This window comes from Euphorbia lathyris, chromosome 10 (assembly GCF_963576675.1).
Source record: "Euphorbia lathyris chromosome 10, ddEupLath1.1, whole genome shotgun sequence".
In the NCBI taxonomy this organism is placed as follows: domain Eukaryota; kingdom Viridiplantae; phylum Streptophyta; class Magnoliopsida; order Malpighiales; family Euphorbiaceae; genus Euphorbia; species Euphorbia lathyris.
Window position 1 is genome coordinate 48,161,690 of NC_088919.1, and position 144,179 is coordinate 48,305,868.

Sequence of the window (144,179 nt, forward strand, 5' to 3'; positions counted from 1 at the left end):
TTTTTTACTCTAATATTAATAAAAAAAATATTTATAAACTAATTTATCTATACTCTAATATAACTTATACTTCTTTTTCTCTGCTAAGGTTTTCTCTAACGTTGATTTTGTATTCCAATATTAAACTGATATTAATTAAATTATTAGAATGATTAATTTATTATTAATTGCTCTAAATATAATGTATAAACTTATCCTATGAGCAGCTTAATTATATTTACCAGTTTAATGAACATAAAAAGTACTAATTGATAAATACATGGTTATATTTTTAATTCTATTAAACACATAAATAAAAACATAGTCTTAAAATAATAAACTAGATTAATAAAATGAAAATTGTTCTGTTTTCTAATTTGAATTATTTTCATAATTAATATTATTCAGGAACTATTGTATTTATTGAAACATAATCAATATGGATAAAATCGAGTTTTCAAATTTCAATTATAAATTTCAATTTTCAAATTTCACTTATAAAATTCAATTTTCAAATTTCACTAATTAGATAATTAACAGAAAGGAATAATTATTCCTCAAAAAAAAAAAAAAAAAACAGAAAGAATATAAAGGAAATACGATAGAAATGAAAGAGGAAAAAAAGGATAAGTATGGATAGTAAGCAACGAAATCACAGTAGAAGAAGAAGTATAATTGAAATTAATCTCTAATCTCTACTTCTCTAGCTCTACCCAATTATAAAAATGGCCAGATTTTCATTTGTAATGTTAATTGTTAATTTAGGTTTCAATGATTTGCTTGATGGAAACTCTGCAATATGTCATTATTGTATATTAACTTCTGATCAACATGTTATTTTGTAGATTATTGATCAACGCAAAGGTTTCTGTGCCTTTCATGGCTGGCCAACCTTTTGGGCTGCAGATCAACAACGCTCTCGAAGTCAAATTGTTTCCACTGTAAATTCTTCTTACTCTTTCAGTAAATATTCAATGATGTTTCTATTAGTCAGTTTCATAATCATATGCAGATATTAGAGGGGATGAAGAGATCACCTTGAAATGATGAGATGCTTGGTTAGTACACCAATTAATTGGTCATTGTTTGATTTGTTGTTTTAATAAGGATTGTCATTTTTCTTCTTCACTTCTTTGTCAATCTGAGATTAACTTGATTAAAATTTTATTTTTAACCATTACTTTTGTTCGCAGTTCTTCATCTCTAATGTATTTGTTTTTCTAAAATTACAAGTAGTAAATTTTGAAATCCGGAAGAGGGTTCCGTTCGATTGGGCTCTGAGATTTCCTTTTAAAGGTATATTTTTACTTTTTCATTTCAACCCTGTGGATCTTATTTGGTGTCTATTTTTTTCACAATTCTGGTTATCTTGCATATTTCCTAACCTATTTAATTGCTCTATTTTTTCTTTGATTTTTCTCATCCTTTTGCAAGTTGGAATTTGTAGTGAATTTTTTCTTTTAACTATTGCTGTGATTTATACTTGCATTGAAAGAAATTCAATCTATAACCAAAAAATTTGGCCTCAAGTATGTCATTCCTCAACAACTTAAAGGTATCGTTTGTTTTATTTTATTATTTTTTTTTTGCATTTAGTAATGATCTGAACATGTAAATAATACCAAAAATGTGAACTACCATTGACTTGCTTATTAGAATCTATTTTGAATAGGGTGTCTTTTAGTTCCTTTGATTGTATTTATCTAAAGTTTTATTTTGAAAGAATATTTATCTAAAGTTAGTTTCATTTTTATCTAAAAGTTTAATGAATTGCAATTAACCTAAAGTATATACGATTTCAATTTCTTAATTAGTTTCAATAGAGATAAGTTCACGATTATGATTATGTACTTTCTTCAACCAACATTCACTCTGAATGGTTGGCATGAAAATTTGAGATTAATCATCTTAACATGTTACATGACTATAACTCTTGCTATAATAAGATTATTAAATGGTGTAACTCTTTGACAAATACTAAAAATAAGTGCTGAATTTAAAACTATTATTTTGATAATGTTCAATTTAAAATTGTAAGTTAAATATTTTAACTTATTAGAATAAATGATTGTTTAACACTATAAAAAAAAATTAAATGATGTTATCAAACAAGCTAAAATCAATAAGCACTTAATGTATTAATTTTATGTATTGAAAATTGTTATCAAACAAATCCTAAATAATTAATAATTCAATACAAAAAAGCTTACATAATACATTTATTACAAATGATAGTTCTTTATAAAGCCAAAATTATTTATTAAGTACTTTGCTGATAATTAATTGTGTTATAATATATTTTAATAATTTTTTATTAAATTAAAGATATTAATTTGATATTTTACTAAATAGTTATATATTTATATTAAATAAGATATTTTGCTAAATTGATATATGTTACTGAATGGTAATGTATTATATTAACTTTTTTGTTAAAGGAATTGCGATTATGTTATATTATACATATTAATATCTTACGTATTATATTATGTACTATATTAAGTTGTTTATTAGCCAAAATTATATATTAAGCTCTTTGTTTTTTTGGGGGCAATATTAAGCTCTTTGTTAAAGAAAATAAAAGTTAGATTTTAGCCTGTGTTATATTAAATTAGAAATTTTACTAAATTAATATATTACTTCATCTAAATCATATTTAAAAAAAAAAAAGAAATTTTTTTTCAATATACTATGTAATAATATTTTTATTTTTTTCCCAAAAAAACAAATATTTTTATTTTAAAATTAAAACTTTTTATTCTCCAATTATATTAAAATATTAAATAAAATAATTAGATAAAATTATAGTTATGTAAAATAATAAAGATATCCCGTGCATTGCACGGGTTAAAGACTAGTAATTTTATAGGCAAGATACATTTAGATTCTCTTATGTTTTATCCTAGCCCTTCATTAAATATTAATGGCTAAGATTTAAATTGAGCTATTTTGTACTTTGCATTCATGTACTTAAAAAAAAGTTCATTTTACTCCCTAAATTATGTTTAAAATGACCAATTGATTCTTTGTAATGTACTATTAGCCTCCTTAACTTTCTTAAAGTGAAATAGTAGTCTTTTAAACTTGTTTAAAGCCTACATATTTCAATTTTTCTAAAATATCTTCTTACTTTACCACGTGAATTTTAAGAAATGGATAGACCACTTTAAACAAGTTCAAGAGGTAAACATTTTAAAAGTATAGGGAGCATTTGATTTTTTTAGACAAATACAGACTAATAATGTATTAAGCCTTTAAATCTACTATTGTTCTGTGGCATCTCAAGCAAGATTGGTTACATTGTCTTTTGGTGGCTTCTAAGATGGATTTAATTGTTATTCATATTTATCGAGAAGGTAATGGAGTGGCGGATACTATTGCTTGTCATGGGGCTTCAGCAGTTGGCCCGCAATGGTGGCATTCTTCTTCCAATTTCTGTTGTAATCGTCTAATCTTAAATGATATTAACAGAATCACGTATTTTTATTTTTGCTAATTGCTTCTCTTGGTTGTTTTTCCTTGTTTCCAGACTTGCATGTTCTCTTTTTTTCTTAATAATTTCGGATCCAGTTGTTACTATTTTATCTTGAAGGTACCAACATAGTTAAGATATCCGAACTTTCCAATTTCTTTTGGCTTCCAGGGTTTAATAATAATAATAAAAAAAAATACACTTTTTATATGATTGAATGCATTAAAACTCTATGAACTCGATTCAAAAAAAATTAATTGGTCTCCTTTAAGGATATCAGACTAACTTTTTAGACTTGTTTAATGTAATATTATTAATCTCTTTATTTTTGTGATAGTATAAGAAAAGATTTCAGCAATTTAAAAATGTGTATTATTTTTTTAAAAAATTCATGAGCTAATATCATAAGAAAATTTAGAAGCACTAGATATTTTGAATAAGTTAATAAAATATCTTTAAAAATTAGGATGTAAATTAGTTTTTAAAAATAAGTTTGGAGGGAACGGTTGAATTTATTTTGCATTGTCAATTCACTTGCCATTATATATGTTTAGGCAATATTTTATATACAAAATATCTATATGTTTTTTTCCTTGACGAAAGAAAAATATCTATATGCTTAGGTAACAGAGAGAAAGCATGGGGTCATGGATCTTTGTCACAAGTGATATCAGCCTACTATTAAAGTGAAAATTACAAACAACCCACGGTATTTATTTGTAAAAATATCTAAACCACATGTATTTATTTGTAAAAATATGTAAACCACAACAATTTATTTGAAATTAACTCTTATTGACTAAATTACCATCGGTCACGTCATCATATAGACGGCATCATCATCTATTTCCGCGTTTTTGAAAAACGGAACATACCACAAGTATTTATTTGCTCGAAATCAAACCACAAGTATTTATTTGCCAAAACTTGGAACCACAGGGGTTATATTTGAAATTAATCCAAGAAAATTTGCTCTCACCCCTTCCAAAAATTCATTTTCACTGCCTCTAATTTCTTATCTCTTCATTTTCAGGTATGTATTTTAATTTTGTTTAATATATTATATTTTGTAAATTTTTTTTTGAATTTAAACGTCACCATCTATGCTAATGTGTCAACTTGTGATAATACTTTATATTTCAACTATTATATATCTTAATATATAGTTACAAATAACCAACAAAAAAGTATGCAAAACTGTTTGAGTTTATCTACAAAGTTGATTGGCACATCTGATGTAACAGTTAAATAACAGTCGAGCCACTCTTTTCTAATTTTCTGTAACGTAGAGCTAAAATTGATCTTGTTTTGAAATGTTGGAGTTAAATTTGCACCATTTCATACGTTAAGGCTAAATCAGACTTCTTAAAAAACGTTAGGATCAAATTTGATCATTATCCCAATATAAAATATAAGGATGAGGGAGAATTTTGCCATTATCGATTTCGGAGAAGTGTAAATTTTTTCCTAATGTATGAAATGGTATCATTTTTTTTATCTCTACGCAACTAAAAATTAAAAAGGTTGGTTTCATCATTATTTAAATGTACAATTAGACATTTCAAACATCAATTATATCTAAGATAATTATTATATTACTAATACAGTTAGAAAAAAATGATAAAATTCCAACAACTAAATCTACCACATATAAATTTTTTTTTGAGAAACTATAACTTCATTCAAAAAAAGGATTAGAATCCTTATAGATTACATCAGTAAGCCAATTAGGAATAGAAAATGCATAAATTACTAGCACTAGAAAGAGCTCATCTCGCAACTAAGTGAGCCGTTTAATATGGTTTGGAAACTTGACTTATCTTGTCTCCCTTTCCATTCTATGTTTTGAGCTCGTCATGTTCCGATCCCAACTAGTTGTATTTTATGTGAGTTGGATGATGAGCACAATTGACATCTATTTGTATGTAGAGGGTTGTTGGAATGAAGCAAACATGCCTTACCTCTAGTGGCGAGTTTGATAATTTTGCATGTTGGTTGTTAGCTTTCTGCTTATCACCTTCAGTGGATGTGGTTATTAAAACAATGTTGGTTATTTATATCATATGGCAACATCGTAACAACTTGTTGTGGAATAACAACTCCATTTTGCCAGCTGAAGGTTTCCTGCTTTTAGTTTATTTAACTCGGATTGGAAGAGTTGTCGAGCTGGGGAACCTAATATTCAATACATTCTCTTTAACGTATCTGATTTTTACAGCGTCTGAAGGACAACTTCATCAAGTGTAATACTGATGGTGCCATTTTCTGCCATTCGAATGCTTGCAGTTTAGTGGTTGTGTTCATAAATGAGGACTTAAGTTTTCGGATTTGTGGAAGTTGGGTGGTTGAGTGCATTCATGATCTGAAGATTGTGGAAGCTCGAACCATTCATAAGAGTTTATGTTGGGCTACTTCTCCTAATTTTTCTCGAGTAGACTTTGAGACGGATGTTAAAGTTATTGTTGATAGCATTCTTTCTTTTCGTCCTAATCTTTCCGATTTTGGTAGCATCATTCAAGATTGCAAGAGTCTTTTTAATGTTAATCAAGTCTTTTTCAGTCTCTTCTGTTCCTAGATTAGCGAATGAAGCAACCCATCTAATAAAATAAGTGCAATATTTATTTATTTTTGGGACAAAAAGTTTAGGTAAGGATATGCTTACCCACTCCTAAGGACAAGGCAAATCACAGAGCTCGATGAGAATTTAAAATGTAGTTTACAGATTACTTACTAATAAAAAATTTTAATGAAGTGAGGAATTGAACCTCAAACCTGACAAACAAAGATTCAACTCCTTACCACTCGGTCCAATCTTCATATTCTAAATAAAACGATTGGCGGAGGACGTAAGGATTGAAAATATCCCTCTTGGATTCCTAGTGACGTTATAGAAGCTATACTAGAACGATGATAGCTACCAAAAATAAAATAAAAAATTGACACAAAGATTTTGAGGAAAAGTCACATTTATTAATAGGAATAGTTTAATTACAAGAAATTAATGAAATGGAAGCAATTACAATTCAATTCAATTTATGTCTATCACAAAAATAGCTAAATCAATTATAGATGTTAATTATAAAATAAAATAAAGCAAGAAGGATGACTCAAGATTGAATTAATTTGGTGTCACAAAAAGTAAATAGGAAAGATTTTTGAAAGCTGAAACAGAAAACCAAGACACAAAAACGTGTATAAAATGAGTTTTCGGACACGGAATTGAGCGAAATGAAAGCATAGAATCAAATTTAGGATGTTGGGAACAGTGATAAAGTAAAAATTTGGACCAAAATAGACTCTAATATCGAATTGAGGTCACGAAGAAATTTGAGCAGAATGTGTAAAAAGAAGAACAAAAATGAAAATTATGAACTTCGAACGATGAAAACTCTAAAACCGAACTTGGAATAGACGAACTAAAGAAATAAAGCTAAGAATTGCTCACTTTGAGCTAGGGAAAGTCGAAAAAACAAGGCAAAAAAGGCCAAAGGAAAAGACTCAAGAGATTGAGAAGAGAGGATTGTGTTGATGTTCGTTGTGTTGAAATAAGGAGGATGAAGGCTCTGTGTATAGTTGAAGATGGTGGGTTTAGTTGTAAATAACTCCTAACTTCCCTTCACTAACTACTTACTTCCCTTACTTTTAGTTTATTTAGTTGCTAGGTGGATAGTTAAATTGATTAGAGTACGAGTAGGAATAGCAACCAATTTAACTGACAATTTCACATATTCTAGGCATGAGCCTTACTTCCAAACTTTATTTCTCCTTACATATGGACCCGAACTAGGCCCACGAGCACATCCCTGATTTCTTAGGACGTCTAGTTTCTGGAACATTCAACTTTGTGAGAAAATTCGTCCATGAATGGTCAATTGAAGTAACGTTGGTACGACAGACACATACTCTAACTTCCAATATCTATTTCTCTCTCCATGTGGATCCCAACTAGGCGCATGAACACATCCCGAATTTCTCAGGATGTTTAGTTTCTGAAACATTCAACCTCATTGAAAAAAATCATTTGTGTGATGCCTCAAATGGTGAGTTGAAGTGATGTTGGTACTGTCGGAAAGAGTGTCATTTTGATCTTTTCTAATATATGAACTGGAGGTCAGCTCACCGAGCTAAGAATGTCAGTTCGTCGAGCTGGAGACCAACCAGTGCTAAAGGGATGGTTTTTCATTTTTTTTTCCTTTATTTACAATATACTTTTAAAAAATAAAATTTATTTTATGGGTCTATATATATTGCTTTCTATGTTGAAAAATATTAGGTTTTTTCCACTTTGTAGATAAGCAAGCACGTTTCAAATATTTTTAATAAAAAAAATTGAATGAGATAAAGGACCAGCAAGGCAAGCATTATGCAAATCTAACATTGGCCTGTTTTTGTAGTTTCAAAGATTCCTAAAAAATGAATATTCTTTTTTTAATTATTTAAGTGATTCTTATCCATTCAAAATGTCCATTATATTAAATTATTGCATTATTATTACTACCCACCAATATCCATTACATTTTTTTAGTCAACATATTTTTCACTTTCTCTAATAATTAATTAAATTCACCAAGTGATCTGGAAAGGACTTAGTGCTGTGTTTGATGAGTTCTGCTTGGGAGTTGGCCTGGAGGTGGGGAATGGTAAGTCCATTAGTTTCTGATTTGATAACTGGATTGGGGATAAACCGTTAATTGAGGTGTGTTCTTCCCCCCCGCCTAGTGATATACGCAATTGGAGGATTGCCGATATGGTTGACTCGGAAGGGGACTGGATCTGGTCAAAGTTTGATACTTTCTTTAGCCTTGAGACTCTCCTTAGAATGCGGGGAGTGAAGGTGAGTAATCAAGAGGAAGACTTGGATAGGCACTGTTGGGCGCTGACTAACAATGGAGTTTATTCTTGCAAATCGGCCTTTGAAGCTTTCTCTCTCTTTAGATCTGATCCTCCCTCGGATGTGTGGAAGTCGATTTGGACCCTTAAAGTTCCTTTCCGTATTAGGAGTTTCCTGTGGCTGGGCGTTAAGGACAGGCTTCTTACTAATTCGGATAGGCACAGAAGGCACTTGGCTGATTCTGGAGCTTGCAGTAGATGCAGAGGCCATGTTGAGACTTTGTGCCATGCTCTTAGAGATTGCTCTAATAGTAAAGAGGTTTGGAGGAAAATTCTCCCACACCATATTTTCTCTTCCTTCATGGCACATTCTGAGGTCGACTGGTTCTCTGATGGTGTTAGAGGAAAGTTGCTTCCATACATGGAGCATGGTGACATTTTCTTTGCTATTATCTGTCACCAAGTTTGGAAATGGAGAAACGAGGAGATTTTTGGAGATAAAACTGTTTTTATGACAAACTTAGCTGATTTCTTCTCGAAAAAACTTTTCTCTATTATCGATAGTTTCAAAGGAGAGTCCCTTGCCAGAGCCTCTCAGTGTTGTGATGTCCATCTCGTGGGATGGAGCAGGCCAAGAGAGGGGGTTGTGAAGCTGAATACTGATGGTTCCTGCCTCAGTAACGGTAAGATTGCGGCTGGAGGTGTGCTTAGAGATGTAGGGGGCGTCTGGCTTTCTGGGTTCTCCCAGAATTTAGGGTTGGGTTCTTCCTTTTCTGCGGAGCTCTGGGCTATTCTTACTGGAATCAATCTTGCTAAAAGGCTGGGTGTTAAGAGGCTCTCTGTGGAGTCTGATAATTTGGAAGCAATCAAAATGATTTCTGAGAATCATTCTATGGGTCTTAACAGTCGCAACCTCATCAAAGCTATTATAAGGCTTTGCTCCTCCTTTGAGTTCGTAGAGTTCAGACACATTTTTAGAGAGCAGAATCGTGTTGCTGATCGCTTGGCGGCGGCGGGCCATGAAGGGACGTTAGGCGTTACTACCCTTCCTGTTTCCCCTAGTTTCATCTCTCATCTTCTCTTAGAAGATAGGATTGGGGTTAGCTTCCCTAGGCTAATTCCTGGGTAGTTTGTTGTTATTCGTTTTTCTTTTCCTTTTCTACCAAAAAAAAAAATTAAATTCACCAAGTTGTTATTTAAAAAACTAAATAAAAAACAAGTTGCTTAATTTATTTTTGACCTTCTTTTAAAATATAAAAATTCACATAATATTTAAATAATTTATTTGAATGCAGAGAAGAATTGATTATTTAACATAGTTTTTGTTGTTTATTAATTAATGAAGGCTTAAATCACTATTTGGCCCTTGATCTATTCAAAATTTTGTCATTTGGCACTTGACCTATTATTTGGTCACATTTGGCCCATGTCCTATCCCAAATTGGTGAATTTTCACCCAATTTGTATTCAAATTTAACCGAATCATTATCTCATTGATAAGTAACGATATTTTAACACTTGAACTTAATAGATTTTAGTTTAAGATTTGTTTTTTGTGTTTTTCTTTTTTTAATCTAATTAATTATTTCCACATCCGGTGGAAAAAAACGCTAAGAAATATCACGTTTCAAGTTTAAGTGTCAAAATATCGTTACTGATCAATGAGATTTATTCCATTGAATTTAGAGGCGAAAGATTTAGTATCTCTATGGGATTAAATCCCGAGTTTTTGCGAAGTAAAGAAAAATGAAACGATGATATTATGGAAGTAAATAGGTTTTAGCAACTTTTTTTTTATCTAAAACTCAAGATTTTAGAACTAGAATTGGATGTTCTGAATCTAGATTGCTCGATTCTGTTAACTATTCATACAGATTGGATGAAATTTCACCAAATAGGATAGATCAATGGTCAAATGTGACCAAATAATAGATCATGGGCCAAATGACACGATTTTGGATAGGTCAGTGGCAAAATAATGCTTTAAGCCATTAATGAACATTATTGATCTTCAAATTTACATATCTCTTTTTTTACAACACAAATTTTTATTATTATTATTTTTTTTAAGTTTTTTTTTTTTGTCTGTGTAATTAGATAGTTTTTTTTTTAATTCGCGCAATGCGCTTACATTAAAAAAGAAAGAAAAATCTCCACCAGACCCGAATGTGATTCGAACCCATGACCTTCCAAGGCATAGGTAAGCTCTCAACCACTAGGCTAAGAGCTTCTACCACCTGTGTAATTAGATAGTTATGTTTCTTAATATTTATATGTATGCCAAAATTTAATTAATTAGATATATAACTAATGAAAAAGACTTAAAGCAACATATATATACAATTTTTATATAAAATTAGTAAAATCCACTAATCATTTTTATTTGATTAGTATCATGCTATTGTCATCAATCAGTACTAATTATACTAATATAATTAAAAATTAGTATATTAAATTTTGAGAAAATTATAAAAATAAATTTGGTGGTTTTATACAATCCACGTGATTTAAAAGTTTGCAAACAGGGAGTCTGTGTTTTTTGCAGTTTACAAACTCGTCAATTCTTCAAAAATTGTTGTCGTAACTACTTATTCCAAAAAGAGAAATTTTAAGTACTTAAAGATATTGACTTTATAAATTATCTAAAATTCAAGGTTTAAATTTACAAATTAACTAAATTACAAGTATCATTTAATAAAAAAAAAACGATTCACGTATCTTTTAACCACAAAATTTATAAAATATAAATAAATTTTAAATTAGAAATGTTTTTCCTAATCACCAAACCACAAATCTTTTTTAGTTGGGGACCTTGAAACTTCTTTTAAAATCTCTTTCCAGCCATCAACAAATGTATCACGTAAGAGTAGATGAAAAAGTGGGAGTTAAAGACAAGTGAATTACATGATATGCATCTTATCGCAATTGAAAAGTCTAATGTGATAATTAAATAATCGTTAAATTAATTTATTTAAATTTTTCGTTAGATGAGTCTAAAATTAATTACATTTAAAACTATAAGGACATTTTTTTAATCATTTTTGTACGTTAAAGATAAATATATGTTTTATAACCATCAGAGACAAATTGTTGAAAATAACTCTAATGCAGCTATTGATGTTATTATTGTTATATGTTCCTCTTGGATGATTGCTTTTTTTTAATGAATATTTTTTTTGGTTAAGAAAAAGTGAAATAAACTTTTGTATTTTATCGATTTATAAGTGGATCGATGTAGTATTTTTTTTTTTGTAAAAAAAAACACGTTGATGTCTGAAATTTCCAAATTTGGTTTGTGGATTGTATCAACTTCCTTAAATAAAACAAAAGAAATGGGCCAAAGTTCGGTGCCTCTGCATCGATGATTAAGTTAGTAATGATATTAAGATGAAAGAGTTTTAGAGTAATTAAGAGATGAATTAGTTGTGCGTTATAATAGCCTCGAAGGACATCCTATATTTTAGTAGGTCTCCACGTGGCAGAACCTTAATGGTATACCTATTTTTGGGTACTCTTTGAGGTTTTCCCGCTCCTTCCGTAATTCCAGCATGGAACATGGAAATGAGAGGGTGCACTTTGACTTTTTTTATTGGGACACATGTACAAACAGTTATGCCTTTTGAGAGAGCAACTCTTATTGGTCAACGTGTGCCTTTTCCACAATTCCTTTGTGTGATATTATGATATCAGATTTCCCCCTTATGACCTTTATACAACGTGCTTTAGGGCTTCGTTTGTAGCTTTCGGCTCATTGTTGGGCTGATGGGAATTCTTTGGTGTTGTTTGATTTACTCATCAGTCGTAGTGTGCCATCGTTTTCTCTTTTCTCTATGCAAAATGATGAACGACATGATGTTTAGAGCTAGAGATACCATTGTTTGACCCTAATGATATATCACATGAGTAATTTTTCTGACTTCTTTTTGCGTTTCCTCTACTTTCATGTTTGTTGCATTCTTGAGGAGTAACTATTTCTGTTTCTTTTTTAAATTTTCAAATCTGCCCTAAGAATAAGGTGTCATAATTGCTCCATAATGAGTGTCATTCTTTAGGTTTCTCTACTGAATCAATATAAATGTTGAGGAGGATAGATTTGAGTGTTTCTTTTTGCGCCTTGTTGTTCTTTACTCCTATGTGAACTTGTAAGTTTTTCTTCATTTTTCCTCTTTTATTTTCCTGTTGTATGGGAGGTTTGATCTGCAAGAATTCGAAGAAATCATGTGATCATATTTCTGAAATCTCTAGAGAATCTTCTTCTTCATCTCATTCTTCACACATTAACATGCCTCCTAAAAAAATCAAATCCCAATAAAGCGTCCTCCTCAAAAGGACCTCAAAATCCCGAGGAAAAATCTCCTGATAAGGTTAATCAAGTAAATTTAAATGTTTATGAGTAGCCTTCCACTCTGACTACCAAAGACTTTATTGAGATAGTACCCTCCCATGCGAATTAGATCAGATGGATGTGCAACTTCCCGTAGAAGATTATAGGGCCTTTAACCCTCTTCTAGGGACATTGGGGATGTTTCTACAATTTTTGAAGTATACATATGCTTCCTTCTGTCTAGGGGTGTGAAAAATTCCATAAACGAATATCGCCTCTTAAGTTATCACATCTCTCCCAACGTTTGGCTTGACCTTCTCTCTTTCTCTAAAGTATGTTAGGATTTAGACATTACCTTAATTGATGCCTTATTATGATCTTATTGGCATCATATGAATAAAGGTTCAGATGACATGATCTACTGGCCAATGAACCATAACAGAAGGAGTTCCTTTACTAAAAAGGTCTAAAGTATAAAAGATTTCAAGCTGAAATGGTTCTAGTTGAAAACTAATTCTTTGGTTCATGCAGCTCCTTATGCCAAAGGTTTTCCGTTTGAGACAAAGTGGAACGAGGCTTTTGTAGTGTTGAGACTTAGAAACCTGCTCGAAAGCTTATCGACGAGGAGGAAGCGAGGCATGCATTGTTATTTGACTATTCAATGTAGTGGTCTTATCAAGATATGTTGGATATGATTCGATCTAATCTCACTACAAGCTTTTTGAACTGGAAAGGGAAGATTCTCTAGGGGATAAGGTCTTCAGAAAGTTTGAAAGAGGTGATTTCATTTATTAACCTTATTATCATATTTTCTACTTTGGGCTCAGGTACTCCTGCTAATATGAACATGTAATGTATATTTTCTAATGTTATGATTATTAAATTTTAATTAACATCTCAAAATAATTATTAACAATTTTAAATTAAAAGTATTCAAAAATTAAAGTTGTTTAAAGTCCCATTTACTAGTAAACCAAATTTTTTTATTTTTCAAAATCATAATTTATAAAAAATATATTCTTCTAATCATTCATTTATCAAAATATTTTCCAAATTTTTATTTTCCAAAGTTGTTTACTAGTTGAAGACTAATCCTTTGGTTCCTGGAGCTTCTTATGCCAAAGGTTTTCGTTTGAGATAAAGTGGAACGAGGCTTTTGTAGTGTTGAGACTTAGAAACCTACTCAAAAGTTTATCGACGAGGAGGAAGCGAGGCTTGCATTGTTATTTGACTATTCAATGTAGTGGTCTTATCAAGATATGTTGGATATGATTCGATCTAATTTCTCTACGACCTTTTTGAACTAGAAAGGGAAGATCCTCTAGGGGATAAAGGATAAGGTCTTCAGAAAGTTTGAAAGAGGTGATTTCATTTATTAACCTTTCTATCATATTTTTTACTTTGGGCTCCTCCTGCTAATATGAACATGTAATATATATTTTCTAATGTTATGATTATTAAATCTTAATTAACATATTAAAATAATTATTAACAATTTTAAATTAAAAGTATTAAAAAATTAAAGTTGTTTAAAGTCCCATTTACTATTAAACCAAAACTTTTCATTTTTCAAAATCACAATTCATAAAAATTTATTATTCTCATCATTTATTTTCCTTTTACTAATCAAATAACACATAAATGATATCAAAATGAAAAGTTAAAAAATTAAAAAATTTTAAAATATCATCAATTTTAAAATTTTATATTTTAAATTACTAATTATAATTTATAATATTGGACAGAATAAAATTAGGAGACTTTTATATTATATTTTAAAATTTAGTTGTTATAAACTTGAAAATGAGCAAAGTTGAGTGCTAATGTGTAATTAACGCAGAAAAAGAAGTGGGAAAGGGTTGACAAGAAGGACAAAGTGACAGCCGGATATTTTTATTGAATCCTGCGTTGAAATAGTCACGTGAGAGGGAGCATCTGTTTTCCACGATTTAAAGACACGTGCTGGCGGCTTTTCCAAGAGCCGAGCGACAAGTTTACCTATATATCGCGATATATTGGTTTCCAACTTCTCCGTAAACGTGAAAGGAAAAGGTTGGATTAGATATTAGTAATATACCGGTATTTTTTGGTTTAACTATAAGTCCAATACTTTTGGACCACGTCACTCTGTTTATGTTTATGTTTTGTTGGGTTAAAATCATCATGTATAATTTTCATTATTATTTCCTATCAAAAAAGAAATTTATGATTATTTATATTAATACATAATATAAATAATAATATAAAAAATAAATATATATATTTTTGTTATATCAATGTTTAAAAATAAAAATATACTAACAAACTAATATTAATTAATAATAACATATACTAACAAAATAATATTAATATCTTAAAAATAATAATTGATAATTTTAAAGTATTTTTTTAGTTTTAAGATACTTAATATTTTATTTAAAATTTAAAAATTTGATATAGAATTTAAGTGTTGAATTTTTTAAAAGAGTCGTATGGTCGTTTGGATCCGCATGCAGTCGTCTGGGTAACCTAGAGCCACTCAAACGACTAAAAATCGATAAATCGATTTACACCACCTGATTTGAGGACATTGGGATGGTGTTGTGAAAATTTGTGTCTGAGCCAATTTCTATAACATTGTGCTTAATGAATATTAAGGTTTAATGCATCATGAGCTCCTGAATGTAGCCTAAAAAGTTGATTAGTCCCTTGAATTTATATGGTGCCTTGTTAGTCAATTGAACTTATTTAACGTGACATATTGACATCTTAATTTGTTAAAGTAACATATTGACCCCCTAAAATTAGATTTATTGATCTATTGACTCCTGAACTTGCTTAAAGTGATATAAATTTCAATTTATCCAAATGCAATCATGTTTTCATGTGGACTTAAGGAGTTAATAATGTTAACTTAAGCAAGTTTATGCGACTAACAAGACACTTTGTGAGTTCATGATCAATCAACTTTGTAGGTCAAGTTCAGAGGCTCCTAATATCTTAAGCATATACAGTACTAATCTAATTAAGGTTGACTTGAATGCATGGTCATAGACAAAGCATGCACGACTCCAAATTTATAAATGTCTCAAAATTTAAGATAAGTCTTATTATTATTTTTTTGATTGGAAGATAAGTCGTATTGATTATAGAAAATTGCTCAAATTGAAAAAGAATAATATAATGTAATACGACTCATTTTCTAGTATTCCATTCCATTGAGTTCACATGTAATTTAGCACTTTTGGAGAGAATTCGCCTAAAAATGTTTAACGAACCTCAAACTGGTTAAACATACTAATTATAAATTTGGAGAGAATTCGCTAATTTGCAGATGAATGCCTGTGGTTTTTTTTTATAAAAAAAGAGAACTGATGTTTTTTTTTCCATTTACGGATTAATGACTTTTAGGTTGACATTATCAATTTCACCGTTAATGAACCTCAAAACAGAAAATTTTAAAAATTAATGATATTATAAGCAACTTTGATCTTCAACCTTTTAGTTTTGAGGCCATTTAGTTGTTGTTTGGTTAAAAGAGATAAAGTTAACATTTATAGAGAATTCTAAAAATTGATGATATTCTAAGCAACTTTAATTCTTCAACCTTTTAGTTTTGAGGCCATTTAGCTATTATTTGGTTATGAGAGATAACGTTAATGTTTGAAGAGAGAAACTAAAAAAATAATAATTTTGAAAATAAAAAAACGTGGTTCTATAGTAAGGTAAAAGCTATAGTAAATATGATATTAAACAAATTTAATTTTTAAAATTTTATATTTTTAGGTCATCAACGATCAAATTAATAATGTCGGCCTAAAAGTCATTGAGTTGTAAAGGAAAAAAACCCTCAATTCTCTGTTTTTAACAACAAAAAAAAAAAATCACCCACTCATATGCAAATTAGTAAAACCACATAGTTTTTTTTTTTAAATCGACCATACTTTTAATTCACATATAATCATATACAAAGTGAAAACAACTTCTACTAATAAACTTCAAATAATCATAATAACACCTAATTACAACTTGTATTATAATAAAAAATAGAAACATAAGCAATCTTTGCACACTTCAGAGACAGGTTATGGCAACGGCTACAACGCTGGAGAGGGAAAGAAATATCAAAAGCTGGTAAAGCTACACTTATTCGAGCAGCTGGTCAAGCCATCCCAATTTATTTCATGAGTGTATTCCTGCTTCCTATATCGACGGCTGAGGAATTACAACGAATGCTGAATTCGTTTTGGTGGGGTAATAAAAAGTCAGGAGAGAGAGGACTGAATTGGATGGCATGTGACAGATTATGTGCGTCAAAATTGATGGGAGGATTGAGTTTCCGAAATTTCACAGCCTTTAATCTTGCTATGTTGGGAAAACAGGGATGGCGGTTATTTACCAATCCATCTTCGCTTGTTAGTAAAGTTTTCAAAGCTAAATATTATCCAAGAGGGGATTTTATGGGGGCCTCATTGGGGCATTCACCAAGTTTTATATGGCGAAGTATTTGGAGTTCTCAACTAATTATTAAAGAAGGAGTCCGGTGGAAAATTGGAAACGGTCAATCTATAAATGTGTGGAGTGAGAGATGGTTGCGTGATGAGGAGGATGGATATATACGAACCCCTATGGTGGAAGGGTTGGAGTATTTGAAAGTTAATGATTTGTTTATCCATAATTCCAGGGATTGGGATGAAGAGCTGTTGGAGGAAATTTTCGAGCATAGAGATATTACGAAAATTCATAAACTGTCTGTTGGTACTTTGAGTATTGAGGATCGTTTAATATGGCAATTCCATTCTTCAGGACGATACACGGTGAAAAGCGTTTATCGACTGGCTACAAAGATGGAAGCAGGAGAGAGATTTTATGTTCAGGGAGCATGAAAAAAATTATGGTATGCTGAAATTCTACACAAGGTCCGGTACTTTGGCTGGCAACTAGCACGCAATTGTCTCCCCATGCGTGTAAATCTTCAATTTCGCGGATTACAGGTATGTAGTAATTGTGTGATATGTAATGAACCGTGGGAGGATGGATGACATCTTTTTATTGAATGTGCAGGAGCTATAAGAGTGTGGCAGAAGGCGGGACTTCTAGATCGAATTAATGCTGAGGCAGCGGTGGCTGAGAACTTGACAGCATGGTTTCATAATATAATTAGAGTAGCCCCGGAACAAATTGTTAAATCATTCTTGATGCACCTCTGGAGCTTGTGGCAAGCTAGAAATACCCGTCTTTGGAAGTATGAGATTCGCACAACAGATCAGATTGTGGCTCAAGCTTGTACTGTACTTAATGATTGGTCAGAAGCTAATGCCTTGAGGAATCGGACTGGTACGGGAGAACAACAGATCGGAAATACAGCAGTAGGAAATATTTCATCTGCTGATTGCACGGCTTGGCATCCGCCATCGGAAGGAGTTCTCTCGTGTTGTGTTGATGCCGCATGTTTTAATGCTGATGGTCGTGCAGGGATGGGAGCAGCAGTACGGGATGCAAATGGGCAGTTTGTAACAGGGAGATGTGCGGGTCTGTTATGTTGTCCGACAACAAGAGAATGTGAGGCCGAAGCTTTATTACAGGCTATGCAATGGCTAGAAGAAGGTGGAATAAGGAATGTGGTCTTCGAATCTGATGCTAAACAAGTGATTGATGCTATAAATTCTACATCTGTTGATGATTCTGAATTTGGGGATAGAATTATTCAAATACGATCGGTTCTCACTTCAAATGACTCTTACTCAGTCAAATGGATACGGCAGCAAGCGAATGGGATGGCACATGTGTTAGCACAGTCTTCTCGTTTATCCACTTGCCCTTCTTTTTTTAATTTATTACCGAGTTTTGTTTCTGTTTCATTGTTACAATTTTGCCAAGATTTGGCTCATTAATTCATCGTTATCTTTGATTCAAAAAAAATAGAACTTATAATAGTATTATTCTGAATTTATAGTAGCGCTAACGAAATTACAAAAAAACCTTAAAACTTTTAGATAAACATATGAAAAAAATCTGAGGCCTTATAAAATAAGTGTCGCCGGTAAGACAAATTTTATCGTTATTGGCAAACATCTTCCAAACTATAACATGTACATAATTCGAACTCTAATCACGTGTAGATAATTATCATTGGAAGCAAGAATACAGAACGAATAGAATAACAATAAGTGAAAATATAGGGACGAAAAAGAAAAATCCCCACCAAACCCAGATGTGATTCGAACCCATGACCTCCCTAGTCATAAGTAAACTCTAGGCTAAGAGTTATTTTTATCTATTTCAAAATAAAAGAGCATACTAATATACAAACACATAAGAAGAAAAGTAGAAATGTTTTTTACCAACTAATTCAAAAACTAATTTTTCTTAACGAAATATTAAGTCCGCGAATAAATTTAAGTCAATAACGGAGTGTTTGTTAGAAGGGATATAGGAGGTGGTATATGGATAAAAAAACACGAGATAAGTTATCCCGTGTTTGTTTGGGAGATAGAAGAGTGAGACAGATGAGGGATAAACCTCTTATCCCTCAAATCCTATACCCAAGAGGGGGATGATATAAGGACGTGAGATAATCTCCTACAATTTCAATAGGATGGAAAAATCCATCTTATCTCTCAAATTAATGTTATATAGTTTAAATAATATTAAAATAATAAAATGTATTATTTTATTCCTATCCCTATCTCAAATACCAAACATTGAATAATAATTCTCACTATCATATTTTTATTCTTATCTTAACTATTTATCCTTATCCATATCTCAACCTTTATTCTTATCCCCTATCCCAATCACAATTGTAACCACCCAATACAATCCGAAATTCATCCTATTAATTATTAGAGAAATAAACTTTAACTATTCTTAAAAAAATTCAAATAATAATAATTTTAATTAGTATTTTTTTAATAATTTATATAAATATGATAACAAGGGAGAAACTTGTGATCGGAGCTCGTCCCTGTGGGGGGCGTCGTTGGGTTCGACGGGGGAAACTCCGATGCCAAAGTCAGTAGAGAATATGAAGAATAAACTGTATTGACAAAGCTTAGAGAATATAGAAAAGTCTGAGTACCTTGATAGCCTAGAATGGTAGGCTATATATAGTTGAGAAGTTCGTAACCTCTAGGTAACTAGAAAGTCCCCATTAATGCTCATTTAATGGCGGTTACAAGTTACCATTAACCTGACGGGTAAGACAGTTAATGATCCTTTATGGCCGAGCCGGCGGCCAGCCGTTACCAAGGTGAATGGAGAGATTCGCCTTAGAGATCCGCCAGCGGATCTCCTAGAGCTAGTCCAGGGAGATCCGCCAGCTGACTTCCTTTGCTACGTGGCATACTTAAAGGCAGATATCTCTTTTGGTCCTCATGATAATATCTCGATGTTATCAGAAGCCCCCCCTAAAATGCCTTTAAAGTCCTTTAGGGCTTTTAGACTTCCGCGCACCGTCATATGCTCCATCATTAATGTGCGCTCTGTTCAACGCCATTTGATGGTTGACACGTGTGGTGGCACACTGTCCTAGGCAAGTTCAAAAGAACCCTTTTTCTCCTTCTAATTTCTCTTTCTTCTTCGTTTCTTCATCTCTCTCCGTCTTCGAATCTTTTCCTAGAAGTTTTCCAGAGTTCTTCTTCAAACTTCTACGTTTCCATGTAAGTGCCCTTTCCTTTTATCTTGAATGTTTAGAAGTTTATCCTCGTCTTCTGGGTCGACTTCTGAACTTTTTAACTCGTCATCTCCTCCTAAGATTGAAGTAGATTTTAGTTGGACCACTTCATCGTCGGAGGACTCCCAATCTTCTGTAGGTGCGATTAATTCCGGTTTAGCTGAGTTCAATAACTCGGCGCGTAACTATTACCAGACTCATTCAACCAGAAATCCCTCTTTCTTTTTTTCTGTTTCCGGTGCCGTTCCGGCCGGTGCTCGTAACCGGTTTCTGGGTTCCATGGCCACTTCTTCCCTCCCTGCCAAGAAAAAGAATCCTCGAGCGGAGTCCACTCCATCCCGTATGAATGCCGCGGATTTGGCGAATCTGGCGGATCGCTTTCCGTGGATCAAAAATTACGAAACCCAACTTGCTGCTTCTCATCAACGCCCCTCCAATCCGCCTAATGGCTTTTTTACTGTATTCGGTAGTCATGTAGAGAGAGGGTTTCGCCTTCCTCTTCCCAAGATGATGGCGGATATCCTCTCATATTTTGACATTGCCGTCAGTCAGCTACATCCTAATGGCTGGCTCGACATGGCCCTAGACTGCTATCTCGCTTCAAATTTAGGCGTTGTTTATACGGGCCGTATTTTTAGGGCCTTTCATAAACCTTCCAAGAGGAAGTCAGAATCCTATCTTACATTTACCAAATTTGGTGTCTATTCGCCCTTTTACGATAAAATGTCCAACGTTCATAGCTGGGATGAGAGTTTCTTCTATGTGAAGATAAAGGAGGATGAACCGTTAGGTTTCCCTTCAGTTTGGAATTCTCGTCCGCTACATATGGCGGGTGACATGCGGATCTTAACAAGCAGTGATGAAGTGGTGGCGGATCTCATGAAGCAGATCAAGGCGGATGCATGGACTTATGCAGATGCCTTAGCCTTCATGATGAGTGACATTCCATTGATTCACCGAGAAGGGGATCAATTTATTTATTTGAAAATTACTCAGTTTGATCAAGGTACCTTTCCGTTACTTCAAAAGTCTTGATTATCTTGATGTCTTCTTTGGCAGGGGTGTATCTAAGGCCAATCACGCTCTTGCAGAGACGCACAGGAAGCTTTTGGAAGATGAAGCGCGCAAGAAAAGTCAAGCGGCTAATCCTCAAGCCGATACGGGCAAACGTCCTGCAGAGACAGCTGTTGATCCGCCACTGAAGAAGAGGCGGCCCAACACTATGGGTAGTACCAAGATTATGGCGGACGCGATACGATCCGCCAAACCTGCTGAGAAGATTGTTCAGGTAATCCATCTTTTGATTTCCTCTGTTGCTCATCCGATTCTAAAGTGATGTATGGCTCTTCTCTGTTTGTGCAGATGGCGAAGCCTGATATTGGAGGATACTGGTCCGCCAAATTGGGGGCCCAAGGTTCTTTTGAGAATGAATCCCTTCTGAATGATCTAGATGAGGCCTTGGGTCAGGTGGGAGAGGTACAAAGGAACTATAACCAAATCCCTGGGCCAACTCATGTCCAGAAGGGGAAATCGGAGCTTCTTTCGGTGAGTTCAAAAATAATGTAGATAATGATAATTCCTTCACCTCTTTTTTGCCCTTGGACTAAATCATTTTGTCTTTTATAGCTGTATGCCCGTCTGCGTACTTTGGAAAATGGACTCTTTCAGAACGTGGCGGACAGGGCAACCATTGAAAGGTTAGAAAAAGAGATAGCGAATGCCAATTCCACCATTGCCTCTGCAAACGCGGATCTTGCTTCCGCCACAGCGGCTTTAGTTCTTCGGGATGAAGAGATTAAAAATTTAAAGGCAACGATGGCTTCTGATGCCAAAAGCCATGAGGATGCTCTCGGAGAAGCTGAATACACGGCGGGTGTACAGGCGTTTTACTATGGCGAGATGCTTATGGCGTACTTCTCCCTGGCCCATCCCGAAGTTGACTTCACAGATCCTCTGCTCGCTGTTCCCGAACCAGAAGACGTGGCGAGGTTCAACAAAATGCCAGATGTCAGGGAATACCTTCGCAATTATGTACGGAAATGGATGAAAGGACCCCCGCAGGAGACCAAACCTTCTACCACAGTTGTGGCGGACAATTCTGAAGAGATGCCGCCCAAGGTAGGTACAGAGCCTATTCTTGATTCTGTCCTTCCACCGGGTTCTACCTCTTCGAAGGATAAGGAGGTATCTCCTGGTGGCGGATCTGTGACTGTGGAGAAGAAGGATCCTCAAGCAAGCATCATAGGCGAAGGAAGCAAAAAAGAGGATGCCCCTATTATTATTTAGTTTTTGTTTAAAGATCTTTTTGTAAAAAATCTTCTAAGTACAATCTGGTTAATCCTTTACGCTGTTATCTATTTATTTTACTCTTACATTTACGTAAAGAAGTACTTTGAACATAAGCATGTTTAGGATTTATGTTTGGAGTAGGTGGCCAGCCATACTCCATGGTATGAACCTTTGTGAAGGTTTGAAGCTGTTTTATTCCTTCTTGTAGGAAGTAAAGCTGCCCAGGGGTTCAATTTGCTACCTATCTTTGAGGTGAAATGATCCGCCCGCAGGACTTGTGAATCCCTCTCTGGGAGGGATAAGAGAGTGTAAAGACCTTGCGTTCAAGGATCGTTTTAACTCAATCGGTGATCAGGATCCGCCAAGTGGCGGATCTACATTGAATGTGGAGAGCGTTGGATGCCCCCCTTCTTTTTAAGACTGGAATATTGATATTGCAGCAGTAAACTATAAAAAGAACATAGATGATAAAACCAACAATGTTTATTAATGGGAGAAACACCTTATTACAGCAAATAGGTCTTTATAAATGAGCCTCGTTAAAACCTTTAACAAGAAAAACCACATGGGAAAAAGCTTGTTAAAGGAAAAAGAGTGCTCAAGACCATGAACATACTTCATTTTTTAACAAAGTATTTGCGGAGGTTTTGGAGATTCCACGTGCGTGGCAGTGTATTGCCCTCCATATCTTGTATTTTGAATGTGGCCGGTCCAACCTTGTCTACTATCTGGTACGGGCCTGTCTAGTTGAGCCCCAACTTGCCCTTGCCTTCTCGAGATTGGACTTTGTCAGTTTTGCGAAGCACAAGATCTCCTATCTTTAGATCTACAAGCTTGGCATTTTTATCATGGTAAGCCGCGATCCGCTGTTTGTATGCTGCCATGCGTACATAGGATTGGTTCCTGCGATCCTCAACCTGATCCAAACGCTCCCTTAGTCGTTTGTTGTTGTCCTCTTCACAATAAAAGGCTACCCGATCACTGGGGACTTGTATCTCAACTGGGATCACGGCCTCCACTCCATGGGAAAGGGCGAATGGTGTTTCCCCGGTAGCTGTTCTTGGGGTGGTACGATAAGCCCATAAAACACTTGTAAGCTGATCTGCCCACTTCTTGTCATGCTCTCCCAACCTCTTTTTTATCCCCTTAACAATTGTCCGATTGGTAACTTCGGTCATTCCATTGGACTGAGGATAATAAACGGAGGCGAATCTATTCAGGATGCCCAACCCCTCACAAAAAGCCTTGAATTTGCCACAGTTAAACTGTGTTCCGTTGTCAGTGATGATGGTATGTGGAATGCCATATCTTCCCACGATGTTGTCCTTGACAAACTCCACCATCTGTTCTGCTGTAATAGAGGAAACAGCCTCGGCTTCTACCCATTTGGTGAAATGGTCTACTGCCACTATTACGTACCTCTTTTGCCGGCGAGTTGGGGGAAATGGGCCAACGATGTCTATTCCCCAGAGGGCGAATGGACGTCCCTCGATGATTGGCTTTTGGATATGTTTGATAGTATGTGACTCATTTGCGTGAATCTGACAATTGTGACAAGATTCTACCAAACTCCGGGCATCTAATTCAACTGTGGGCCAGTAGAAACCTGCTAACCTGGATTTCTTCAAGATCGTGGCGGAAGCTTCATATGACCCACATGATCCCTCATGTAGCTCCTTGAGGATCTGCTGCCCTTCTTCTGGTAGAATGCATTTCAGCCAAGGATGACTAAAGGATTTTCTGTAAAGACCATCATTGATCAAGGAGAAATAGGCTGATCTCCTAACTATCCTCCGTGCCTCTTCCTTGTCTTCAGGTAATGATCCATTCAGCAGATATTGGCGGATGACCGATCTCCAATCACCCTCCACCGTTGTGAGTAGGGACACTTCTTCAGAGGCAAATGCTGGAGCCATTTTTACTTCAAAGGGACAATCCGGGTCCGCCCATTTTTCCTCACAGGAAGCCATTTTGGCCAATTGATCAGCCTCTGTATTGGATTCCCTTGGTATGTGAATCAATTCCCACTTAGTTTCTTTAACTTCAAGGTGATCCAGCAACTTTTTGACTTCTGCTACATATTTGGCCAGAACCTCGTCTTTCACCTCGTAATTCTTGATTACTTGGTTGACCATTAGTTTTGAATCGCTATATATCACGATCCGCTCTGGGGTGATCTCTTGAAGTAGACGTAATCCCAGTATCAGAGCTTCGTACTCAGCAGCATTATTAGTGGCATGGAAATTTAATTTTGCTGCGTATCGCAATCTTATGTAGTGGGGACCTTTGATCACAACTCCCACACCTGCTCCATCCACCGAGGAAGCTCCATCAGTGTACATCGACCATTCTTCTAACGGAGGCTTGGGATGAGATATCCCTTCGTCAGTGAATTCATTCACGAAGTCCGCCAGGACCTGACTTTTCAAAGATGATCTGCTTTCATATCTTACATCAAATTCGCCCAGGCGAATCGCCCATTCCATCAACCTTCCTGAAGTGTCCGGCTTCTGCAATACCTTTCTCATTGGTATATTGGTTCGAACTATTACAGTATGCGCCTGAAAATATGGCCTAAGGCGAACTGCCGTGGTTACAACAGCCAGTGCCATTTTATCCAGCTTTGAATATCTGGTTTCAGCGTCTTTCAAAACTTTACTCACGTAATAAATTGGGAATTGTTGGCCATCTTCTTCTCGTATCATGACTGTGCATACGGCTTTATCCGTGACCGATACGTACATGTAAAGATCCTCCCCTTTTAAAGGTCGGCTCATCATGGGTGGCTCTGTGAGGAACCGCTTGATTCCTTCAAAGGCATTTTGACAATCCTCATTCCACTCGAATGCTTTTTGTTTCTTGATGACTTCGAAAAAAGGCTGACATCTACGAGCTGAGCAAGAGATAAACCTGCCCAAGGCTATGATACGTCTGTTGAGGCGCTGTACTTCTCTGATATTCTGGGGCGCTTGCATTTTTAGGACTGCTTTGACCTTGTCAGGATTTGGGCTGACTCCTTTTTCGCTGATCATGAATCCTAAAAACTTCCCATATGTTGCCCCGAAAGTGCATTTCTCTGGATTCAACTTGATGTTGTGGTGCCGAAGTACGCCCAATACCTCCTTTATATCTTCCGCATGCCTTTCTACAGTTGTGCTTTTAATGATCATATCGTCTACATAGACAGAATAATTACCGCTCTTATTGTCCGCAAATATCTTGTTCATCATCCTCTGATAGGTAGCACCTGCGTTCTTAAGCCCGAAGGGCATGACTTTAAAACAATAAGTAGCTTGATGCGTCACGAACGAGGTCTTAATTCTATCTGAGGGCTCCATGGGGATTTGATGATAGCTTGACTTCACGTCAGTAAAGGAGTACATTGCGTGACCGGCAGTTCCATCTACAAGCATGTCTATGCAGGGCAAAGGATAATTATCCTTGGGGCAAGCTTTATTGAGATCTGTAAAGTCAATGCACATGCGGTAAGATCCGCCAGCTTTCTTGACTAGCACGACGTTCGCCAACCACTGTGTGTAGAGTACCTCCTCAATGGCATCCGCCTTCTGGAGCTTGGCGATCTCTTCCTCTATCACCTTTTGCCTTTTCGGACCATGGTTTCTCCGCTTCTAAGCCACAGGAACTGCATCTTTATCGATGTTGAGCTTATGGGTGATCACATCTGGGCTAATTCCTGGGAGAACTTCGTCTTTCCATGCAAAGACATCTTCAGCTTCACAAAGTACTTTGGTGATTGCATCTCTGATCTTGCCCCGTAGCCCCTTAGCTATCCGTACCTGCTTCTCCTCTGCCATAAAGTACATTTCGGTTTCGCCTAAGGCCATTGTGACACGCCCCTCTTCATATTCTTCCTTAGATTGAGGGCGAATCATTAAGGATGCCGAATATGTTTCTTGGGCCACCTTTTGACAACCTTTGACCATCACACCTCCCTTGACCGTGGGAATGTAAAGTGTCAAATGGCGAATAGAGATAAGAGCTGCAACTTCGGAGATAAAAGGTCGTCCGAGGATAATGTTATAAGCTAATTGTCCATCCAAGATCGAGAACTCCAAATCTCCTCTCCAAACTTGATCATTATCAACAAGCTCACAATCCAAAGTAACTTGGCCTTTCGTCTGAATGGTATGACCTGTCACTCCCAAAATGTCAACCACCGTTGGCTCCACCTGGACGGGATCAATCCGGAGTCTGGCGAATGCTCCTCGGGTAATGACATTACATGAACTTCCCGTATCAATCATTACCCTCTTCATTTCCCAACCTTCGACCATCATGGTGACGACCAGTGCATCCGCATGGGGTGGAATCTCAGGACCTGCATCTGAGAAAGGGCGATTTAATAATGTCCTATCAAGGGCGGTCGTCTTCGCCTTTTTCGATGCTGGCTGGTAACCAGGTCCTCCTGCTATGACATTGATGGTACCCTTTCCTTTCTTCTTTGGGTCCTCCTTGGATCTATCCTCTTCTTTTCCTTCAGCTTGGATGAACCGATCCAATTTACCTCTTTCAATGAGTCGTTCAATTTCTCAAGCTAACTCCCAGCAAGCATCCGTATCATGGCCATTTTTCCTGTGATACTTACAATAATTTTTAGGATTTTTACCTTTATTGGTGTACTCCCCCCTTTTGGCTCGGGGTATGAAATGCTCCGCTTGTGCTGGCTGTTCTCAATCCACATAAGAACTTCACTTTTAGAGGCATTGAGAGGTGTGAAGGAGGTGACAAACGTTGATTTATTCTGAGAATCCCTTCGTTTGTTCCGAGAAGAAGAATCCTGACGTTTGTCCTTGTCCCGGTCCCGAGGACGAGATTCGCCTCTGTCCTTTTTTGGTGATGATGGCGAACCTCGGTGAATGTCATCCACTTCTATAAAGTCTTTACAACGCTCCATTAACTCTGCCATGCTGGTGGGCTTTTTACGAATGAGATCCTCTTGCAAACTTTTACAAGTAGTGTTTCTCACAAAACACTCCACAGCTACGGAGATATCTACATCAACGATTTATATACACAATTGGTTGAAAGTGTCCACATAGTCTCGGAGGGGTTCATTCGCCTTCTGCTTTAATTCAAAAAGTTTTCCAGATTTCACCATTGCAGGAATACAACCAGCAAATTTAGCACAAAATTCCCTGCTTAATTGATCAAAGCTGTTTATTGATCCTGGAGGTAGAGATTGAAACCACAAATAAGCTGGACCTCCCAGCGTGGTGACAAACATTTTGCAGAGCACGGGTTCGGTGGCTCGATTGAGCCTGGCCAAGATTCGATACTTTCGAACATGAGCTTCCGGATTATCTTTGCTTGTGTATATTGCAAGATTAGGAATCTTGAAAGCCCTGTCGGTTTCCTCTGCCTCGATCCAGGCTGCAAAAGGCGAATCCCTATTGGCGAATGGATTGTGCCTAACATTTTCTTCGTTCATTTGGAGTACTAGGGCCCTCACTCTATCATCAAAATTCTCCGGATCCGCCCTGGGGCGACCCCTTCGTGGCGATCTACTTGGAGAAGAAGAAGAAGAACTTGAATCAGACGATGGATCTGATGGCGAATGTCTTCCTGCATTACCACGTCCGCTCCCTCCTCTTCCTCCACCATCTCCTCCACCACTTCCTCTGCCCGGGGGAGTTGGACCATTTCCTCCTTGCTGGCCTCCAGACGAGGTGCGTCCAACAGTTCCTGAAGATGGATGTGGCGGTGGTCCACCTATATGAGATGTTTTTTCTGGCCTTTTACTTCTTCTACGACCAGTAGATGGAGGTGATCTGCCACGGCGTGGGGATCCTGCTTGCTTATTTTTATCCTTTTTATGCTTTTTACGAATGGGCTCCTTAAATCCGCCAAGAGACGAATTTGTCCGCGGGCGCCTAGATACATTTGGTCCATCAAGATTAAACCTTGGAATCTCCGATCCGCCAGGAGGGACCGTATCATTCCTTCGACTTCCCTCGCCAGGAAATAACTCCGTGATAACCGGTCGTCCGCCACCCGATGACGTAGTAGTTATCATGGAATCAATGTTGTGAGCTTGAAGGAATGAAGAGCTATGGGCACCTGGTCCCAGACCAAAGTTTAATGGAGGCAAAGATGAGACAGCTGACGTAGATACCGTACTCCAACGAGGAGGAAGAGTCATGAACGCCCGGAGGCGGTTCCCAATTTCAAGCCCATATTGTGCCTCGATATCCCGAGCACACATATCGATGAAAGAAGCAGTGGGCATGTTTCCATCGATATTTGTTACATGAGCAGTTGTGTTAGTGCGATCAGCACTAGATGGTGTAATTATCGGTGATTCAATCCCAGAGGAGGGATTTTGTCCTCCATCGGTCATGATGTTTTAGTGTGAACGAAAAACCCTTTATTTGATCAAGGATTCCACGATCACCGCACCAATTGATAACAAAGGAGAAACTTGTGATCGGAGCTCGTCCCTGTGGGGGGCGTCGTTGGGTTCGACGGGGGAAACTCCGATGCCAAAGTCAGTAGAGAATATGAAGAATAAACTGTATTGACAAAGCTTAGAGAATATAGAAAAGTCTGAGTACCTTGATAGCCTAGAATGGTAGGCTATATATAGTTGAGAAGTTCGTAACCTCTAGGTAACTAGAAAGTCCCCATTAATGCTCATTTAATGGCGGTTACAAGTTACCCTTAACCTGGCGGGTAAGACAGTTAATGATCCTTTATGGCCGAGTCGGCGGCCAGCCGTTACCAAGGTGAATGGAGAGATTCGCCTTAGAGATCCGCCAGCGGATCTCCTAGAGCTAGTCCAGGGAGATCCGCCAGCTGACTTCCTTTGCTACGTGGCATACTTAAAGGCAGATATCTCTTTTGGTCCTCATGATAATATCTCGATGTTATCAAAATATTATAAAACAATTCAAATTTATTTTTGAAAGAAAACAATTCAAATTTGTTTGAAAAAATAAGGGAAAATTACAAAACTAGGTCAAATGGAAGACCCATTTACATATTTAACCCATTTACTCAACCTACTACATATCTAGACTGTTTTATGTGACTTTCCCATAATACCCCAATCTTTCATCTTCTCCTTCCCCTTTCTCTTCCAAATTCACGATTTTTGTGGCTTCACCCAAAATGGCTCCTCCTCCTCCTTCCACAGGGATCTAACCTGCAAGATCTTCAACACGTTTTCCTCACCTCTCTCTCCATTCTCGACTAAGACAGCGATCGTTTCTTTTATATCACTGCCATATATTCTTCATCTGCTTCAGTGGTTCATGGTTCGACTGTTCTTGAATTTTTTTTCTGGTATTACAGCTCTCTTTCTACTATTGTGATTTACTGCTGGTTTTCTGGTCTTCCTCTTCAAGTTGTGGTTGTTCTCTCAATTTTCTGGTTCTATTGGTTTTCTGTTTTTCATCTCCCATCGGTTTTCTCAGTTTCTCCGTTTGGCGATCGATATTCTTCATTTTCTTTGGCTTTCATCTCCGATATTCTCCACAATCTTGTTGTAAATTTTGATAATTTTATGATTTTAATGTTAGAATCCGTTGTTGTTTGCCATTTTTTTTGTTGAACTAAACCAGACATTCGCTTCGCAAGCTTCGCATAATGCTAACTAAAATCATCAACTAAACCAAACATTTGCTTCGCAGGCTTCGCATATGCTAACTAAAATCATCAACTAAACCAAACATTAGCTTCGCAGACTTCGCATATGCTAACTAAAATCATCAACTAAACCAAACATTCGCTTCGCAGGCTTCGCATATTAGCTTCGCACACTTCGCATATATGCTAACCTCTGCGAAGTCAGACGGGAGAAAGACAGACGCGCGTAAATATTGAGGGTATTATGGGAAAGTCACACAAAAAAGTCTAGATATGTAGTAGGTTGAGTAAATGAGTTAAATATGTAAATGGACCTCCCATTTGGCCTAGTTTTGTAATTTACCCAAAAAATAATTAAGTAAATTTGATCGGTTATCGTTAGATTTAAAAGATATAAATTTAGATTTATGATGATTTTAATTTTCAATAAAATTTTAATAAAATTAAATCTAACGATAATTGACAGTTACACTGATTAAATGAATTTAGTCGGTCACTAACTTGATAAAAATTACTGAAAATTACTAAGTACTCAATTGGAGAAAAGGAAAATATCTCTGGGTGGTCAAAATCAACATCTCGTTATCGAGATATAAATTACTAGTCCTTTGATAGATATTCCAATCCATATTCCCATTCGGATCTTCCCCCTACAGATTCTCCCACACTCACCAAACTCAAAATCTGCAACTCGACAAACAAACAACTGAAGCAGAACCAAAGAAAACAAACACTATTCTCTCTCTCTAGACTCACTGGATTGCAAAAGGGGGAAAAAAAGGATCGAGTCTTCAAATTGGAAGAGATTTCATGGGGTTTCTTCACGATGATGCAGTGATCATCCGGCAATCAGAAAAGGAAAGAGACTTGAATGTTATCACTGTGAATTGCCCTGATAAAACTGGTCTGGGTTGTGATTTGTGTCGCATCTTGCTCTTCTTTGGCGTTAATATTGTTAAAGGAGGTATGCTTCAATATGGGTTCTTTACTTTTGCCTTCTGTTGTTTGTTTTCTTCGCTTAATTTTTCAAGGGATTAGCTATAAAATTAGCTTTTATGGTTATTGCCATGTATTGGGCTCTTCAAGCTTGCTGGTCTAATATCCAATTTGGTTATCAATTTGAACTTTCAACTTGCATCTATCTAGTGTCACATCAGTCCAAAACTATGTTGCACGGAAACGAAACAGATACCGAGAAATTTTATTTATAAGAAAATTAATGAAAACGGAAAAGGAATGGAAACGAAAACTGACACTAGAGTTTCCGTGCAACATAGGTCCAAAATTAGAAGTGTGTATGATTGTTAGTGCTAAATATTTAGCAGGTGTTGCATTCTGTTCGGCATGTGTCATTTCGGACTAATTTGACTTTAAATGTCAAGGTAAAGAGCCAGATTGATATGTGATTTTAGACTAAATTGATCCTGCTTGACAATTTGAAGGGTGATATTGATCCTTAATTCATATAACTATCCAATGTTAGCACTAACTTTTTTGTAAATGAAGCAATTTTAGACTCCATAATTAAGGGTTACAATGGCCTCTAGAGTTGGTTAGCCGAAATCGAAATTTAAGTATCAATTTAACTTTAAGTTGGCAAATTTTGACAAATTAGTCCAAATACAACCGGTTTAAATATCTAAAAATTTGATTCATTTATCAAAACTTGCCAACTTGATGTTTTAAGTTGATACACAAAATTCAATTTCGACTAGATTGATCTTGAAAGTCGGGATCATTTTGACCCTTAATTTACAGACTCATTGATGGCAGATCTAATAAAAGTCAATTTCCGTTAATTTGGTTTCACGTCTCTACCCCTTTGGGGAGAACAGATATAGACTCCACATACGAAATCAACACTAATTTTGATTACATGTGGACTTTAATAGAGTTTAAGTGGCGCAAACGTGGAACTAAATTAACGGTAAATGAGTTTTTGTTACATTATTCCATCTACAAAACGGCTTTATAAAGAAGAGACTCTAATTTTGTTACATTATTCTGCCTAGATAACCATAGTACTAATTTTGTGCTTTATCCTAATTCTCAAATTTGAGTGCAAAAGCTGAACTCTAACTTTGATTTTTGGTATGATTGAAGATATATCAACAGATGGGAAATGGTGTTTCATAGTGTTTTGGGTTGCTGGTAAATCATCAACTAGATGGAGCCTATTAAAGAAGAGACTATTAGAAGCTTGTCCTTCTATAAGTTCTGCTTCTGGTATTTCTTATTACCTACCGGAACTACAACACCCTCCGAAACCTCCGGATGTCTTTCTTTTGAAGTTATGCTGTCATGACCACACTGGGATTTTACACAGTAATAACTCTCTCTCTCTCTCTCTCTCTTTCTAACTATCTTTCCCTTCTTAATTCAATTATTGCCTATTGAGCCCTAATTGTGTGATTCTAAGGTAGGTTGTGGTTTTTTTTTTGCAAATTGTAAATGTAGTTGAGAAGGTCTAGAAAGATCAGATTAAGTGTCTGTTTGGTTTTGTTTTTGGAGCTTTTTTTTTTTTTTTTTTTTGTTGTTGTTGTTGTTGTTTGTTTACATGTTTCAGTAGATATAGAAGTGTCTGGTTAGGAGTAAAAAACAAATCTTGATAGCTAGTTTGGAAGAAAAATCAACCGCTTAATCTCTAGTCTTTGTACTTGTCCAAAAAAATCAACTATCACCTTATACTTTGAAAACGAACTATTTACTCATGAACTTGAAGCAAGTTTACGCACTTCAACTTGTCTAAAATCTCCCCTTCCTCTACCACGTGAAGTCATGGATTTTAGGGGGTCATAGGTCATTTTAAGCAAGTTAAGTGGGTAAATGGGACGTTTTCAAAATATGGGGGTGGTTGATTTTTCTGGACAATTACAGGGCACTAAAAACGTATTAGGTCGAATATCAACTAATATCTACTACCTAACATCAAGAAACAAATACTAATTTGGATGGATGCAGGCTCTTAAAAAGCGCAAAAGGTTGACTGGTCTCCCCTTTTCCGGGTAAAGTGCACTGAGCGTCACTTAAGTTTGGACAATGTTCTAATAAGGTCACAAAAGCTTATCTTGTATCAATAATTTAATTCATTTCTACATTGTGTACGGATAAAAAGTCACTTTGAACTTTTTCAAGTCAAATTAACTAATCCACCGTCAAAACCGATCTTTACTCGCCTTAAAATTAACTAAGCATTCTAGTTAACAATTTCTGGTGAGTGACCTCAAAATGTTTAAAACTGACTTTTAGATATAAAATGCAAGATGAGATATTTTATTGATACATAACGAACCTTTGCGATTTTATTGAGATATTGTCCAAACTTGAGTAACCGTTGGTACGTTTTACGCCTTTTTCCCTTCTTAAAAAAGTGGATGCTTGAGTTGAGGGGGGAATTTAGCACTAGGAATGCTTCATAAACTTCATCTGTGATTGAGTTTAGAGGGTTCTTTTTGCAGATGTAACAGAAGTGCTATGTGAACTTGAACTCACAATAAAAAAAGTAAAGGTTTCCACCACACCGGACGGGAGAGTGATGGACCTGTTCTTCGTCACCGACACCAGGTTTTGCTTTTACCATATCTCTTCTCAGCCAAGCATTATAACTTGTTTCACTATCAAAATGGTTGTCGTGTCATAGTCATGTTATGCGATCTATATACTCCATGCGATTATATATGATATATGATATAAATGCAACAAAAACGATAATACAAAAACATAGTGTAATAACATTTCTTAAGAATCACGCCCAAAAAATTATCGAAAAAGAAAGATAGAAGTATGAACCACTAAAAATAGAAAACTCAAAGAAAATAATTATAATGAGAAAACATCCAATATAGAAGTAAATATCGAAGTAGAATATAAACCTAATAAGATTATAAAACGACGAATATTCATAGATAGTGGAGATGATATATCTTTAGCCAAGCAAGATGTATTAGTTCCCCATAAATGGAAAAGATCTAGAGGTACGAATCATTTTAGATAAGTTATCTTTGTGAACCGTGTTGTGTCAGAAATTGACAACCCAAATTATAACCAGATTTTGCATTTAGAAATACCGAGTTTATATTCTCGTCGTCTTCATGTAAAAGTTATGTGTTATTTAATGCCTCGTCTCTCAGGAAGCTTCTGCATACGAATAAGAGAAAGGCGGATACTATTGAACACTTAAATGCTGTTATGGGAGAGGCATTGATAAGCTGTGAAATAGAAATGGTTGGCCCTGAGATTACTGCATGTTCACAGGAATCTTCATTTCTTCCAACAACAATTACCGACGACATGCTTCGGTCGGAAATTCCCGACGAACTCCCGAGTTCCCTAACTTCTCCTAGTGTTTCTGTTACAATGGACAATTCGCTAAGTCCTTCTCACTCCCTCGTCCAAATTGCGTGCCAAGATCACAAAGGTCTCCTTTACGACATAATGAGAACTCTAAAAGATTACAACATTAAGGTACGGAGACTCGACTTTAGTAGTTGCTTTGTATCGTTATTCTCGTGCTTTCGGTAAGTGTTGAACTATATTGTGGTTGGTTTGGTTTGGTTCAACCAGATATCTTACGGGCGGTTCTCTATAAAGCATCGAAGAAACTGCGAGATAGACTTGTTTATCGTGCAATCTGATGGGAAAAAGGTAGTTGATCCGAGCAAGCAAACATCCTTGAGCTCTCGTCTTGAGATGGAGCTACTGCGTCCGCTTAGAGTAGCTGTTGCAAACCGCGGCCCTGATACAGAACTGTTGGTAGCAAACCCTGTGGAATTGTCCGGCAAGGGTAGGCCTCTTGTGTTCCATGATATCACACTTGCTCTCAAGATGCTCAACATCGGCATTTTCTCGGTACTTATCCGCTTTCTCTATTAGTAGTTGAAACATGTTATAATCCTGTTATAATCTTGTTACGTAATCTATATATTTCAGATGATTATATATGATATAAATACAAATATGTAAGTCGTGTTAGCAATTGACAGCTCTATCTATTACGATGTTGGCATTTGCATTACTTGCATTCTTGTTCTTTCAGGCTGAGGTTAGGAGGCGAATGATCGGAGGTCGGGAATACGAAGTTTACAGGATATTACTCGACGAAGGGGAAGAATTGACCGCACCACGTAGTAAAATCGAGGAAGGAGTTTGGAATATGCTAAAGGGTTGGAACTGATAAATGAATTCCGATATGATTCAGCTGTCCTCTGCGCCATCTCCGCTTCTGCGTCTGTCTCCGTCCCTGTCCGGGATATGTATATCATGTAAATTATTATAACATTTTTTCTTCAAGGTAGAGAGAGTTGTTCTACTCCCATAATTATGTGCACAGTTTCCGTGAAGTTGAAATGTAGCAGCAGATGAAGAACAAGGTGAAGATGGAAATAGAAATTGCTTTCTCTCTTGCTTTTCTATAACATTAAAGTCTAAATCAAGGAAGTCTAAATCAAGGAAAATCCGTTAAAAAAAATTAACGTTTAATTACATTATTGATTTTTTTTTAGTTTATATTACCATCAATTATGATCAAATATACATATAGGACACTACTCAGTTTAAGAAAAAAAAAAAAAAAACCTAAAGTTAATCACTTTGTCAATAAATCTATTGGGCTGAATTAGGATTGGGCCGGGGTTAATTGGACTTGACGCATAATTATTTTGTAAGTTAAATTAAACTTGCATCATATTTAGGGAAATTTGTATAAGTAGATAAGATATGAGATTTTGGGAAAATTATACAGAAATTCATGTTTTAAAAACTATTTACAACTATGTCAAGTCATAATTTTGGATTATGTCAAACTAGTATGATTTATGAATTGGGGTCTAGATTTCTTAAATTATAGTGTAAAAACATAATATATAGATAATAATGACATATTAAGAATTAAGTTTGGTGATATGACTTAATTGTAATTTTGTACTTAATTATGATATTCATGTATTTGACCCGATGATTTTTATGTAAAAAACCCATATTATATATACACACGGTATAAGGGCATGCAATTGGAAGTTGGATTGGGCGAGCGTTCAAAACAAATTCCAATCTCAACGCATTCTTTGTACGGCTTTGTGTAAACTTGGACTAGGTCAGGCCAAATCTAATATGAAATAAAAATATCTAAACCCATGGTCAAACCAACCGGCTCATAAACAAATCTATACCGGCTCATAAACAAATCTATTCTTTTTCTCATTGATATAGAAAATAGAGTTTAACTACTAATTAGATTAATTGTTAGCTAATTACTTTTTTATTAATTGGTTTGACTAGTTGTTAGTATAAATATATTGGTAAATTTTAACTGATTGCTTATAGTTGTTTCTGTAGAATAACAAATAAAAACATTCATCTTTTATGACTATTTTTTTTCTTTAATAATTCATATTCTTGATCACCTACTTAAAAAAATGTCATATGCACATGTTATAACTTTTTTTTTTTTAAAACAAACACGTTATAACTTAGGTCTTTATGAATATATAAAAATATATTTAAAACAATAAAAGTATTCTTAAGTCTTTACTAATACATAAAAATTAAAGAAAAAAAGGAAATATATATCTATTCATACAAGTAAAACAATGTCTATTCGTACTTTTTTTAAAAGAATTCTTAGTTATCAAATAAGTTTTAGTTTTCTCTTCGGTATAAAATAATAAATTATTTAAGTGAAAATGTAGAAGATACCATAAATACAAGGGTTAAGGTGTAAAAATACCCCTAACATTTTTGGTCAGGAGCAATTTTACCCCTAACGCTAAAATGGTGCAATTTTACCCCTAACGTTGGAAGCCAAGAGCAATTTTACCCCTAATGTTAATAAATTGGGTCAATTTGAGAAATAATTCATCAAACTGTCTTCTCGATCATTAATCTTGTTATCTACACTTCATACGTGTGTCATTTTATCAGTAACAAATCACAAACATTCGTTGGGATGTGAAAAAAATAAAAAAAAATAAAAAAATATACTGTTTTTTGTACAGATTAGATAAAAAAATTCAAAAAATTCACAGAATTTATAAATATTAATCTCAAATTCTATTATTAAATTATAAAAAACATGAAATCCTTTTTTTAGAACGAATTATTATGCAATTGGTGCAGAATAATGAACAAAAATATCTGTGTTTTATAATAGTGTCTGAAATTGCCCTAATTTATCAACGTTAGGGGTAAAATTGCTATTGGCTTCCAACGTTAGGGGTAAAATTGCACCATTTTAGACGTTAAGGGTAAATTGCTTCTAGCCCAAAACGTTAGGGGTATTTTTACACCTTAACCCTAAATACAAATAAGATAATAATAATTATTTGGATTAGTTTATAGTTAGTGGTTTTTATTGTATAACAGGAATCTAATTGCATCCACTCATAATAAAATTAAAAAATAGAATATCAGAAACAAAATAAATTAAGATAAAATAGGTTACAATAAAATTTGTTTAGAGGTCTAATGATCCCATTAATTTATTGAATATTAAATATGGTTGTAATTTTGGTACAAGAGATTATGTTTAATTTTGCTAGGTTAGAGTTGTAATTAAAAATAAAAAGAAGTGTTTTAAAATAAGTATTTTTATCCTCTAATATAAAGCTCCTAAAATAAAATTTTAAGTTATAAATTAAGTGCGGTTTGTTTTTATTTTTCATTTTTATCTCATGTTATAAATTTTAAGTTATAAATTAAGTGCCGTTTGGTGAAAATTTTGAGTTATAAATTAAGTTTCGTTTGTTTTTATTTTTCGAAACTGTCAAGTTTTTTAAATCTAAATATGAAATAAAAAGTGTTTGGTAAAAATTTGAAACATTTATTTAAAAATAGAAAAACTAACTAATACCTACTACCTATCAGTAATAACGAACAACAAATAATTAACAGCAATATCAAACAAGAACATTCGAACCAAACGAGCCTTAAGTAAATGGTTGGAGAAATATTACTGTAGTAACTATATAATTTAGGATAGAGTAGTGAAAAATAGAATTGAAATAGAAAAAAGAGGGTAGATGGTTGGAGATGGTCTCATATGCTTCAACTATGAACTCATGTCTCACAACATAATGGTTATGGGTCACCATGAAATTGGTACAGTTTGGTAATTCAACCGTCAAAACTAAAAATATAAATTGCACGAATCAGGGTTGGGGTAAATCGTGACTCTTCAACTTTACTTTTACTTTCAAGGTTAATTTCAAATAAAATTCATGTGGTTTCACGTTTTTACATATCGCTATCTACGGTTTTTTTTATTACAAAAAAACCCTATGGTTTGCACCGTTAGTAGAATCAAAACAAATGTCTTAACTCCGTTAAAAGCCAGTGGTATTTTGGAAAAAATTAATTTTTTTTTTTACCTTTTAACTTTGAAAAAACAAAATCAATATTAAAATATATTTTTCTCACTCTTCTTGGTGGAATTCCAGAATTGTCACATTATTACCCAATAAATTCAGAATTCTCTAGATTCCAGAACGTTGGATTTTTCAGAATCAGAGAGAAAGTTAGAGAAATTTTTTCCCCTAAAATACCCTTCTGCCACGTCAACATTTTAATAGAGTTAATACATTTGTCTTGATTCTGCTAATGATGCAAACCACGTAATTCTGCTAAAAGATATTAAAATCCATTTCATTATTGGGCTTTTTTTTGGGTCCCTGTGTTGGTTATATCTTGTGGATATGCCTATTTCAACCTTGATTCGTGTGGAATTGGTGCGAGTCGGCTAGGGAAGTTAATTCCTAATTGATTTTAATGGTTTTGGGTTGTAAAATGCGCATTAAACTTGACTTCTAGAAAACGAACGATTGGATGAAGGATTCAAAGAATGAAAAATGAAAACCTTCTTGGGTACCTAGTTCCACTATAAAAAGCTTTACTAGCTCACTAATGACAATACGAAAGAATTAAATCAACACAAGGATTTGAAATTTTTTCATTTTTTTTTATTGATTTTGCAAATATTGTTTTGATTACAAATGATAAGAATCGGAAATGAAAGCGATAATTACAACTGAAACAAACTACGTTAATTTCGTGAAGAAATTACGTTTGACAAAACAATTAATCGTAAGAATAAAATATTGACAAAACCTAGAATTGAAAATAACAAACTTGAAATTGAATTGGATTGATGATTCGTCGGCGTCTGGAGTTGAAAATTTGTTTCGTGTTGTGGGTGTCAATGAATGTGATTGATTAAACGGAGAATTAAATGATGGTATGAACCGAAAGCTGGAATTTGTGTTGAAGGATGTTTCTGAGTTTTTGAAAAAGATGGCAATGGTGACTTGATACGAACTTGGTTTCAAGCAATTTGAAGGCTTGGGGAATAAAATTAAATGCTTAAAGATGAAAATTAAAGCTTTAAAACGAAGCTTGATCACTTGGGAAAAACGAGTTTTGGAAGAATGGCTTCAGAGGAAGAACTGAGTTTTGCTGTAGTAAAGATTGATTGAATTTTGATTGAGGTTGGAATGATGATTTGAGGTTGTATTTATAGCCCAAAAATCTAAATTTCATATCTCATAACCTCCTATTTTACTCCCACCATTCCCACTAAATGATATTGCTGAGATTGGAGCAAAACAACGTGGATAGTGGATGAGTTAATGTCAAGAAAATGATATCCAGGACTGCGTCTCGCCAAGACAACCATTCGAAGAAATATTTTTTCCAAGAGGCAAAAAAAATATTTCTAAATTTTCTGATTTTTGGTAAATTTTTATATTTTTTTTTGTAAAATAAAATGATTTTTTTATTTACCCCAATATTGACGTTAACTTGGAAATTCTCATTACTTCGTGAACGGTTCCTCCAATCTTGGGCCAAGTTAACGACGATATTGAATGATTCGAATTGGACTCCTTTTTCTGTGATAGATGGATGTCATTGTCTTTTGATGAGAATCATTTTATACATCATTTCCTTGGAAATTCTCATATCCGAAGCAATCTGAGCCAATCCATTTGCTTCCCAATTATCGTCCCTTGGAATATGCTCTAGACTGCATTGGTCAAATTCTTCCAAGAGCTGAAGTGTGAATGAAAAATACGACATTAATGATAAGTTTGAACATTTGTACTCTCCTGTTAGTTGTCGAATAACAAGTTGTGAATCACCAAATTTTTTTTAATTTCTTTTGCTCTAAAATCAATTAGAATTTCAAACCCAATAATTAGAGCTTCGTATTCTACTTGGTTATTAGTGCACTCAAAATCCAAAATTCACGGATAAGATTGTCTTAGCTCCGAATGGAGAAGTGATCACCACACATGCTCTGTTGGAATTGTCGGTACTGGAACCGTCGAACCTTAAAGTGCAAGGCTCTTTTTGCGCAATGTAAATTAGAAGTTCCAATTCTTCGGGATATTGGAAGTTGGTAGGGTGGTCAGACACAAAATCTGCAACGACATTTCCTTTAACCGATGCTTGCGGTAGATAAATCAATGTAAATTTCGTCAATGCTAATGACCATTTTCCAATTTATTGATAAAACTTCGAGTCGTTTGAATTAAAGATTATGAATTCATATTTTAGAGGACCAACTAACAATTGACTATCTGAGCAACCTCGATCCAACTAATCGGGTCTAATAACCCAAAAAGTAAAATAAATCAATTTATAAAATCCAACTTAGGTAAAAAAGATCCACATTTTGAGAGAATAATTAAAGAATGGGTTAAATCCCAATTTCCCCCTAACCTATATTTTCAAATTCAATTAGATCCCAATCTCTTAAAATCATCAACCAACTCCCTAACCAATACTATAATGGACACAATATGACAAAGAATAATACATCAAGTGCAAGTGCATATTCTCTGTTGGATAAGAAAAAAGTAAAAACAGATTCACCGTATTCATCTTCATCGCTTTCATAATATATTTCATCTTGGTTATTCATTGTAATCTGTAATATCTATTACAAAATCAAAGACAATCGCCGATTTATTGGTACATTGGCAATTTCTGGACGGATTCAACCAAGAAATACAAATCGGTGATTATGAATCAATGCTAGAAAAAATCCGTATATTTACTACATATAAAAGACCGTTTGGTTTTCTATTTATTGTTGTTATTAACTGTTTGCTGTTGTTCATAAGTAATACATGTTAATTAATTTTCAGTAGCCGTTTCCAAATTTTACCAAATAATATTTGAATTTTTCTCTTTTTTTTTTAGAATTTTTTTTCTCTTATGACATCCTTTTCATTTTCGGTATCAAATAGACCCACTATGTATGGAAATATTAACAGATTGGGGATTTTAGTAGAGATAGGGAGCTAATTGCTGATTTGGGAAAGTTGGGTACCTAATTGAATTCTAAGGCATAGGTTAGGGGGCAATTTGGACCTTATGCCTTAAAGATTCTAAATTTTCACTGTTTCATTTCCGTTTCAACAAACTTTGTCTATGTTAGCTAATAGCATTGGCCCGAGCGGTTTACTTTATGCAGATGAGAACAGAAACTGAAGAAAGCCCACCATTTTTTGTATTTCAGCGTTGACAGATAACCAATCTGTGGCATCCAATCCAAAGGGCCAAAGATCACTCCTCTTACTTCAAATAAGGTCTAAGTTTCCTAGATTTTGGAGTCGAAAGGTGATTTATGGAAACCCAATTTATTTATTTGCCTGAAATTTGATTTGAAAGAAAAGCTAAATCTATTGTTTCTCTTTTTATGTATTTTCGGGTCTTTATCTGTGAGATTTCTTCGTGTTAGGGTCCATGGAGATCGATAAAGCAATTAGAGAAAGTGATGATAAAAGGCTCAAAACCAAGTACAATAACGCCATCTATGTTATTCAAAGAGCTCTTGCTTTATACTCGTAAGTTCTTCACTCTTTGCTTTTTTGGTACTGGTTGAAATCTCTGTAGTGTGATTTATCTTGTGACTTTATATGTTTGGTTGTGAATTTTATGGGGAAAAATTATTAAAAGCTCGTTATGATAGCTAGAGAATTTTGAATGAGAAAAGAGAGGTAGAAGAAACTTGGATGAATTTAGATGTGTTGAATTGAAGCCGCCTTCTACTAAAGTTTCTTGGTCCGAAATATATCCCCAGCCCAGGATAAACTGGGAAAAGATTGTTTCAGGGGGATTGGTTTCTGATAAAATGTTGTATCTATTGCATAATTCAGATTAAAATGTTCTTGATTTGTTTTTTTGAGTGCCCTGTTGCTGGTGTCGTTTGGAAAGTCATTTATGAATTGTTGTTGTATGAGTTCATCTGGCTATAGTTGGAGAAGGGTTATTAGCTGGTTGAATCGGAGAACAAAGATAAAATCATTTCCCATCATTTTTGTATTCAAATAGTGCGAAACAAATTGCATGTTCCTGACCAGCTGGCAGTTTTAAATGCTTTTAGACGTTTTGTTTGTCGAACTTATTGATTAATTTTATCAATAAATGTTCCATGGATGGAATCTAATTGGTTCCTTGTTCACATATAGCATGTTAGGAAATTGGAATATAATTATGTTTGGGGAATTTGATTATTTGTTCAATATGGGAAATTTGATTGTTCTCTTTTAGATTGAATGATCTTGAGTTGTTGATGCTTTAGTTGTTTTAATCGTCATGTTCCCTTTAAGAATTTGATATTATTAAAGGGAATAACTTGTCTTTTCCTTTGGGATTCTTAAGTTGAAAGGCTTTTGTCGTATAGCTGTCTGAATCGTCATGTTCTATTGTCGGTATTGTTGGGTTTCTTATAGGATTTTTGACGTATTCCTGTTTGGCTGCTTGTGTTTCATTTTGAGAATCTCAAGGATTGTTGCATTCATTTTAGGATTCTTGATGCAATCCTTGTCGGAACAGCTTGTCTTTTCCTTTGGGATTCTTAAGTTGAAAGGCTTTTGTCGTATAGCTGTCTGAATTGTCATGTTCTCTTGTCGGTATTGCTGTGGTAGTATGGCTGTCTGAATCGTCATGTTCTCTTGTCGGTATTGTTGTGTTTCTTATAGGATTTTTGTCGTATTCCTGTTTGGCTGCTTGTGTTTCGTTTTGAGAATCTCAAGGATTGTTGACAGGATTGTTGCATTCATTTTAGGATTCTTGATGCAATCCTTGTCGGAACAGCTTGTCTTTTCTTCCGGGATTCTTAAGTTGAAAGGCTTTTCCATGTTTCACTGCTGTCTTGGACATTAAATGAGAAAATGGCTGTATTGTGGGACCAGAATAGGCATGTAAATGATTAACGCCACTGGAATGCAATAAAGATGCTGCAGTGAAAAAACTTGTTGCATACTTATTCATCTTCTACCACAGTACTATATCTTAGTTGATAGAACGGTTATACTAATTGGGGTCTTAGTAGACAATATATCAAGTCACTAATTGACCCATAAAACACTTTATATTTTGACTAATTGTTGCTGGTACAAATAGATAGTGTTGTCGGTTTACATTATCAGAGTTTCAGGGTTATTTTCATCTGTTTTTATGATCATTATATCATAAATGTGGGTGGAGAAGGGATCTCTTCAAGCAAAATCTTGATATATGTGGAAAAGTTCTTGTCTTGCAAGATATCTTCCACTTCATCTCTTTCTGGTTAAAGGCTAAGATAGGGCTGTCAATTTCTAAAACCACGATACAATTTATAGACACAACCTGTTTGACAAGATTATCATTTTTGTTGCATTTTAACATATATAATCATGTGGAGTAGATAAATCATGTAACAAGATTATAACACGACAATCCGTTTGACACTCCTCTGAGCGGTGCAAATTGCACTTGATCATCATTGATACAATCCTTTTCATCAGTCTCTTGATAATTTGTAAGTTCTTATGGGCTTCCGCAAGAAAGACAAGATATACAACATCTCACTTCTTGTAGAGAGTACTTGTACTTGACATATATTTATGCCAAAGAAAATTAGAGTTCCTCGAACAGTAAATGTCATAACTGAGTAAAGAGAATAGTTATTCCAAGTGCATGTTTCATGAAGTGCCATGATTATATGCTCTAACTTTTTCTGTTGCGAACGTAGTAATTACTTTTAATACATGTTTTATCAAACTTTATTCTGCTGCAAACAAGTATGCTTGAAAGCACTGAATTTATTTTCTTTGCAGGACTGAAGAGGTTGCTTTTAGCTTTAATGGAGGGAAGGATTCGACAGTAGGTTTTCATTTATATTGTAATTTCATTGCTAGCTTTTCTTTGATCAACATTAATCTCAAGCTTGGTTCTTAGGTTTTGCTTCACTTGCTTAGAGCTGGCTATTTTTTACATAAAGGAGGAGACAGCTGCTTAAATGGTGGTCTGATTAATTTCCCAATTCGAACAATATATTTTGAAAGTTCTTCTGCCTTCCCTGAAATTAATTCATTTACCTATGACACAGCTTCGAGGTAAGAAGCTTCTGCTTGATCTTGTGCTATCTTTTAGCTTGGGAATACATCGGACATTGAGATTTAGTTTCTGTTTTGTCACTTTTTGTGTTGCTTTTATTGTTTTTGAGAGGATTTTTTTACATGAACAGTTATGGTTTGCAACTGGATATCATTAGTACAGATTTCAAATCTGGATTGGAAAATCTACTAAAGGCTAATCCTATCCGAGCTATTTTCCTTGGTGTTCGAATTGGTGATCCTACTGCGGTATGTTTGATGCTCTGTATTGTGGATGATCCTCAAAACATAGTTTTGATCCATGGCATCCTATTTTCTAAAGAATGCTTTATGTTTGGGGTAAAATGCACTGAAGGTTATTGAAGTTTGGGGTATGTTTCACAAATCTGACTAAACTTTGTTTTCTTTCTATAAAATCAATGACTTCACATTTGATTTCAATAATGTCATTTCAGCCAATTTGTGTACAAAAATTCACTATAACCTTGATGTGGCATAGAAGACAGTTGACTGTATGTCACCTAAGTGTTATGTTGGGCATGTTTGACCTTTATGACTGACGTGGCAGTCACGTGTGTCAACAGTTTTTTGTGCCATGTCAACATTCCGGTGAGTTTTTATACATAAATTACCCGAAATGACTTTATTGAAATCAAACTTGAAATTCAATGATTTTATTAAAAGAAAATGAAGTTCAATGACCTTTGTGAAAATAGACCCCAAATTTTACTGATCATCGATGCAATTTATCCTTTATGTTTGGGACTTCAAAACAAAGTGTTGCTTATGCAGGTAGGTCAAGAACAGTTCTCTCCCAGTTCACCGGGGTGGCCACCTTTCATGAGAGTGAATCCTATCTTGGATTGGTCTTACAGGTAGTTACATAAAATAAATTACTTTTATGATTTGCTCCCTCTTTCTCTTTTTCCTGGCTGCCCTTTTTTTATCCTTTAGGTAGAATCTAGGAAAAGTGGGGTAAAATGCGACGACAATCATTGAAGTTTGGGGGTTTGTTTTAAAACAACAACAACAACAACAAAGCCTTAGTCCCGAAATGATTCGGGGTCGGCTAACATGAATTCATGTCCATAAGATGTGGCTAAGTTTTACGCTGGCTGCCACAAACCTACTGCAACCCTCCTCCTTTATCCAGGCTTGGGAAGTCATTTAGGTCCAACTTGTGTAGAAAAACTCACTGGAATTTTGATGTGACACAGAAGACAATTGACTATATACTCGCTAAGCGTCATGCCCGACATGTCTGATTCTTTTGGCTGACATGGAAGGAACATGGCAGCCAAGTATGTCCCATGTGGAGCATCCTCACACAAATGTTTTTTCAAAACTCACACATCTTTGTCCGACATTGGTGTTTAGTTGGGGTATAGTCAACTATTTCCTGTGACACAAAGTTCCAGTGAGTTGTTATATAGAAATTGGCTGGACCGACATTATTGTAATCAAACTGAAGTTCAATAATTTTATTGAAAGAAAATAAAGTTTGGTAAATTTTATTAAACAGACCACAAACTGGGAATCAGAATTTCTGACTTTATATGTTTCTTTGACAGAGATGTATGGTCTTTTCTTTTGACCTGCAAGGTTCAATACTGCAGCCTTTATGATCAGGGGTAAGTTCTCATTTTTGTAGCCGGCATCTTTGGATTTTTTTTTAGCTTCTTTGCTTTTGTACTTGCAAGCTACGCTTCATCTTTGACTGTTCTTTGGCAGATATACTTCAATAGGAAGCATACATGACACAGTACCAAATGCGTTGTTGTCTATCTGTGATTCCAGCCGGAAAGAAAAATTTAAACCTGCATACTTGCTTTCTGATGGAAGGTCAGAAAGAGCTGGAAGAGCGAAAAAGTTCTCTTCTTCCATCACTGGCCAGTTTTCTGTTGCTAACAGTGCAGATGGTGAGGATTCACATGAAAACAGCATGCTTGTAGCCTCAGCCATCACTGTGGGAGATGAGATTCTGTAAGTCCCTCGTTAATTGGTTCTCCATCTCAATCTTGAATTTTCTGAGTTAGCTGCTTTTTTTTCAACCTTATTTGGTTTTACCATATTGTATTGTGTAAATTACACCTATGGCCCCTCAACTTTGGCTTACTTTCTTTAAGGCTCCCAAACTTCAAAAACAAACATAAAAGTCCATGAACTTTGCCCTTTATTAACATTAAATTCCCTTAACCTTTGACTACTCCAATAGCAGGTACCCCTCCGTTGTAGAGCTGATGGAAATCATATTTCTAATCAACTTTAATTCTTGAACCTTTTGGTTTGGGGGTCATTTAGGTGTTGTTTCGTTAGGGGAGACAGAGAGTGGTATTTAGAGAGAAAAAGCACCGAAAATGGGTGATTTGGAAAATCGAAAATGGTGGTTCCTTGGACTTTTCCATTTTGACATTGTCTACCGTCATTTTGGGGTTGTTTACTTTCACAAGGGACTCTTTTTTTTGAAAGATTTCATAAGGGACTTTTATGTTAGTAAACAGTAAAGTTCAGGGACTTTTATGTCCAGTTTTGAAGTTTAGGTGCCATAAAGAAAGTAAGGCCAAAGTTGAGGGGCCATGGGTCTAATTTATCCTATTGTATTTAAGCTATGTTGCATGGGAACTTTGATTTAAAGTGTTTCACATTTCCGGTTTGGAAAGCAGAACTCTCATAAACTTGTATGAAATGTCTCCGATCATGTTTTCGTAACTCAAAAAAATTCAAAATTCATCTCTTAAAATTTAGAATTGGCTTTCAATATAATGTGTTTTTGAAACGGATCAATCCTAATCCCATGTTCAATAAATCTCTAATATTTTCTAGATCATCTTGTACAAGCATTCAAGATGAAAAATTCCCTAGTACTTGCTGTTATTGCTGAAGTTTCCAATGCTTTTTATCTGTTCCATAGCTCAGGTTCGGCATGGTTGAGGATCAACTGGGACCTTCTTTGTGTAAAAAGCTCCATTCAATCGGTTGGACAGTATCACAAACAGCTGTTGTTCGGAATGATGTGAGTAACTAATCTGACAAACAGTTAACTTGCATATCTTTTCTTCTGCTGAATTAATAGTTGATGGAAGCTGGAGCGATTTTACAGAATAATATGATGAGCTTGGTGTTGTATAGTAGTTGATTTGTTTGGAGGCACTTCTAGAGCTCTAAGATTTCCATTATTATGTTCATTCTTAAGACTTCTTTTTCCAACTTCTTCTTTGAACCAGGTAGATTCAGTGGCTGAAGAGGTTGAAAAGCGAATAGCTACCAATGATATGGTAAATGCTAATAATTTCTATTAATTTTGTAGCAAGTGATTTCCTTACTGATGTAACAAAGTCTGTAATTTGCTTTCTCTCTTGAGTATTTAGTGAATTTATGAGATTCTACATAATGCTTGTAGGTTTTTATGTATGGAGGGGTAGGACCATTGCACTCAGATGTTACCTTAGCAGGTGTTGCAAAGGCTTTTGGGGTTCGCTTGGTGAGTCTTTTTTATTGATTCTAAGCTATGTTATGTGGAAACTGATTCGGGAACTGTATTTGAAACGGAACCGGAAAACTGCATTTGTAAAAATATATAGGAAACTGAAACGTGTATATAATAAAAATATATGGATATGTCTATAATTATCACATGATAGAGGCAAAAAATAGATTTTTTTTTTTTTTCTCCATTTCTTTTTCATTTTGAAAGCTTGTAGTAGAAGATGATCTAGAAAATATTAGGGATTTAGTGAACATGTGATTAGCATTGATCCACTTTTGAAACACATTCCAAATTTCAAGAAAGGAGTTTCCAATTTTTTTTTTTTAAAATTACGGAAACGTGACCATAAACGTTCCACACAAGTTTCCAAGAGTTTTGGTTTCCGTAAAGTATACGGAAACATGAAACGCTTTAAATTCAAAAGTTTGTGTGCAACATTTCTAGAATATATATATGGGTAAGGTAAAAAAAAACGTCTGCTTTCACATTTTGTTAAATTGGTATTTGCGAAGTTTGGCACGATAAAAATGACATCAAATGAAAAATTTTCAAGAATTAAAGTTGTTTAGTACCACATTTATTATGGAACCAAATTTTTTATTTTCCGAAATCATCATTTTCGGAGCTTTCTCTCTAAACATTCACTTTCTCTCTCCTCACCAAACAACACCTAAATGACCTCAAAATTAAAAAGTTGAAGAATTAAAGTTGCTTAGAATATCATTAGTCTTTGAAGTTTTGAATTTTGAGATCATCAACGGTCATTTTAATTTTGAGGCCCTTGTTTTTAGCAAAGTGAAAAATACCAGTCATCTCCTGGTTGCAAATTTGGACCAAAAAAGTTCCATAGGTGATTAACATTTATCTACTTCTGAAAACACATACATTCTAGGAAACAAGTTTCTAGATTTTAAGAAATGAGTTTCCGATTTTCTTAAATTATGGAAACTTGACTTGAAATGGTTCATATAAGTTCCCAAGAGTTTGGGTAAATGTGAAACGCTTTAAAATCAAAGTTTCCATGCAGCATGGATTTTATTACTCTTATTTATTATTGCTTTTACAGAGTGATATTTCAATTATTGGATTTCTTGTTCAATGTAGGCTCCTGATGAAGAATTTGAAGAGTACCTTAGGCATCTTATAGGCGAACATTGCACTGGTGATCGAAATGAGGTAAATTTTATCTATGTGGTTGTCTATTTTTCTAACAATGGAAGGAAAAAAAAAACGGACGATATTTTGTGTAATGAGGCCTCCATGCATTCCTGTTGAATTACTGGTTTCTAAGCCTTTCCCTTTTTATGATGATATGTTCTTGTAATAGATATGAAGGGCCTGTTTGGTTTAAATGTTCGATGTTAGCTGATTTTCTTTCCAAAATAGCTATAAACATTTGTTTCTCAGTCCTAACTAGACACTCCTGTGATCTATTATTTGGAGTAAAACAACAAAAAACTGAGGGATGAAATACATCCAAGGCCCTCTGAACTATAACACTATTAATATTATGCCCCTAAACTTCATTTCATGACATAAAAGTTCTCGAACTTTACTTTACTAAGATTAACGTCCAAATCAAAGAAAAACTGTTTAAAAATTAGTGAAATGATGACTTGTATAAGTTCGACTACATTATTGACTTATTGACTCTCTCTTTTTTATCCATGTCACTATGAATTATGGTCAAATACGTATTCTAGGTCATCATTTCTTTAAATGTTTAACAGATTGTTTTTGATTTTAACTTTAAAAAGTTCATGGACTTTTTTGTCACGAAATGAAGTTTGGGAGCCATAATTTTAGTAGTGTTTAGGGGTTTTGGATGTATGAGCTACAAAATGAAGAACCAAATTGGTGCTAAATGCTTTAAGAACATTGTAATGTTGTTAGGTGTATCTATTGAAGAAAAATTTGAAGTATTTCAATCATGCGCTAGCAGCTAGATTATTTTGTTTGTGTTTCCGCCTGAAATTTTTATCTTGTCCGATTTTCATCAATGGGGTTTCATTATCTCTGCTATCCTTTTTTCCTGCATATTTGGTTTCATGTTTTGCATTCTAAAACTATGCGACCAGCCCGTGTTTTCCATTCTGTTCTTAAATGATGCAGTTCATTCTACTCGAATTTAGTCTCAGCCACTGCCTTCTTTTCTTCAGATGGCTTTGTTGCCTGAAGGTATAACCGAATTATTGCATCACGAGAAGTTGCCAGTACCGATGGTACGTGTTTGAAAGCCTTACTTGTCCTCGTAGCAAAGGAAATAATGCATCTTATAAAGTACCAGTAGGAATTAATGTCGAGCAATTGCCTCTTTGTAGATTAAATGCCGGAATGTAATCATTCTTGCCGCAACAAATATTGCTGAGCTGGACAATGAATGGGAGTGTTTGATCGAGTTATCGAGATCTTGCGGCTTGCTGTCGATAATGGAACCATTTGTTTCCAAATGCTTGACAACAAATCTTTCAGATGTAAGTAAAGTGATTTACAATGTAGTACTTCTGCAGTTTTTCATGATTCAACTGTCTTGGCTTAATCCTGTTCGGCTGTTAGATCTAAGCTATTTGCTTCCACATTTGTGTCGATTGTACAATAACTCGTTTTTGAGTAAATGTAATTTTGCTTTTGTAGTTTGTTTTTGTCTCCTTGATAATTTATTCAACAAATGCAGGTCGAAATCGCCCAGCCTCTATCCAAACTTTGTCTCGAGTTCCCAGATCTTAACATTGGTAATTTCTCAAACATCTGTCAACAGTCTGATTTCGGAACATAACATCTATCATTAACCTCTCACAACGTTTTTTCTGATATGAAGGGGTCTATCGCAAATCCAGAAACGGGTGTCTCGTAATTGTGATTGAAGGGAAGGTAAGAGAAAACTTGTCCATGTGTTTCAGTTCACCATTCAACTTACATATATGAATAGTCTGAAAATGGTCAACAAAATCGGTTGCAGAAGCAAGCTCGGATTGGTTCAGCTACGGAAGCGTTATGCAAGAAGTTCTCTCCAGGGGCATTTTCCGAAACCAACCCAGTCAGGGATTCTGCTCATCTTTAAACCGCCTCCAACAACTGTCCACAACCTGATAGCTCATGCAGAACCAGAGATCATGTAGAAATCGATCTAAATTTCAAACGGGGTAGGTTAGAGGGGACTTCGGGTAAAAGAAATTTAGAAAGGTATAGAGAGAAAGATTAGGATTGCATAACTGCAGAATGGACTTCATAACTAAGAAGTGAAACATAGGCTTCTTGATGAGTTAACCAATTTGTATCAGCTTTTAGGCAAGAGCTGGATGAAGTTCGCAGCATCTCCATTGAAAATTTTTGAAGCTTTGATCGAACATTTTCGAAGCTTTGATCGGACAGTTCTATATGAAAGTTTTTTTGCTTTGTTTTACTTGATCTGTTATCTGCATAATTTATCAATATTCACATTTCTGCAGCCCTTAATTTTCATAATTCCTTGTAGGCATGATTGAACTTTAAACAATTTAATATGCATAAGGGTTTCATAGGTGAGGTTAATGCTTAAAATCCAAACAACAATACTGGGATGAGGTTTCAGTTCATGTGCATAAGGGTTTTGGTGGATGTTCAAACGATTCAAAAAGATTTGGTATCAAATTTAGTTATGAATGATTAGGAGTCTTTTGTTATCTCTGTGGGCTTCTCTGCCGTTCCGAAAATTTCGAGGTTCATTCGAGTGTTGCAGAAGGAGCGAGGGATGTTTAAAGGCCTCGGCCAGAGGTCGTGGAAATGAGAGTAAGGCATGGTTGGGTTTTTCCATATCAAATGTAGGAGCTATATGGGGAATTCAAGCTTATCAGTCACTTAATGATTTTCAAAATGGAATTTTTGATTAGCCATGTGTTACTCGAGATATATCCTTTAGTAACATGCTTGGAAATGAAGTTTTTACCTAGATGACTTCTAAGTCGGATGTGATTATGTTTACTAAAGATGAACTGGGCCTGAAGCTCCAAGATGATAAGAAGAGAAGATGGGCAGGTTCAGACTTGGGTTTGGGTTAGAATTCGGTTCGAGAGGACTCTAACATAACGTTTATTGTCGAAGAGGAACTACCAAACAATTTTTACAAAGTTTTATTTCTCGGAGGGAGAAAGAGATTTCTTCTGATATGGAAGCCGCGAGGCATGGTATGCCAAGAGCAATGAGTTGTATTAGTTGAAACTGTTGGAATGTGGGAAACTCTTGGGTGGAGAATTAATTTAAACCTATAATTTTGATATTCCTTTTCTAATTGAAACTCTGGTTATTCAGAATAAAATTTTTACTCTTCGTTAAAAAATTAAGTTAGGTAGTTGCTTTGTGGATAAGAGAGGAAGAAATGGTGGTTTGGAAATGATGTGGAAGGCTAGTTTGATGTTTTCTATTTTTATTTTTTCCGATCATCATATCGACACGATGGTTAAGGATGATAATATGGGTGCATGGAGATGTGTGGGTTTTTACGAGCATACTGATCATAACAAGCATCAGATTTCGTGGACTTTGATGAAATCTACCTTATACAATCATGTAAGTTTTTCATTGGTTTTTAGTTCCACTGAAAAGATTTAAAGCTTAGTCCATTCATCATTAAGATCTAGTAGTTTGTTTCTCTACAACCCAATGTATATTGTTTCTCTTCATTTTTTTTGTTTTTCCTGGTCGTGCGAACCCCAAAAACAGTGGCGTTGTTGTCTGAAAATGCATTTTGGTTGGAACATCAGTTTCATATTTCCCCCCGACAGTGTCGATATCTCTCGATTTCTGATCAATATCGACAGATATGATGATATTGCATCGTATCGATATTGGTCGATATATGTCGATATTATATTTGATATCGACATATATCGACCGAAGTTATATGTCGATATTGTATTTGATATCGACGTATATCGACCGAGGTTATAGTCTTCAATGTCGATATTTGTTGGTATCAAATACAATATCAACATATATCGACCGAAGTTATAGTCTTCAATGTCAATATATGCCGATATTTGTCGATAACATTTACAATATCGACATATATCGACTGAAGTTCCAAATAATATATATTGTGTTCCCATAAGATTCAAATTGATAATTGTATTTTTTATATTAATAAAAAAAACAACACATAAGAACAAAAAACATAAACACATAAGAACAAAAAACAACACAAAATAAAATACATAAACTAAAAAAAAGCTAGAAATAGTCAGGACCCATAAGAACATCATCATAGTCCTTTCTAGCTTTCTCCAACTGCCTTTTGAGATTCTTCACCTCCTTCTTCAGTCTTCTCTTTTCATCATCAACTGACTCAAGATAGTCAGTCATGGATTCACAGACAAAAGACATGGTTTTTGCCATGCCTTTCATGAATCTGATGATTTCTTCCGTGTCACCATCACAGAAGGAACCTTATTCATAAATGAGTTTTTCAAACTCGGGAAGATCAACATGTGGTGGAGGTGGTGAAGAAGGTGGCGTAGAAGATGATCCTCTTTTCATCTTAAACTCTAGAGGGTAAAATAAAAGTTACTAGAATGAAAGTTAGGTTGTTGATATCTATGTGATATCGACAATTAAGTTCTCGATATCTATGTGATATCGATATCACATAGATATCGAGAACCTAATTGTCGATATCACATAGATATCGACACATATCGATCAAACACTTACCAATTGCAGATAGGATATCGATTGATATCGACAAATATATGCACGAATATAGAAGATAAACAAACAAGGAAAGGAGGGTTTGTCGATATCACATTGATATCGGCAACTGCAAACCCAGATGAACCCTAACACTAGAAGAAGTAAGTATAACGAAAAATTCATTCTCAAACCCATGAAATGTACATACAATATAAGAACCCAACAAATGTACATACAATACAATAACCCATAAGTAAAATCAAGTTATTTACCCTCTTTTTTGTCATTCCTTCTAAATCCGATTCGTTGTTTGATCTTTGCGTTCTCGCTATGTCTGATCTTTGCGTTGTCTGAGCTTCGCGTTCGCCGGAGGAAATCGTCGAATGAATCGTTCCGAGGATGCGCAATGAAATATGTTAGAGAGCGGAGTGTTAGAGAGCGTATGTGTTAGAGCGGAGTGTAAATAACGAGGGCAAATGTGGAAGAATCTGTTGAAATATGCTAGTTTTGGTTATTTATTTAAAAGGAGCTAGAAATATAAACTAACCCTTTAAAAGGTGCTAGTTTAGTAATTCTCCCTTAAATATATTATGATATGGTTGTTATTGTTGATATATTGCTTTGTTGACATTAATTGGTTTGACCTTTATATTTGATATGTATATTTGACACATTGAAGAAGACAATGTTGGTATGAATAAATTTGAGTATGGTATTGATGGTATGATAATGATGATATGAAAATTGAGGAATAAACATGGTATTTGTAAATTTGAAATGTATATTTATACTTTTAACCTTGACACGTTTTAGTTGATATGTCGACGTTTTTATTACTAGCTGCTCCTGTTGAGAGCGTTTCTCTCGAATGAGAGTTCTTGTATAGCACGCTTCTGCTGCTAGGTATTATCGCCGATTTTCCCTTGCTGCTCCGCCGTTCGTCGATCGTGGCTGCCAATCTTCAATGGATAATACAACGGCAGAGGGTATAGAAATTGAGGACGGGTTCGAGTTTGGGGGAGTCCAAGGAGTCGAAGGTAATCGAGAGTATGACTTATGTCTTGTTGGCATGTTACTGACTGATAAAAACGTCAACTTCACAATTCTGAAACAGAGACTAGCCTCCTTATGGAGACCGGGTAGAGGTATTTCTATTACTGAACTTGGCTTGAAAATTATTCTCTTTCGTTTTTACCATGTTCACGATCTAAGATGGGTCATGAGGGGGGACCTTGGACCTTTGACAATAATCTACTGATCCTACACGAAATAAAGGAAGGTGAGGATCCCTTATCTACACCGTTGCACTTAGCATCATTCTGGGTCCAAATTCATGGGGTTCCAGCAGGACTTTTCTCTGAAACAGTCGGGACGGTTTTAGGAAATTACATTGGTGTATTCCTGCAATATGACACTAAGAACACATGGTCTATCAGTAGACCTTTTATGAGAATCAGAGTGCAAGTGGACGTGAGAATCCCGCTCAAAACAGGCAAAAAGATAAGAAAAAGCGGGGGGGGGGGGGGGGGGAGTGGAGCTACTGTCAGTTCAAATATGAGAAGCTTCCAACGTTTTGTTATATATGCGGGCTGATTGGACACATTGATAGAAACTGTGACAAATTCTATGAAGCTGTAGAGGAAGAAGTGCATAGAAACTGGGATTCCTCAATTAGGGCACCTCCGAGACGCTCTACTACCTTGGGAAGTGAACAATGGTTGAGAGAGGAGATTCCGTCAGGTGGTGAAAGCAGCATTGCGGGTGGGAATCAGGTCAAAGCTCCAGTACTGGAATCACTAGCTCGCAATTTAGGAGCTTGTATGTTGGACTCTGGGAAGTCAGTCAGCCTGCAGCAGGAACCGCAAGAATTAGCAACTCAGGGGCTTGAAATACAAAATGACAGGAAAAGGAGTAGGTGTGATAATCAACAGGGTACTGCAACTCTAGAAAAGAACGCAGAAGGGGTGTCTAGATCAAAAGAAATGGAGATAGACGAGGAAGGTGTCTTATAGGAAATTTTGAGTAGCAGGAAAGTATCAGCGACACAGACTCAAAGCATATTCGGATCAAAAAATGTACAATCGGCGGGCCTCGAAGGGGAGGTCTGCCCTGGATCATGAAAGTTATGAGTTGGAACTGCCGTGGGCTAGGTAATGCCAAGGCAGTTCCGGTGCTGAGTGAACTCATGAGAGTTCACAGTCCTAATGTTGTTTTATTGTTTGAGACTTTGGTTACGGATTCTCGTATTTCAGAAATCAGAAGCAGATTGAATTTTGATGGGGGCTATACGGTAGATTGTGTGGGGCATAGCGGTGGGCTTTGTGCTCTTTGGAGGAAGAACACTGACTGTTCACTGCTTTCATTTTCAAACAACCACATAGATTTACGAATGCATGATAGTGAGAAAGGAGATTGGAGGCTCACTGGGTTCTATGGTTTTCCGGAAAGTAGTCGATGGAGAGATTCTTGGGCTCTACTAAAATCTTTAGCTTCCGCTTCCGCTTTACCTTGGGCAATTATGGGAGATTTCAATGATCTCCTTGATCAATCTGATAAGAGAGGGCTTCTGAACCACCCAGAATGGTGCATCAAAGGTTTTAGAGAAGCGGTTGAGGCAAGTGGACTAAATGATATGCCGATGGATGGGTACCCTTATACATGGATTCGGCATCATGGCAAACCCAACAAGGTTCAGGAAAGGCTGGACAGAGCTTTAATTTCGGAAGCCTGGGCGTTGAAATTCCCTGAGGGGTCGCTGTATAATGGCTTGGCACCAATCTCTGACCACTCCCCTATCTTCCTAGTCACGCAGGCGCCTGCCCAAGACTCTCAGAATCGCAAGTTCGCCTTCGAAGATAAATGGTTGAGGGAACCGGAGATAGGTTCGGTTATTTCTAATCATTGGCACGAAGAGGCAGCGTGTAACCCCCTCATTTGGATCACATGATATCTCACACAATATCAGTCATAGACATGTTTTCAATTCTCAATCATATAAACTTCAATCTCATATAAATTTTACATATTATACATAAGAGAAAGCATTTATAATTTACAATACACGTTTAAGTCATTATCCTACACAGAGGATTTACAAAACAAAAGTACATTCACAAGACTCCAAAATGCCTAGATGAGAATGGACTGACACTGCTGGTGCGACCTTAAGCAACAAGAACTCCACCTAACCTGTAAAATCTGTTGGCAAGGGGTGAGCTGCCTACTCAATAAACATATTACACATATATGTATATACAAGTAATGTAAAGAGCACAAACCAAAATAGGTCATCAGTACCAAGTTAGAATTTATTCATTTAGAATAGTAATACTGATTTTAGAAAGGCCTTGCTATACTTAGACAATATATATAAAATGGTCCTTGGGCCCAATCTGTATTCCGGCTCACTAAATTCGGAATACAATCATCTGTGCTACGGAGGAGTTACACTCACTCACGTACTCATATATCTCAACACATGTGCTTCCGGCTCACAATATTCGGATAGCACTCTCAACTTGGACCATTTCACATATCCATCTAAGCAAGCTCATATTTATTTATAATCCAACCATTATTCAGTTCCAGTATGTGCACAATGCTTAACATGCCGTATTTACGCATAACACTGCAACATACTCAATCATAACACTTTCTTATCAATCATGACGTATCATAAACACTCAAACATTATCCACATCATTCACATCAGATTCAACCACATCTCACACTCAACAAGTCACAAGGCACAATACATTTATACACATATATAAGCAATATGCTTACCGTCGCACTTGGTTCGATCTATTCAACACGAGCGGGTGTGCGTTCAATTGCACCTTGCCCTCCTAATGTCACATAACATTGATACAATTAGATTTAACATAAACTTAATGAAAATAGAAACTAAGGAATGCTATATGATTTACAAGACACTAATGCCACAAAGTTCAGGCAATCTAATCCTTTTGTCTTAGATCATCACATGACCTACTTGCACACATTCTGCCATAACTTTCTCTATATTAATCCAAATGCCTTGATTCTTGAACCTACTGAAACTAGACATATATGGGTATAACATATCCAAAATTCACTTTAATATCACTTCTACACAATATATGGCATGCAAAATGATTCGGTCCTGTTTCCAGCCAAGAAACATACTATTCAGATTTGCATCTACCATAATTCACTCAACCTAGCTCACAATAAACACAATGGATTGCCAAATCCTTTTACAGACATATACTTCAAGTATTTAGGAACACTTTTTTATAAAGAAACTTTCTCCAATTCGGACTTTAAGATCCTCAAAATGCTACATCAACATGGCTGCCTCACATGACATTCAATTTCGAGGCAGTCATGATCCATCTAGGTTTTCTTCCTCTATATATGGAATTAAAGTCCCATATTTTACAGAGGGTTTCATAACACATATAGGAACATATGTTATTCTTTATGTATCTTCAAATTCGAACAATATCAATATGAAAAACAGGCTCCAAAATGACTGAAAGCAGTACCCTAGATTTCTGTTTAGGGCACTTGATACATATCTTTCATTTGGACAGCCTAAAACCAATGAAAACAACACCAAAACTCAACAAGCTCAATCACAACTCATCCAAAACAAATCCTATGATCATACCTAGATTTTTTCAGAATCTCCAACTCATAGAAAACAAGCTAAAACAGCATACTAACCTTCAACTTGTGTCTATCACCTAGTATGCTTCCTAACTTGACTTGTTTGGCTTGAAAATGGAAGAAATTGGAAGAGTTTTGTTTGGAGGATGTTAGGGTATATCAAAGGAAGGTTTGCTGAAGTTTTGGTCGAAATTGTGGCTGGAAAGGAGGAGAAATGAGTTGTATCAATCATTGTTAAAACAAAGAGGCATACTTTGTCTTACTTGAGTGACACCTCGTGCTTGCTCACAAACCTCCAATCCAGCCCTCCACAAATGTAAGTTAATCAATTTAGGACATATAAATTCATTAATTCATTCATTTAAGTCCTAACTCAATTAACCAATCGTTACATCTTAACGACACACTAATCGCCTACTAATCGCACGATAATCGCATTATGCATACAAAACTTCTACTGACAATGAGATGAATCTAAAATGTATGTATTCAATCATGAAAATATATATGAATGTGGGAAGACTCATATGTTAGGGTTTTGGGGATGTTACACAGCGGCTCCTTTTCATATAAAGCTCCGTCGTCTTGGTGAAAGACTCACTACTTGGGGCAGGCAGAAAATCAGAAATTACAGAGCTGATATTAAGATTTGTAACAACAGGCTTGACCAGTTAAGAGGTAATCCAGCAACACAGGCCATTGAAGAGTTTAACGCTGCAAAATCACAGTTGATTGGCCTGCTGCTTAGTGAGGAGGATCACTGGCGTCAGCGGTCCAAAAAATTGTAGATCCAGGAAGGCGACTCTAACACGAAATTTTATCATGCCTACGCAAATGGTCGTAAAAAGAGGAATTATATCTCAAAGCTACAAGACGACTCAGGGACATGGATTTCAAATCAAGCTGGTCTGGAGTTGTTGGCGACGGACTACTTTGCAAAGCTATTTTCGAGTAGTCAGACTCAATTCCAGCAGATCACGGACTTAGTACAGCCGCGCATCAGTGAAGAGGATAACTAGAGGCTAATCAGTCCTTTTACTAAGCAAGAGTTTCACAAAGCTTTATTTCAGATGCATCCATCAAAATCGCCTGGCCCAGATGGGTTTAATCCAGCGTTTTTTCAAAGATTCTGGCCGGTCATTGGTGACGATCTTTTTGCAGCTGCTAAGTTCTGGCTTTCTCGAGGTTCCTTTCCTACGGGCTTTAATGACACGGTGATAGCGTTAATTCCCAAATGCGACTCACCATCGGCGATGAAGGACCTGCGTCCTATAGCGCTCTGCAATGTGGCCTTTAAAATTATCTCCAAGGTTCTAGCAAATCGGCTCAAAGGGCTACTGCTAGAAGTAATTTCAGAATCTCAATCAGCCTTTGTGAAGGGTCGGTCAATTTCAGGCAATGTCTTGGTAGCGTTTGAAATGTTACATAGCATGAAGCGGAATCCAAACAGAAAGGAGGGATTGGTTGCTCTAAAAACAGACATAAGCAAGGCTTATGACCGTGTTGACTGGAATTATTTGCAGGCTATGATGTTAAAGTTGGGATTCTCAAATCAATGGGTCTCAATGATTGTGATGCGTGTAACGTTTGTAAGATATTCAGTTCGAATGAATACCAAGGTGGTGGGGTCGATCAGCCCGGGAAGAGGACTAAGACAGGGAGACCCCCTTTCCCCCTATCTTTTTCTGTTCTGTGTTGAAGGTCTGACTGCGCTGATTGATGACGCTGTCAGTAAACGCCAGCTTAGAGGTGTTAGTGTCACTAGAGGTGCGCCCAGCATTACTCATCTACTATTTGCAGATGACGCCTTCTTCTTCTTTAATGCTACTATTGCAGATAGTAGAGTAATGAAACAGATCCTGCAGACTTACGAAGAGGCGTATGGGCAGGCAGTGAACCTAACAAAATCAGGCCTGATGTGCAGCAACAACGTTGATCCAATGCTTCAAGATGGGATCTCCTTCATTCTGGGCATATCTAATCCTCTGTCGACAGGGCGGTATCTTGGGCTTCCGTCATTAGTCGGAAGGTCCAAAAGAGCGGTCTTCGCTCATCTGAAGGATAGACTCTGGAGTAAACTTCAAAGATGTAAAGGTAAACATCTGTCCAAAGCTGGGAGAGCCGCACTCATTAGATCCGCGGGACAAGCCCTCCCTGTGTATTATATGGTGGCTTTTCTTTTGCCTAGCTCTACAGCCGAGGAGCTTCAACGTATGCTAAACTCATTTTGGTGGGGTAATAAACCGGGTGGAGAAAGGTCGATCAATTGGTTGAAGTGGGATAAATTATGTGTCACTAAATGTCTTGGCGGATTAAGTTTCAGAGATTTCACGGCCTTTAATTTGGCATTACTGGGAAAGCAAGGGTGGCGTCTTATGACAGAGCCTAATGCCCTCGTTAGTCGTATTTTCAAAGCTAAATATTACCCAAAAGAGGATTTTCTCTCGGTCCGGTTAGGGCACTCTCCGAGTTATATTTGGAGGAGCATTTGGCATTCCCAGATAGTGTTGGAGGAAGGGTTCCGATGGAAGATCGGAGATGGCAAATCAGTGAAAGTTTGGCAGGATCCTTGGTTGAAAGATGTTAATAACTGTAAAATCGAAACAGCAGCTCCGGAACCGCACTTGAACCTCAGGGTATGTGATTTATTCATTCATAATTCTGTTGACTGGGATAGGGAGCTGCTTGAGGAATTCTTTCAGGAGAGGGATGTTTCTGAAATCATGAAAATTGAGGTCAGGAATCACATTGCAGAGGATTTACGAGTATGGAAGGGTTCGAAGTACGGTAAGTATTCAGTCAAATCTGCGTATCGTCTTCTTGTGGAAAAGATTGCTCCTATGCCAGAGTACGAAGAGGAGGGTGATTGGCTGAGAATTTGGAAAGCTGACATACCTTTTAAGGTGCGATATTGCATTTGGCGAATGTGCAGGAACTGTCTGCCGACGCGAACTAGGCTACAGCAACGAGGGATACCATTAGATGTCGAATGTGTCGTCTGTAATGGCGATATGGAAGACACCTGTCATCTTTTCTGGGAGTGTAGGGGAGCCCAGGTTATTTGGAGGGACGCTGGTATGCTGCAGCAGATGGCGAGGAGTGCTGCTGCCGTTAACAACTTCAGAGAATTAATATTCCATTTTCTCCGTTCGTCAACTGTGGATCAAGGCGATAGATTAATGATGCTGCTTTGGGCTATCTGGCGTAGTCGAAATGAGAAGTTATGGAACAATGTAATCATCTCACCAGATTCCTCAATCAGATCAGCTTTCGAGGTGTTAAATGATTGGAAGCAGACCCGGTGTAGGAGCATTAGAAGTAGACAGCAGACGCAGCACCATAATTCGTTTGTGGTCTGTAGACTTTGGCATGTTCCTCCTAGGGACTACCTAAAGTGTAACGTGGATGCAGCCCAGTTCGAAGATGAAAGGAAAGGAGGTATTAGCGCAGTGATCAGGAATGAAATGGGAGACTTTGTGGCTGCTCGCATTCGGGGGCTGGACGGAACTCCCCCAATCCGAGAAAGAGAAGCGAGGGCGGTGTTGGAGGCTTTACAGTGGGCGGAGGAGCGTAATTATATTAAGGTTATATTTGAATCCGATGCCAAGGTAGTGGTGGACGCAATTAACTCCTCGAACGATGGCAATAATTTTGATAGATTATTTTAGAAGTTCAGAACCATGGCAATCACAACTTAGGCATTTCAAAGTCGTAAATATGCAGTTAAGCCATAAAAATATGTTCTTATCGTGTTAAAAAAAAAGTACAAATATTTAGAGATAAAATTGGCGTTGGCTGCCTAACAATTGTGGTTAGATTCAAAATCAGGTTTGTAGACAACGGAGTAGAAGAAAATGGAGGACAATCCAAAGAAAGGTTTAGAGCTTCCTTCTAATCGCCATGGAAATCTGAAGAGTGCTTCCTCCGATCAAAACTTCCTTGAAATTCTTCACAACATTAAAGCTTCCAAATCCCCTGTAATTCATCTCTCCCTCTTTTTCCCTTTTAAACCTCTCTTTTTTTTTTTTTTTTTTTTTCTGATGTTTCTTCCCCTTTCGCTAAACTTTTTCTGTTGCAGACTGTTATCAACTATGGGGCCTCATGGTACGTTTCTTCTTCCTTTCATCTCTAACTTGTTTGCTTATTTATAAAATGGATGTCGTGTGTGCTCACAAGGTGTTCGGTATATTGCTTGTTTGAGAATTCAAAATGCTGCTCTCTGTTTGATACTCTAGTGGTTGCAAATGGGACTGGATGGGGGTGGAGACTTAGGACTGTAACGGCTCCAGCCCGAGCCTAGCTTGCTCAAGCTCGGCTCAGCTCATTAGAAAATAAACGAGCTGCAGCCGAGCTTGCAGCCCAAAATTATTTTTTTGAACTTGATTCATTAAAAAAATCATCTAACCATTAATTGTTTACGAGTAAAGCATTAATTATATTTATGCAGTTTGCTTGCAAATAACTCTATAATTGTGCATAAACAAGCTTACAACCAAAATTCATGAATAAACAAACAGTTCTTTCATTACTCATTTATTATGTTTATGAACGAACTCATCTAGTAGCAAATGAAATAATATTAAATTTAGATATTTGTGAAATAACATAAAACTATATAGTTTTCAACAAAACTAAAATTTGTTCATAAATGTTATAATCGAGTCTGTTCGTGAGCTTTCAAACCGAACTAGTAAATCATGCTCACGAGCAGCTCGTTTATAAATCAAGCCGAACCGAGCTTTTATCGAACCGACCACCGAACCGCTCATGAGCGGCTCGGCTCATTTACATCCCTATGGAGACTACTCCTTCATTTCCGTCCCGTCTAGATGAGAAATCCCTAACAAAATTGTCCTTTCCCTATCTGTCGAGATTCGGGTCCAGTGGGAATTCCAATTACTAATAATTACTAATCTATCAAATATAAAAATAAATAAAAATTATTCAAAAATAAAAATAAACATAAAAAAAATCATGTAAAAAATACATTAATCTGATAAACATAATATTAATTCAATTATTATATCTTCTTTTTTTTCTTCCAATACTCAAATCTACAAGATTCGGCTCATTCACTTGTAGACTGAAAAATAAGCACTTTAAATTTTTTGTCATTACTAGAAATATAATAATATATATAACTTTTTTTAAGAATCTCCACGGAAATCCCCGTGGGAACATGGTGAGGGTGCAAATGGGGATTCACGTAGAGTGGGAGAGAGGTCCATGTCCCTGCCTCTAGGGATTTTTCCACAATCCCCACCCCATGCAAAAATTAAATTGGGATTCACCATCCCTGTTCCAGTTGCAACTCTTATCCATCCCAAATAGATATATTATATTTCTATTTTGATCCATCTAGAATTGTACTAGTAATTACTATGTGTCAAAGTTTATCAGTAGACTATCTTAACAATAGATAGTAGCATCAAAATTGACTATTATGTCATAATTGTGTTAAATAATAGGCTATCTCCATAAATCCTATTGTTGTACTAGAAATTATTGACAGACACTCGAGATAAGGTGATTGTTTTAGTTGTTGAATATGGTTATGTAGATAGTATAGAGAGAGAGGAGTAAATTAAACTTATGGTCACTCAAGTTTGGGATGGTATGTATTTGACAAAGGTTACTGATTTTATTTCTAATAAAATCATTGAATTTCAGATTTGATTTGAATAAAATTATTCCGTTTAATTATACGTACTCACCGAAATATTGATATCACACAAAAGACAAGCACCATGTTGAACAAGAACATAATTTTTTTAAAATAAATTGTGTGACTTAGATAGAATGTCACACGGCATGCCATCTCTATCCATGTTAACCATAAAAGTCATACATGTCCGACATAACTCTTAGTTGACGTATGGTCAATTGTTTTTTGTATTACGGTAATATTCCACTGAGTTTTTATACATAAATTAGCCGGGATAGCTTTATTGAAATCAAATAACTTTATTGAAATCAAATGTGAAGTTAAGTTCAATCATCTTTATGGAACCGACTCTAAACTTCATCAACTTAAATGGTTATTGTGTTTCAGGTGTGAGGTTTGTAGCCAGATCCTCCCAGCATTTCGCAGGCTGAGCAACGACTTCCCAAAGCTATCTTTTGTGTATGCAGATATTGATGAATGCCCAGAAACTACTCGGCATATTCGTTACACCCCAACCTTCCAGTTCTATCGTGACGGCGAAAGGGTAGACGAAATGTTCGGTGCTGGAGAAGAACGGCTGCACGATCGATTATGGTTGCATTCCTGAAATCTTTTCTCAGAAAATCTGATATAATATGTTCCGCCATTGTCAAGTTATGTAAACTGCATCGAAATGTGCTTTGAGCTTAAGTTATGTAAACTGCACTGAAATGCTTTGAGTTTTCCAATTATGGAAGTCTTTTTCAAACATATTCCCGCTTTGAAAGCTGTAGCGTGAAGAATTTTGACAGTGGCAATACTGAGGATACAATTATCATCATTTTACTCGTATTGGATAAAATGCCTTCACGAGTATAGACATTACTAACAATGACCGCTAATCTTCATTTCTTAATTGTTCAAAAGACTTTTAATGTAAAACAAAAGAATTTTTACATCAAAAAGTAAAGTTTAAAAGTCATAATGTTAGTAGCACTATAAATAAATAACGACGAATATAATTTTATCCCGCTGTAAATCATGTTTGTCTACAACCCTAATTATGTGTCTTTTTAACTATATTACTGCTTTGAAAGCTGTATGTTTACTTGAAAGTAAATGGTTCTTATAAACAGAAACAGATTGATCCAACAAAGAAACTGAAATACACAATTCTCATCAACCAAACAGATCTGGTTAACTTTTGAAGATTCACAAGAAAAATGTAAAAGAAAAAGAAAACAAAAAATCTAGAAAGACTGGGTAAAGAAGTTACTAATAATCTCTAAACGAACTAGCATCTAAAGTTAAAGCACATAGTCTGACTGGGGTTTCGCTGTGCCCCTCGAAATGTTCGTCAGAAAATCAGATGAATGTGCTGAAGCTTTTTTTATTCTTCCCCCACCAAGCAGAACAATGGCTACTATAGCATCCACCAAAAACAATATATTAAGCCAAATCAAGGAGACTTAGGCTTTGGGTTTGAGGAGCTTGACAGTCTCCCAGGTGAAATCAGGGTCATCACGTCCAAAATGACCGTAAGCAGCAGTCTTCTGGAACCTGAACTTGCCTCCTCTTTTCAAGTCAAGATTGATAGCCATCATTCCAGGCCTGAAGTCGAAATTCTCCTTGATCAAAGCCAAAATGTCTTTGTCTGGAATTTTGCCAGTCTTGTAGGTGTCCACGAAGACAGATAATGGTTCTGGAACTCCAATTGCATAAGAAACTTGTACAATGCAGCGCCTGGCAAGGCCTGAAGCTACCACACTCTTTGCTGCCTGTCTAACGATGTATGCACCACTTCTGTCCACCTTAGTGGGATCCTTCCCTGAGAAGGCACCGCCACCATGAGCTCCCCATCCGCCGTAGGTGTCGATGATAATCTTTCGACCGGTAAGTCCTGCATCTCCATGGGGTCCTCCGATGACGAAACGGCCTGAAGGGTTAAGGTGGAAGATGGTCTTGTCGTCAAGATATTGAGCTGGGATGACAGGCTTAATCACATGCTCTTTCAAATCAGCTGCAATCTGCTCATTGGTAACAGTCTCATCATGTTGGGTTGAAATAAGAACAGTGTGAACCCTAACAGGCACCATGGCTCCATTTTCATTCTTGTACTCGATTGTAACTTGGGTCTTACCATCGGGCCTCAACCACGCACATGTCTTGTTTTTTCTGACCTCAGTTAGCTTGGCACCAAGCTTAGTGGAAAGCACATGAGTTAGCGGCATGAGCTCAGGTGTTTCATCAGTGGCATAGCCAAACATATGGCCTTGATCACCCGCTCCAATATCTTCTGGTTTCTTGGAGAGATGACCATGAACTCCTTGGGCGATATCCGGGCTCTGCTGCTCAATATTAACCAGGACTTTGCACTTGTCAGCATCCAGACCAACATCAGCTGATGTAAAACCAATGCCTCTACAAGTATCTCTAACTATTTTCTCGTAATCCACTTTCGCAGAGGTTGTAATCTCACCGAACACCATAACCATGTTAGTCTTTGTACAGGTCTCACATGCAACCTTGCTCTCAGGGTCTTGCTCTAAGCAGGCATCAAGAATGGCATCTGAGACTTGGTCGCAGAGCTTGTCTGGATGCCCCTCATTTACAGATTCAGAAGTGAAAAGGAAGGTCTCCATGCCTGAACCCAACCAGATCATTCACAAAAAAAATAACAAATTGTCAAATTGGTGAATTGAATTCAACATATTCTCACAATCACTCAATCATGAATGCCTATTCTAAACCCTAACATGAAGGTTTTCCTATGTTGCACGAAAACCTTAATTTTAAAGTGTTTAACAACTCTTGAAAACTTGTACAAATTGTTTCAGGTCACATCTGCTTAATTAAGAAAAACGGAAACTTATTTCCTAGGACATAATTTATTTTCAGAAGTACATGTTCAATGTGTCCCTGATATACTCTAAATGAAATTTGTTTTCCCTCTATTATAGGACTCTAGTATGTGACTTGTAAATGACTTTTTTAAAGTATATATATAAACAATTAAGCATACATCCTTGTTAAGTTTACAAATTTATAGATATACTCTTATATTATTACTTATTTACACGTTTACAAATTATAGATATACTCTTATATTATTATTAATTACACGTTTGGCCGGAGTACTTTTTAGAAATACCTCGGTACTTGTTTCGGTTTCCGTAACCGTTTCTGTTTCAGTGTCAGAGGCATTTTACATACGAAAGAAGCATACTCGATAATTCTCAATTCTCATATCGCCATCAAAAATAAAAGAGATACAGATCTAACTTAGATCCAATCACGAACTTACAGATCTAAATCTACGAGGTAAACAATCAGAAAACCAATCGGACTCAATCGAAAAATCAAATCTATCATTTCCATTTCCAAAATTATCAAAGAAACAAAATCCTATTCCCATTTCCATCCAAACAACACGAAACCAGTCGAAATCTAAATCAAAACAAAGCCGAAAAAACAGAGAAGATTATACAATCAAATCAATGCCAAACATTCATCATAGATCTACAAATAAAATGAAGACTGAAGACTGAAGACTGAAAACTGGAAAAAACACGCACCTGGATCAAAATTGAAGCAAACGAAGAGAAATGGAAGAGGAAAAAGATGAAGGGAGAGCGAAATGAAGGATTATAAGAAGAACGATCTATACTATATATAACTAGCATCAGGAAAATAAGGAAGTTGTTTTGAAGTGGTTTTTTTTGGATGACGTGGAATACTGTATATATAATTGCGGAAGAGAAAATAAAGAAATTGTTTGAAGAAGTCTTTGTCCACGTGGCAGCATATAAATAATTTAGTTTTTTTTTTCCTTATCAAATTTATCAATTATAAAAACTTAAATACTCTAAGGTTTATTAAAATCCTAAGGTGGAGATTCAAAGCATCCTCAGACTTAGATTTAATAAGTTTAAATCTAACGGTGAATGAGCAAATTCTGTATGTTCATTAAGGTGCATGTGATCAAGACTGATATAATTAAGTCTAAACTTTTGGCTACTCTTCATTTAATACAAACAATTCTCCTAAATCAATGCATCTATTTCCATATAATTGTTATTTCTATTTCCCCTTTTACCAAAAAGGTTTGGTATATACGTTAATTTCTTTCTCTCCACAGTGAGGAAGACAGTCGCGATCATAACTCGTAATATATATGACTCTGTAATTGTTCTTTCTCTAAACGAAGTTTTCTTCTTTAAAAAAAGAAAGAAAATAATGTATTAAATGACATATGGTGGTACAACAATCTTATTGATTATTGTTAAACTAAACTATTAGCATCTATGTGTACACTTTTCATAAGGATAATATCTTGAATGGATGAATCTATTGTCTACCAGAATTTGGAATGAAATTAATATTATTTTTTCATTCGAGAAGAGATTTATATATATTAAAGGGATGAGGTGCAAAAATACCTTTAACGTTTACAGTCACGCGCAATATCACTTACTAAAGAAGATTTTCAAGGGTTTAAGTTTAAGGATATTCGCAAAGGAGAAATTTATCCATTCCGAGAACCGTCACTAAGATTATATCACTTGCTAAAGACGTTTTCAAGAGATTAAGTTTCAGGACATTCACTTCTCCCTTCCTATGTTTGTTCCTCTATAAAAGATTTATAAGAAGGCTATTAGTCGCTACGAGATCAAGTTATTGATGATGCTATAATTTCACACAAAGCTGAGATATGCGATGTGATTAACTGATTATTTTTAGTGTTGGGTATAGATTACAGAAAATTCATGTATGTATAGACAGTTTCAAGGATGGCTATAATATTGAATTAGTTGGAAATTAAGTGTGTTAATTTGGCTGCATTTAAGATATTAGGTTTTCAAACTTGTATATTTGATGTTGGGAACAGATTAATAATGTGTATTATATATGCTTCAAAAGAGATCTGAGTAAAGAACAAGAGTCTGAAACTCTTGTTCTTTACTCAGATCTCTTTTGAATTTGAAGCATCACTTACTCAAATTTCATTATATTTCAATTACTCTTTCTTCAAAGCAAATGATAGTTGTGAATTGAAGTTTCTTCTACTTTTTCCTTCGATCCATTTATAGTATCACTTTCGCGGACTACTATATTTATCATCAAATCAATCACCAAGAAGTTTCTGGCATTACTAAAATCATTTGAGTGTTTTCTTTTTCTATCTCTTTTTATACAATTGATTCTTTTGATTCGGTTTTTGATTGCTAATTTGTATTGTGGAAAATGACATCTGGAAATTAATAAAAAAGATTGCAATTGTTGACCAATACTGATTAAGTTTTTCGTTGATGATTTGTATTTTTTGCTAACCAGTATTAGCCAGTATTTTAATATGTGAGTATTGACCAGTATTTCGTTGTTGATTTGTATTTTTACTGACCGATATTTAATATGTGAGTATATAAGCAATACTTCTTATACACATTCTATCGAAAAAAAACATAATAAAATTGTATGTTTTTGCAAATATAGAATATTTCTCATGGATAATTTTCCGAATAAAGGTAAATTGATTAAATAATATTATCTAACTTGCACAAACGTGCGGATCTTCAATTAGTATATAGCTATAGAAAGAGACTCAGAACTCTTTAAACTTGGTATGCTTTCTTTCTCTCTCACGTTTTTATTTTATTTTTGCTATTTATGGCCTAATAGAGCCAAACTGTTTGTAATGGTGATTGATCTGAGCCGTTGATTAAGCGGGACCAGGTTTGGTTTCATTAGAATAATTAAGTGACTTGTACTGTTAAACTAAACTATTACTATCCATGTGTACACTTTTCCTAAGAACAATGTCTTGAATGGATAAATCTATTGTCTATCCGAATTTGAAATGAAATTAATATTATTTATTTATTTGAGAAGGGATTTATATACATATTAAAGGGATAAAGAACAAAAATACTCTTAACGTTTACCGTCAGGAATACTATCACTTACTAAAGAAAATTTTCAAGGGGTTAAGTTTCACGACATTCGCTAAGGAGAAATTTATCCCTTCCGAGGACCACCACTAGGATTATATCACTTGCTAAAGAAGTTTTCAAGAGGTTAAGTTTTAGGACATTCGCTTCTCCCTTTCTATGTTTGTTCCTCTATAAAAGATTTATAAGAAGGCTATTAGTCGCTACTAGATCAAGTTACGGATGATGCTACAATTTCACACAAAGCTTAGCTATGCGATGCGATTAATTGATTATTATTAGTGTTGGGTACAGATTAAAGGAAATTCATGTATATATAGGCAGTTTTAAGGATGGCTATAATGTTGAATTAGTTAGAAATACGCAGGTTGATTTTAATGCATTTAGGATATTAGATTTTCAAAGTTGTATATTTGATGCTGGGTACAAATTAATAATATCTATTATATATGTTTCAATTTCAAGCTCTTGTTCTTTACTCAGATCTCTTTTAAATTTGAAGCATCACTAACTCAAATTTCATTATATTTCAATTACTCTTTCTTCGTAATAAATGATAGTTGTGTATTGAAGTTTCTTCTACTTTGTCTTTCGATCCATTTATAATATCACTTTCAGAGATTACTATGTTTATCATCAGATCAATCACCAGAAAGTTTTCGGCATTACTAAAATTGTTTGATTGCTTTCTTTTTCTACCTCTTTTTTAAATAATTGATTGCTAATTTGTATTTCAAAAAATGACATTTGGAAATTAATAAAAAGATTGCAATTGTTCACCAATATTGATTAAGTTTCTTTTTGATGATTTATATTTTTGCCAACCAGTATTTTAATATGTGAGTATTAACCAATATTTCGTTGTTGATTTGTATTTTTGCTGATGAAAAAACTGTGACTATATAAGCAATAGTTCTTATACATATTCTGTCGAAAAATAAACCATTGTATGTTTTTGCAAATATAGAATATTTTTCATGGATAATTTTTCAGATAAAAATAAATTGATTAAATAATATTATTTAACTTGCACAAACGTGCGGATCTTCAATTAGTATATAATTATAGAAAGAGATTCGAAACTCTTTAAACTCGATACGCCTTCTTTCTCTCCACATTCTTTATTTCTGCACAATGAAGGTACAATATCAGCCAAACTAGTAGAAGCTCTGGCACTGAAGGAAAGTTTATTTTGGGCTCAAGCTCTGGACTATAGTCACATTATTTTTGAATCTGATGCTAAAGGCGTAGCCAACTCAATTCAGTCAACTAAGAAAGACCTAACCGAATTTGCGAATGTGATTGCAGAAACAAGATTAGTAGTTTATGTTTCAAGATTAGTGAACGATGCATCTCATGTTTTGGTAAGGAATGCTCAGTCCTATGATAATTTTTTCATTCAGTATTCTTTTCTTCTAATTATTAGGGACATGCTATTTTGAGATGTCTCTCTTAGTTTTTAATAAAGTCATGAGGTTTACTTAAAAAAAGTTAAAAATTAACATAAAGTATGTTATTACGAACATAAAATTTTAAAAGCAACTTATGAACTGTTGAATATTTAAAAAAGAAGTAAACCTTTCCACTAGAGAATATGAGATTTATATGCACTGTTATTTTTGTTTCTCGTTTCAGTAGAAAAATGTAAATTCCAGTTAATTGTTAAAAAAAAAATGAACTTGATAAATTTTAAAATTCAACTTTTATTTTTTGAAAAAAAAGAAGAAAAATTTACTACTCAGAAAGAAAAGCATTATAAAGAAAAGAGGGTGAGAATGAAACCATTCGATCAGGCAAAAAACCAACTGCTCTAGCTAACACATGGCAAAGTGATTTACTGACCGCTTGACAAAATTGAAAGAATAATCTCCTAAGTCGTTTATTAAAGATTTACAATCGGTAAGAGTAGCACCTCATAAAGAAGTCGAATGAGCATTCCTAGTTAGAGCTTGGACTAGTAGATGAGAGTCGATTCCACAACCACATTAGACCGACCTTGCTGTTTAGTCTAGCTCAAAGCTTCACAACAAGACAAAGATTCCGCAACTAAAACTTAATTAGGACCAACCACTTCACCATTACATCAACTAAGAAAGGAGCCTGCGGTGTCTTGTTGATATTAGTATCAGTTCCATTACCCACCGAACATTGAGCCATAGATCGGGGTGGATTAGCATTATTTGGCTTACTATACCAAATGTTGGATCTAGTCCAACCTTTAAGTTGAATCCCCCGAATGTTTTATTGACCTGCGCTGGAGTAGGCCTTTTTCGATACAAAAGTTAGTGATCGATTAGAATAAAGAAAGTGGAATATCACATAATAATAATAATAAAAAGAGAGAAAGTATATATCATCCATTTATAAGTTGTTATGAGTGTGAAAGTATCCTTCTACCTTTAGATTTAGTGGTGGGATGGTCTCACGATGTTGTAGGCTTCTCTTTATTATTGGGCTTCTTAGAGTTGAATGAGCCTTAAAAAAATGAATTTGGGTCTCTGTTTGGACTTATTCCCAAACATATGTATTTTGATACATAACAGTATTCACATGGACCTTAATGACCATGTAGAATTTGGTCATTCACCGTTCCAGGATGTAATTCATTATGAAAAAGAAATATTAAAAAAAAAAAAAAACTAGAATTGAACTCTGTTACTACATGAATTTATATGAATATACAAATGCATATTTGATTTTCGAAGTTTTATTATTTTTTATTACGTTTAATATATCATTTGTCCTATGAACTTGTCTAAAAAGGTTGATTGGCTCCTTGAACTTTTAAAGTGTCCCAATAATCCCATCAACTTGCATAGAACGTCTAATTAGTCCCTTGAACTTGCATAAAATATAATCAATTAATTAGCAAAAAAGTAAGTTGCATGCGGAATATGTGTTTCACGCGTCTTAGAATGTTATTACCTAATTCACAGAATAGATTATAAAAGTTGTTACTTGCTCAATTGTAAAACTTGTTTTTTTTAATATTAGAACCGCATACCCCGACTTGGTCGTTTTACTTTTTTTTTTAAGAAACGAGTAATACATTTTTTTCATTTAAGTTACTTTTTTGTAACTTGGTGATTAATTGATTATATTTTACGCAAGTTTAGAGAGCTAACTGGATGTTTTATGCAAGTCGATGAGGCTATTATGACACTTTGAAAGTTCACAAGACCAATTAAACTTTTTAGATAAATTCAAAGGCGAAATAATATACTAAACCTTTTTATTATTATATAGCTTTACAATATTTAAAATATTTTTGTATTATTGAGGCATATTAATATATGAGTAATTTTTATTTGTAACTTTTTATTTAAATTCCATTTTTTTCAAAACCAAACAGAATACCTCAGTTGTGTTATATTTCAATTTTATATACTATTCAGGTATTAATTATTTTGGTACTATAATATTCCTCTTTTCAGTTCAATTCTATTTGCTTTTGAATTAATGCACACTCCTTTTACATAAATCATATATTTAGTATGTAAATAGTTAATCATCTGTTTGGTTCATTTGTTTCTATTTACTGTTAGTTATTGCTCACAAGGTAGTAGATGTTAATTGTTTTTCTTTTTTTTTCGAAATTTTACCAAACACTTATCTCTTGTTTAAATTTAAAAAGCAAAAAGTAGTTCCGAAAAATGGAAACAACCCGACAAACAGATCATATATTTTATTTTTAATTGAAAAATAGTTATAAAAAAGATAAGGTTTTTCAATTCAAATTATGGTTGGCCAACTTTTCTTTAGTATTTCTCCAAATATTACAGTTTTGTCTTTTTTACAGCCTCATGATATTATAGAGGAATAATCTGAGCCGAGAAAGAATATACAAATAACCAAAAAAAAAAAAAAAAAAAAGAATTAGTAGCTGAGACCAAGTTGAAGTCCAAAGGCAGCATGGAGAAGAAAGAGTGTCATTATCCCACTGCCCAATATCCCATGAACATTTCTCAATTCTGGTTTCCCCTGAAACTCATAAGTGCAAAGTTTCACAAAATAAGAATTTGAAAACTCAAAACTTTCAGTAAAAATCATTTGAAAGTTGGACCAATTTTCAGTCATTGTTAATAGAAAATTCTATATATTCATGAATTTCATTATATCCACTATATGTTATCACGTCATCGCTCATTTAGTAGCAGATCAAATATAACGTAACTCACATATGAGGTGGAGATGACGAGATTCATGAATGCGCGGAGTATAATTGTAGTTAGAAGTAAAATTGTTCAACTTGCAAACATTAGGAGCATAATTACATCATTTATAACATTAGAAGTAAAATTACTCTTGACTGAGAGTATTTTTACACATTATCTCGATTAATTATAATTGCATACATTAAACTCGTATTTGCTAAATAAATTAGTTGTAAACATTTAACTTAATTAAAAGAGTGTAGAAAAATCTGTTTTCAAACTATTAAAGCTATAAATTTAAAATGCAAATAAAATAATACTTTGTTAACCGTGTTTGCATCCAAAACTAAATTCATTGTTACCTCAAAGAGTGATGGTAAAATGGTCTGAATGGTCAAGAGAGCTAGCCCAATAAAACCTGTAACAGCATGAGGACTGCACACACACAATCAAACTTCAATTTCTTTACATAAAAATAGACTAAAATTAACTGTTTTTATCGGTGTCACCAAAAATTATAGTCAAATACCTAGTTCACTTATACCATTTCGGTATTGTAAAGAACTTTTGTTGATCTAGACTTTAATGTTACATTGATGTAAGTTCGGATTCCTATATCACAAAATGAAGTTTAGAGGCTATAACGATACTGGTGAGGATCAATGACCTCATAAAAAATCCTTAAACTTTACGTTACTGTAACATTAAAGTCCAAATCAATAAGAGTCTATTAATAACACAATAATGACTTTAAGTAAGTGTTTGACCATAATTTTTGGCCGACATAAATAAGAAGAGAGTCAATGATACAGTTAAACTTGTCCCGATCAAAATGAAATAGCATGTTACCTCTCTAAGATTGGTTTATCTGAGGTGAGTAGAGATGTAACTCCACCGGTTGCTCCAAGAGCAAAGAAGAAAAACATTCCTCCAAGGAGCTTTGGGTGCAAGTCTTTAGCCTTGGCCTTCTCCTCCTATATTATGCCAAGCAAAGCAGATAATGTTTCATATAATGGAATGGAATATTGTCACAGTCGTAGTCGTAACACACAAACTGAACGGTGAGCTTCAAAGTGGGATGAGGGACTGCTATAATTAAGAGTATGTGTTGTGGAAAAAGCTTAACCATAGTTGTGAAAGGGTGGAAGGTGGTCCCGGGGCCTAGGCGTAAGGCTCAGGAGCGCGTCTGAGCGACACAGGGCTCACCAAAATAAAATAACATATCAAATTATAAATAACAACACTTAACATTTCTAAGAATGGAAAATGCTACGTGTTTTGCGTTTTCTGTCCTTCATAATCTCAGCTCATCTCTTTTTTTTTTCTAATTTAATCTGAGCCCTTCAACAACAACAACAACAACAAAGCCTTAGTCCCGAAATGATTCGGGGTCGGCTAACATAAACCATCATATAAAACCGTGAAATTTCCTATGACTATGATTAGAAGCCGAAAACCCCCTACAATTATGCCTAGGCGCACCCCACTTAAGGCAAGAGGCTTGTGAGAGAAGTATTTATCTCCAACAAGGCTAACCAAGGTGCACATAGGTGCGCGCCTGGATGACATCACCCGAATCTCACACACACAGGCACTAACCCCTGAGCCTTGCCTCAGGCACGCCTTTGACAACTACGGGCTTAACCTCGGGAAATGCAAGAGTCCTTGAGTCCCGTACAGGTGTTGCTTATGCGCGAAAACTCTGACCCGTGACAATATATTTGGGGCCCAGAAATTAAACTTTTAACGTTTTTGAGAGTATATGATACCTTTATCGTTTTTTCCTTTCAATTTCGAATTTTTTCAAGTAAATACCGATAAAATCAACAACAAACCGAAATCTGTTGGTAAATACCAACAAACTTTCCGACGGGCGCCTAAATGAAGTCTTACCACATCATCAGAAAAACGGATCCGAAATCCAAGATACGTTCCATAGCCGCCCATTGCGAAGAGGACGACAGCCTATTAAGTAAAGGAAAGCATTATGAACACTTGAAAAACAGACTTGATGATCATGAATATATGAGATATAGATAGTGTTTTTTTTACAAGCAAAATAAGAGGAAGAATGTACCATGTTTCCAGGATGGCCCCAATGCACAAGCCAGCCAGGAAGGTTCCATGATTTTATAAGCTCAACAAAAGGCCCAAATAGAGATCTCACAGTGCCAGCTGATATCCATACAAGGCCAAGCAGATAAACTAGGTAAATGTCATTTGCTAGACTACATCAAACACTTACTATGAAAAGATTTCAACACTCTTAAAGCACACCTCAGAGCCTCGTATTTAATGGCTCGGTCACTCATTGATATTTGTTTCACGCTCCAATAGTTCGGATGCGAGGGTAATCATCTGCTTTTGAGATACTTTTTGGGATGAATAAACCTTTGTTTATATGAATTTTGATTTGAGCCTTATTTTTAATATTAGGTCACCAATGGATATGCTTCACACTCCACATTGTTCTAGGTGTGAGGGACGATGCCAAATTCACGACAAAAGGTACCTTAAAGGCAGAAAATTGTCTCGCATATATAAGGCTTCATATGACTCACTGAGATATTTAACACACTCGTGGCCAGAGGCGTAGGAGGAGTACAAACTGCTCCCTTGAACAAAACTCTAAAATTTTTTTAGGAAGCTTAAGCGACTTGAGCATTTTAACCGCTCAAACCAACATTAATTGATAACAGGACTCCAAATTTAAGGGGCCCCAAATTTTTTTTTTTTTTTTATTATACTGAGCCTTGGCGCAACGGTAAAACGTTGTTGTCGTGTGACCAGAGGTCACGGGTTCGAGTCTTAGGAGCGGCCTCTTGCCAATTAAATTGGCAAGGGAAGACTTGCCCCCAATACACCCTTGTGGTGGGACCCCTCCCCGGACCCTCGCTCAGCGGGGACGCGTAATGCGACCGGGCCGCCCTTTATACTATAAGAGTGTGTTAAATTATTTTACTTATTCCTAGAGTCTAACGGTTTAAGGGCCCGTTTGTTTCACCTGCTTTTGCTGTTTGCTACTACTAGTAGTAGATATTAGTTGAATTTTCTGTAAAAAAAACAGCTCTTTCAATTTTTACCAAACGTTTTTTATCTCGTGTTTAGACTTAAAAAATAAAAAACAGTTCCGAAAATTGAAAATAAACAGACACTAAGTTTGTCTTAAAGGATCCAATACAAGGCTTACCCCAATACACCCTTGTAGTGGGACCCCTCTCCGGACCACCCTCGCTTAGCGAGAATATTTAGTGCATCAGACCGCTCTTTATTGTTATACAATATCTAATTAAATTTTTTAGTAAATTGTTTTTATTATATTTATTATGTCAAACATCTCATTTCGTAGAAATGAAAATATTGATTTTTTTTAATAAATATGGCCAAATTTTTTCATTTAACACAAACATGTTTCAGAAGGTCCTGCCAGTGGCAAACCAGGACCCAACATTGAGATCACCTATGGATATCTACTTCATGCTCCACATGGTTTTGGACATGAAAGAAGGCCAAACTCGTGCCAAAAAGTACCTCAAAGAAGAGAATTGCATTACATTAAACACATCTCTTTCCCGGGTTGGATTGTAAGGTTATCATACCATGTAAATAAATACCTAACTTGCCTTATATATAAGGAGCCATCTAATTATGAAGCTCGGAGTTTGCAATTTCATAGCCTTCTTTTACCTCCAGGAAGGCTACCATTTTCAAGACTAGAAAAGCGAAACAAAAAGAGTTCAGAACAGGAATAAATTTTTTTACCTCCAGGAAGAGCAGCAACAAACATCAATGGCAAAGGGTTGAAAGAGTACATCAATGTTTCTGCAGGCTCCTCCTCTATTTTCTCTACATCTTCAAACACATCAACATCTTCAAATACCTCATTCTTAATCGCAAGAGATGGAAATAGGCACCGTCTTCTTCTCGGAGAAGACAATGCGAAAGGAAAAGAATCGGAGAGGGAGATTTTGGGATTGCAAAAAAGGGGAAAAGAAGGGGAATGCAGAAGAAGAGGACATGAGTTGTTAAGAGAAGGAACTAAAGAAGCATTAACCATAGCCATTGTTGTCAATTAGAGAAAGGATTGAGTTTCTGTAGTGTGAGAATAGAGAAAGATGAAGAAGAAGAAGAGATAAAGAAGAGAAAGGCAATGGAAGTAGGCAAGAAAATGGTCAAGCTTTGGACACGACTGTCCGTTAATATGAGCACTTTCGCGTGGTCTCCACACACCTTAACTTTTTAAAATTGTTCAATTTAATTGAAGAGTGGCCCAATGCACTACATGTCCCGCTAAGCGAGGGTCCGAGGAGGGGTTTCACACAAGGATGTATCGAAGACAAGTCTTTCCCTGTGATTCGAACCTGTAACCTCTCAGTCACACGACAATAACGTTTACCGTTGCACCAAGGCTCGCACTCTTTTCAATTGAATTCATATATTTTTAGTTTTTATGAATTTGACTTTTGAAATACGAGTGTGCTTTATTTTCAAATTAGGTCCTTGTAAAAGAACTCAAAATTTCAAGTGCTAAAATTGAAGTGTGAGGAATTGGGCATTCTGAACAGGTTCATCTCGGTTTATTATCCTCAGTCAAACGGTATGACCGAAGTTACAAACCGGACAATCGTTAAAGCAATAAAGAAAAGATTGGGAGAGCATGACAAGAAATGGGCGGATCAGTTAACGAGCGTCCTATGGGCGTATCGCACTACTCCCAGAACAGCTACGGGCGAAACGCCATTCGCCCTTTGTCACGGTGTCGAAGCTGTAATCCCAGTTGAAATACAGGTCCCAAGTGACAGAGTTGCATTCTATTGCGAGGATGAAAACAGCCAAAAGTTGAAAGAAAGTCTTGATCAAGTGGAGGAAAGGCGAGAGAAGGCATACGTACACATGGCGGCTTACAAGCAGCGAATCGCAGCTTATCATGACAAGAATGCCAAACTTGTAAACTTGAATGTAGGAGACCTCGTACTCCGTAAAACAGACAAAATCCAATCCAAGGAAGGAAAAGGAAAGCTGGGGCTCAACTGGATAGGTCCATACAGAATAGTTGACAAGATTGGGTTCGCCACATTTAAGATTCAAGACATGGAGGGAAACACACTGCCACGTACATGGAATCTCCAAAATCTCCGCAAATATTTCACCCGAAAATAGAATGTAAACAAGGTCTTGAGTACTCTTTTTCCTTTAGTAAGCTTTTTTCCCATGAGGTTTTTCTTATTAAAGGTTTTAATGAGGCTCACATATAAGACCCGCTTGCTGTAATAAAGCGTATCTCCAATCAATAAAAAGCAATTGTTCTATTGTCAATATTCTAAGTATTTTCTTGCGGTAATATAAATATTCCAGTCTCAAAAAGAAAGGGGGGCACCCAACGCTTCTCACAAAATATTGCTATCACATAGCTACTTTTTCTCCTCAAAGATAGGAGATCAATCTCATGGGCGAATCAATCCTTAATTGATCACCATTAGAGATAGAGTTAAAACATTTCTCGGACGCGAGATCTTTACACTCTCTTACACCCTTCCCAAAGAAAGGTTCACAAGTCCTAAAGGCGGATCGATTCACCTCAAAGATAGGTAGCAAGATGATTCCTAAGGCAGCTTAACTTCCTCTAAAGGAATAGAACAGCTTCAAACCTTCACAAAGGTTCGCACTATGGAGTATGGCTGGCCACCTACTTCAAAACAAATCCTAAAAGCCTATAAATTTACTTATGCAAACGTAAAAGTAAAATAAATAATAGCAAGGATTAAACAACTATACTTAAAGTTTTACAAACAAAAATTAAATTAAACATTGACAGGAGCATCCACCCTAACATTCTTCTCGCCTGATGCGCCTTTTTGAGGGGCCTCCTTCTCAACGGCTCCGGATACGCCCGACAAAGAGATTTCCTTTTCCACGGAAGTAGTTCCCTCAAAAGGAAGAGTGCCATCAGTTATCAGCTCCTCACCCGCCTTTGGAGGTACCTCTTCAAGGTCCACCAGCTTGATACTGGCCGTAGGTTTGCTTTCTTCGGCGGGTCCCTTCATCCATTTCCGAACTTGATCACGGATATAATCCTTGACGTCCGGGATTTTGCGATATTTAAGGACAACATCCGGGTCAGGAACGGCGAACTCCGGATCAGTAAAATCAATCTCAGGATTCGCCAGTTGGACGTACGCCATGATCCATTCGCAGTAAAAGAAAGCTTGCTCCCCCGCCATGAATTCAGCATCTGCTAAAGCATCCTCATGTTCCTTAGCATCCGCTTCGATCTTTTCCTTCAACTTTTGGTTCTCAGCATCCTTGAGGGCAATGGCGGACGCGGCATTCGCGTTAGCATCAGCGACTTCTTTCTCCAACTTTTCTATAGTGGCCTTATCCGCCACACCTTGAAGGAGCTCAGCTTCCATAGCACGCAAGCGAGTATACATCTATCAAGACAAACAGTTCATTCAAACGAAAGGACAATGGCAAAACTCTCCCCAAAAGAGATCATTTATTCAAACCAAACAAAAAGGACAGAAGGAACTTACCGTTAGTAGCTCTGTCTTTCCCATTCGGACATGGGTTGATCCTGGGATCTGGTTTTGATTCTTCTGCACCTCGCCCAACTGACCAAGAGCCTCGTCCAGGTCATTAATGACAGACTCATTCTCCAAAGATCCCTGGATACCATGTTTGGCGGACCAGTAACCGCCCAAGTCAGGCTTCGCCATCTACACAAAGATGGGAAAGTCAGAACTTAAATTCAAAATATGGCAAGAGGAAAAGGTGAAACAGCTTACTTGTTCCTTCTCCGCCAAGGGCCTTGCGGATTTCATGGCATCCGCCATGAACTTTTGTCCGCCAGAAGCTGCAGGCTTCCTTTTCTTCAGAGGCGGATCAGCCATTATATCCGCAGGACGTTTCCCTGCACCCTTCTGAGGATCCGTTGCATGCCCTCTCTTTCGAGCCTCCTCCTCCTTCATTTTCTTACGCATCTCTACAAGAGCATGATTGGCCTTAGATAAACCCCTGACAAAGAGAACAATAAAGTAATCAAGGTTCAAAGAAAGCACAAAGTTACCTTGATCAAATTGAGCAAACTTTGAGTAAATGAACTTGTCTCCTTCTCGGCGAATCAAAGGTATGTCATTCATCATGAAGTCCAAGGCGTCAGCATAGGTCCAAGCATCCGCCTTGACACTCTTCATGAGCTCCGCCACTACCTCATCACTATCTATCAGTATGCGCATGTCTCCCGCCATGTGCAGAGGTTTGACGTTCCAGTACGAGGGAAAGCCTAAAGACTCGCCCTCTTGAATCTTTACATAGAAGAATTTTTCATCCCAAAGATTGACGTTAGACATCTTGCCGCTAGACGGCGAATATGCACCAAACTTTGCAAAAGTGAGGAAAGACTCAGACTTTCGCTTTGGCGGTTTATGAAACGTTCGAAAGATGCGAGGAGTGCACACTACTCCTAAGTTTGAAGTTAGATAACAATCTAAAGCTAGATCTAACCAGCCATTTGGATGTAATTGGCTGGCAGTGATGTCAAAGTAAGCAAGGATATCCGCCATCATCTTGGGAAGAGGAAGTCGGAACCCTCTTTCTACATGACTACTATATACAGACAGATATCCGCTTGGCGGACAGGCGGGTCGTTGATGGGCAGCCGCCAACTGGGTCTCATAGTTATTTATCCACGGAAAGTGACTCGCCAGATCCGCAAGATCCGCGGCACTCATGCGAGAGGAAGTGGATTCCGCACGAGGCGCCTTTTTCCTAGGCGGAGCAGAAGAAGAAGCCACCATCCCGGAAAGTCGCCTAAAATCTACTGTCGAAGTAGTGCTAGTAACGGGGGTGGAAAGGTTTTGAATTCTACTTGAACGAGTTTGACCACTATTACGCGCCGAATTACGCAACTCAGCTAAATTAGAGCTAACTATAGCTTCGGAGGAATAAGAACTCTCCGATGAAGATGTAGTCCAGCTAACTACGATTTCGGAGGAAGAGGTCAAATTAAAAAGCTCAAAGGTCGATTCGGAGGACGAAGAAGAGCTCCTAAACATTCAGAAATAATAGAATGAAAAAGATGAACTTACATGAAAGTAAAAACTTCGAGAACTCTGAAACTCCAGGAAAAGCTCTGAGCAAAGAAAGCGCAAAAGAAAATGGAGAAGAAGAGCAAATGAGGAAGAAAGAGAAAAAGAAGAAGAAAGAAGACGTTTTCTCTCTTCTCGAGCGGCGCGCCCACAACACGTGTCACCCATCAATTGGCATTGAACAGAGTGAACATTAATGCAGGTAATCATGACGGCGCGCGAAGAAGCTCAAAAACCCTAAAGGACTTTAAAGGAACTTTAGAGGGGCTTCTGATAACATTGTGATATTATCCCAAGGATCAAAAAGGATATTCGCCTAAAACGGCCACGTATTGATCACCTGATACTGGCGTATCATAGCGTATTGAGCAGAGGGATCCGACAGGCGGATCACCAATATCTCACCACAAGAGATCCGCAGGCGAACCTAAGAGGCGAATCACCATAACCGCCCAATTCGCTATTGAAACAGCTGAGCCTATCCCGTACTAAAGACCATTAATAAGCAATCAATTTCCTAAACGGACATGCTTAAAGGGAATCAGTAACCACCATTAATGGAGACTTTCTAAGTTACTAAAGGTTACAACTTCATGACTATATATAGCTAGTATCTCGAGCTATCAAGGTACACATTCACTTACCCTTTGTCAATTCAGTTTGCTCTCTTGTTCTTCTATATTGACTTTGGCATCGGAGCTTCCCCCCGTCGAACTCAACGACGCCCCCACAGAGACGGAAGTCAATCGGAAATTCTCCACTAGTCATCACAATGGAAGTAGGCAAGAAAATGGTCAAGCTTTGGACACGACTGTCCGTTAATATAAGCACTTTCGCGTGGTCTCCACACACCTTAACTTTTTAAAATTGTTCAATTTAATTGAAGAGTGGCCCAATGCACTACATGTCCCGCTAAGCGAGGGTCCGGGGAAGGGTTTCACACAAGGATGTATCGAAGACAAGCCTTCCCCTGTGATTCGAACCCGTAACCTCTCAGTCACACGACAATAACGTTTACCGTTGCATCAAGGCTCGCACTCTTTTCAATTGAATTCATATATTTTTAGTTTTTATGAATTTGACTTTTGAAATACAAGTGTGCTTTATTTTCAAATTAGGTCCTTGTAAAAGAACTCAAAATTTCAAGTGCTAAAATTGAAGTATGAATCTTCCAACTAAATCAAAAATAAAAACTTAAAGCCTCAACTTAAAAATAAATAAATAAATAAGGTACTAAAAGGAACATATAACCCATATCAAAATCTCTCAAAAAATTGATATCCTTTCTAATAAAGAATTTACATAATTCTGCTCAACTACACCAAAACTGTCCTCTTAAAAAAAGAGGGCCCAGTGCACTACGCGTCCCCGCTAAGCGAGGGTCTGGGGAGGGATTCCACCACAAAGGTGTATTGGAGGTAAGCCTTTCCTTGCCAATTTTTCTGGCAAGAGGCCACTCCTAAGACTCGAACCTGTGACCTCTCGGTCACACGACAACAACGTTTACCGTTGCGCCAAGGCTCACCCTCCTCTTTATTCATTAAAATTTGCCTGCTTGTTAACAGACTCGCTGAGAATCCTGTAATCTTCATCTTCCTCTTCCGCGAATCCTGTAATCTTCCTCTTCCGCGCATCGACGTCTGCTTGTTCCTGCAGAAAAAGTATACAGCAAAGCCATCCCAATGAACATGGAAAATTTATGCGCGGCAAATCCGGAGTTCAAGACTCTTGCTTGCAGGGTAACAGCATTGACCCAGAACCTGAAAAAGCTCCAAGCTTTTCAATGTTTTTCTCCTACTCCTGTGCCACACTGCAAGCAAGAAACCAGGAAAAGCTTATGATATATATGCATCACAACCAAATAGTAACATTAAGCCGCTTCAATAAGGTCCCTGAACACAACATTGATATTATGATAATGCTTGAAGAAACTATTCAAACTTGATTATACTCCATAGAGCTTCATTAATCTCACTATCAGTAATAGGAGCATCTTTAGTTTCTGAAATAATATTTACAAGATTACGCCATGCCGACTACTGTCTTCAAACCCAACAAGATTCCTATAGAACACAACTACAGCAACTGAAATATCATTAAGCTCATATACAATAGAACTCAGCTACTAGTTTTGAGATTCAGCACTTTTCCCATCTACCAATTTCAGGAAGTTACGAATGATGGTCTTCCCTTCAGATGTTATAATACTATCCGGATGGAACTGCACTCCCTGCATTTTCACTTAAAATTAGCTCCACATAATTGCAATTTCACCTTGCACCAACCCCATTTATCAGTAAGGAATGTCTCACCATCAGATGCCTATATCTTTTGTGCCGAGCAGCCATTATGAGTCCATCCGCTGTCCATGCTGTTATCTCAAGCTCTTCACTGGGGAACGTATCTGAATCAATCACAAGGCTATTATATCTCCCGGCATTGAATGGACTGGAAAAACCGAAATTCATAAATGAGAATGTCAACCGAAATTTATAGACTATATCTTAACATCTCACTAAAATATAATGTGCTGAAATGAAACCTGAAATTTGAACAATTTTTTTTTTTTATATAAACTGAACATACTTAGGTAGCCCAGAAAACAAGCTATTGTCATCCTTCTCATCAAAATATACAGGAGAAATTTTCCCGTGCTTGACACCAGAAGGAGCACGTACAATCTTCCCTGAAACACAATGAAACAATGAGGACAATAAAACCAACAGCCGCCACCGTATAGATGTACAATCAAAAAATTATCACCAGTCAAACAGAAACATAAAAAGTAAGTTTATGAGCTTTAATAAAACACATTAGAAGACTGACCCCCAAAAGCCTCTCCAATACACTGCAGCCCCATAGACACACCAAATAAAGGTACATGAGGACCAAGCTCCAGAACTGTCTCTAACGATATTCCAGAATCCTGTGGTGTGCCTACACAAGGAAATGTAATATATAATTCAGTTTTTTTGTTTTATTCTTTTCGTTCGGCTGAACTTTGATTCTGCATCATAAATAAATGTTACCAACCTGGTCCTGGCGATATAAGCACCCCCCCTTGGATTTTTCCTATAAAAGGCAAAAGCAAATATTACATATTAGCTAACACCAATGACATAAATGTCATCATATGATATGAGATTTATATTTACATAATGATAGTTAATTGCATAAATTTTTAAGTCTTACCTTTTTAAATCCGCCACCGTTATCTCATCATTCCGATAAACCTCAAAATGGCATCCCAGCTCTCCCATGTACTTCAGAATCAGAAGTATTAGTGCAAGAGCTTGAAATAAGAATATGTTACGCTAATTGTGATGGGGAACAATGACATACAGTTTGGAAATTGGTCAAGTAAATCAGTTTCAATTCAAAATATTATAAAACACCATAGGACAAAACTTCATCGAAACTAAGCATTCATGCAGTTTTTCCCTGAAGACTTTCAACTAGAAAAAAAAAAAAAAAAAGACGTCGGTGAGAGATCACGACAAATGACGGTCCCACCACAAAACAAAACAAAAGTTGAGAAATTAAGGCATAAGTATAGCAATCAATATGGTGCCACTTGCCATTTTCAGATTCACTTAAATCTGAGGGAATGAATAAACTGTCGTCTGTAGACAGTTTGGAAATTGATCACACAAATCAGTTCAGGATGCCGAATGTTCCAAGATGCCACACGGCAAAATCAGGACATAAAAAGCTTTTGCTTGTCGTGGTTAAGAATCAGAAACATAAACAAAGACAGGATATTCCTAGTAAAAGCAAAGAGAACACCAACTAAATGCCAAGGAATTAATGGATAAATTAAGCATAACATTCACAGAAATGGATGTCGGAAGCACAACCAGTACTGACATTATATTCTTCACATTGTAAACTACAGAAATTAAAATCACAATGTCTAAGCACCAAGCGACAAAATGTTTGATTTTTTTCTGAGAAAAAGTTGTCATATTTTATTCTTTTGACTGAAAACTAAAAACAGTTTGCTGTGATGTAGATCCAAGAAAGTGATACTCTCACTAGATATCAGTAACAGAAATAAAAGTAACGGAATATAGAAAATTCCCAATGTTGGCACCAGCCATATTTACATTCACTTCAGCCCAAAGTATTAAATTACTATGCTATTCCAGGCTGTGACAAATGGTATGCATTTTCATGAAATGCTGAAATTTAAAGAGTTTTTGTTATTAGCCCTTTTGCGTATACCACATAAGGCCAACAAATAACAGAAAAATGGCAGTATTTGAACTCGAATTAGCCCTTTTGCTTATACCACATAAATGGAACTCGAACAGAACCAGAAGCAGAAGCAGAAGCCATAGAATGCATCTAATAGAAAATAACAAATGACAATCACATCGATCCATTTAATATAATTAAGGCTACAAGAAGAAAAATTATAACTAGTAATTCTGTTCCAAAAGCCCAAAAACAAAAACTATAAGAAGGGCATGAGTTGCTTAATTCAATTCAACCAATTCTTTTCTAACAGAATAGAGTACAATTTCAAAGTAAAAGATACCTGTAGTTGCAAATATTCACCAGAACTCATAAGAAACATCAAGAAAGATACCAAAATTGACACATTTCAATTCATCACTCAGCCCTTGTTTGGGAGGGAGTTAATGGAGGTAAATGAAAGTAATGCAAGGTTAAATATCACACTAGCCTTATTTGGGAGTTATTTTTGGATAGTAAGCCAGGTTAATGGAAGCTAAATGTTTACTTCTTTGAACCTCCAAACTCTCACCTCCAAATTGGGGGTTAATGGAAGTAACATAAATTTTATTAATTTTTTTTATCTATGCGCCTTATTTCCCTCCGTATATTTGAACTCCCAAACGAACTCTCACCTCCAAATTGGGGGTTAATGGAATTAACATAAACTTCATTCAAAATTTTCATTAAATTTTTTTTCTATGAAGAATAAATTTAACCTTATTTACTAGTATATTTTAACTCCCAAACGAAGTTAAACTCTCATTTAATTTTTAAAATTCATTTCCATCACTTCACTTCCCTTTCTATTCCATTACCTCCTAAAACTCACACCATTAACCTCTAAACTCCCAAATAAAGGCTCATTTGCCAAAACATCACCAGTCAAGGCTTCATAACGATAAGAGGAGTTTACTTCCTTTCCTTCTTTTCGTGGCAAGGGAAAATCAACTCAGAATATCTAATACACAGGTATCAGACAAAAGCTAACAAGAAAAAAAGAATCAAACCTGGCAAAGATTATAAATAAAGCCGTCGTAGTTATCAATGACAATTAAGGGATTCTTCAACTCCCTACTATCAGATAACGTCGGAGGAGAATTCGATTTTGTGGCGACCATTGAACATTTTGCAGCAAATCCATTCACCTTCTTCTCCAAAGAAGTCACTCCTGACAAAGAGAAATAGAATCAATCATCCAGACAGATATAAAACAAAAGAAACAGGGAAGAGAAAGGGCATTACTTGAAGGAACATAGAGAGTAGAAGCACGCAGCGGTGTTTTGAGAGAAAAAGCGGGTTTTGATCGGAGAGAAGAAGGGTGAGGGAGAAGAGAAGCAGCCATGGTTAGTGAGAGTGAGAGAAAAAGAGGGAAAGGATTAAGTTGCTATGTTTACATATTTAGGTTGCTTTTGGTTCAAACTTAGGAAGTGGAATTGGAATCGGAATCGGAATGTTACGGAATCAGAATCTGGATGACTATTTATTTATTTTGTTTGGTTTAATCCGAATCGGAATCTAATTACATTTAAGGTTGTTTGGTTCAAATTTCGGAATTGGAATCAAAATCAAGTGGAATAAAATTAAAATTTACTTATTTCAAACTAATAAAAAAATTTCATTAAATAATATAATATAATATTACATTAATAAATGAATTAATAAATTTAATATACGATATTTTATATATTGAAAAAAAATGATATATAGAATTAATATGAATCAATATGTTTATGTGTATATATACAGTTTCATTTATTATTATTTTATTTACATATATATGATAGTTAGTGGAAATGTGGGGTTAGTGGAAATATGAGTTTCTTAAAAATTGAACAAAAACGTTTATTAAAAAATTTGAACAAAAACGTGGGTTTTATGGATTTCACAAGGAAAGGGAATGCAATTTGATTAATGGGGCGGGAGAAAGGAATCAATAATTCTAAATATGGGGGAATGTGATTCTCATTATTAACTTAAATTGATAAAACCAAACACTAAGAAAAGCAATGAATCATTCCCATTCCCATTCCATACTATAAATTTATCTAACCAAACACCCCCTTATAGAGGTTTTATACCTCTCTAATCGACTAAATCCTGGCCGTCCATCTCGATCTTGATTAACACGTGTTCAAGTGGCACAACTCACTAAGAAACCAAGAACAAAACATCTTACGTCAGAATTCTAATTTAATTTCCTTTTAATTAAATGTTCTTCAATGATTCTATTAAAAAAAATGTTCTTCAATCATTTTGAAGGCTAAGTGGTTTGATTTTTTATTTGGTTATATTAAACATTTAATTAATTTGTTTTCATATTAAATCATTTATTATAAAAAATATCAGGTTTTTCGATAATAAAATATTACTCATTATATATATATATATATATATTTAAAATTCGTATTTTTTACAGTTTCAAAATAGTTTTTGATATGTTTAACATAATTATAATGAAAACTTTAAAAATCTTATTTTAACTGTAAAAATACATGAAATTATTAATGCATTTTAAACTGAATTAGATGTTCACAACTAGCTTATTTTAAAAACAAAAGTATAATTTGATTAAAATAAATTCATGTGTTTAAATAAAAAAAATAATGGTTAACTAAAAAATGAAAGATCAGAGACTTCAAGATATTTTTATGCTAATATTGAAATGTAAATTTAGAATGGAATGTGAAGTTTGTTGTTTCTGAAGTTTTTGATTTGATGTTTGGTGACAGTTTTTATTTGAAATTTTGTTGTTAGTATAATTTAATTCATAACTTAATCTCAAAAAATACATAAAATGTTTACTTTCTTCTAACTATTTTGCTTGTGGAATGGCTTTCTCAGATGTTGTTACGGGCTCAATCTGAGCAGGCTCTTTCAGGGAGTCAAGTCACTAGAAATGCCCATAAGGTATCACATCTCCTTTTTGCAGACGATAGTCTTCTGCTCTGTGGTGCTTCCGCTAAGGACGCCACATCGCTTAATAAAGTTATTCTAGATCGATATGCCGGATTCGGAACAAGCTATCAATTATAAAAAAAATCTAGTTTTTTTTTCAGTTAGAAAGTCACTGAACGTGACCATGCTGCGATGATAAGTATCTTGGGCATTAATCAGATGTTGGATTTGAGTAGACATCTTGGGCTTTTAATGATGCTTGGATGGAATAAATGATCAATTTTCGGTTACTTGAATTTTTTCCCAATAGCCTTTGTTGCTCGGGCTCTAGAATTTCCCCTTCTTCCACCATTTTTAGGATTGGGTGTCATTGACCCAATATTTTCGGCATGCTTCTTCTTCGATGTTTCTCTAGAAATCCGTTGTGGGGAGTGCACTGTTGGAAGGGATTCGATAGAAACGAGTCATCGATGTATTAGTACACGCTCACCGCACCAATTTGATGTGGTTGAATCCTGAAAGACCACGCGTCAACCTACAATTACACAGAAGCAAGGTAAAAAAAGGATCGTTTATATGGCGAACCCGCTCCGATGATAACATGTTATATAAAGGAAAATAGGCAAACACAGGCGCAGCGGAAATATAATTTTTTTTATCTATTTTATCTATTTCTCTTTTTCCAAGATCCGTTAATCGTTATTTCATATAAAGAGAGATAGGATGAAATACCTTTATTTACGATCTATCTACAGTTGCAAACGAAGTGCCCACAACTCTTAGCCTCGGGTTCCACAAACACAATCAAAATAAACAATCAAACGATTAGAATCTCAACCAAAAGGATAGCAATCAATAAAGATTGCCTCTAATAAATCAACACAAGATCAAAGAGAAGAAGGAAGAGATAGAATTAATCGGATGGAAGCAAGCAGAGCAATTTCTTCTTCTACGGTAGGGAGTCGAAATTCTCTCTCTCCGGTGGATTAGGGTTGGCCGAATTACACCTATAAGGGGGTATAAATAACCTCTTGTATCTAAACCCTAGTTAGATAGAATTAGGTTACTTATTTAGAGTTTTATTCTAAATAATACTCTATTAATATTATCTATAATTATATCTAAATATAAAGATAATATTAAGTTGTTTGATAGAATAATAATTAGAAGCAATTTAATCACATTAAACCTTCTAACTTAATTATTCTATAATTAATTTAACCACAATTATAATCTAATCACAATTGTCTAAAATAAATTAATTCCAACATGTATTTTAATACATGTAATTTTGCCCCCCCCCCCCCCCCCATTATTGGGCCTTAATGGACTATGTTGGGCTTCCATATATTAATTACTATCCATTCCTCTTTTTGGTTCTAAGTCTTATGTGTGAACTATTAGGTGCTTATTGCTACTAGTCGTATACAACCATTAATTAATTTCCCAAAATTAAATTTAATCTTTGTATAATAGAATGGGTGCATGGACTATGAATAGCAGAACCGTAAACATTCCCCCAGGGCTATAAGAAGATAGGTTGAGTCCGTCGTTGACCTTTCCTTATTAGTTACAGTATAATTCGATCCTTTATCAACTACATCCTTGAACTGAATTTATGCCTATGGCTCAAAGTAAAAGATACCTATAGTTGCAAATAGTCACCAGAATTCATAAGAAACATTAAAAAAGATACCAAATCTGACACATTTCAATTCATCATTCAGTTGCCAAAACATCACCAGTCAAGGCTTCATGACGATAAGAGGAGTTTACTTCCTTTCCTTCTTTTCGTGGCAAGGGAAAATCAACTCAGGATATCTAATACTCAAGATAAATCGATTTGAACTAGATGAAATAGAGTTTAAACTTTAAAAGTTTTCCATCTCTTATCTATGTTATCCTAGTGCGTGACACTTAAATTTGAGTTAATCCAAACAAATTGACACCAAAGGAGTGAGAGAACTCAAAATTCAAAGGTATCAGACAAAGCTAACAAGAAAAAAGAATCAAACCTGGCAAAGATTATACTCCCTCCGTTTTTTATTATATGACGTTTTGGACTTTTGAATTTGTTCATTTTTATATGTCGTTTTGTATTACCAATGCACTTTTTACAATACTTTCTCTAATTTGCCCCTATTTATTGTAAGAGAGAGATATAGTTATTAATGCAAATTATCTTAATTAAGTCATAAAAACTAATAAGAGAGAGAAATTTTGCATAGAAAGTAGAGATCTAGGAGAAAAGTATTAAGGGTACATTAGTCATTTTAATAGTCTCATTAATATTGCATTGGTCTTGATGAAAAACCTTAAACGACATATAAAAAAGAATGGAGGGAGTAAATAAAGTCGTCGTAGTTATCAATGACAATTAAGGGATTCTTCAACTCCCTCCTATTAGATAACGTCGGAGGAGAAGTCGATTTTGTGGCGACCATTGAACATTTTGTAGCAAATCCATTCACTTTCTTCTCCAAAGAAGTCACTCCTGAGAAAGAGAAATAGAATCAATCATCCAGACAGCTATAAAACAAAAGAAAAAGGGAAGAGAAAGGGTGTTACTTGAAGGAACATAGAGAGCAGAGGCACGCAGCGGCGTTTTGAGAGAAAAAGCGAGTTTTGATTGGAGAGAAGAAGAGTGAGGGAGAAGAGCAGCAGCCATGGTTTGTGAGAGAAAAAGAGGGAAAGGATTAAGTTGCTACCGTTTACATATTTATAGAGGTTTTATACCTCTCTAATCGACTAAATCCTAGCAGTCCATCTCGATCTTGATTAACACGTGTTCAAGTGGCACAACTCACTAAGAAACGAAGAACAAACATCTTACGTCAGAATTCTAATTTAATTTCCTTTTAATTAAATGTTCTTCAATGATTCTACAAAAAAAAATGTTCTTCAATGATGATTGAATTTTGAAGGCAAAAAGTATTGTGAGGTACAAGAATTTCAGTTTTTTTAGTTTACTAGTGGTTTGATTTTTTATTTGGTTATATTAAACATTTAATTAATTTGTTTCCATATTAAATCATTTATTATAAAAAAAATATCAGGTTTTTCGATAATAAAGTATTACTCATTATATATATGTTTAAAATTCGTATTTTTTACCGTTTCGAAATAGTTTTTAATATGTTTAACATAATTATATGAAAACTTTAAAAATCTTATTTTAAACTGTAAAAATACATGAAATTATTGATGAATTTTAAACTGAATTAGATGTTCACAACTAGCTTATTTTAAAAACAAAAGCATAATTTGATTAAAATAAATTCATGTGTTTAAATAAAAAAAATAGAGGTTAACTAAAAAATGAAAGATGAGAGACTTCAAGATATTTTTATGCTAATTTTGAAATGTAAATCTAGAATGGAATGTGAAGTTTATTGTTTCTGAAGTTTTTGATTTGATGTTTGGTGACAGTTTTTACTTGAAATTTTGTTGTTAGTATAATTTAATTCATAACTTAATCTCAAAAAATGCATAAAATGTTTACTTTCTTCTAACTGTTTTGCTTGTGGAATGGCTTTCTCTGATGTTGCTACGGGCTCAATCTGAGCAGGCTCTTTCGGGGAGTCAAGTCACTAGAAATGCCCATAAGGTATCACATCTCCTTTTTGCAAACGATAGTCTTCTGCTCTGTGGTGCTTCCGCTAAGGACGCCACATCGCTTAATAAAGTTATTCTAGATCGATATGCCGGATTCAGAACAGACTATCAATTATAAAAAAAAATCTAGTTTTTTCAGTTAGAAAGTCACTGAACGTGACCATGCTGCGATAATAAGTATCTTGGGCATTAATTAGATGTTGGATTTGAGTAGATATCTTGGGCTTTTAATGATGCTTGGATGTAATAAATGATCAATTTTCGGTTACTTGATTTTTTTTCCCAATAGCCTTTGTTGCTCGGGCTCTAGAATTTCCCCTTCTTCCACCATTTTTAGTATTTGGTGTCATTGACCCAATATTTTCGGCATGCTTCTTATTCGATGTTTCTCGAGAAATCCATTGTGGGGAGTGCACTGGTGGAAGGGATTCGATAGAACTGCTTAAACGAGTCATCGATGTATCAGTACACGCTCAACGCACTAATTTGATGTGGTTGAATCCTGAAAGACCACGCGTCAACCTACAATTACACAGAAGCAAGGTAAAAAAAAGGATCATTTTTACGGCGAACCTGCTCCGATGATAACATGTTACCTGAATTTTAAGAAGGAAAATAGGCAAACACAGGCGCAGCGGAAATATAAAGTTTTTTACCTATTTTATTTATTTCCTTTTTTCAAAGATCCGTTAATCGTTATTTCATATAAAGAGGGATAGAATGAAATACCTTTATTGACGATCTATCTACAGTTGCAAACGAAGTGCCCATAACTCTTAGCCTCGGGTTCCACAAACACAATCAAAATAAACAATCAAACGATTAGAATCTCAACCAAAAGGATAGCAATCAATAAAGATTGCCTCTAATAAATCAACACAAGATCAAAGAGAAAAAGGAAGAGATAGAATTAATCGGATGGAAGCAAGCGGAGCAATTTCTTCCTCTACGGTAGGGGGTCGAAATTCTCTCTCTCCGGTGGCTTAAGGTTGGCCGAATTTCACACATAAGGGGGTATAAATGGCCTCTTGTATCTAAACCCTAGTTAGATAGAATTAGGTTACTTATTTAGAGTTTTATTCTAAATAATACTCTATTAATATTATCTATAATTATATCTAAATATAAAGATAATATTAAGTTGTTTGATAGAATAATAATTAGAAGCAATTTAATCACATTAAACCTTCTAACTTAATTATTCTATAATTAATTTAACCACAATTATAATCTAATTACAATTGTCTAAAATAAATTAATTCCAACATGTATTTTAATACATGTAATTTTGCCCCCCCCCCCCTCCATTATTAGGCCTTAATGGACTATGTTGGGCTTCCATCTATTAATTACTATCCATTCCTCTTTTTGGTTGTAAGTCTTATGTGTGACCTATTAGGTGCTTATTGCTACTAGTCGTATACAACCATTAATTAATTTCCCAAAATTAAATTTAATCTTTGTATAATAGAATGGGTGCATGGACTATGAATAACAGAACCGTAAACATTCCCCCAGGGCTATAAGAAGATAGGTTGAGTCCGTCGTTGACCTTTCATTATTAGTTACAGTATAATTCGATCCTTTATCAACTACATCCTTGAACTGAATTTATGCCTATGGCTCAAAGTAAAAGATACCTATAATTGCAAATAGTCACCAGAATTCATAAGAAACATTAAAAAAGATACCAAATCTGATACATTTCAATTCATCATTCAGTTGCCAAAACATCACCAGTCAAGGCTTCATGATGATAAGAGGAGTTTACTTCCTTTCCTTCTTTTCGTGGCAAGGGAAAATCAACTCAGAATATCTAATACTCAAAATAAATCGATTTGAACTAGATGAAATAGAGTTTAAACTTTAAAAGTTTTCCATCTCTTATCTATGTTATCCTAGTGCGTGACTCTTAAATTTGAGTTAATTCAAACAAGGAGTGAGAGAACTCAAAATTCAGAGGTATCAGACAAAAGCTAACAAGAAAAAAAGAATCAAACCTGGCAAAGATTATAAATAAAGTTATCGTAGTTATCAATGACAATTAAGGGATTCTTCAACTCCCAACTATCAGATAACGTCGGAGGAGAAGTCAATTTTATGGCGACCATTGAACATTTTGCAGCAAATCCATTCACTTTCTTCTCCAAATAAGTCACTCCTGTGAAAGAGAAAAAGAATCAATCATCCAGACAGCTATAAAACAAAAGAAAAAGGGAAGATAAAGGGCGTTACTTGAAGGAACATAGAGAGTAGAAGCACGCAACGGCGTTTTGAGAGAAAAAGCGGGTTTTGATCGGAGAGAAGAAGAGTGAGGAAGGAGAGCAGCAGCCATGGTTTGTGAGAGAAAAAGAGGGAAAGGATTAAGTTGCTACCGTTTACATATTTATAGAGGTTTTATACCTGTCTAATCGACTAAATAGTGGCCGTCCATCTCGATCTTGATTAACACGTATTCAAGTGGCGCAACTCACTAAGAAACGAAGAACAAACATCGTGCGTCAGAATTCTAATTTAATTTCCTTTTAATCAAATGTTCTTCAATGATTCTACAAAAAAAAATGTTCTTCAATGATGATTGAATTTTGAATGCAAAAAGTATTGTGAGGTATATGAATTTCAATTTTTTTAGTTTACTAGTGGTTTGATTTTTTATTTGGTTATATTGAACATTTAATTAATTTGTTTCCATATTAAATCATTTATTATAAAAAATATCAGGTTTTTCGATAATAAAGCATTACTCATTATATATATATATATTTAAAATTCGTATTTTTACCGTTTCAAAATAGTTTTTGATATGTTTAACATAATTATATGAAAAAGCGGGTTTTGATCGGAGAGAAGAAGAGTGAGGGAGAAGAGCAGCATCCATGGTTTGTGAGAGAAAAAGAGGGAAAGGATTAAGTTGCTACCGTTTACATATTTATAGAGGTTTTATACCTCTCTAATCGACTAAATCGTGGCCGTCCATCTCGATCTTGATTAACACATGTTCAAGTGGCACAACTCACTAAGAAACGAAGAACAAACATCTTGCGTTAGAATTCTAATTTAATTTCCTTTTAATTAAATGTTCTTCAATGATTCTACAAAAAAAATGTTCTTCAATGATGATTGAATTTTGAAGGCAAAAAGTATTGTGAGGTTCATGAATTTTAGTTTTTTTAGTTTACTAGTGGTTTGATTTTTTATTTGGTTATATTAAACATTTAATTAATTTATTTCCATATTAAATCATTTATTATAAAAAATATCAGGTTTTTCGATAATAAAGTATTACTCATTATATATATGTTTAAAATTCGTATTTTTTACCGTTTCAAAATAGTTTTTGATATGTTTAACATAATTATATGAAAACTTTAAAAATCTTATTTTAAACTGTAAAAATGCATGAAATTATTAATGAATTTTAAACTGAATTAGATGTTCACAACTAGCTTATTTTAAAAACAAAAGCATAATTTGATTAAAATAAATTCATGTGTTTAAATAAAAAAAATGATTAACTAAAAAATAAAAGATCAGAGACTTCAAGATATTTTTATGCTAATTTTGAAATGTAAATCTAGAATGGAATGTGAAGTTTGTTGTTTCTGAAGTTTTTGATTTGATGTTTGCTGACACTTTTTACTTGAAATTTTGTTGTTAGTATAATTTAATTCATAACTTAATCTCAAAAAATGCATAAAATTTTTACTTTCTTTTAACTGTTTTGCTTGCGGAATGGTTTTCTTGGATGTTGCAACGGGCTCAATCTGAGCAGGCTCTTTCGCGGAGTCAAGTCACTAGAAATGCCCATAAGGTATCATATATCCTTTTTGCAAACGATAGTCTTCTGCTCTGTGGTGCTTCCGCTAAGGACGCCACATCGCTTAATAAAGTTATTCTAGATCGATATGACGGATTTGGAACATGCTATCAATTATAAAAAAAAAAATCTAGTTTTTTTCAGTTACAAAGTCACTGAACGTGACCATGCTGCGATAATAAGTATCTTGGGCATTAATCAGATGTTAGATTTGAGTAGACATCTTGGGCTTTTAATGATGGTTGGATGTAATAAATGATCAATTTTCAGTTACTTGAATTTTTTTCCCAAGAGCCTTTGTTGCTCGGGCTCTAGAATTTCCCCTTCTTCCACCATTTTTAGGATTGGGTGTCATTGACCCAATATTTTCGGCATGCTTCTTCTTCGATGTTTCTCTAGAAATCTGTTGTGGGGAGTGCACTGTTGGAAAGGATTCGATAGAAACGAGTCATCGATGTATCAGTACACGCTCACCGCACCAATTTGATGTGGTTGAATCCTGAAAGACCAGGCGTCAACCTACAATTACACAGAAGCAAGGTAAAAAAAAGAATCGTTTATATGGCGAACCCGCTCCGATGATAACATGTTACCTGAATTTTATGAAGGAAAATAGGCAAACACAAGCGCTGCGGAAATATAAATTTTTTACCTATTTTATCTATTTCCCTTTTTCCAAGATCCGTTAATCGTTATTTTATATAAAGAGGGATAGAACGAAATACCTTTATTGACGATCTATCTACAGTTGCAAACGAAGTGTCCACAACTCTTAGTCTCGGGTTCCATAAACACAATCAAAATAAACAATCAAACGATTAGAATCTCAACCAAAATGATAGCAATCAATAAAGATTGCCTCTAATAAATCAATACAAGATCAAAGAGAAAAAGGAAGAGATAGAATTAATCGGATGGAAGCAAGCAGAGCAATTTCTTCCTCTACGGTAGGGGTCGAAATTCTCTCTCTCCGGTGGATTAGGGTTGGCCAAATTTCACCTATAAGGGAAGTATAAATAACCTCTTGTATCTAAACCCTAGTTACATAGAATTAGGTTACTTATTTAGAGTTTTACTCTAAATAATACTCTATTAATATTATCTATAATTATATCTAAATATAAAGATAATATTAAGTTGTTTGATAGAATAATAATTAGAAACAATTTAATCACATTAAACCTTCTAACTTAATTATTCTATAATTAATTTAACAACAATTATAATCTAATCACAATTGTCTAAAATAAATTAATTCCAACATGTATTTTAATACATGTAATTTTGCCCCCCCCCCCCCCCCCCCATTATTGGGCCTTAATGGACTATGTTGGGCTTCCATCTATTAATTACTATCCATTTCTCTTTTTGGTTTTAAGTCTTATGTGTGACCTATTAGGTGCTTATTGCTACTAGTCGTATACAACCATTAAATTAATTTCCCAAAATTACATTTAATCTTTGTATAACAAAATGGGTGCATGGACTATGAATAGCAGAACCGTAAACATTCCCCCAGAACTATAAGAAGACAGGTTGATTCCGTCATTGACCTTTCCTTATTATTTACAGTATAATTCGATCCTTTATCAACTACATCCTTGAACTTAATTTATGCCTATGGCTCAAAGTAAAAGATACCTATAGTTGCAAATAGTCACCGGAATTCATAAGAAACATTAAAAAAGATACCAAATCTGACACATTTCAATTCATCATTCAGTTGCCAAAACATCACCAATCAAGGCTTCATGACGATAACATGAGTTTGCTTCCTTTCCTTCTTTTCGTGGCAAGGGAAAATCAACTCAGAATATCTAATACTCAAAATAAATCGATTTGAACTAGATGAAATAGAGTTTAAACTTTAAAAGTTTTCCATCTCTTATCTATGTTATCCTAGTGCGTGACTCTTAAATTTGAGTTAATCAAAACAAGGAGTGAGAGAACTGAAAATTCAGAGGTATTAGACAAAAGCTAATAAGAAAAAAAGAATCAAACCTGGCAAAAATGATAAATAAAGCCGTCGTAGTTATCAATGACAATTAAGGGATTCTTTAACTCGCTACTATCAGATAATGTCGGAGGAGAAGTCGATTTTGTGGCGACCATTGAACATTTTGCAGCAAATCCATTCACCTTCTTCTCCAAATAAGTCACTCTTGAGAAAGAGATATAGAATCAATCATCCAGACAGCTATAAAACAAAAGAAAAAGGGAAGAGAAACGACATTACTTAAAGGAACATAGAGAGTAGAAGCACGCAGCGTCGTTTTGAGAGAAAAAGCGGGGTTTGATCGGAGAGAAGAAGAGTGAGGGAGAAGAGCAGCAACCATGGTTTGTGAGAGAAAAAGAGGGAAAGGATTAAGTTGCTACCATTTACATATTTATAGAGGTTTTATACCTCTCTAATCGACTAAATCGTGGCCGTCCATCTCCATCTTGATTAAGACGTGTTCAAGTGGCATAACTCACTAAGAAACGAAGAACAAACATCTTGCGTCAGAATTCTAATTTAATTAAATGTTCTTCAATGATTCTACAAAAAAAATGTTCTTCAATGATGATTGAATTTTGAAGGCAAAAAGTATTGTGAGGTACATGAATTTCAGTTTTTTTAGTTTACTAGTGGTTTGATTTTTTATTTGGTTATATTAAACATTTAATTAATTTGTTTCCATATTAAATCATTTATTATAAAAAAATATCAGGTTTTTCGATAATAAAGTATTACTCATTATATATATGTTTAAAATTCGTATTTTTTACCGTTCCAAAATAGTTTTTGATATGTTTAACATAATTATATGAAAACTTTAAAAATCTTATTTTAAACTGTAAAAATACATGAAATTATTGATGAATTTTAAACTGAATTAGATGTTTACAACTAGCTTATTTTAAAAACAAAAGCATAATTTGATTAAAATAAATTCATGTGTTTAAATAAAAAAAATAATGGTTAACTAAAAAATGAAAGATCAGAGACTTCAAGATATTTTTATGCTAATTTTGAAATGTAAATCTAGAATGGAATGTGAAGTTTGTTGTTTCTGAAGTTTTTGATTTGATGTTTGCTGACAGTTTTTACTTGAAATTTTGTTGTTAGTATAATTTAATTCATAACTTAATCTCAAAAAATCCATAAAATGTTTACTTTCTTTTAACTGTTTTGCTTGCGGAATGGTTTTCTTGGATGTTGCTACGGGCTCAATCTGAGCAGGCTCTTTCGCGGAGTCAAGTCACTAGAAATGCCCATAAGGTATCACATCTCCTTTTTGCAGACGATAGTTGTTGGTCCCTTATAACGTGACAAGTTAGTTCCAAGGGGGGGGGGGGGGATAGGAACTATTTAAAATTTTGTCCGTTAAGGCTGACTTCTTTTCTTATGAAAGGGTTTACACAGCGTCACTAAGTAGATTCAAGACACAAGCTTAGTCAACTTGTGACTAAGTCTGCTTCTTTACTTGAGTCAGGAAATAGCACTTAGAGTCTATTCCTGAACTCAGCTTCTTAGTAAACTTAACTCAGCGTGAGTTCTTTACTTAGTCAGTTTTCATAGCAAGCAATATATATATTAAAGGAGTTTAAGGGTTAGAAAGATATTACTCAGCAGACTTATCCTGGTTCGGCCTCTCCGCCTACGTCCAGTCCCCGGAACTCGTTCCGAGCTTTTTGAATTCTCTACTGAGCTCTTTAAAGGTAGAGCACGAAACCTTTTACAAATAGAAGCTGAGTATAACAAGAGTACCTTCCTCTATACCTCTACTCACTCCTATATCTATGCTGAGTACTATAACCGAGTACTCAGCCTCTCCTTTCTATTCTTCTAGAAATGATAAAGTGTTTGTCCTAAACAACGATTGCTAAGACACTTTAGATGATTGGAAATCACTCTAGACTTTTACACAATAATATGGAAATTGGTGTAAGGTATTTGCTTTGCTTTTCTCACAGAATCTTCGAGTATGAATTTGGTCAGCGTTTTGACTACTTGAAGTTCTGCATCGATTGAAGCAAATGGATGGCCTTTATATAGTGACACTTGAGGCACCTGGTTATTTCGAATTTCGAAATAATCGTTGGAGGGAAACGGCTTCCTATCGTTGTCACTCTGGGCGTGCTCAGCGTCGTTGGCCAATAGGATTCACGCATCTTCTGTCTTCGTCAGTCTTCGGCAGAATGTTTCAACATTTAAGGAAAAGTCCACGAGACAGCTTTCTGTGCCTTCTGAACTTTTCCCAAAGTGGAAATACTTTGTCTAGAAGTTAAACATTGCCTGCCGCTGTCCAGACTGCTTTGTCGTCCAACTCAGCAGCTTCTACTTGAAGCTTTTGCCATGAAGGCTTCTCGATCCTTCTCTTACTGAGTCGTCGTGTTAGTTGATACGGCTTCGTTTTGAACTCTTGGGCCGAATGGTATTGATGTGTTGACTTGGGCTTGACTTCCACTTTATGGGCCTTTGGGCTTTTTAATCATGTCTTATACACAATTAAACTCAACATTGAACAAACACATTAGTGTAATAAATCAAAGCATTTTAAAGTTAATGTGTTAGAATATTTTTATCATTACTTAAATAATTTTGTCAAATCAAAATCATGTGGAAAGGTGTTTCAACAAACTCCCCCATTTTGATGTTGGCAAAAATATTTAGTCGAAGAACTCAGTGTTGAGCTCCCCCATGATAGTTGACCTTATATTATCGAATAACTCTCCCGTAAGGGTTGAGCTACTGACTTAGTTTTACTCTAAACATTTCAAGGTTTAATTGAGTAAGTCTAAGGTCAGTTTTTAGAGATAGGTCAGCTCATGGAACATATTCTATTTAACTCAGTTTTAAGCGGAAGGTTTAAATATCAGAGAGCGCTGAGTATTCTTTGTTCAATGAGTTTCAGTTAAGTGGACATATAAGAAGTGGTCAACATGTATGATCAACACAGCAGACATATCATCAATTAATATAGACAGTGTAGCACAGTTGATTTAATGAAGATGCGTTTTAACAAATTATATCAATTACTTAAGTAAGCATCGCATAAGAGTAGTCAGTATGAAAGAGATGCATATAATTTGTTTTGAATTTAAAGTCAGCACAACAGGGTTCATAGAAAAAGAACACAGATATAAAGGTTCAAAAAGCTAGCTATCCTAGTCAATACAAGTTAAGCTTCTTTTGTTTGCCTTTGCCCTTGTGTTGCGGCTGACTAACTGAAGCTTGCTGAGTTCTTGGGGCTTGTTCTTTCTCCCCCGTTTTGCCATCATCAGGTTTGGGAATGAAGGTGGCTTCAATTGCAGCTTGAGTGAGGCGTTGAGAAAATGCCTTTAGCTTTCTCGTGCTTTCATTCATTCCGTCGAAGATTGGAACACCATCATCCACAATGGATCGAGGAATTCCGATAGATGCAGCACTCAACATACTTAAAACAGCGGCTTGAGACTTGCCAATCCAGTGCATGGTTTCAGTGAGCATTGCAAAAGCTTGATGAAACATCTTTAGCAAAGAGGAATCATAATACTCACGCTGAGCGTTGATTTGGCGCACATTGCTGAAGGTTGCTCGAGAATACTTCAGAATCTCGTTGGTTTTAAGCTCGTCAGTGGCCATCTCTTGCCTGTTTAAGTTCAGCAGACGCACAACCTCGTTAATTTGCTCAATGGAGCATTGAGAGGAGGTGGAAAGCTGGTGATTTGTTTTCTCTTGCTCAGTGTGAAGCTGGCTGAAGAGATGATGTACTTCGGCAGAAGTGGCATATGCTGAGTTCACAGCTGATAATTGATGAAACTCCCTTTGTAGTGAGTTTATATGGTTGACCATGGTCAGCTGGAGTTCGACCAGCTTCATTATAGAGTCCTGCCTGAGCTGTTGAGATTGTAGTGTAGTCATGACACTCAGAAGATCCTTCATACCTTTGATCTCAGTAAGAAGCTGAGTGACAGACGAAAATGGAGTTGTCAAAAATGGAGTTGTCTCAACAGTAGTAGATTCAGCGGCATTGGTACTTGATTGATGGAGGTCTTGGATGAGAGCTTGAGCTGAGTCAATGATTCTTCGACCAGACTCAGAGGCAATGAGGTAGCTAAAGGATCCATCTTGTGTTGGCCCAGATGCCGGAGGAGGAGTAGAACCGAATAAAGGCAGTGTCTGGTTCTGCTCATCATTAGAAGGCCCAGCATTATCAGCAGCTGGCCTAGAATTTGGATTGTCAGTAGAAACTGACTGAATCTGACTCTACTCATTGAGTTGGGGAAGTGGAGGATCAGCAGAAAGAGTTGCTTGATCAGTGTCAGGCTGAAGCTGACTAGGTGATGGAATTTGAGGAAGTTCAGTGTCCACCTGAGCAGGAAATTCCTCAGCTTGCTCAACAGGGTGAGGAGCAGAATCTTCGAGCACTTGCTCGGCATTGCTTTGGTTGGCAGAAGCATCTAAGTCGGCATGTTCCTTCGGAGAAACAGAGGCTTGATTTTCTGGTAAATCTGGTTGAGGCACAGGTGGGTTGGAGAAGTATTTAAGATGTACCTCGGTGAGGTCAGTGATCTCATCTCTCAGCGGTGAATCACCCATGAGATCAATAACGGGTGCTTTAAAGGCTTTCTTCTTTCTCAGTCTTCTAAGCTTCGGAGGAGTAGGGTCATAAGGAATAGACTCAATGGAGTCAGTGGGTGAGGCTTCCCTTTGAACAGCAGGAGCATCTACTATGTGCTCAGTTTCTTCTTCATCAACCAACTCAGTGTTGATTGGTTCAAGATGCTCATCATCTACTGGTTCCTCAGTGTCATCCTGACCACTTTCTTCTTCATCAAACTCATCGTCCAGTTCTTCTTCCTCTAACTGGTCATCCAACTCTTCCTCGACAAACTGACCACCCAATTGGTCTTGGTCTTGTTCTTCCTCAACCTGTTGCTCAGCGTCAATCCCTTGACTCTGTGCATAGTGTGAGTTAGGAGGAACGACGATATCTGTTGGCTGGGCATCTATAGGTCTCAACTCAAAATTAAGCTGCTTCTTCTTCTTTCTTAATGGTTGGTCATCAACCTCTCTTTCTTCTGTCTCAGGTTCAGCTTGCCTAGGTCTTTTTGTAGCTGACCTAGATCCACTCGGACTTTGCTGAGTTTGCGGCTTTGTTCCTTTATATACAACTTTGAGCTTCTTTTGGGTAGAGGCAGCTCCTTTAGAGGTGCTTTGCACAGCTTTTCTCTTTCTTTGTGTTATGCCCTTTCTAGTCACTACCCCCTCAGCGTTAGTCCCCTCAGAGTTCTGGACAGCTTCCCATTTTCCTTTCTTCGGCAAAATAGGTAGATCATATGCCAAGCCGAATAGGGCAGCAACTGTAATCTCGGTTCCCCGAACTTGGATTTCTGCTATCATGTCCACCTTGTGATCTTGGAGGATTCGAGTGATGAAGGATCCCAACCTAAGGGTTCCTGTACTTCGTAGAAACCCACCGATTATGAAGACAGGCATATTTATCGGCGTGTAGGTCAGCATGTGCCATATAAAACACTGCTCGAAGTTGGTTGCTGAGTTGGTGCAGTTGATTTTAGGGTAGAGGAAATTTGTCAGTATGTAATGGGCCATCTTTTGATGCTGACCCATGGAGGTGCTTGAAATTTCACCTACATGACCCTCAGGTTTGCAGAAGGTCTGAACGTAGTCAGTTTTCTCATGGTCACCGGATTTACGAAGTATAGCTCCTTCGTTTTTCAGTTTGAACAGTGAGGCTAGATATGCTGGGTTGATGGAGATGTTCTTTCCTCGAACATGAGTCGCTAGGTAGTTCCTGTTATCATTGGCGACTTTCAGGTTGGCGTAAAATTCTTGTACCAACTCAGGGTAAGTAGGATCCCGAACTGAGAACAGCTCGGTCCATTCATTGTTCTTGATCCACTCACAGAAAGGTTGCTCAGCCTCCACGAATCCTTTTGAGAACCACCGCGAGTAGTCAATCTTCCACCCCCTCACACTCTCGAAGACCTGAGTGTAGGTGCGTTCTACTACTTTCTTACCCTTGTCCTTTTGCTGTTGTTTCCCTTTGGAAGAGGTAGCTTGGACAGCTTGAGCTTTCTTGCTCGGCGTAGTAACTCCAGCGTGATCACGCTGAGTGGGAGAAGTGGGATTGTTATCGGAGCGGTTATGGGAGAGACCGGCACCGGAGATGTTTAGAGAAATTTTAGTCATTTTCTCAGAGAAGTTTTTAGAAGGTTTGGGAACTTTTTCGAGAGAGAGAGTATGAATGCCAAAGATTTCTAAGTGTAAAGAAATAGAAGTGGGAATTCATCCACTATTTATAAAGATGTTGAGTTAATCCAAGGCGTTGAGTAGTCCGTTTTGCCTCGAGATTCTCAATCGACAAAGATTCTGGCATTTATGACACATACGGCGTGTGTATTTTCTAATTATAGCCTATACGTCATCCTAGGTGGCTATTTAATTCGCATGCTTTGCATTAAAGTTTGCAACGGCTCTTTACTCAGTGTTAAGAATTTCAGGCGTTTAAAATTCTGAGTAGTCAGTGTTATACAGAGGAATCGATCTTATGCGTAGTAACTCAGCTTGAGATAGATACTCAGCATATATATTTATCTACTCAGCATGTAATAACACAAATCATTCAGCATGGTAATTCACTCAGCATGCATACTATACTTGAAATTTATTGAAGAGGATTAAACATACCAATGGCTTATCTAAGTATGTTGAATTGCTCACGAGTCAGTGGCTTTGTGAAGATATCGGCAAGCTGCTCATCCGTTGGGACATAGGTCACCTTGATCTCTCCCTTGAGTACGTGATCTCTAATGAAGTGATGTTTTATGCTGACATGCTTCATCCTGCTATGTTGGATTGGGTTCTTTGATAAGTCAATGGCACTTTTGTTGTCACATTTGACTTCAATTGTTTTAGTCCGAACGCCAAAATCTTCAAGCTGTTGCTTAATCCATAGGACTTGAGCAACACAGCTTCCAGCAGCAACGTACTCAGCTTCAGTAATTGACAGGGCTACTGACGCCTGCTTCTTGCTGAACCAGGACACAAGACAGCTCCCAAGGAAGTGGCATCCTCCTGAGGTGCTTTTTCGTTCAAGCTTGTCTCGTCCGTAGTCAGCGTCAGTGTATCCAATGGTGTGAAGTCATGAGTGTTGGGATACCATAAACCTGCATTCATTGAGCCTTGCAAATATCTAAGGATTCTTTTTACAGCTATGTAATGAGATTCCTTAGGGTTAGATTGATATCTAGCACAATAACATACTGAGAACTGAATGTCCGGCCTACTAGCAGTTAAGTAAAGTAGAGAACCAATCATACCTCGGTACAATCTGTTGTCTACTGACTTACCATTCTCATCAGCGCAGAGGACAGTGTCAGTGCCCATTGGGGTAGATATTGACTTACAATTCTCAAGTTCATACTTCTTCAATATCTCCTTAGCATACTTAGTTTGACTGATGAAGATGCCATTTTTCCCTTGTTTGATTTGAAGTCCAAGGAAGAAGTTGAGTTCTCCCATCATTGACATTTCAAACTCAGTCTGCATCTGCTTACTAAATTCCTTGCACATTGACTCGTTAGTGGCACCAAAAATAATGTCATCAACATATATTTGAGCCAGCAGGGTATCTTTACCAATGTTATCAGAACCGGACCGGAGATCAAACCGGATTGGTGACTGGGTCACGGGTCACTTGGTCGGACCGGATGGCTCGGATTGGTCGAACCGGATGACGTAATAAATAAATAAATAATATTTCCTTAAATTTTATTTTTTTCCTTTTCTTAAATTATTTCCTTAAATTTTATTTTGTGTCCTTTCCTTAAATTATATCATCAGATTAAATTATTTCCTTAAATTATGTCATCAAAGATTAATTATTTCCTAAAATTTTATTTTTTTAGTCTAAACCGGTGTGAACCGGGTTGACCGGTTCCCGGTTTAACCATCGGTCGAACCGGTCCACTACCGGTTCACTCCGGTTTTTTGAGAGTTAATAAACCTAGTCCAGCTCGGACCGGACTGCCTGTCGGTTCCCGATCGAACCGGTCCGACCGGGCGGTCCGGTCCGGGCTGGATAACATTGATCTTTACCCTTCCTCTTAATGAATAAGGTTGTATCAGCTTTTCCTCTGACATAATTTCTAGTCAGCAGGAAACTGGTCAGCCTCTCATACCAAGCACGTGGTGCTTGCTTGAGGCCATATAGAGCCTTTTTGAGCTTATAAACGTGGTTTGGGAATTTAGGATCCTCAAACCCTGGAGGCTGATTAACATAAACTTCCTCGTTTATAACTCCATTAAGGAATGCACTCTTAACATCCATTTGAAATAGTTTAAAGTTCATATAGCTTGCATATGCACATAAAATTCTAATAGCCTCTAGCCTTGCCACTGGGGTAAAGGTCTCACCATAGTCAATACCTTCTTGCTGACTGTAGCCCTGAGCTACAAGTCTTGCTTTGTTTCTGACCACGTTCCCTTGTTCATCCAGCTTGTTGCGGAAGACCCATCTTGTTCCTATGGTCTTCTGGCTTCTTGGTTTTGGCACTAGATCCCATACTTCATTTCGTCTGAACTGATCAAGTTCTTCTTGCATTGCATTCATCTAGAATTCGTCATACTCAGCTTCAGCGAAATTCTTTGGTTCCTGGATTGAGACGAATGCTACGTTGCTGAGGTATCTCCTGAGTTGATTTCTAGTCATCAGGGTATTCTCAGCGGCATCAAGAATGGCACTCTCTGAGTGACCTCTTGGTATCCTAATCTCCTTTGGTAGATTGATGTCTTGCACTGGTTGTGTTTCAACAATCTCTGCAGGTGTAGATTGGTTAGTGAAAGTAATTTGAGTTTCATTTTTACCTTTGGTCAGCCCTTGAGGGAATGACTCAGCGGCTGTTTCTTGGTCAGCGGGTGCTGAGTGTGGGTCATCCTCGGTCAGCAGCAGGTATCTACCTGCAGGGTTAGTTTCATCGAACTCAACATGTACTGACTCTTCTAAGACTTGAGTTCGTTTATTGAAAACTCTATATGCTTTGCTGTTTGTTGAGTAGCCTAAAAAGATAGCCTCATCAGCTTTTGAGTCAAACTTAGCTAGGCTGTCTTTAGTATTTAAGATAAAACATTTACAGCCAAAGGCATGAAAGTATCCAATGTTGGGCTTTCGTCCTTTCCAAAGTTCTTGGGGGGTTTTCTTTAATATAGGTCTAACTAGAGCCTTATTAAGAATATAGCATGCTGTGTTAACAGCTTCTCCCCAAAAGTACTTTGGAAGCTTGTGCTCACTCAGCATTGTCCTGGCTATTTCAACCAAGGTTCTGTTTTTCCTTTCAACAACCCCATTTTGTTGAGGCATTCTAGGAGCAGAGAAATTATGGTCAATGCCGTTGGTTTCACAGAATTCAACGAACTATTGGTTCTTGAATTCTCCACCATTATCACTTCGGATGTGAGCTAACTTAAGGTCTTTATCATTTTCAAGTTTTCTTACCAAATTTGAAAATGTCTCAAAGGTTTCATCCTTGCTACTCAGCAAGATGATCCAAGTGTACCGAGAAAATTCATCTACAATGACCAAGGAAAATCTTCTTCCACCCAAGTTCAGCGGCTGGATTGGATCGAAGAGATCCAAGTGTAGTAACTCTAATGGACGCTTAGTTGAGACAATGTTTTTACTATGAAAAGATTGTTTGGTTTGTTTTCCAGCTTGGCAAGCGTGGCATAATTGATCTTTTTCAAATTTGAGTTCTGGCAGTCCCTCAACCAATTGCTTTCTTGCTAATTTGGCCAGGAGGTCCATGCTTACATGACCAAGTCTCATGTGCCATAGCCAGGAGTTTTCTTCCTTTGACACTAAGCATACAGTTTTTGAAAACTTCTTTTCTAAATTCAGCATAAAGACATTATCAATACGAGGGGCAGTTAAAATTAACTCATTTGTTTTACCCTCGAATATTTTACATCCAGTGTCATCAAATATAAATTTTCTCCCATTGTCACATAGCTGAGCTACGCTGAGTATGTTATATTTGAGTCTGCTGACTAGGGAGACTGACTCAATAGTAGGATTACCACCAATGGTTCCTGACCCTACTATCTTACCCTTCTTGTTGTGTCCAAAACTTACACTTCCTCCTCGTTTACGCACAAACATGATGAACTGAGTTTCATCACCAGTCATATGCCTCGAGCATGCACTGTCAATGTACCACATCTTTGACTTCTCAGCACACCTCAGGCTTACCTGCAATATAGCTAGTTGCTTTTAGGTACCCAATTCTTTTTGGGTCCTTGCTTGTTAGGTTCAACAGGTAAAGCATCATATTTCATTTTATGACAACATACTTGGATAGTATGTCCATTCTTTCCACAGAAGTCACACTGGACATTCCGCTGAGGATTCCATCTTTACTGACTAGTACTTATGTACTCAGTGTTCAGAGGAATATTTCTCTTATTCGGAACCTTAAGTTGGTTCTGAATTGATGTGACGTCCTTTCTCAATTTCTTAGAATCTGATTGGACCTCAGTGACAAACTTTTGCATAATTTCTACATTACTATGCAAAATCGAAGTGTCCTGGAGAATATATCGAAGGTCACTCAGTTTGACCTCCTCAACCTCGTCACATCATCTGCTGAGTGCTCTAACCTTTTTATTACACTTTTTGACAAGTGTGTAGAGGTCACTCAGGGCATTAACCATCTCATTTCTGAGCAAGGGTAGTGATATTACCTCAGTTGAGTGTTCCTCATCGTCAGATGCAATGGAGGGGTCAGCATGCTCAGAAACACACGGCTCAGCGAGCTCATATGTCATGAAGCAGATCTCTACTGACTCAGTGGCATCAGCTTCAGATGATGATGAATCATCACTATCACTCCAGGTTGCCACCATTGCCTTCTTGTCGTTCTTCCTTTCTTTCCTCAGCGTGGGACAGCTTGACTTGATATGGCCAGTTTGATGACATTTAAAGCATGTAATGGGTTTTGAACTGTCCTTCTTGTACTTGCTGTCGCTGGAGTCAGCTTTGTACTTATCAAACTTTTTGTAAGGATTCTTAGAATATTTGTCATTCTTTTTTAATAGCCTTTTCATCTTTCTAGTAAACATAGCCATTTCTTCATCGTCTGTTGAGCTCCCGTCAGTGGAGTCAGCTTTCATGACAAGAGACTTTTGCTTCTTGTCATCAGACTTTTCTTTCACCTCGAAATTCTTCATTGATATCTCGTGGGTCAGCAGCGAGCCAATGAGTTCATCATACTTATAGGTGGTTAAGTCTTGAGCTTCCTCAACAGCAGTTTTCTTTGCTTGCCAGCTTTTAGGAAGACTCCTAAGAATCTTCTTGACTTGCTCTTCCTCAGTGAAGATCTTTCCAAGTCTCTTGAGCTCGTTGATGATGTTTGTGAACCTTGCGTTCATGTCAGAGATTCCTTCATCATCATTCATTTCAAACAGCTCGTACAACCTCATGTGCTGGTTGACCTTGGATTCCTTCACCTTGTTGGTTCCTTCATAGGTGACCTCAAGCTTTTTCCAAATCTCCTGCGCTGACTCACAACCTGAAATCTTGTTGTATTCTGCAGCATCTAACGCACAGTGAAGCATGTTTATAGCCGAAGCATGATTTTGTAGCTTTTTGAATCATCCTCTGTCCATCTAGTCTCAGCTTTGACAACTGTTTGGCCATCAATAGTTTCAACAGTAACAAATGGGCCTTGGACTATAGATAGCCATGCGCTCATGTTAGTTGCCTGAATGAAATTTTTCATTCTATTCTTCCAAAAGGTATAGTTAGACCCAAAGAATAGAGGAGGCCGAGTTATGGACAAACCCTCAGGTAAAATCTGAGTTGTCAGATTTCCTGGGAGAAACCGAGTGCTGTTCTCAGCCATAGTGGGGATCAGCTCAAGGTAGTTAAACCTTGCAGAGTGAGCTTTTAACCTCTGATACCACTTGTTGGTCCCTTATAACGTGACAAGTTAGTTCCAATGGGGGGATAGGAACTATTTAAAATTTTGTCCGTTAAGGCTGACTTCTTTTCTTATGAAAGGGTTTACACAGCGGCACTAAGTAGATTCAAGACACAAGCTTAGTCAACTTGTGACTAAGTCTGCTTCTTTACTTGAGTCAGGAAATAGCACTTAGAGTCTATTCCTGAACTCAGCTTCTTAGTAAACTTAACTCAGCGTGAGTTCTTTACTTAGTCAGTTTTCATAGCAAGCAATATATATATATATATTAAAGGAGTTTAAGGGTTAGAAAGATATTACTCAGCAGACTTATCCTGGTTCGGCCTCTCCGTCTACGTCCAGTCCTCGGAACTCATTCCGAGCTTTTTGAATTCTCTACTGAGCTCTTTAAAGGTAGAGCACGAAACCTTTTACAAATAGAAACTGAGTATAACAAGAGTACCTTCCTCTATACCTTTACTCACTCCTATATCTACGCTGAGTACTATAACCGAGTACTCAGCCTCTCCTTTCTATTCTTCTAGAAATGATAAAGTGTTGGTCCTAAACAATGATTGCTAAGACACTTTAAATGATTGGAAATCACTCTAGACTTTTACACAATAATATGGAAATTGGTGTAAGGTATTTGCTTTGCTTTTCTCACAGAATCTTCGAGTATGAATTTGGTCAGCGTTTCGACTACTTGAAGTTCTGCATCGATTGAAGCAAATGGATGGCCTTTATATAGTGACACTTGAGGCACCTGGTTATTTCGAATTTCGAAATAACCGTTGGAGGGAAACGACTTCCTGTCGTTGTCACTCTGGGCGTGCTCAGCGTCGTTGGCCAATAGGATTCACGCATCTTCTGTCTTCGTCAGTCTTCGGCAGAATGTTTCGAAATTTAAGGAAAAGTCCATGAGACAGCTTTCTGCGCCTTCTAAACTTTTCCCAAAGTAGAAATACTTTGTCTAGAAGTTGAACATTGCCTGCCGCTGTCCAGACTGCTTTGTCGTCCAACTCAGCAGCTTCTACTTGAAGCTTTTGCCATGAAGGCTTCTCGATCCTTCTCTTGCTGAGTCGTCATTTTAGTTGATACGGCTTCGTTTTGAACTCTTTGGCCGAATGGTATTGATGTGTTGACTTGGGCTTGACTTCCACTTTATGGGCCTTTGGGCTTTTTAATCTCAATGTCTTATACACAATTAAACTCAACATTGAACAAACACATTAGTGTAATAAATCAAAGCATTTTAAAGTTAATGTGTTAGAATATTTTTATCATTACTTAAATAATTTTGTCAAATCAAAATCATGTGAAAAGGTGTTTCAACAATAGTCTTCTGCTCTGTGGTGCTTCCGCTAAGGACGCCACATCGCTTAATAAAGTTATTTCTAGATCGATATGACGGATTTGGAACAGGCTATCAATTATAAAAAAATATCTAGTTTTTTTTCAGTTAGAAAGTCACTGAACGTGACCATGCTGCGATAATAAGTACGAACGGTCACAGAAGCAATAGGCACAAGAAGATCTTGGGCATTAATCAGATGTTGGATTTGAGTAGACATCTTGGGCTTTTAATGATGCTTGGATGCAATAAATGATCAATTTTCAGTTACTTGAATTTTTTTCCCAATAGCCTTTGTTGCTCGGGCTCTAGAATTTCCCGTTGTTCCACCATTTTTAGGATTGGGTGTCATTGACCCAATATTTTTGGCATGCTTTTTCTTCGATGTTTCTTGAGAAATCCATTGTGGGGAGTGCACTGGTGGAAGGGATTCGATAGAACTGCTTAAACGAGTCATCGATGTATCAGTCAACGCTCACCGCACCAATTTGATGTGGTTGAATCCTGAAAGACCACGCGCCAACCTAGGGGTGAGCTTGGTCCGGTTTGATCCAAAAATCGAACCAAACCAAATTGGACCGAACCAAATTACCTCTATTTTGTTAGGAGCAAACCAAACCAAATTATAATTCGGTTTGGTCTGGACCGAACCAAATTATTTCGGTCCGTTCCGGTTTGGTTCATGTTTGGACCAAACAAAGCATTAGAAACCTATAACTACTTGTACCTTCACTAACTAAACAATTATATAAAGAAAATAATCATGTTATTAGTTTTTCTTTTTATATATAATTAGTTGAGAGAGAAAAAACATGTTTAATTATTTTTTCTTTTCTATATATAATTAGTTAATTAATTTAAAACCTTAAAATTAAGAGTAATACATATTGTATTTCTGTTTGGTTTTATTCGGTTTTGGACCGGATCAAACCGAACCGAACCGAACCGAAAACCAAACTAGCTTAAAAATTAGGACTAAACCAAACCAAAATATAATTTGGTTTGGTTTTTTTGGTCCGGTTTTTTCGGTCTTTGGGTTTTCGGTTCGATTCTGCTCACCCCTACGTCAATGTACAATTACACAGAAGCAAGGTAAAAAAAAGGATCGTTTATACGGCGAACCCGCTCCGATGATAACATGTTACTTGAATTTTATGAAGGAAAATAGGCAAACACAGGCGCATCGGAAATATAAATTTTTTACCTATTTTATCTATTTCCCTTTTTTCCAAGATCCGTTAATCGTTATTTCATATAAAGAGGGATAGAACAAAATACGTTTATTGACGATCTATCTACAATTGCAAACGAAGTGCCCACAACTCTTAGTCTTGGGTTCCACGAACATAATCAAAATAAACATTCAAACAATTAGAATCTCAACCAAAAGGATAGCAATAAATAAAGATTGCCTCTAATAAATCAAGACAAGATCAAAGAGAAAAAGGAAGAGATAGAATTAATCGGATGGAAGCAAGCGGAGCAATTTTTTCCTCTACGGTAGGGGGTCGAAATTCTCTCTCTCCGGTGGATTAGGGTTGGCCGAATTTCACCTATAAGGGGGGTATAAATAGCCTCTTATATCTAAACCGTAGTTAGATAGAATTAGGTTACTTATTTAGAGTTTTATTCTAAATAATACTCTATTAATATTATCTATAATTATATCTAAATATAAAGATAAAATTAAGTTGTTTGATAGAATAATAATTAGAAGCATTTTAATCATATTAAACCTTCTAACTTAATTATTCTATAATTAATTTAACCACAATTATAATCGAATCACAATTGTCTAAAATAAATTAATTCCCACATGTATTTTAATACATGTAATTTTACACTCCCCCCATTATTGGGCCTTAATGGACTATGTTGGGCTTCCATCTATTAATTACTATCCATTCCTCTTTTTGGTTCTAAGTCTTATGTGTGACCCATTAGGTTCTTATTGCTACTAGTCGTATACAACCATTAAATTAATTTTCAAAAATTACATTTAATCTTTGTATAACGGAATGGGTGTGTGGACTGTGAATAACAGAACCGTAAACATTCAACCAAAGCTATAAGAAGACAGGTTGATTCCGGCGTTGACCTTTCCGTATTAGTTACAGTATAATTCGATCCTTTATCAACTACATCCTTGAACTGAATCTTATGCCTATGGATTATGTCAAGCCATATATAGCGAGATGTTCGTTTTACTTGTACAGGACGAGTTAACTCTGAATAGATAGGTTAAGTGAAATCTCTATTTCAATTCTTAAGTTATCACCTTACAAGAATTTAGAGTCAAGTCTTCCACAAGCGATCCTAGGACATATCTCCCATTTATCAAGAGTGATAAATGTGCAATCCAATGTTAACTATTTTGCAATTACTTCTGTGATACCCAACGCCTGCCCGCACACACCCCAGAGTCATCTCTGTTATGGATTGTGTTTGAACAGAGTCAAAGTATCACATTCCATAATCCAGAATCACTAATTAACATTCCTTTGAGTCTGAGGATTACTTATACCTATTAATACAAATATGATGAACAGGTGACACATGATAAATCCATCCATCCTGTTATCTCAAGTCGGGTCCCCAATCCTAATGAACTCTTTCACTAGATCCATGTAACTGTCCAGATATCCACATATCTGAAGCTTGTGAGATCAGCTATCTGTCTCGACAGAAAACATTATTACATGCAAGTTTCTACAGTATTATGTCAATCTCTATTCAAAACATATTACTTGACTTGGGTAGTTTTAAGTTTATTAGTTTATTATAATGTTTTGTCTCACTTCATGCTTGTATGAACACTTTATAATCACTTTAAATAAACTCAGGGATTTCCTTTTATTAGACTTATTTAGTTCTTAAAAGTAATTGCCTTTACATAGTTGAAAACCATATCTTATTAAAACAAATGATATAAAAGAACAATTCATTTACAGTTGGTTTATATCCTAGAACAATTGACTATAGGACACTAAACCCCAACATTTTATTACGTGTCTTACCCTTTAGTTTGATCCGACATCGTAATGGATCTGCAAAATAAGACGGAGGTCGGACGGGGCCGGAGTCTGGCAAACCTGCTCTAATGCCTAAGTCAGTTTTATGATTGGATCAAATGAAGAGTAAGAACGAGTTTAGAGATAGTAGTTGATAGGGACGTTTTGTCCCTATGTTTTTAGGGTGATTCACAGTCTATTTTGAGCTAATAATTAAGTTTAATACCTAATTAAAAACAAGTGTGTTTCATTTAATCAGTAGAAAAATAATAAAACATGTACTCTTGATAAATTTGCGTTCTTTTTGAATCATATTTCAGTAAATAAAGAAATCAAGTAATCTCGGGTTCAATGGTTATGCTTTACAGGTTCAAGAAACACACATGAGATGCAAAAGATGATAAAAGTAAGTCTATTTTCTCACGGCCACGTGGAGCATTGACTTAATGACACAGTACCCACTGAATTATGACAGTCAACGAAGTCAATCCGATCCTTGTCCCCCAGTCAATAAACAGTCCACGTGAAGCATGATATGACCCACACGAAGCGTGAAACCTATAATAAACGGAGATAAAGTTCAGTAGCTCACTCACGCGGAGCTTGGCTATCACCACGCAGAGCGTGGACTAGGTAAATGAATGGGGAATAAGTCTTTCAGTGGTGTGAAAACTACAAGTTACGAAGGAAAACAGACCACGCGGAGCGTGGACCTTATTCTCAGCATCAAATGTGAACAATCAAAAGACCTTTGTAATTTACGATTATGCCTCGAGTTTGGGTTGTGTATAAATAGGAGTGCTTGCCACTCAAATCTTTATTCAGTTTTTATGTAATAAAACTCTAGCACCTTGAGAGCTTGTTATTATCCTCTCGTTTCCCCGATAAAGTTACGTTCCACCCTCGTTCACCAAGCTCAAGAGTTCCACCTCTGAATCTGAAGTGACGGCCTTGAGTCCGGTTAGCTAGTTCTAATGGCTGATTCTTCTCCCTTTTTATCTTGTTAACTAGTTTACACTCTTCCTATGTACTAAATTTGGTTGTATTCCGTATTTATATCTTTCACATTAATAATATATGATTTACAGTTTTCACTTTCACTATACGTGTTGATATTTATTTCTTGCTTTGATACTTATGATTGATTATTGTGTAGGTCGCTTACGAACTCCGAAATCTATTAGGATTTACGTAGGTGTTACCTTACCGAAAGTGACAAACTGGAAACCGTAGGAATTGACAAACCACGGAACTTACGGGCCATATTTTCTGAACCTAAGAATTAGAGTCGCTTTAAGAAGGAACCACGACCTAAGAACCTCACGGAGTTATTCGGTTTATAGATAATCGTCTTTGCAAGAGTAAATTGTTACTCGCATATATTCTGAAATATTGTTTGTCGTATGTTGTGACTTACCGCCACCTGTATCATTCCCTAAAAGTTTGAACTTCATAAAAACTGTCTCACCCATAGTTTAGGAGTAGTTATAATTGTTACCATGCCAATCTAAAGTATTCACCGCTTAGCTAACGTATAGAACCGAGTAGTTTAATACTTGTGGGTATAAATCATGTGGATTCGATACCTGGACTTAACCAGATTATTACTTAATACGGCGGTATACATATATCCCTTAGTTGTAGAGTTAGAGTAGTGATCACCTCGAGTGCATCGCTACGCTTCACTCGTATCAGTAGTTAGCGTACCAAACCTTGTGCCCATATCAGTCTATTTATAGTGTTTGATTAGGTTAAGGTTGTCACCTCCTTAGGAATCTTTAAGAGTCTAGGATTCCTGGTCCCTCAAGAAGTCCAAATCCTGGGAAGAATATTTTATCTCATAGAATTCCGGAAGTTTTGTTGAACGATTTCCGCAAGTGCACGGTATACGCTTGTAGTAATAAAAGATATCGATCCCACATGGAACGTTTTTTAAACAAAACTTATTTTGAATCGGTTAAATTTACTTTTAAGGTTTATACTATGGAAAATCGTTTAATCGGTTTTGGTTTTGAAATTGCTAGAATAAGAATTAGATTAGAGTATGAAGATGTTAGAAAATATTCTGATTTAAGAATGAATTTTCAAGATAGGAACGTTTAGTACTTTTTAGAAAAGTAAACAAATGTATTTGTTTGCATTAAGCAAAGAAAACAACTTTAAACTTTGTATGAATTATAAAGATGAAATAAATGACGGAACCTCTAATTATTAGGCTTTGAACATGACAAAACCCTATCCGGGATAATTGCCCTTAATCAAATTAAAACTCTTCCGAGATAATAATTTGCCTAAGTGTTCAACAAAGTTTCCTTGTAAAGATTTTGAATTAAATACGTTTTAATGAAAACACCAGCATCAATCCACTTCGGATCCTTTACCAAAGTGCTGCATAAAAATCTATCGAATAGAACGGACTTTATTAGATGAAATATAAATTGATACAAGTTTACAGAGAACATGGAGCATGGAAACATTCGATGACTTGCAAGTGAACGGGTTATCAATCCTTTCCTTGGGTTTCGTTAGAGTTTGTCAGGCTCAGGGGCGGATCCTCTACTCAATCTTCTCGTTGAATCTTCGTAATAGAGACTTGGTCGGTCTACTACCAAAATGAAAACTAAATTGGAACAATGTCTAAACACTACTGAATTTGTTATTATTGAATAAACAATGTGTGTACAGCATATTGCTTTTTACAGAATCGAAATCTAACTTCTGAATCACTTGACTCGGAATTTCTGCATAAATTCTATACTAATCTCTTTCTTCTACATATCTTCAACTCTTCATCAACTCTTTATTTATAGATGTTGAAGAGTCTTGATTGAAGTGTCGTGTCCGTTATGAAGGATCGTATCTGTTGTGAAAGGATGTCTTTATCCACCCGAACGAACGCGTTTCGTCGAAAACGAAAGTGTGCAATTTGGCTTCTACAGACTCCTGCTCGTACCGAGAATATTTAATTCTCTACCGAGAATGGGGGAGCATCAATTGGTCTTCGAACGAAGGGAAGGAGAAGTTGAAGGGAGCGTGTCGCGACCGAGAATTGGGGGGCCGCGATCGCGGCACGAAACTTTTCGTCGTTTTTGGCTTTCGTTCTCGTCCTCGATTTGGCGTTATTAATTTTCGTCGTCTTCGACTCATTTTGTAGGGTTTTTCTTCTGTTTTTGAGCTCTTTTCGTTCCTATTTGGATTTTACCAAATATTTATGTACCTTGCATGAAAGAAACATATTCGAGAGTAAAAGCTTTCTAAACAGTTATAAATAGCATAAATTCGTAGCAATATTGATGTAGTTATCGATGATATTTTAGGTATATTTTGGGCTTAACAAGTTTCTCTTGTGATTGAGCCTAAATCCATGCTCTTGGTTTCAGGCTTTGAGCAGATGTGGCTGACTGTTTATCGTTGGGCTTGGGCTGCCGCCAATAGTCATAGGCCTTGCTTCCGACAACACGCAACCTTTCATCCTAAAGGAGGGTGATCATGACGTCATCCACATGATGTTATTTTGCATGATATCACTAACTAAAAATATAATTACTCACAAATATAAATTATACACTTATACAAATACAAACACGCATACCTTGTTGGTAAGATGATTCTTTAAAGAAGAATGAAAAGATTGGAAAATACACGATATTTGTAAATGGTTTAGTAGAAGAAAAAAGAGGTTTAATAGAAGAAGAATGATGTTTAGTAGTAGAAGAAGAATGGGGAATGAATGTATGTATGTATGTATGGTGTTTTTGAGATGAAATGAGATTGGAAAAACTAGTGTATGGTGTGAAAGAATGAACATATGGTGTTTATAAGTAAAACTGGAAGGGAACCGTATATTTCCAAGTAAATTTCTAAAAAGGTGCCAAAATTCAAACCCTCCAACAACTTATAAGGAAATCACAAGTACAAACTTTTCAAAGTCAATGCTTTCTTATCCTAAATAACGATAAATTAGATCTGAGGAGACATCTGATATCAAGCAAACATAACTTTGTTACGTGGAACCACAGACGCCCGAACCTACACTCTAAAAAGATAGAATGCGTAGCTTTTCCTTGTCTAAAACACAGTCAAATGATGGCGCACTAGAAGCTTGATTCCGAAGGTCTCACGAGATCCAATCAAGAATCCAGCCCTTTCCATAATTACTTTTGATTCCGAAAATCACAGGCCAAATGGCATTGACAATCTTCTCCATGAACTGACTTAAACATCGAAACGAATTCACCGTATAAATGATCCTCTTTAACCTTGCTTCTATGCAGTTGCATATTGACACGTGAACTCTCGGCATTCAACCACATCATACGGGGTTTAATCCCATATTAAAATCATCCTACTCTTAAAAGTTAGAAAAATTAGCGGAATAGGATATACACACGTCTTTTAGTGTATTGGTATATATCAATATCAATTCCTTAATTACAAGTAGTTTGTCTTTTGTTTTGACACATCAAAAAGCATTGTTATAATCTTTTTATATGATTCATTAAGATCCACCAATCAAAAGAAAAGAAAAGTTATAAAAAACCCACAATCAATTGGACGGAAACTTTAAATCTTCCAAAAACCATAGATTTGATAGGTAGAAGCTCATTAATCAAGTCACTATCTCTTTTTTCAACTATATAATAAGATAAAGAATTATTTCTCAGCTGTCCCTCACGGGCATTACCTACAAATATATAATCTTCACTTTTTTTTTTCTACAATTATATAATTTCCGATCCAGACCACATCCCTACCGGCCGGCCAACCTTCAGTTATGAAAAACGTTACAAGGAACAAGTTTTTGCTATGTTTCCGACCAGTTGTTGAGATGGATGAAAACAAAGAGCATTCAAGGGAAGATATAAAGAATTCAAAGAATTCTTTGATTCTTCATTCTCCAAGAAAGACATGTTTCCCTCTATCTTTAGCTGGTTTCTTCGGAATCATATTGGTTAGTTTCATAATATATGTTTGGATTAATTTCAAATAAAACTTACTTGGTTTTATGTTTTTGCAGATTGGTATATGTGGGTTTTTTTTTGTTACAAAACAAATATTTTGTTTGGAATTCTTAGCCATTTTGCCGAATTTGACCAATAATGATATTAATATGAAAATTTTCAAGAATTAAATTATATTTTAAGTAATTTTAATTCTTCAAATTTTAGATTTGAGGTCATTTATGTGTTTTTTTAGAAGAGAGAAAATTAATGTTTAGAGAAATAAAACTAAAAAAATGATGATTTTGAAAAATAAAAATGTGGTTCAATAATAAATATGATGCTAAACAACTTTAATTCTAACAATTTTTATTTTGAGATCGTTATCGATCAAATTTGACAATGTCAATACAAAATGGCTAATGATGCCAACCATAGTTTAATTTGTAATAAAAAAAAACAATAATAGATACCAACCTGTAAAAACATGAAATTATAAAGTTTTTATTTGAAATTAACCTTATGAGAATTTAATTAACCATATATTTGCATTGTTTTAGATAAAGCGAGTTCATTATGGAAGAGGTTTGACTCAAGATTCTCATTCATCTTCATCTTCATCTTCTTCTCCATCAAAATCCTCTCATTCAGCCTCACCTTCTTCAACTTCGATGTTAGAAGAACAGAATATTTATTCAAATGAAGAGAACACAATTCCGACTCCAAATGAAGAAAGTGGATCTATGAAAGGGAAAAGGATGAATAATATTATAGGACTTTATTTTATCCTTTTCAGTCTAGCAGTGACAGTGTTTTGGGGTAAGGTATATGCAATACTCGTGACATTGATTTTGCTATGTTTTCTTCCTCACCGGAAAATTCTGCTGGAACACGGTACAAAGTTGCCGGAGAGGAAAGAAAGCGAAAAGTACTAAAAAGAAGGGCTCCTTGAAAGTAAAAGAGGATATTCATTAACTTGTTCGCTGCAATTTTATGTTTTCTTTTCTTGTTTTCAAAAATAATATATATGAGTTAGCTTAACAAAAATAATATATATGAGTTAGCTTAAAAAGATGTAAATTGATCAAATTATTGTCAATTTAGAAATTTTTGGTTTCTGTTTAGATTTCAAATTGTAATCTTAAAAGTTCAATCGATGAGTAAATTGCTCTTTTTAACATTTTTATCACTTAATTACAAAACATAACATAAAAATCATTCGACCAGTATCAACCACTCTAATATCATGTAATCATCAATTGCATATCTCATGAAAATAATATTATATGCAACTTTAATTCTTGAACTTTTTGATTTTGTAATTTAGTTGTCATTTATACTAGGGAGAAAAAGTGTTTGTTTGAAAAGAAAACTCTTGAAAATAGTAATTTGAAATTTTTAATGATGTTATTTCATAGTAAATATGGTTTTAAATAACTTTAATTCTTCGACTTTTCTATTTTAAATTCGTTAGCGATTATGTTGAGGTCGTTTACTTTCATGAACTTTAATTCTTTTCTCTATTTTCTTCACCATACTTTTGCGTTTTGTGCTTACCAATACCATTTTCCTTAAAAAAAATTGTACTTTAAGATTTATATTGTGATAATATATATTTTTATCATTTTTTACACTCATGATTGGATGATAACAACTAACTATGATCGAGAAAATGTAGAGAGTCCCTTCAAAAAGATTCAACAATGGTAGAATGAAGTGAATATGTATAGAGCCACTTCAAGCAATGTTCAAATGATTTATAGGACCTACTGAAAACTAAATAAATAAATAATAATAAAAAGAAGTGGTAGCTCAAACACAATTATATCTATAAAAGTTTCTAACAATACGGTGTAGAAACAGTAAAGAAGAGTTTTTTCATTTATAGCTAAAACTTTTTTAAAGGAAGGGAAAAGATTCTCTAAGTAATTAATGGATACAAAGGAGATGTTTCAATTAGAAAAAACGAAAAGTCCGATAGAAGACAAACGGTGGAATTGAAAAGATTTTACTGTGACAATTTTTGTTATTATAATAATTATAAAATAAATTTTTTATATTTTTAACACGTCAGCATCTTTATTGAGTTGTCAATCTTTAAGATAGCTAAAATTTTCAGCTTTTAATATATTATATATATATATAGATAAAAACAATCAAAGTTGAAAGATTTGATTTCATTAAAACATTAATAATAAAAAAATGAATGGAGAAATTAAACTCACAAGAATGTTACCAAGTTTTAAGAAAAAAAATGAATTCAAATGTCAAATCGTACTTTTCTAAAATGAATGGGAAATTAAACCCACAAGAATGTTACCAAGTTTTAAGAAAAAAAATGAAATCATTCCTACTTTTTCTAACACATATATCTATACATAATTTTGATAATATTGAAAATAAAAAGAAATGTGAGCAAAGGTGATGAGGGCATCTTGTCCACGAACACGAGGACAAACCCGGATACTCAAAAGGAGGCACGAGGGGAACCAATGGAGGAAGGCAAGGACATCAGCGCCAAACCAGATACGCGGGGCGTGACTAAAAGCACGCGGGGCGTAGGTAGCAGTTTTGAGCAAGAATCCTCTCAGGAGGTCAAGTACGCGGGGCGTACGTCTTGGACGCCACGCGTAGATCTCAGTCCACATGACCATCAAGTTCAGGAGCCTAACTACGCAGAGTGTGACCCCGAAGGCGCCACGCGTATACCTTACCCTACGGAGCCTCAAGCCCAGGAGTCGAGATACGCGGGGCGTAGTCCGGAAGACACCACGCGTAAGGAGCATCAGCGAGCGCCCCCAAGCTCAGGGACTCACACACGCGGGGCGTAAGCCCAGGTACGCGGGGCGTACCGCGCTGGAGATTGCTTCCCCTCCAAGTTCTCAACCTGAAAGAGGGGACCATTTCACTTATGTTAATTGCTACTTTGCCATTACCCTTTTATTACTAAAACTACCCTTATTCCATATCTTCCCCATTTTACCCCTATTGTTATGCTTTACTAGGAAACCCTTCTCAAGGGCTTTTAGTACTTTTTCATATGTTGGGAGAGAGTATTTAAGCCTCTCTTTTTGTAAGGATTGGCAACTTTTGATGAATTAAACTTAAGCCTCCATTGGAGCACCAAGGTTTCACCTTGTTTTGGGTTAACTCAACCTTCAAGTTAAGCTTGAGAAGATTGTATTCTTTGTTGGTTTACGATTAAAACCTTCAATCGACTTTAATCTACATCAGTTGGTATCAGAGCCGAGTCGTTTTCCTTCTCGGAGACTTCTTCTTGGAAATGGTTCAACCACGTATCACAAACGAAGCCACCGGAACCACGGAGCATAGAGTTGAAACGTTAGACGGCAAGGTGGAGCATCTAACGAAATCTCTAAGGGCGTTGGACGAAAGGTTTACCACGAGTACCCGAGATATCCTTCTCGCCATTGAAGGGTTAAAGCTTGAGGGACGAAACAATCAAGTTCTCCTCACCGGAGAACCTCACCGGCGACATGAAGAGCAAATCCGCCCCTAACTAGAACGACAACCCACACCACCCCCTAGAAGAAATCATGCACTACAACCAATGGGCCTTCGAGTTCAAGAGGTAAGATGAACTGATCCCGTAAACATTAGAAATGTTGATAGTGATAGCGATGGGGAATTCTTTGATGATTTTGAGATGCCTAGGATTGCTAGGAATATGGGGATTAGAATGGATGATGATGTTTTGAATGATAGGCATAGGAATAATATGCATATGAATGATGTTGTTGGTCCCGCGCATGTGCGTGCCGGGAATATGGATATTGTGCCTGATACTGTTGTAGGTGGGTATGAGAGGGAGAATGTTAGTGTGAATGACCCGTATGGGGGTCGAGGTAATGATAGAGGCGGATGTTGAAACACCTTTCCACAGGATTTTGATTTGACAAAATTAATTAAGTGAAAGTAAATATTCTATAACACACTAAGTCTAAATGCTTTGATTTAGTGTTACTAATGTGTTTGTTCAATATTGAGTTTATAATTTATCATAAGACATAAAGATCATAAGGCTCAAGCCCTATATGGAAACCAAGGCCCAAGTCAAACAAGCCAAAGATCACTTAGCCCGCGTATCTCCAAAACGTCGCCGTTAAAGTGATGAAACGCATGCTGAGTAAAGAAGGATCGAGAAGATCCACGTAGAAAACTTCGGTATGAAGCTGCTGAGTTGTCTCGACAAAACGTGCAGGACAGCTACTGACCATAAGACAGCTTCCAGACAAAGTATTTCCTCATTAGGTAAAGGTCAGAAGACACAACAAGCTGTCTGGTTGACATTACCCAAAATGGTGGAACATACTGACTCACTGACCGAAGAACAGAAGACGCTGGAATCTGATTGGCTAACGAGAACTGCTGGCAGACTCAGTGAAAGCGACCTGTAGCCGTTTGTCTCCAACGGTTATTTCGAAATTCGAAATAACCAGAAGCTCTCACAGCTCTCTATAAATAGTCCATTCAGAATCCACATTCTGTAGAGAACTTTGAGCAAAAGCCGTTACGTTGACCAAACGTACATAAAAGTTCTCCATCAAAAGCAAAGCAAAGTTCTTACACTACAAAGTCTATTCATTTGTGTAAAAGTCTAGAGTGATTGTTTTTCAATCATCTAAGGTGTTCTAGCAATTGTTGTTTAGGAAAAAATCTTTATCATTTCTAGAAGTAGAAAGGAGAGGCTGGGTACTCGGTTTTAAGTACTCAGCGGAGAGATTAGGATTGAGTAGAAGTATAGAGGAAGGTACTCTTGTCATACTCAATTGCTGATATTGTAAAAGGTTTGAGGCTCTACTTTTAAAGAGCTCAGTAGAGGATTTGAAATCTCGGAGGTGTTCCGGGGACAGGATGTAGGCTTAGAAGAAGCCGAACCTGGATAAATCTGCTGAGTGAAGTATTTCTAAACCTTAACTCCTTATTCATATTGCTTGCTTAAAACAAACTAAAACTGACCAAGTAAAAGAGGTCAAGCTGAGTTGTGCGCTACCAACGAGAAGGTTCAGGAATAGACTCTAAGTGCTATTTCCTGACCTAAGGAACGAAGCTGTCCTAGTCACTAGTTGACTAAGCCAGTGTCTTGTTGAGTGGTAAGCGCCGCTGTTAGATAAACTTTTCTTGAAGAAAAGAAATCTGCCCAACTTATCTTAAAAAAGGTAAAATAGTTCCTAACCCCCCCTTGGAACTATATTTGCAATCTTACAAGGGACCAACAAGTGGTATCAGAGCCTCAAAGCTCATTACTAAAGGTCTAACAACCTTGAGTTGATCCATACCATGGGCGAAAACAGCACTCGGTTTCTCCCTGGAAACCAGACAACTCAGATATTACCTGAGGGGCTGTCCATTACCAGGCCTCCCCTATTCTTCGGGTCAAACTATACCTTTTGGAAGAATAGGATGAAAAACTTCATTCAAGCTACAAACATGAGTGCCTGGCTATCTATAGTCCAAGGCCCGTTTGTACATGTGAAAGATGTTGCTGGCCAGTCAGTTGTTAAAGCTGAGGTTGAATGGACAGAGGATGATCTTAAAAAGCTTCAAAACCATGCTTCGGCTATCAATATGCTTCACTGTGCGCTCGATGCTGCAGAATATAACAAAATCTCAGGTTGTGAGTCGGCACAAGAGATCTGGAAAAAGCTGGAAGTCACCTACGAGGGAACAAACAAAGTAAAAGAATCCAAGGTGAATCAGCAGATGAGACTGTACGAGCTGTTCGAGATGAACAATGATGAGGGCATTTCAGACATGAACGCAAGGTTCACCAACATCATTAATGAGCTCAAGAGACTTGGAAAAATCTTCACTGAGGAAGAACAAGTCAAAAAGATACTCAGGAGTCTTCCAAAAGACTGGCAAGCAAAGAAGACAGCAGTTGAGGAAGCTCAGGATTTAACCACCTACAAATATGACGAACTCATCGGTTCATTGCTGACCCATGAGATATCAATGAAGAACTTTGAGGTGAAGGAAAAATCTGATGACAAGAAGCAGAAGTCACTTGTCATGAAGGCTGACTCCACTGACGGGAGTTCAACTGATGATGAGGAGATGGCTATGTTCACAAGAAAGATGAAGAGGCTGTTCAGGAAGAACGACAAATATTCCAAAAATCCTTACAAAAAGTTTGATAAGTATAAGGCTGACTCAAGCGACAGCAAATACAGAAAGGACAGCTCAAAGCCCATTACATACTTTGAGTGCCACCAAGATGGCCATATTAAGTCAAACTGCCCCACGCTGAGGAAAGACAAGAAAAGTGGGAAGAATGCAATGGTGGCTACTTGGAGTAACAGTGATGAATCTTCATCAACAGAAACTGAGGCCACCGAGTCAGCGAAGATATGCTTCATGGCTGACGAACTTGCTGAGCCATGCATTTCTGAGCATGCTGACCAATCTGATAAGTCAGACAATGAAGAGCAATCCAATGAGGTAATCTCACTCTCTCAACTCAGAAATGAAATGGGTAATGCCCTGAGTGATCTTTACACACTTGTCAAAAAGTGTAACAAAAAGATTAAAACACTCAGCCGGCGCTGTGATGAGGTGGAAGAGGTCAAACTGAGTGACCTCAGATACCTTCTTCAAGACAACTCAGTTTTGCATGAAAATATGAAAACCATTCATGAGTCTGTAGTTGAAGTCCAGTCAGTTTCCAAGAAACTGAGGAAGGATGTCACAACCATTCAGAACCAACTAAAGGTTCCAAACAAAAATAATTTTCCTCTGAGAACTAAGTATCAAGGTACTCAGTACCAAGGTACTCAGCAGAGATGAAATCCCCAGCGAAGAGTCCAGTGTGACTTTTGTGGGAAGTTAGGACACACCACTAAGGTGTGCTGGCACGCTCAGCACTGGGGTGCTGACAAGTCAGTAAAGAGTCCTAAACAGAAAGTCAGTTGTGACTTCTGTGGAAAAAGTGGCCACACTATTAATGTATGTCGCCACAAAATAAAATATGATGCTTTACCTGTTGAACCTAACAAGTCAGGACCCAAAAAGAATTGGGTACCTAAAGGAAACTGATTACAATGCAGGTAAGCCTGAGATGTGCCGAGAAGTCAAAAATGTGGTATATTGACAGCGCATGCTCAAGGCATATGACGGGTGATGAAACTCAATTCATCACGTTCGAACGTAAACGAGGAGGAAGCGTAAGTTTTGGAGACAACAAAAAGGGTAAAATAGTAGGATCAGGCACCATTGGAGGTAATCCCACTATTGAATCTGTCTCCCTAGTCAGCGGACTCAAATATAACTTACTCAGTATAGCTCAGCTATGTGATAATGGAAGAAAAGTTATATTTGACGAAACTGGATGTAAAATATATGAGGGAAAATCAAATGAGTTAATTTTAACTGCCCCTCGGATAGACAATGTCTTTATGCTAAACCTCGAAAGAAGTTTTCAAAAACTGTATGCTTAGTCACAAAGGAAGAAAATTCATGGCTATGGCACAGGAGACTTGGTCATGTAAGCATGGACCTCCTGGCTAAATTAGCAAGAAAGCAATTGGTTGAGGGACTGCCTAAACTTAAATTTCAAAAAGATCAATTATGCCATGCCTGCCAAGCTGGAAAACAAACCAAGCAATCTTTTCAAAGTAAAAACATTGTCTCAACTAAGCGTCCGTTAGAAATGCTACACTTGGATCTCTTTGGTCCAGTCCAGCCGCTGAGTCTGGGTGGAAGAAGGTTTTCCTTGGTTATTGTAGATGATTTCTCTCGGTACACATGGGTTATCCTGCTGACCAGTAAGGATGAGACCTTTGAGACATTTTCAAACTTGGTTAGAAAAATTGAAAATGAGAAAGACCTAAAATTAGCTCATATCCGTAGTGATAATGGTGGAGAATTCAAGAACCAGAAGTTTGTTGAATTCTGTGAAGCCAGCGGCATTGACCACAATTTCTCTGCTCCTAGAACGCCTCAGCAAAATGGGGTTGTTGAAAGGAAGAACAGAACTCTGGTTGAGATTGACAGGACAATGCTGGATGAGCATAGGCTTCCAAAGTATTTTTGGGGAGAAGCTGTCAACACAGCATGCTATATTCTGAATAGGGCTTTAGTTAGACCTATACTTAAGAAAACCCCATATGAACTTTGGAAAGGACGAAAGCCCAACATTGGATACTTTCGTGCCTTTGGCTGTAGGTGTTTTATTTTAAATACCAAAGATAGCTTAGCCAAATTTGATTCAAAAGCTGATGAGGCTATCTTTCTAGGCTACTCAACAAACAGCAAAGCATACAGAGTTTTTAATAAGAGAACTCAAGCATTAGAAGAATCTATACATGTGCAATTCGATGAAACTAACCCTGCAGGAAGATACCAGCCGCTGACAGAAGATGAACCAAACTCAGCACCTGCTGATCAAGAACCAGCCACTGAGTCCTTCATAAAACGGCTGACCAAAAGTAAGAGTGAACCTAAAATTACTTTCACTGACCCATCTACTTCTGCAGAGAATGTTGAAACACAGATAGATCAAGACACAAGTCTACCAAAGGAGATAAGAGTCCCAAGAGGGCATTCAGAAAATGCAATTCTTGACTTAGCTGGAAATACGCTGATGACAAGAAATCAACTAAGGAAATATCTCGGCAATGTAGCTTTTGTCTCAGTACTTGAGCCGAAGAACTTTGCCGAAGCTGAAGATGACGAATTCTGGATGAATGCCATGCAAGAGGAACTCAATCAGTTCAGGAGGAATAATGTATGGGAGTTAGTGCCACATCCTAGGAGCCAAAAGATCATTGGAACAAGATGGGTCTTCAGGAACAAGCTAGATGAGCAAGGAAACGTAGTCAGAAACAAGGCAAGACTTGTAGCTCAGGGCTAGAGTCAGCAAGAAGGTATAGACTACGGTGAGACCTTTACCCCAGTGGCAAGGCTAGAAGCTATTAGGATTTTATGTGCATATGCATCTTACATGAACTTTAAACTGTTTCAAATGGATGTCAAAAGTGCCTTTCTTAATGGAGTAATAGACGAGGAGGTCTATGTAAATCAGCCTCCAGGGTTTGAGGATTCTAAGTTCCCAAACCACGTTTACAAACTCAAAAAGGCTCTGTATGGACTCAAGCAAGCACCACGTGCTTGGTATGAGAGGCTGACCAACTTTTTACTGACTAGAGGTTACGTCAGGGGTCAAGCTGATACAACCTTATTCATTAAGAGAAAGGGTAAAGATACCCTGCTGGCACAAATATATGTAGATGATATTATATTCGGTGCTACTAATGAATCTATGTGCAAGGAATTTAGCAAACAAATGCAGACTGAATTCGAAATGTCAATGATGGGAGAACTCAACTTCTTCCTCGGACTTCAAATTAAGCAAGGAAAGAATGGCATATTCATAAGTCAAGCTAAATATGCCAAGGAGATATTGAAGAAATATGAACTAGAACATTGTAAGCCAATATCCACTCCTATGGGCACTGACACTGTCCTTTGTGCCGATGAAAATGGTAAGTCAGTAGACAGCAAGTTATACCGAGGTATGATTGGCTCTTTACTTTACTTAACAGCAAGTAGACCGGACATTCAGTTCTCAGTATGTTATTGTGCTAGATATCAAGCTAACCCTAAGGAATCCCATTACATAGCTGTAAAAAGGATCCTTAGATATTTGCAAAGCTCAGTAAATGTAGGTCTGTGGTATCCAAATACTCATGACTTTACACTCATCGGATACACTGACGCTGACTATGGACGAGACAAGCTGGAAAGAAAAAGCACCTCTGGAGGATGCCAATTCCTAGGAAGCTGTCTTGTATCTTGGTTCAGCAAGAAGCAGGCGTCAGTAGCCCTGTCCACAACTGAAGCTGAGTACATTGCTGCTGGAAGCTGTGTTGCTCAGGTCCTTTGGATTAAGCAACAGCTTGAAGATTATGGTGTTCAAACAAAGACAATTGAAGTCAAATGCGACAACAAAAGTGCAATTGACCTCTCAAAGAACCCAGTTCAACACAGCAGGATGAAACATGTCAGCATAAGACATCACTTCATCAGAGATCATGTACTCAAGAAAGAAATCAAGCTGACTTATGTGCCAACAGACGAGCAGCTTGCTGATATCTTTACAAAGCCTCTAGCACGAGAGCAATTTAGCATACTGAGAGAAGCAATTGGTATGTTTAATCCTCTTCAGTAAATTTATGTGCATAAATGATGATTGAATGCTGAATGAATTACATGCTGAATGATTTATTGTTTGCTGAGTATGTCATTGAAACTGACTGAATATACAATACTGAGTAATCTTGCACACTGAGTAAATTAGTTTTCGAACTTGAACTAAAAACCATCCTTAATGAATGCACTGACTACTTAGAATATGAAACGTTTATATCAACAAACGCTAAGTAAAAGCACTTATTAGCATTTAATGTCACTACACGCAAAGTGACACCTGTACTACGCATGCGCCGAATAACGTCTTAATAGTGTCATAAGTGTCAGGGTTTCTGTCGATTGGACAACCCAGAGCAAAACTGGATAAAATTCAAACGGAACCCTAAACCATAAAATCTATAAATAGTAAATACTAACCCACTACCCTCGTCACATATACATTGAACCCTAAGAAAGCTTCTAAATTTTCCAAAGAGCTTCAAAACTTCAAAAATGTCTTATAACGAAAGTTATTTCTCTCCAACTCTCAAATCCTCTGACCAGGCTGGTCCTTCAACTAGCCTAATGAGAAAAATGATCAAAGTACACTCTTGGGCCAAGAATCAAGAGGTACTAAGGAGTCGATTCTTCCATCCTGATTTCATATCTTCAGAGACTCCATTCTGTGAATGGATCAAAAACAACAAATGGACAGGTCTCTTCTCTCTTTCCGGTCAAACCTATCCCACAATGGTGAGAGAGTTCTACTCCAACCTGCATGTTGATGCAGATAACTCTGACTACCTAGAGACCACAGTCAAGGGTCAAAAGATAGTGATAACCCCTGAATATCTAGCCACATTGCTAGAGATACCAAATACAGGGATTCAGTTCAGGACAACAAAGGAGCCGATACCAAAAGCCATCGCAGAAAAGATGAAGGGGTTCTGTAAACCCAGAAACTACAAGGGAGAAGTACCCAGCACCTGCATGGGCAAAAATCAGAAGATGGCCCACTTCTTGCTGACCAACTTTATCTTCCCTAAACTCAGCTCTCCCTCCTCTGCCTCTAACTTTGAACAGTGTTTCATCTGGCATATGCTGACCAGCACTCCATTCAATCTACTTGTATTTCTGGTAGGAGCCTTTCAACGAAGTGGAAGGAAGCTCCGTTTAGGTTCTCTCATCACCCGGATAATACAAGACCAGAACATAGAAACTGTTGATGAAATAAGTTCAACAGGAACTGCTATCACAGCACGTCTGCTGAATGGACTATCACACAGCCAACCCCTGAAAGGGTATGATGAGAATGAAACCTCTGAGGAGGAGGAGGATCCTATGGCTGAGGGTGAGGAACCCATTGGAGAAATGGAAAATCTGACAAACCTGGATGCCATTATAGATGATGTTATGGCTGAAGCTGCACACACTGCTGAACTGAGAATCCTTCTACTGTGCCATCTGAGATTGCTGAAGCTGAGAAGAAGAAGAAAAAGGGAGCCTGCTCGAAGGATATTCGTACTGTCCCGAGAAAGGTAATGCTGATGGAAAGAAATAAGAGGAAAGCTGATCAGGACCCAGCTGAGTCAGCTGAGAAGAAACTGAGAACAGAAGCAGAATCTGTTCTTGAGCCCCACATTACCCAAGAGGGGTCTCCACAAAAACAAGCCTCTGTTCCTCCAAGTGAGAAACAAGCCAAAACCCCTACGAGTCCAAAAGAAGCTCCACTCCCACCTCAAGCTCAAAGCAACTCAGCACCTGAGGTCAACACGCCTTGTAGTCCTGTCACTACACAAGGCACTCAGTGTGAGCCCACTCCTGCCAAATATGCACATCTAGGTGCCACTGAGTCAGGATGGCGTGTCATCGCCTCAGCTAACACTCTGCTTCAAAAACAAGCCCATCCTCCACCAACTCATGCTCAGTCCTCTCATCCACCTGTCACTCACCATATTCTGCGTGAAATCCATGATTTGATCAATCACTTCTCCTCTGTCCAGCCGCAGCCACCACCACATGCTCAACTGACCAAAATGACCGAACTCATGCTGACTATGGTCAGTCATATGAATTCTTTGGAGGGTCAAATACGTGTGCTGCAGGATCAGGCCAATTCTCCTGCCCCTACCATTGATTTGCCTACTGCTGATGCTGGCAAAACGGGGGAGAAAAGTGGCAACTAAGGAGAAGGAACTCTAAGTGAAAGAAACTAGAGACTCTAAGTGAAAGAAACTAGAGACTCTAAGTTAAAGAAACTAGAGTGTTAGAAGTTAGGAAGAAGAAGTTTATTTTGTTATTTCGTTATCTTGTTTTGTAATGTTTTTCTTGTTTGTTGTTTTGTTTTAAACAATATGCCTAACTTCTGAAATACTTACATTCGAATTTAAATTATTGATTATTCATCCATCAAATGCCAAGTATTATATAAATGCATGCTGCATATAAATGTTTGAACTTGTCAAATATAAACCATTGAACAAATGATTTACTCAGCGCTCCGTCACTATACATCACTTCCGCTGAATACCGAGTAAAATAGAATATGACCCATAAGCTGACCTATAACTGAAAACTGATCTTAGGCTTATTCAGCTAAACCTTAGAATGTTTAGAATAAAACTAAGTCAGTAGTTCTATCCTTACGGGGGAGTTCACTTAATTAAAAAGGTCAACTATCATGGGAGAGCTCATACTGAGTTCCTTGCTGATTAGTTTTGCCAACATCAAAATGGGGGAGTTTGTTGAAACACCTTTCCACAGGATTTTGATTTGACAAAATTAATTAAGTGAAAGTAAATATTCTATAACACACTAAGTCTAAATGCTTTGATTTAGTGTTACTAATGTGTTTGTTCAATGTTGAGTTTATAATTTATCATAAGACATAAAGATCATAAGGCTCAAGCCCTATATGGAAACCAAGGCCCAAGTCAAACAAGCCAAAGATCACTCAGCCCGTGTATCTCCAAAACGTCGCCGTTAAAGTGATGAAACGCATGCTGAGTAAAGAAGGATCGAGAAGATCCACGTAGACAACTTCGGTATGAAGCTGCTGACCTGTCTCGACAAAACGTGCAGGACAGCTACTGACCATAAGACAGCTTCCAGACAAAGTATTTCCTCATTAGGTAAAGGTCAGAAGACACAACAAGCTGTCTGGTTGACATTACCCAAAATGGTGGAACATACTGACTCACTGACCGAAGAACAGAAGACGCTGGAATCTGATTGGCTAACGAGAACTGCTGGCAGACTCAGTGAAAGCGACCTGTAGCCGTTTGTCTCCAACGGTTATTTCGAAATTCGAAATAACTAGAAGCTCTCACAGCTCTCTATAAATAGTCCATTCAGAATCCACATTCTGTAGAGAACTTTGAGCAAAAGCCGTTACGTTGACCAAACGTACATAAAAGTTCTCCATCAAAAGCAAAGAAAAATTCTTACACTACAAAGTCTATTCATTTGTGTAAAAGTCTAGAGTGATTGTTTTTCAATCATCTAAGGTGTTCTAGCAATTGTTGTTTAGGACAAAACCTTTATCATTTCTAGAAGTAGAAAGGAGAGGCTGGGTACTCGGTTTTAAGTACTCAGCGGAGAGATTAGGATTGAGTAGAAGTATAGAGGAAGGTACTCTTGTCATACTCAATTGCTGATATTGTAAAAGGTTTGAGGCTCTACCTTTAAAGATCTCAGTAGAGGATTTGAAATCTCGAAAGTGTTCCGGGGACAGGACGTAGGCTTAGAAGAAGCCGAACCTGGATAAATCTGCTGAGTGAAGTTTTCTTAAACCTTAACTCCTTATTTATATTGCTTGCTTAAAACAAACTAAAACTGACCAAGTAAAAGAGGTCAAGCTGAGTTGTGCGCTACAAACGAGCAGGTTCAGGAATAGACTCTAAGTGCTATTTCCTGACCTAAGCAACGAAGCTGTCCTAGTCACTAGTTGACTAAGCCAGTGTCTTGCTGAGTGTTAAGTGCCGCTGTTTTATAAACTTTTCTTAAAGAAAAGAAATCTGCCCAAATTATTTTAAAAAGGTAAAATAGTTCCTAACCCCCCCTTGGAACTATATTTGCAACCTTACAAGGGACCAACAGCGGATACAGAGGCGAGCCGAATATGAGGATGGGGTACGGTAGGAACTTTGAGAGGGATGATGCCTTCAAATTGAAAGTTGACTTACCATCATTCGGAGGAGAACTCGACATAGAGGGTTTCCTCGATTGGTTGCTAGAGGTGGGGTATGTTGGGGTTTAGTGTCCTATAGTCAATTGTTGCGGGATACAAACTTATTGTAAATGAATTGTTCTTTATATCATTTGTTTTAATGAGATATATGTTTTATAACTATATAAAGGCAATCCCTTTTAAGCACTAAATAAAGTCTAATAAAAGGAAATCCGTAAGTTTGTTTAAAGTGATTATAAAGTGTTCATACAAGCATGAAGTGAGACAAAACTTTATAATAAACTAATAAACTTAAAACCACCCCAAGTCAAGTGATATGTTTAGAATTGATATATCACAGTTGAGACTTGTATGTAACAATGTCTTCTGTCCGACAGAAAGCTGATCTCACAAGCTTCATATATATAGATATCTGGACAGTTACATAGATCCGGTGAAACGTTGTTCATTAGGATTGGGGATCCGACTTGAGATAACAGGATGGGTAGATTCATCCTTGTCAACTGTTCATCTCATTAGTATTACTAGGTATAACTAATCCTCAGACTCAAAAGAATGTTAATTGGTCATCCTGAATTACTGAATGTGAGACTTTGATCCTACGGTCCTACGATCCTTAACAGAGATGACTCTGGGGTGTGAACTGCAAAGGTTGGGTGTCACAGGAAGTAATTTCAGGGTAGTTATACATTGGATTGAGCATTTATCACTCCCGATTAATGGGAGATACATCCAAGGATCGCTTGTGGAAGACTCGACTCTAAACCCTTGCAAGGTGATAGCTTAAGAGTAGAAATACAGATTTCACTTAACCTATCTTTTTGAGTTGACTCGGCCAAGAACAAGTAAAACGAACGTCTCGCTATATGTGACTTGACATTACCCATAGTCATAAGATTCAGTTCAAGGATGTAGTTGATAAAGGATCGTATTATACCGTAACTAATACGGAAGGGTTAACGACAGAATCAACCTGTCTTCTTAACGGACTCTGGGGGAATGATTACAGACTTGCCTATAACATACTCAGTACATCATTCCGTTATGCAAGGATTAAATATAATTCTTGAAGAAATTAATTTAATAGTTGCATACGGCCAGAAGTAGTAAGGACCTAATGGATCACACATAAGACTTGGAACCAAAAGAGAGATGGATATGATTAATAGATGGAAGCCCAATTGAGCCCAGTAAGGCCCAAATATATGGAGGGGGCCGAAATTTATATATAGAAATAAGGAATTAATTTTATTCCATTTATCCTAATTTGATTAGGATTATGAATTAAATTAATTAAGAGATAATTAAATTAGGAGTTTTAATTAGATTAATATACTCCTATTATTATCCAATTAGGTTATTTATTATTATCCTAAATATATTAGATATATAGTGAGATAATAATTAGGAATCCTATTCCGAATTGGATTCCTATTAAGTAACCTATTCCTATCTAACTAGGGTTTAGATACAAGCAACTATATATACCCCCTCCCTATAGGAATTTCGACTAAGCCTACCCGTCCCCCATATAGTGATTTTCGAAATTGCTAATTAGAGAGAGAAAAAGAATTCCCATCCCCTAGTTCGTGGACAAGAATTCATACGACATTCCATCGATTGATTAATTTTATTCATCCCTCTTTCTCCTTGATCTTGTGTTGGTTAATTAGAGGCAATCTAATTTGGTTGCATCTCATAAGGGTTGATTTTATCTTAACCTCACCGTATTCTACTTTGCGGTTGGAACCTCGGAGAAGAATTGTGGGCGCTTCTTTAACAACGGTAGATTGTTCATCGAAAGGTATTCCTTCTTATCCCTCTTTATATGAAATAACGATTAACGGATCCTATGGTTAAAAGGAAATAGGCTAAAAATTTTATATTTCCGCTGCTATACCTTAGCCCTAATTTCCTTCAGTGGTATCAGAGCCATCGTTAAATCCGTTATTTCATATATGAAAATATAGAAGTTTTCAATAGGATTGAATAAATATTTATGGTTAGAATTAATTGACAAATAGTTTTGATTAACTAATTCTAAAGATAAAGAAAGTTTTGATTAATTGTTAATTAAAACTGATTATGCTTATGTTCCTAATTATTTTGGTTGATAATCATTATAACAAAATCTATTAGTTTTATAGTTAGGTTGATAAAATTAGTTTTATTAATTCTAAATGATAAAACGGAAATCTATTGTAGTTTTTCCTATTTCTGAAAATCGTTTTAAAATTGTTTTAGAACTGATATATATACATATATATATATATATTTAATAAAATAAAAAAAAAATTATATATAACGACAGCAGCCGAGTCGCGCCTCGCGGCGCGACTGGCCGCTGTCGCGTGCCGCAAGGCAGCAGCGTCCCACGTGCCCTAAGGGCTGCTGCCAATCGGCAGCAGCCCGCTCTCGGGCCCGGCCCGATACCCACTTGATTTTAAATGGTTTAAAATCGTTTTGTATTAAATGTATATATATGTTTCAGAAATTAATAGTTTTTTGTTTTGATTATCGAATGAAAAATTCGTTTAAATGTTTGTTTTTACCAATATGTAAATCAAAGTGTTAAATGAATTGAAATCAAAATAGTTGGGACGTGCATAATCAACGTTTTATATGGTTATATTAATCTAAGGATTAATATAAAGATACAAAACGATTAGAAGTAAAATTGGATGAAAGTTAATTTGACGAGTTAATGTGATTAACCTAAATATTACATAAGCCGGTTATGTAATCAACCAATTAAATTTATTTAATTGAGTCTATGCATGTTTGGAGTTATGGACATATTTGGACCCTCTTTTAGTCTTTTGGTATTTTTGAAATAGGGCCTGCGCGTCCTGCCTTTCTACTATCTATTGTAATTTCTCCTCTCATCTGATTCTCTTCAATTCAATTGAAGTTTTCTTATAGTAGTATAGAAATTAATATGTAATTTCAAGGCGCCATGGAGAAGACGGAGGACCTAAAGAGAAATATGTAATAGTTAGTATTTCCTTTGGTTTGGCCTTTTATTCCGTCTCTGGCTCGACGGAATAATTTAGATGATATGTCCATAACGCCAATGTATGTGAATGTATGTATGTCTGATGTATGCTAAAGCAAATCAAGACTAAGTTAGATTATGAGACTTAAATAAAATCCCTCGTTAAAAAGTTAAGTAAATAAGCAAGTTATTAAAATCGGTTGCCCCTCCCTAATATTATAATTCAGCCGGCAGTACTAGAGGCCTTTGGGTTGTTGAGCAAACTCAAGCTCGGGGTCTTATGGTAACACCTGAATTATCGAAAGTTATTCTTTCATGAATATGGGGTAATACTTAAATTAGATTATGATAATTGGATGAGCAAACTCATGTTGTCATAAACTAATGGGCAATATGGTTAGGATTAATATGAGTAACATATTAGTTACTAATGTGGTTAGTAACCCAATAACCTAGGAGTCACATTCAAGATGTGATTGATTACATGAATCTACCTAACAAATGGGACTAGCTTGTTGAGCAAACTCAAGGCGAAATCTCAGGAGTTAGGATCCTAGCTCACTAAAGGATTTGTGAAATTCTTCGAATTAATATGGAGGGTTATTAATTTGGCAAAATAGTGGGAGCAATCTGAAATAAATTAAAAGGCCTATAATTTTAGATTGTTATACTTTAAAGCAAATGAATGATATACGTTTACTCTTTCTCACTCTCAGGTTTTGTTTAAACACACACTCTTAAAATCATGACTAAAACCAATCTGCAAAACATTCTTACCGATAACAAATTGAATGGTTCAAACTTCACTAACTGGTTTCGTAACCTCAAAATTGTTTTGAAGTTCGAGAAAATAGGGTATGTACTTGATACATCGATACCCCTGTCCCCGAAGATGATGCTCCCATCGAGGAAATTGATGCTTATCAGAAGCACAAGGCTGATGATGATCATGCCGCTTGCATCATACTTGCATCGATGACATCGGAATTACAAAGGCAACATGAGGAGATGAATGCCTATTCCATCATCATGCACCTAAAGGAATTGTTTGGGAAACAAACCAGGTGCGAACGCTACGAGATATCAAAATTGTTATATCGTTGCAGGATGCAAGAGGGCACATCTGTCATGACACATTGTGTCAAGATGATAGGCTATATTACCAAACTTTTTAGTATTGGATTTGTGATGGACAACGAATTAAGTACCGACTTGGTTCTTCAGTCCCTCCCAGAGAGTTATTCACAGTTCATCATGAACTACCAAATGAATGACTTGCAAACCTCTCTTGAAGAGCTTGCAAACATGCTCAAATCAGTTGAGCCCAATATGAAGAAAGACAATGCCATACCGGCTCTTGTAATCGAGGGATCGAAGAAAAGGAAAGGGAATTTTCCCAATCCTAAACATCCCAAGAAAGGTAAGAGAGATGTGTCCAAGGGAAAGGAAGTGAAGAAGCCCAAAGGAGAATGCCACTTCTGTGGTAAAGACGGGCATTGGAAGAGAAACTGCAAGGAGTATCTAGCCACCCTCAAGAATGGAAAAGGCGGTGCTTCTACATCTGGTATGTTCTATATTGAAATAAATACGGTTTCATTGTCTGAATCTTGGGTACTTGATACCGGATGTGGATCTCATATTTGTACAAATATGCAGGAGCTAAAACAGACTAAGGAACTAAAGAAAGGAAGCATAAACTTGCGAGTGGGAAATGGAGCAAGAGTTGCCGCCCTCGCAATTGGAGATTATGTTTTACTTCTGCCCTCTAGGCTTGTAATAGAATTAAGGAATTGTTTATACGTTCCTGAGATGTCTCGTAACATTATTTCTATTAGCCGTCTCATTGACGACGGTTTTCATATTTCAATAAAGAACAATAGTTGCAATTTTTATAAAGATTCGATCTTTTATTTTTCAGGAATTTCACAAAATGGGATTTATGTGTTAGATGATAAAACTCCTGTTTTTGCAATTGATACCAAAAGACATAAACTAGATAATTCAACTTACTTGTGGCATTGTCGTTTAGGCCATATAAACAAGAGACGCATGCTAAAGCTACATTCAAATGGGCTTATAGATCCAATCGATTCTGAATCATTGGAAACATGCGAATCATGTTTAAAAGGTAAAATGACAAAGACACCCTTTAGCAATAAAGGTGAGCGTGTATCAGACACTCTAGGACTCATTCATTCAGATGTATGTGGTCCTATGTCAGTCCAAGCAAGAGGAGGATTCAGATACTTCATTAGCTTCATAGATGATCATACTCGCTATGGTTATATCTACTTGATGAGGCACAAATCAGAAGCCTTTGACAAGTTCAAATGCTTTAAGAATGAAGTGGAAAATCAATTAGGAAAGAAAATAAAAACACTTCGATCTGATCGAGGTGGCGAATATCTTTCTGATGATTTTCTGAATTATCTAACTGAATGTGGGATATGCTCACAATGGACACCTCCCTATACACCACAACACAATGGTGTCTCCGAGAGGAGAAACCGTACCCTATTAGATATGGTACGATCCATGATGAGCATGGCCTTACTTCCAAAGACGTTCTGGGGCTATGCCTTAGAAACTGCCCTCTTCACCCTGAACCGAGTACCAACTAAATCCGCTGTTTCCACACCATATGAATTGTTCGTTGGTAAGAAACCTGTGTTCTCATTCATGAGAGTATGGGGTTGTTCAGCATATGTCAAACGCGTTGCGTCCGACAAATTAGATTCTAAATCTGATAAATGTTTCTTCATTGGATGTCCCAGGGAAACCATAGGGTATTACTTCTATCATCCAGATGATCAAAAAGTAATAGTATCTAAACACGCAACCTTCTTAGAGAAAGAGTTTCTCGAAGAAACACAAAAGGGAAGCGTGATTGAACTCGACGAAGTTCAAGAGGAAGAAACAACGACTGAAACAACAGAAGCGGTTGAGGTACCCGAAGAAGTCCCATTAGATGAGACTCCAGTGGCACATATTCGTAGATCACGAAGAGTTCGTGAACTCCCAGTTAGATATGGTTTTCTAGTGGGAGATGATGACGAGGTTCCCGTGTTAGACGACGAACCCGAAAACTACGAAGAGGCTCTTACTAGTCCAGATTCTAAAGCATGGCTTGAGGCCATGGATTCTGAAATGGATTCCATGTATACTAACCAAGTTTGGACTTTGGTTGATCCACCCGAAGGGATAAAACCCATTGGGTGCAGGTGGATCTTCAAAAAGAAGACTGACATGGATGGAAAGGTTAGCACCTACAAGGCTAGGTTAGTAGCGAAGGGATATCGTCAGAAACAAGGTGTTGATTATGACGAAACCTTCTCTCCTGTTGCTATGTCCAAATCAATCAGAATCATGCTTGCAATTGCCGCTCATGTTGATTATGAGATTTGGCAAATGGATGTGAAAACAGCTTTCCTAAATGGAAATCTGCTTGAGGATGTATACATGATGCAGCCTGAAGGTTTCATATCAAAGGATGCAAATAAAGTTTGCAAACTTCAGAGATCCATTTATGGACTCAAGCAAGCATCTAGAAGCTGGAACAAGCGTTTTGACGAAACCATAAAACAATTTGGTTTCGAACAAAATTGCGAAGAATCTTGCATTTACAAGAAAGCAAGTGGGAGCTCTATAGCATTTCTCATACTATATGTGGACAATATACTGTTAATGGGAAATGACATTGCTCTATTACAATCGGTGAAAATATGGTTATCCGGTAACTTCTCAATGAAAGACCTTGGTGAAGCAGCCTATATACTTGGTATAAAGATCTACAGAGATAGATCGCGTAGACTGCTTGGTCTTTCACAGGCTACATACATTGAAAAGGTGCTAAATCGGTTTAGCATGCTTGAATCGAAACGAGGTAACTTACCCATGGTACATGGAGTAAATTTAAACAATCATCAATGTCCTAAAACTGATGATGACAAACGACGCATGGCTGTAGTCCCGTACGCCAGCGCGATCGGTTCGATTATGTATGCTATGCTATGCACTAGACCCGACGTAGCGTTCGCGTTATCTGTAATGAGTCATTACCAAGGGAATCCGGGAGACGAGCATTGGATTGCCGTCAAGAACATTCTTAAGTACTTGAGAAGGACTAAAGATATGTTCCTAGTGTACGGAGAAGGAGATCTGAAAATACAAGGATTTTCAGACGCTAGTCATCTCACAGATGAGAATGATTTTAAATCCCAATTAGGATACCTGTTTATCCTAAATGGGGGCGCGGTCAGTTGGAAAAGTTCCAAGCAGGGAAGTGTAGCTTTCTCTACGACCGAGTCAGAGTACATCACTGCTGCGGAAGCAGCAAAGGAAGCAGTTTGGATTAGAAAGTTCATTACAGAACTAGGAGTGGTGCCTGACATTGTCAATCCCATTACTCTGTACTGTGATAACAATGGAGTCATTGCGCAAGCAAAGGAACCACGGTCTCATAATGCATCCAAGCACTACCTAAAGCGATACCACATCATTAGAGAGATTGTGGCTAGAGGAGATGTGAGAATAGAAAGAGTACCTACAGAGGACAACGTTGCAGATCCGTTGACAAAGCCTTTAACCCAGAAAGTACATGATCGTCATTTAACTTCTACTGGGATAAGTTTTAGAAACAATTGGCTTTAGTCCAAGTGGGAGTATGTTGGGGTTTAGTGTCCTATAGTCAATTGTTGCGGGATACAAACTTATTGTAAATGAATTGTTCTTTATATCATTTGTTTTAATGAGATATATGTTTTATAACTATATAAAGGCAATCCCTTTTAAGCACTAAATAAAGTCTAATAAAAGGAAATCCGTAAGTTTGTTTAAAGTGATTATAAAGTGTTCATACAAGCATGAAGTGAGACAAAACTTTATAATAAACTAATAAACTTAAAACCACCCCAAGTCAAGTGATATGTTTAGGATTGATATATCACAGTTGAGACTTGTATGTAACAATGTCTTCTGTCCGACAGAAAGCTGATCTCACAAGCTTCATATATATAGATATCTGGACAGTTACATAGATCCGGTGAAACGTTGTTCATTAGGATTGGGGATCCGACTTGAGATAACAGGATGGGTAGATTCATCCTTGTCAACTGTTCATCTCATTGGTATTACTAGGTATAACTAATCCTCAGACTCAAAAGAATGTTAATTGGTCATCCTGAATTACTGAATGTGAGACTTTGATCCTGCGGTCCCACGATCCTTAACAGAGATGACTCTGGGGTGTGAACTGCAAATGTTGGGTGTCATAGGAAGTAATTTCAGGGTAGTTATACATTGGATTGAGCATTTATCACTCCCGATTAATGGGAGATACATCCAAGGATCGCTTGTGGAAGACTCGACTCTAAACCCTTGCAAGGTGATAGCTTAAGAGTAGAAATACAGATTTCACTTAACCTATCTTTTTGAGTTGACTCGGCCAAGAACAAGTAAAACGAACGTCTCGCTATATGTGACTTGACATTACCCATAGTCATAAGATTCAGTTCAAGGATGTAGTTGATAAAGGATCGTATTATACCGTAACTAATACGGAAGGGTTAACGACAGAATCAACCTGTCTTCTTAACGGACTCTGGGGGAATGATTACAGACTTGCCTATAACATACTCAGTACATCATTCCGTTATGCAAGGATTAAATATAATTCTTGAAGAAATTAATTTAATAGTTGCATACGGCCAGAAGTAGTAAGGACCTAATGGATCACACATAAGACTTGGAACCAAAAGAGAGATGGATATGATTAATAGATGGAAGCCTAATTGAGCCCAGTAAGGCCCAAATATATGGAGGGGGCCGAAATTTATATATAGAAATAAGGAATTAATTTTATTCCATTAATCCTAATTTGATTAGGATTATGAATTAAATTAATTAAGAGATAATTAAATTAGGAGTTTTAATTAGATTAATATACTCCTATTATTATCCAATTAGGTTATTCATTATTATCCTAAATATATTAGATATATAGTGAGATAATAATTAGGAATCCTATTCCAAATTGGATTCCTATTAAGTAACCTATTCCTATCTAACTAGGGTTTAGATATAAGCAACTATATATACCCCCTCCCTATAGGAATTTCGACTAAGCCTATCCCTCCCTCATATAGTGATTTTCGAAATTGCTAATTAGAGAGAGAAAAAGAATTCCCATCCCCTAGTTCATGGACAAGAATTCATACGACATTCCATCAATTGATTAATCTTATTCATCCCTCTTTCTCCTTGATCTTGTGTTGGTTAATTAGAGGCAATCTAATTTGGTTGCATCTCATAAGGGTTGATTTTATCTTAACCTCACCGTATTCTACTTTGCGGTTGGAACCTCGGAGAAGAATTGTGGGCGCTTCTTTAACAACGGTAGATTGTTCATCGAAAGGTATTCCTTCTTATCCCTCTTTATATGAAATAACGATTAACGGATCCTATGGTTAAAAGGAAATAGGCTAAAATTTTTATATTTCCGCTGCTATACCTTAGCCCTAATTTCCTTCAAGTCAAACGGTCTATGTAGTAATGGTGAAATCTAGTACACCGTCGGGGAGGGTAGGTAGCGAAGAGGAAGAAGTTCCGGAAGAAGTAGGGCATTTGCTGAATGAGTTCCGTGATGTGTTTCCGAAAGAGTTACCATACGGGCTACCACCCCTTTGGGACATCCAACACCATATTGATCTAGTGTCGGGAGCGAGTTTACTTAGTCTCCCTCACTACCGGATGAGCCCCAAGGAGAGTGAAGTGATGAAGGAGAAGGTGGACGAGTTGATAAGAATGGGCTACATTCGGGAGAGCATGAGTCCATGTGCAGTGCCGGCGTTGTTGACACCCAAGAAAGA

At 36.3% G+C, this 144,179-nt stretch overlaps 6 protein-coding genes and 1 pseudogene across 6 annotated transcripts; 4 read left to right on the forward strand and 3 right to left on the reverse strand.

Moving 5' to 3' along the window:
* Positions 1–30,762: 30,762 nt before the first annotated feature.
* LOC136209746 (ACT domain-containing protein ACR10) lies at positions 30,763–35,554 on the forward strand. The gene is made up of 6 exons (XM_066001328.1): positions 30,763–31,117; positions 32,257–32,478; positions 33,612–33,717; positions 34,284–34,617; positions 34,717–35,001; positions 35,189–35,554. The coding sequence occupies exons 1-6, from the start codon at positions 30,964–30,966 to the stop codon at positions 35,324–35,326; spliced, it is 1,239 nt and encodes a 412-aa protein (XP_065857400.1). The 5' UTR covers positions 30,763–30,963; the 3' UTR covers positions 35,327–35,554.
* A 6,035-nt stretch (positions 35,555–41,589) lies between these two features.
* On the forward strand, positions 41,590–51,418 carry LOC136209122 (uncharacterized). Its single transcript, XM_066000500.1, has 17 exons — positions 41,590–41,766; positions 41,888–41,993; positions 44,250–44,295; positions 44,371–44,528; positions 44,660–44,777; positions 45,321–45,403; positions 46,100–46,159; positions 46,260–46,511; positions 47,445–47,541; positions 47,753–47,803; positions 47,929–48,009; positions 49,120–49,191; positions 50,175–50,237; positions 50,337–50,489; positions 50,690–50,747; positions 50,834–50,886; positions 50,975–51,418. The coding sequence occupies exons 2-17, from the start codon at positions 41,893–41,895 to the stop codon at positions 51,074–51,076; spliced, it is 1,548 nt and encodes a 515-aa protein (XP_065856572.1). The 5' UTR covers positions 41,590–41,766; positions 41,888–41,892; the 3' UTR covers positions 51,077–51,418.
* A 10,597-nt stretch (positions 51,419–62,015) lies between these two features.
* On the forward strand, positions 62,016–64,747 carry LOC136209254 (thioredoxin-like 3-3). The gene is made up of 3 exons (XM_066000676.1): positions 62,016–62,309; positions 62,411–62,436; positions 64,385–64,747. The coding sequence occupies exons 1-3, from the start codon at positions 62,187–62,189 to the stop codon at positions 64,602–64,604; spliced, it is 369 nt and encodes a 122-aa protein (XP_065856748.1). The 5' UTR covers positions 62,016–62,186; the 3' UTR covers positions 64,605–64,747.
* A 333-nt stretch (positions 64,748–65,080) lies between these two features.
* On the reverse strand, positions 65,081–67,709 carry LOC136208892 (S-adenosylmethionine synthase 2). The gene is made up of 2 exons (XM_066000184.1): positions 67,552–67,709; positions 65,081–66,620 (listed from the first exon to the last, which is right to left on the reverse strand). The coding sequence occupies exon 2, from the start codon at positions 66,616–66,618 to the stop codon at positions 65,446–65,448; it is 1,173 nt and encodes a 390-aa protein (XP_065856256.1). The 5' UTR covers positions 66,619–66,620; positions 67,552–67,709; the 3' UTR covers positions 65,081–65,445.
* Positions 67,710–73,661: 5,952 nt separating this feature from the next.
* Positions 73,662–78,251, reverse strand: LOC136209365 (uncharacterized). Its single transcript, XM_066000813.1, has 6 exons — positions 77,841–78,251; positions 76,156–76,253; positions 75,972–76,043; positions 74,928–75,052; positions 74,441–74,513; positions 73,662–73,905 (listed from the first exon to the last, which is right to left on the reverse strand). The coding sequence occupies exons 1-6, from the start codon at positions 78,139–78,141 to the stop codon at positions 73,801–73,803; spliced, it is 774 nt and encodes a 257-aa protein (XP_065856885.1). The 5' UTR covers positions 78,142–78,251; the 3' UTR covers positions 73,662–73,800.
* Positions 78,252–83,451: 5,200 nt separating this feature from the next.
* On the reverse strand, positions 83,452–87,756 carry LOC136208435 (anthranilate synthase beta subunit 1, chloroplastic-like; annotated as a pseudogene).
* A 31,962-nt stretch (positions 87,757–119,718) lies between these two features.
* LOC136209755 (uncharacterized) lies at positions 119,719–121,092 on the forward strand. The gene is made up of 2 exons (XM_066001338.1): positions 119,719–119,991; positions 120,541–121,092. The coding sequence occupies exons 1-2, from the start codon at positions 119,815–119,817 to the stop codon at positions 120,913–120,915; spliced, it is 552 nt and encodes a 183-aa protein (XP_065857410.1). The 5' UTR covers positions 119,719–119,814; the 3' UTR covers positions 120,916–121,092.
* Positions 121,093–144,179: the final 23,087 nt, after the last annotated feature.

Excerpts from the sequence above, each read along its gene's own strand:
- LOC136209746 (XM_066001328.1), top strand. The coding sequence starts at position 30,964 with ATGGGGTTTCTTCACGATGATGCAGTGATCATCCGGCAATCAGAAAAG. Across the intron at positions 33,718-34,283 it reads TTCTTCGTCACCGACACCAG|GAAGCTTCTGCATACGAATA; the intron begins GTTTTGCTTTTA and ends CTCGTCTCTCAG. Across the intron at positions 34,618-34,716 it reads TAAAAGATTACAACATTAAG|ATATCTTACGGGCGGTTCTC; the intron begins GTACGGAGACTC and ends TGGTTCAACCAG.
- LOC136209122 (XM_066000500.1), top strand. The coding sequence starts at position 41,893 with ATGGAGATCGATAAAGCAATTAGAGAAAGTGATGATAAAAGGCTCAAA. Across the intron at positions 44,296-44,370 it reads ATGGAGGGAAGGATTCGACA|GTTTTGCTTCACTTGCTTAG; the intron begins GTAGGTTTTCAT and ends CTTGGTTCTTAG. Across the intron at positions 50,887-50,974 it reads TAATTGTGATTGAAGGGAAG|AAGCAAGCTCGGATTGGTTC; the intron begins GTAAGAGAAAAC and ends AATCGGTTGCAG.
- LOC136209254 (XM_066000676.1), top strand. The coding sequence starts at position 62,187 with ATGGAGGACAATCCAAAGAAAGGTTTAGAGCTTCCTTCTAATCGCCAT. Across the intron at positions 62,310-62,410 it reads TTAAAGCTTCCAAATCCCCT|ACTGTTATCAACTATGGGGC; the intron begins GTAATTCATCTC and ends TTTCTGTTGCAG. Across the intron at positions 62,437-64,384 it reads ATCAACTATGGGGCCTCATG|GTGTGAGGTTTGTAGCCAGA; the intron begins GTACGTTTCTTC and ends ATTGTGTTTCAG.
- LOC136208892 (XM_066000184.1), bottom strand. The coding sequence starts at position 66,618 with ATGGAGACCTTCCTTTTCACTTCTGAATCTGTAAATGAGGGGCATCCA.
- LOC136209365 (XM_066000813.1), bottom strand. The coding sequence starts at position 78,141 with ATGGCTATGGTTAATGCTTCTTTAGTTCCTTCTCTTAACAACTCATGT. Across the intron at positions 76,254-77,840 it reads TGTTGCTGCTCTTCCTGGAG|CTGGCACTGTGAGATCTCTA; the intron begins GTAAAAAAATTT and ends TATGGATATCAG. Across the intron at positions 74,514-74,927 it reads GATAAACCAATCTTAGAGAG|TCCTCATGCTGTTACAGGTT; the intron begins GTAACATGCTAT and ends GTGTGTGTGCAG.
- LOC136209755 (XM_066001338.1), top strand. The coding sequence starts at position 119,815 with ATGAAAAACGTTACAAGGAACAAGTTTTTGCTATGTTTCCGACCAGTT. Across the intron at positions 119,992-120,540 it reads GTTTCTTCGGAATCATATTG|ATAAAGCGAGTTCATTATGG; the intron begins GTTAGTTTCATA and ends GCATTGTTTTAG.